We start from the raw sequence: 123163 nt of genomic DNA, 5'->3' as shown, positions 1-123163 counted from the left end.
GGAATTTCCAGAGTTGGTCAATTTACCAGGCCAATGGCATCACCGATGATCTGAAAGGCAGGAAAAGAGAACTGTTGCTTCTCATGTGGTTTTATAAGAAGCAACCAAACTTTTCCCTTAGTGTTCCCAGCAGGCCCACTTCCTCACACATTAGGAGGATCATGGATGACGACGGAGGCTCACATAAATGACGTTTCACCCTTTGTGACATGGGCCTGCCTCCTCTGATGCACAAAGGGAAAGAGAGATTTAAAATCATCTTTCTCTTTTAAGAGAAAGAAATGGCCCATGAGGTAAGGAGGATGATTTTACAGTATGGAAATACAGTGTCTGATACTATTCGATTGTATTTTTTGTAGCTGCCTCATGAAGGATGATAGGTATTTAAATAACAGTGTTATTTCAGGGATTTTTTTTTTTTAGCACTGAGACTTAAGTACCAGCCATAAGCCACTTCCTTCCACCCCAAAAGCAAATAAGCAGGAGGATTGTTTTTTTTTTTTTTTATTTTAGAATATATGCTGGCTCTTAATTTTATGAGGAAAACTATATTTTTCAAGGAATTTTTTTAAAGGACACGTAATGAGGAATTATTCACTTTTAAAAATTCTAAAGTCTATTACACATCTATTTCATTAAGCACTTTTTTGCATTGACTTATTATTTGTTATGCGTGTGTGCTCAGTTGCTCAGTCATGTCTGACTCCTTGTGACCCCAGGGACTCTAGCCCACCAGGCTCCTCTGTCCATGGAATTTTCCAAGAGAGTACTGGAGTGGGTTGCCATTTCCTACTGTAGGGGATCTTCTTGAGGAGGATTCAGAGATCGAACACCCATCTCTTGCATCTCCTGCATTGGCAGGCAGATTCTTTACCACTGTGCCACCTGGAAAGTCCTATTATTTGCTATATGAGTCCAGAATTAGCTCCCTGGACATTTGAGGTTTAGATTAATACAGAGAGTTTCAAGTTGTTTGTCAAGAATAACCCAAACTCATTCCTTTAAACAAAATGGATACTTCACACACACACACACACACACACACATGAAAGTGTTCATAGCAATATTAGTCATTATAACACAAAACTGGAAACAATTTTAATATCCATCAGTTAGCGAATGGAAAAGCAAAATGCACTGTATCTATGCAATGGAAAACTATTTAGCAATAAAAAAAAGAACAAGTGAAAAACATCTAAAAGAATTTGTGATACATGTTGCAAAATGGATGACCTTCAAAAATATCCTAAGGGAAATAAGTGAACGTTGCTCAGTTGTGTCCAACTCTTTGTGACCCCATGGACTATACAGAATTCTCCAGGACAGGATACTGGAGTGGATAGCCTTTCCCTTCTCCAGAGGATCTTCCTGACCCAGGAATTGAACCAGCGTCTGCTGCATTGCAGGAGGATTCTTTACGAACTGAGCTATTATCAGGGAAATAAGTCAAACACAAAAGACTACTTGTCATAGGATTGCATGTACATGAACCATCTATAAAAGGCAAATTTACAGACTGAAAGCAAGTAGGTGGGTCTCTAGAGCTTGGAATGGAGTAAAAACTACCTATAAACAGGAAACCTTTGGGGGTGATAGAAATGTTCTAAAACTGGGTTGTGGTGGTATTTGCACATATTTATAAAATTACTAGAAATTTTCCAGTTGAATATGACATAAACTGTGGATGTGCCGTATAGATAGCCTTTATTATGCTCAGCTCTGTTCCTTCTAGGTCCATCATAAATCAGTGTTGAATCTTGTCAAGAGCTTTTCATGCAGTTCTTTAAATAACCATGTAAGTTTTATCCCTCAGTTTTTAACATGGTGTATCGCGTTGATTGATCTGTAGATGTTGAAACATCCTTGCATCCCTGCGATAAATCCCACATCATGATGTATGACCTTTTAAAGTATTGTTGTATTTGGTGTGTTAATATTTTGTGGAGGATTTTTACTTGTATGCTCATCACAGAAATTGGACTATAATTTTGTTTGTGTGTGTGTGTGTTTTGTGTGTATCGTATCTGGTTTTTCTCTCAGGGTAGAGTTGGGTCATATAATGAGTTGGAAGCATTCCTTCCTCTTCAATGTTTTGGAATACTTTGAGAAGAATAGGTATTAAATCATTGAATGTTTGGTAGAATTCACCTATGTAGCCATCTGATCTTAGATATTTGTTTTCTGACAGGTTTTTAATTACTCTTTCAATTTCTATCCTAGTAGTTGATCTATCAGATTTTCTGTTTCTCCGTGATTCAATCTTGGAATGCCGTATGAGTCTAGGAATTTTTTTTTTTTTTTGAGATTGTCCAATTTGTTGGCCTACAGTGTTAATAGTATTCTATGATAATCCTTTGTATTTCTGTGGTATCTGATGTTATTTCTCCTCCTTCATTTTGGATTTTATTTATAAAATCCTTTCCTCTTTTTTCTTAGTCTAGCTAAAGATTTGTCAATTACAAAAAGATTTGTCAATTTTAATTTATCTTTTCAGTGAACCAGATCTCAGTTTAATTAATCCTTTCTATTGCCTTTTTAGTCTCTATTTCATTTATTTCCACTCAGGTCTTTAGTATTTGCTTCCTACTGTCTCTGGGATTCATTTATTCTTTTTTCTAGTCCCTTTAAAAAAAATTAAATAAAAGAATATATTTGACTGCACAGGGTCTTAGTTGTGGCATGTGGGATCTAGCTTCATGACCGAGAACTGAACCTTGGCCTCCTGCATTGGGAGCACAGAGTCTTAGCCACTGGACCACCAGGGAAGTCCTTTTTCTAGTTCCTTTAAGTGTAATGTTAGATTGTTTAGTTGAGATTTTCTTGTTTCTTGAGTTAGGCCTGTATTATTATAAGTGTCCCTCAGTATTTCTTTAACTGCATCCAAAGATTTTGGTATTTCATTTTAAAATTTTCATTTATTTTTAGGTACTTTAAAATTTCTTCTTTGATTTCTCCATTGACCTTTAGCATGCTGTTCAGTCTCTGCATATTGATGACTTCTCTAGATTTCTTCTTGTAATTGATTTTTATTTTCATACCATTGTTAAGTCACTTCAGTCATGTCCGACTCTGTGCCCCACTATGGACTGTATAGCTCTCCAGGCTCCTCTGTCCATGGGATTCTCCAGGCAAGAGCACTGGAGTGGGTTGCCATGCTTTCCTCCAGCAAATCTTCCTGACCAGGGAGAGAAGCAGTGTCTCTTACCTCTTCTGAATTGGCAGGTGGGTTCTTTACCACTAGTGTCACCTGGAAAGCCCCATATTTGCTATAATTTGAATCTTCTTAAATTTGTTGAGACTTTTTTTGGTCTCAACATATGGTCTATTCTTGAAAATTTTGCCATGTGCACTTGAGAAGAATGTGTATTCTACTGCATTTAGATGGAATGTCTTTCAGTTCAGTTCAGTTCAGTTGCTCAGTCGTGTCCAACTCTTTGTGACCCCATGAATTGCAGCACGCCAGGCCTCCCTGTCCATCACCAACTCCCGGACTTCACTCAGACTCACGTCCATCGAGTCGGTGATGCCATGCAGCCATTTCATCCTCCGTCGTCCCCTTCTCCTCCTGCCCCCAATCCCTCCCAGCATCAGAGTCTTTTCCAATGAGTCAACTCTGCATGAGGTGGCCAAAGTACTGGAGTTTCAGCTTTAGCATCATTCCTTCCAAAGAAATCCCAGGGCTGATCTCCTTCAGAATGGAATGTCTTTACATCTAGCCTAATATTTCATTTAAAGCCACTGCTTCTTTGTTGACTTTTGGTCTAGATGATCTATCCATTGATATAAGTGGGGTGTTAAAGACCCCTACCATTATTGTATTGCTGTCAATCCCTTCCTTTAGATATGTTAATATTTCGTTTGTGCATTTCGGTACTTCTGTGTTATTGTGTGGCCTTCCCTGGTGGCTCAGTGGTAAAGAATCCAGTTGCCAATGCAGAAGACATGGGTTCAGTCCCTGGGTCGGGAAGATTCCCTGGAGAAGGAAATGGAGCCAACTTCAGTACTCTTGCCTGGGAAAGCCCGTGGACAGAGGAGCCTGGTGGGCTACAAACCATGGGGTCACAAAAGAGTCAGACGTGACTTAGTGACCAACAGCAACAATGCTAGGTGCCTATGTGTCATTAACTGTTGTGTCTTCCTAGTGAGCTGTTCCCCTTACCATTCTGAAACGTCCATCTCTGTCTCTTGCCATCTTTCTGACTTGAAGTCTATTTTATCTGAGATGAATAAGGCTACACCTCTGTCTTCTGGCTGACATTGAGCATCACCTTCCGTCCCTGAACTTTGAGCCCACGTTTGTCTTCAGAGCTGAGGTGCATCTCCTAGAGGATCTTGTACCCATCATTGGGTCTTGTTTGTTACTCCATCCAACCATCATGTGTGTTTGGCGAATTCCTATCATTGGCATTTAGTGCGATTATCAATAAATGGAAAATGGCAACCCACTCCAGTATCCTTGCCTGGAGAATCCCTCGGACAGAGGAGCCTGGTGGGCACCAGTCCGTGGGGCCGCACAGCCAGACACGACTGGACGGCTGAACCACAGCACCAGCGTTCTCTCTTTTCTGGCTGCACCATGCTTCCTTTTCCTTGCGCTTCTGCCATGTTAGCTTGTTGGTTTTGCATAACACTTTTCTCAGTTTCCTCTTTTTTGTTTCATATCTCTGCCCTACACTTACATCATATGGTTACCATGAGGTTTATATAAAATGTCTTACAGATAAAAGAGTCCTTTTTCTGCTGACATCATCGTGTCTCCATTTGTCCATACAGGTTCCATCCTCCTCATCCTCTCTTGTGTTTCTGTTATCTCAAAATGCCCCTTTCCATGTTGTGAACTTGTTACCAAATTGAGGCAGTGACAGCTATTTTTACTGCTCTTTTTCTCCTTTTCCCCTTCATACTATAACTGTTTAAAAATCTGCTGTGATAAAGAGTTGCAGTTGTCTGATTCTGTCTGTCAATATATCACTTCCTTAAGGTTTTGTGTACTTTTGCTTTTTTGTCTCAGGTAGAAGGGCACTTTTAACATTTCTTATAAGGATTATGTTGATGGCCCCCTTCAGCTTTTGTTTGTCTGGGAAGGCCTTTATTTCTCCTTACTCAGATGATAATGTTGCTGGTTAGACTATTCTTGACTGACAGTTTTTACCTTTCAGAATTTTGTCATTTCACCTTTCTGTGGAGTATCTGCTGAGAAATCTGCTGAGAGTCTAATGAGGGTTCCTTTGGAGAAGGAAATGGCAACCCACTCCAGTAATCTTGCCTGGAGAATCCCATGGAGGGAGGAGCCTGGTAGGCTACACTCCATGGGGTCGCAAAGAGTCGGACACGACCGAGCGACTTCACTTTCACTTTGGCATATACCATCCTTTTTCCTTGGCCTCCTTTAAAATTCTCTTTGTCATTAATGTTTGGGAGTCTTAATATAATGTGTCTTGGAGAGGTGATTTTGCATTGAAATAATTAGGTGTGTTCTTAGCTTGTGGACCTGCGTATCCAGTTCCTTTCCTTAGGAATTTCTCAGCTACTATTTCTTTGAGCAAACTCTTTACTTTCTTCTCCCTCTTTTCTTTTTCTGTGATACCCATTATCCTAATTTTCCCTTTGCAAAAGAGTCAGATAGTTCTTATAGAATTTCCTTATTTGTTTTTAGATCTTGATTCTCTTTCCTCTTCTACTTGTATCATTTCTAGATTTCTCTCTTTAAACTCACTAACTCTCTCTTCCATGTGCTCCACTCTACTTCCAATGCTTCTAATGCATTCTTCACCTAATTTATTGATTTCTTCAGCTCTAGAATTTCGGTTTATCTCTTTTTTTAGAGTTTCTGCCTCTTTTGTAAATATTCCTTCTGCTCATTACTTTTATTCCTGAGCTCGCTGAACTGCCTTTCTGGGTTTTCTTGTAGCTTGCTAGTTTGAATTCTCTTATCAGATCGTAATAGTCCATGACTTTAAGTTTGGTTCCTGAAGAACTGTCATTTTCTCTTTGTGATACCATGTAACAGTGGTGCTTCATGGTGGTTGATGGGTTGTTCCTTTACTGGTACATCTGAAGTAACACCTTTCTTCCTTAGGTAAAACTTCGAAAAAATTTAAAACCTTAATTCTAATGATTCTCCTTTTAGAAATTAGAGTTCTTCCTATGTATTCCAGTAGGTGGCGCTATATCGCAGCTGTTTGGTTTCTTTTACCTGCCCTACCTCCAGCTGCATCTGAGATTTGGCAATTTCACTGCCTCTTTCAGAAGTGTTGGCCATCTGTACCTCCTGGGTCACTGGTGCCTCGCTGCCGCCAGTGTCGCTAGCAATGTCACCTGGGCACTTCTGACTGGAGCGTGGGGATCTCCTGAGTCACAGGACCTGTTGCTATGGAGAGGGGAGGAAGAGGGTGGGGGATGGAAGGCCAGAGTCAGGGCTTTTCCGCTCTAAAAGCTGAGGGAGAAGCAGTCCTGTTCAACTTCTGCTGTGTAAAGCTAAAGTGTTAGTTTCTCGGTTTTGTCTGACTCTATGCAACCTCATGGATTATTATATGACTACATCAAAGGATATATAACTGATAGTTTTTTCATAGGATTCTATTTACTAATTAGCAATGTATTCTTGTATATTTTCTTGATATAAAGCAAGAGAAGGTGAATAATAAAAGGACGTGTTCCCAATAAAATAAGAAAAATCCTAATGGGAGCCAGGAATAAGTAATTGAACACATTTTTGTTTTTTGTTTTTATATAAAACATTAACAGGCCTCCCTGATGGCTCAGATGGTAAAGCGTCTGCCTGCAATGCAGGAGACATGGGTTTGATCCCTGGGTCAGGAAGATGCCCTGGAGAAGGGAATGGCTACCCACTCCAGTAATCTTTCCTGGGGAATTCCATAAACAGAGGAGCCTGATGGGCTATAGTCCATGTGGTGGGACCATAAGGTAGGACATGGTTGAGTGACTAACATGGTGTTTCTATTCTCTATTAATTCTTCTAAAGCAAAAGTGCACCAACAGCTGACTTTGACTTTTCTTGATCTTTCAGCCTCTTGCAAACTTTGATCAGGACAGTTGGCCTTAGCATATTCTTAGATTAAATGCTACAAATATACCTTCAAGATCCTCCATTCCACACAGATCACCTACACTAAACCTCGTTTTCTATGAATATTTTGGGGGTGCCACTAAACTTGGACGGTATCAGGAGACAAACCTGGGAATTTTTTCACTCGAGTTAAGTTACTGACTAAATTTCCATTTCCTTTAGTTTATGAAAGACATTGCTTCCTGTCAGGAAGTATAGATTATACTCTAATCAGCGGCTGTAATTCTGTCACATCACCAGTTACCAGGGGATGGTGTTTCTTAAAGCGTCCACAGAATCATAGCATTTTTCAGTATTGAGAAAGGTACCTTCATGTCAATTGTAATTTCCCCAAATCTACAACAAGTGTAAAAAGGATCAGATTAAAGTTCTCCTAAATTGCAATCATCTGCTCTCTAGCACTTCAGCTCCTAAACACACTCACACGTACTTTTGGCGAAATGTCTATATCTTCAAGCAAGAGAGATGAATGCTTTTTAGGCTCAAACATGGAGCACACTGGCTCTCAATACAGGCCCAGATAAAATGTGTCAGATACAACCAGATCAAACATTTAAAACACTAAATTAAGAACAATCTTTTAAAAAAGATATGTATTTATTGAGCTGCCCTGGGTCTTAGTTGTGACATGCAGGATCTTTGATCTTTGCTGTGAGTTCTTTCATTTGTAGTGTGGGAACACTCAGTTGCAGCACATATGATCTAGTTCCCTGGCCAGGGATCAAACCTGGGCCCCTTGTATTGGGAGCGTGGAGTCTTAGCCACTGGACCACAGGGGAAGTCCCCCACTTTTTTATTGGAGTATAATTGCTTTACAATGTTTTGTTAGTTTCTGCTGTACAATGAAGTGAATCAGCTATATCTATACATATATCCCCTCTCTCATGGCCCACCCTCCCACCACCATGCCCCCATCCCATCCATCTAGGTCATCGCAGAGGACTGATGATGTCTGTTCTTTACATCCGCATCTCTATTCCTGCCCTGCCGACACCAAAACAGGGCAGGTTGAGAAAAGTCTAAGTGTCAGAGAAGGACATCCATACTGAATTTATGATCAGCAACTGATGATGTCATAGATCACTGATGCTGATTAGGTCCAACACTGAGATCACCCAATCCAGGAACAAAGAAATGAGTTTCTTGATTGGTGTTACTTGGTGGGGGGAGGGTTCTTGTCCTCACTGAATGATACTCACATGCTCTCCTCACCCTTTCCTTTCCTGTTCTCCAACATGGTATGTCTGTATTTCTCCAGAGGCTCCTGGATGGCCACTCTGTTGGTGATGATGGGGCTGAGCCCTCTCTTGGCTTGGGCCAGGGAGACCCAGTGTAAGTGCACACCTTGGGTGGTGAGCTATTGTAGTGTGGGAGAAGAAAGAGTACCTTAGTCTCTATGTCCAGACCATGTCCCTTAGAGATTGTGACTCCAACCTACAACAGACAGTTCCTGAATACTTGCCCTCTCTAGGACAGTGACATACACAGCCGCCATATCTATATTCTGTTTCTTCTCAACTCCCTTCCAGTGAAGGAGTCTTGCATCTCCAGCCTTGCATCCCATCCCTTCAGGTATTTGAGAAAATTTAGAAACTATAGTGTTAAAATAATTTTTCATTCAGTTGTTCTCTTTATTATATGAATTGTGCAAGAAAAAGGGGAAGTTTCCCTGAAGATTTTATGGCAAATCTGAAGAATTAGGGAGTATTGTGCTGTGCTTAGTTGCTCAGTCGTGTCTGACTCTTTGTGACCCCATGGACTGTAGCCCAGCAGGCTCCTCCATCCATCGGGATCCTCCAGGCAAGAATACTGGAGTGGGTTACTGTGCCCTCCTCCAGGGGATCTTCCCAACCCAGGCATTGAACCTAGGTCTCCCACATTTCAAATGTATTATTTACCATCTGAGCCACCAGGAAGCCCAAGAATACTGGAGTGGGTAGCCTATCCCTTCTTCAGGGCATTTTCCTGATCCAGGAATCAAACCACGGTCTCCTGTATTGCAGGCAGATTTCTTTATCAGCTGAGCTACCAGGGAGACTTGTTCTAAAAGATCATGTTATGTCCTCAACAGGATCTGTGATGATGCCATCTCTCCCAGTGGGAGAATGTATCAAGGGACCTCCCCCATTATCCTCTTTCTTTTCCCCCCAAACCCAAATGTTTATAAAAATTTGAATCCTTGTATTAGATGTTCTTTGACAGAGTTAATTTTCTCTTTATTTATCTTGGGTAAAGTACCTGGAGCTGAAGCAGGGTTTCTTAGTACTTGGAATGACCACATAGATAAGGAGTATCTATGGGATGTCTTAAAGAACTGAAGGCATCTTCTGAAAACCCAACACAGGTTAGTAACCATCATGAATCTATTTTGAGCCTTTCTATGCTATCAGTTTCTCCTTCAACTCCTCTTTCTCTGACCTGAGCATACAAGTATCCAATAATTCAATGAGTATAGAATAAATTATGTGAAATTCTGATTGTGTAGGTCATAGATAGTCAAATATCAGCCATTTCACATGGCAAGCCATGTGCCCTGAACAGGGTACAGAGAGTGCGATGGTTGTTTCTATACCATTTGGCTGAAAGCCAATAGGCAAGTTGCAGGAACTCATTAGCCTCTTGGAGTCTCAGGCCCACATTTTGTAAGATTGGACGTCATGTCCTCTGTTTCCCTTAATCAGTTATGTTTGCTTATATCAACTTTTAACTCCTTCCTATTCTTTTCCCAACCATGCCATCACCAGATTTGAAAATCCCCAAAGCTGGCACAGACCCTCAGCCATAATAGATTCATTGAACTACTTAAAACATAGTGAACTCTCCCTCTTTCTAAGACCATTTCCTCCCTGTGAATGTTTATTCCAACTAGTAGGTGGAAAAAGAAGAAATTCGTCTGAATTTCTCGCAGGGAGTAGAAGGGATGTAATGTGCCATTAGAATAAGAGAATGCTGGCCCTGAGCCTTTTCCTGCTTTCCAGGGTTCTCGCAAAGATCACTTCCTATAATCCTGGGTTTACTCATTTTGACCAAAAATATTTTTCTAAGCAGCTGCTCTATTCTGGACTCTGTTCTTGGCTCAGACAGTTCTATTTGAATAAGATATGAAAATCCTCTATCATCAATAGAACTTATCTAATGACAGGAGAGAAAGACAATAATCGAGTAAGTATTCAACAGAAAGCGAATATAAGAACATTTCAGTGAGCAATGGGGCTCTGACAAACAAAATCTGTGCTATGGGACAGAGAAAATGGGATTCGTCCAAATTTAGTTCAGGTGTCTAGGGCGCTCTGTCTGATAAAGAGACATTCTGTTGAGATGTGAATGAGAAGAAGCCAGTCACGTGAAGCAGCTAAGGGAGAAGTGGGAACATGAGAAAGGCCAAATGTGGGAAGATGCTTGTTGTGTTTAAGGGACAGAAAGAAAGTTAGAGTGGCTGAAGCAGAGCAAGCAGGTTGAGGGGTGAAATAAGTTGAGGTCAGAGAGGAAGTCAAATGATGATGAGGATATTATTCACTTCAGGAAGTTAAAAAATAAGAATATCTTCTGAGCCTGCATTCTTAAGGGTTATAAAATTAAAATGTCAGTATATTTATTGAATATTTACTTGATCTGCACTAGGAAGAGTCACTGTTTATTAATAACTTCACACTTAACAATATCCTATGTGGAACATACTATTGTTAAATCCATTAAGCTTCTGGACATTTTAACTTAGGTTAAAAACCCAAGTGGACGAACTCGTGTTCCAAATTACACTTCCTAATTCTATAGCTTGGGCTTCTCGACTCAATGGACATGAGTTTGAATAAACTCCGGGAGTTGGTGATGGACAGGGAGGCCTGGCGTGCTGTGGTTCATGGAGCTGCAAAGAGTTGGACACGACTGAGCAACTGAACTGAACTGAACTATGATTAGTAAATAGTGGCTTAATTAAGTCTGAATTACTGATAAAATTTCTGAGGTTCACATGTACTAGTGTGTGAGGAGTATGCAAGGAATGCTAGTTCCAATATATACAATCATTTTGCATTTATTTGAAAAATTCCATCAGGGTTCACACTATGTGCAGACTGTCCTGGGTTTGTGTTGAAGAATACAGGAAAGCATTCAATATGCTCCTTCTGAGATTTTATTAGTAAGATGGGCTAGGGTTGACAAATAAAATATAGGATGCCCAGTTAAATCTGAATTCCAGCTAAATAATGATAGTTTATCTGAATTACAAATTTCACTGGACATTCTGTATTTTTATTTGCTAGCTCTGCAACCTTAAGTTGGACACCTGAACTGGACTAACAGTGCTACAGTGAACAGCAACTTCACCCATTAAAAAGAGAACCTAACTTTCTTTTCTGTAAAGAAGGTACTTAGGGAATTTCTGCATGGTAAAATGTACCTGTTCTGATCCAATGTGTCCTTTTCTCTGCCATTGTTTCTAAGTGAGGGTCTTTTAAAAAAATTATTTATTTTAATTGGAGGCTAATTACTTTACAATATTGTATTGGTTTTGCCATACATCAACAAGAATCTGCCACGGGTGTACATGTGTTCCCCATCCTGAACGCCCCTCCTACCTCCCTCCCCGTACCATCCCTCTGGGTCATCCCAGTGCACCAGCCCCAAGCATCCTGTATCCTGCATTGAACCTGGACTGCCAATTCGTTTCATATACCATATTATACATGTTTCAATGTCATTCTCCCAAATCATCCCACCTTCTCCCTCTCCCACAGAGTCCAAAAGACTGTTCTATACACCTGTAAGTGAGGGTCTTAAAATCTGAGGACTTGACTTTTTTTTTTTTTTTTGTAAACTGTCTAAATGAGACTGTCATCTTATTCTTAGTTTCCCACTTTCTGAGAGGACTTGACTACAAAGAGTTCTACGTCTGTCCAAGACTGGCAATCTGATGCACTTGCATTATTGGGAGCAGGAGACCAAATTAGAAAATGAATTAGTTGGAACACTGAACAGGAATAAAATGCCTGTGGCTATAATAATTTGCCACTATGGATAAGTAGTGGACAGTGGTAGAGAAATTAAGAGAGAATATGATGTGAAGGATAAATTATATGACTTGGTAATTGGTTGGCAAGGCAAAGAAATTGGTAAACCTTTGTTCTTAACAAATTTATTTTGTGGAAAAAATAGTTTTCCAGCAGGATAGGACTCTTAAAAAATAGAAATTTCACATAGGGTCAAGATTTTCAACAGATAAAATATTGTCAGATTTTTAAATGTAATTCTCTGCTGAACCATAATCAATGGTGGCTTTTTTTTTTTTTTGACCACAGATTTTTTTTTTCTGGTGGGTTCATTTACACCAGTTGTGGTCAGAAGCCTCTCCTCCCTCCCTTTCCCCACCCGTTTCCCTCCCCTTCCTACCAGAACCACTGGCAATACCTGGGTCCATTTTTGGCTGTCATACTAGAGGTTTATTCTAACATCTAGTTGGTAGAGCCAGGGATGACGGTAGACATCCTACAATGTGCAGAACAGCCCTCACCCCCACAGTCACAGATAATTATCTGGTCCAAATGTCAGTAGTGTAGAGACTGAAAACACACTTTACTTATGCTGTGCTGCTTCTAAAAATTCTAGACTCATACTCATCTTTTAATACAGTTATTTATGGTTTGGTTTGGTTTCATTGCCCAAACAAAACAAAACAAGACAGTTGCATAAATTCACCACCTTCTTGTTGAATCCACTCAATGAGCTCAAGTTCAAGATCTTCATTTTCATCTCTTGCCTTATGCAATGTTTTTCAAAATTTCATGAGTCTTTGATCATCACAATTTCTTAACTTTCATCAACTTGACTTTACAAGTCACAAATAGTGGTGACTGCCACAAATGTTTTTCAGGAAAATGCCTCAAACTTCTGCAGTAATTCTACTTTTCATTCCTTTGATGCTATCAGAGGGCTTCATTTAGTTATTGCACTTTTAGCAAGAGTTGTTTAACTCTTCCTGACATTTTCACAATTCAGTTAAAGACAAAACATAAAATATGTGTATGTATTTATACATATATGTATATTTAACAAATGTGTATTAAAACTACAGAAGCACATGTAACCTCTAAGAGCTCTGAGACATATTTGACTTCTCTCAGGTGGTGCAAGTGGTAAAGAACCCACCTACCAATGCAGGAGACACAAGGGACGAAGGTTCCATCCCTGAGGTGGGAATATCCCCCGGAGGAGGGCATGGCAACCCACTCCAGTATTCTTGCCTGGAGAATCCCATGGACAGAGGAGCCTGGTGGGTTATGGTCCATAGGGTCACAAAGAATTGGACACGACTGAAGTGACATAGTATGCACCCCAGCAAGTCAGATTTGCTAAACAAGCTCTGGCACAAAGTACTTTTGTTTTGTTGTTTTAAGAAAAATATGGTTTTCTCGATTTGGAAATGCAGAAAAGGTAGAAGTGCATTGGGATCATGGTTTTAATCTCCTTGAAACTCTTCAAAAGTTTCCCATTACATTTAGCATAAATTCAAATTTCTAATATCACCTACAATCTTTTAAGCACTTGGTTCCTATGATTTTTCCAGTGAAATCTTTTAGTCTCCACCCTCAATCTCTGTGCTTCAGTGAACTGCTTTTATTTTTATTTTTCTGGTTTCATAGAGAAGTACATCTCTTTTAAGCTTTAATGCTACACATGGTATTACCTTTACCTAAAATATGCCTCCCTTTGCCCTCAGACATACACACACCTCCTCTTCCTCTAGCTCATATCAACATAACCTTTTAGCTCACATCTTAAATGTCATTCTTCAGGAACTTCTGACACTCTAATGTGATTATTCTTTGTTTTAGAACTCCGCACTGTTCTTCTGACATTTCTGACTCCTGTGTAAAATTAATCCTCTTGTGGTTGGGTTTTGTTCATCACTTTCATTAAATTTTATCATCTTAGAAGGTAGGAGCTTCCTTGGTTGCTCAGGGGTAAAGAATTGCCTGCCAATCTTTCTGAGACGTCTTTTAGGTCTAACTTTCTTCCTTTTTAGGTTTTCCTAGGATGTATTATTTTTACATGGTTGAAATGATTTTGAAATCACCTTTCCAAATTATATATTTTTTTACTTATGGCAGAAAGTGAAGAAGTAAGGAGCCTCTTGATAAAAATGAAAGAGGAGAGTGAAAAATTTGGCTTAAAACTCAACATTCAGAAAACTAAGATCATGGCATCCAGTCCCATCACTTCATGGCGAACAGTTGGGGAAACAATGGAAACAGTGAGAGACGTTATTTTTGGGGAGCTCCAAAATCACTGCAGATGGTGACTGCAGCCATGAAATTAAAAGATGCTTGCTCCTTGGAAGAAAAGCCCTGACCATCCTAGACAGCATATTAAAAATCAGAGACATTACTTTGCAGAAAAAGGGCTGTCTAGTCAAAGCTATGGTTTTTCCAGTAGTCATGTATGGATGTGAGAGTTGGACTGTGAAAAAAACTGAGCACCAAAAAATTGATGTTTTTGAACTGTGGTGTTGGAGAAGACTCTTGAGCATACCTTGGACTTCAAGGAGATCCAACCAGTCCATCTTAAAGGAAATCAGTCCTGAATATTCATTGGAAGAACTGATGCTGAAGCTGAAACTCCAATCCTTTGGCCACCTGATGTGAAGAGCTGACTCATTTGAAAAGACCCTGATGTTGGGAAAGATTGGGGGCAGGAGGATAAGGGAACAACAGAGAATGAGATGGCTGGACGGCATCACTAACTCGATGGACATGAGTTTGAGCAAGCTCTGGGAGTGCTTCCCTGGTGGCTCAGAGGATAAAGCATCTGTCTGCAATGCAGGAGACCTGGGTATCCCTGGGTCGGGAAGATCCCTTGGAGGAGGAAATGGCAACCCACTCCAGTATTCTTGCCTGGGGAATCCCATGGACAGAGGAGCCTGGCGGGCTACAGTCCACGGGGTTGCAAAGAGTCGGACACGACTGAGCGACTTCACTTTCTTCTTTTCTTGGGGAAGCCTGGCGTGCTGCGGCCCATGGAGTCACAAAGAGTCAGACACGACTGAGTGACTGAACTGACTGACTTAACATACTGATGTTACTATTTTTATAATGCCAGTTGTATTTAAGTAGTTTAATGTTACTTCTTTTTATAGTGGGAACATTTAACCTCACATTTCCCTTTGTTAGATCTTTTTCAGTATTGCCAAATAGTTGACATTTTATATCATTTTGTTTTTATTTTATATGTCTTTAATTTCTAAGGTTCCTGAACATTTTCATATATTTATTGGCAAACATCTATTACAACTTTAAGAATTATTTAAAGTTTATTATCTCTTAGATCTTTGTGTTTTTCTCGGTGGTTTTATGGATTCTCTATGCATTATAATAAACACTTTGCTGGTATTCAGTTCAGTATTTTATCTTGTTTGTAGTTTATATTTTGATTCTGTTTGTTATTTTCCATGTTAGAAATTTAAACATTTATATTTAATAAAATACTGCAAAATTGTTAATGAAAATTTGCTGTCAGCCTTAAGTTTGCCATTTTGTGTTATTATAAAAACGCTTTTCCAACAGTTTTCACCTTTAAAAAAAAATAATTGTATTTACTGTGGCTGGTGGTGTGGGGATCATCTTGGGCACTAAGAGCGCATATTAATGAATCTCAGACTCTACCCTGAGCTCAAACGTCAGCTTAAAAAAAGAGAGACTGTTATAAAATGATCACTTCAGTAAAAAGACTGCTTATTTTGCAAAGGGGGCCTCATTGGTAGCTGATACAGCAAAGAATGTGCCTGCAATGTGGGGGACCCAGGTTCAAACTCTAGGTTGGGAAGTTCCCCTGGAGAAGGGAATGGCTACCCTCTCCAGTATTCTTGTCTGGAGAATTCCACGGACAGAGCTGCTGTCCAGTGGGTAGCAAAGTTGGACACAACTGAGTGACTAACACTTTCACTTTCACTTCATTTTGCAAAGGAGAGAAATTGATCAACTGAGTGTAATTGCACGTGTTCTTTTTTAAAAAATAAATGACTATTTGCTCCTTTCCTTCTCCTTTAGAGCTCAGGCTTTTCTTGGGACTCAACTCCTAAAGCTTCAGAATTACCTTTGTCTATTCCTGTTTCCCAGAGTTAGATCACTTTCTCGGGTGTTCTAAGGTATGAGCGTAGCATTCTCAGGAATTTTTTTCTCCATCTCCCCATCTACCTCAAGCTGTTCCCCAATTATCCACACTGCTTTGAATCACGTTTTCTTGTTTGGGAACACATGTACACCTGTGGTGGATTCATGTCAATCTATGCCAAAACCAATACAGAATTGTAAAGTAAAAATTAAAAATAAATAAATAAATTAAAAAAATAAATTAAAAAAAAAATATCTAAAGGATTTTGAAAACGAAGTTCCAGCCATTGTTTTAGGTGTATTAATCCTCACACAACCCTAATACACATATTAGTATTATTATCCCATTTATAGTTGGGCAAAGCAGTGCAAGTATTTGAACTCAGGCACTCTGGCTCCAGAAATCATGCATTAAGTAATATGTTATTGTCAAATGAAATATTTCCTGCCATATGAGTGAGCAAGAAATGTCACAGCTATCTGCAATTCCGCCCCTTCAAATGTGAATTTCTGAGCCACGCTAACAAGCAGTGCCACTCTCTACACAAGGAACTTAAGGATGTCACAGTCACCAGTGCTTTCAGCCGTCTAGTGTGAGTGGGAAGGCTCAAAGGGAATTTAAGAAACAAAACTATCTCTGTAAATATGCAGGATGCTGGCCCCAGATAGCGCAGATGCATATGAAAGGAATGACTTCAATAATCCAAGATTCTTGCATCTTCCCATACATAGAAGAACACTAAATTTTTGATGTTTAGACTGCCTGTCCTCTTCATTGCAAAGTTGTATATAGCCTGACTCCCTCTCCCACCACCTTGGAACAGTTTTCTCAGGGCCACTGAGATTCTGTCTCCCAGGCTCAGATACCTTAACATTCCCACCAAATAAAATAGCTCTCTACTTACAGGTTATGACTAATTTTTTAGTCAACCCTAAATACCTTGCAAAGATTGGTAAACACATCAGTTCAATAATGAATAATTCTTTTGGGCTATGAGAAAACAAAACAAAATTAATTTCCTCCACACCTCTGAAATCTAACAGTCCCGTGTTGTAAGAATTGAAGTCTAGGCTCATGGTTCTAATTCCTGTTGGGTCACATGGCCAGTTTTCAGAGAGGTCTGCCAAGACTGGAGCGTGGGACTAGAGACTGGGGGCAAAAAGGCAGCCAGGGAGATTTACTCTGCCTTCCTCACTGATTCCCTCTGCCTTTTCTTTCCTAGGGGCACCAACAGTGACTGTGTATCCTGCAAAGACCCAGCCCCTGCAGCACCATGACCTCCTGGTCTGCTCTGTGGATGGTTTCTATCTGGGCCATGCTGAAGTCAGGTGGTTCTGGAAAGGCCAGGAAGAGGAGGCTGGGGTGATCTCCACAGGCCTGATCCAGAATGGAGACTGGACCTTCCAGACCATGGTGATGCTTGAGACAGTTCCTCAGAGTGGAGAGGTCTACACCTCCCAAGTGGAGCACCCCAGCCAGACGAGCCCTATCACAGTGGAATGGAGTGAGAAGCTTACTGATCTCGGAAGTTCCTCACCCACCATGGAGGGGGCTTGCTTACCCCTGAGGGTCAGGTGTCTCCTCTCCCTACACCATGTGTTCATTTGCTCATGTTCTCCTGTCCTTCAGCTGAGGTTACTGGGGGAGCTCTGTGATATCCTGTGGTAGAAATCCTCTAATAGTTTATCCTGCGATAGTTTCTCCAAATACCTATACCCCAGGGGAGGCAATTCTGCCTGACAAGGAGAAAAGAGGTGTCCCCAATCTGAAGCTCCATGAAATCTCAAGTCATGGTCACTGCATGGCCCTGGGCACCTGTCCCTGCCTTAGATTGGGCTTGTACTTCTGATACTGTTGCCCTGAGTTCATTGTTGTTTGAAGAGCGCATCCTCTCTAAGGTAGGCACTTTTCCTGACTTGAGAGGAGTCTAGCCTTACTCTGTCATCTGAGAGAAGATACTTAACTTCATTCAATCCCTGACTTCTCATCCATCATGGCATTGAAGTCATATGACCTTATGTCAGGGCTGTGCTATTGAAGTGAGTCAGTACCTGAACCTTGTAGCTACTCAGTGTGATTTTTACATTCTTTCTCTAGCAGCAGTCAGTTATTTTAGTTCTTCCAGCTTGCTCCCTCATTCCTGAAACTCTCAGTCTCAGAGTCTCAACTAGCGAAGTTGGATTTCAGATAAAAATCACTAAAACTATCTTCTTTTCTCAGGGACATAGTCTTCTCTGCTCAGAGTAAGATGATGAGTGGAACAGGGGGCTTTGTTCTGGGTTTGCTCTTTCTTGTGGTGGGGCTGTTCACCCACTTCAGGAATCAGAAAGGTAAGGAGTCTGTTTGCAGCTGAGATCCCACCCACAGGCTTTTTTTTGAAAAGAAGAAAGATGGCTTTGCTCAGTTCTCTGTCTCAATGACACTGTATAAAGCCTTTATTTCCTCTATTGATTTCTGGATTTCCTGGAAATCCTGGAAATCCAGAAATCAATAGTCCTTGATTACTTATAGTTGAAACATAAGAGGTTATGACCTGTAGAGATAAGGGAAAGGTTAACATGTTTGGTGATTCGGGGTGGAGATCCTGGGACAAATGCAGGAAGAGACCCAGGGTGATGAAATTATACTGGATTTGTGTGGCAGAAGCTTCATGGGTCACAAGTTCTCAGGGTTGCTCTCCTTTCTGCCCTGGCACCATGTGGTGTGGGTTGCAGTGTCGAGAAATTTCAGATGGGGCTCTGGGTCTGAGGACATTGAATCTGGTAACAGAATTGCCTCCATATCTTGTAAATATGTATATCTTCCCTTCTGTTTCCCAGGACACTCTGGACTTCAGCCAACAGGTAATGCCCTTTAATCCTCTTTTAGAGATAGATTTGGTCTCTGGCTCAGTGGTAAAGAATCTACCTGCCAATGCAGGAGACACAGGAGACACGGGTTTCATCCCTGAGTCGGGAATATCCCTTGGAATAGGAAATAGCAATGTTATGCCCAGAGTCCAAGTCCCCAAAACTGAGAGAATAAGACGTCCACAGCAATGTAAAAGCATAAAGGGGTTTATTACTAGCTCGAGCCAGGGCCCTGGCTGCATCCGACACAGTGGGATAAAGCCAGAGCTCTGAGCTCTGAATCACATATACTTTTATACAGACGGTTCTTTGTTTCTGTTAACAGCATAGCTGATTGGTTAAACCATACCGCGCGGGGGACTTTTAAACCTCGCATCCCTATCTGGATTGGCTCGGGTCTGGCGCGGGCCGGGGTCTATGGGGATTTTTCTGATTGGTCTAGCTACACTGCCTGCAGGCCTGTCCCTTAGAGCCCGTCCTGGCTTCAGTTTGGTCCTAACAGCAACACACTCCAGTATTCTTGCCTGGAAAATTTCATGGACAGAGGAGCCTGGGGACTACAGTCCCTAGGGTTGGAAAGAGTCAGACACGACTGAGTGAGTGCATAGGCACAAGCACACCCATGTACACACACACACACACACACACACACACAGACACACACACAGACACACACGGTCTCCTAGAATTGATCGTAGAGATGACAAGACAGGAGACAGACATAATGAGAAAGGTTTTGAATTCTAAACTTCTTCTTGACACTTAGTAAAAGGCCAGCTCTCTCAAGTAGATTTAGCTTAGGGATTTTTAGGAATTTTTTCTCACTTCTTACAGTACTGCTTTAACATGAGACCCTTTGGAAGAGGGGAAAAGAAGCTGCTTGCAGAATTAGTAAAACAATGCTCTCCTTTGTCTTCTGCAGGACTCCTAAACTGAAGTGAATACAATGACACTCATAAGAAGAAAAACCATCTGTTTCAGCTGTTCTCCAGCATGGAAACGTTACCTGCACTTTTAATCCACAAAGAGATTCTGTAGGTTTGCTCCTGCAGAAAATAGCCTTTCTTGATAGCTTCCTCAGCCCCTGACCCTTGGCCTGGAAATCCCCAGTACTGAAGGCAGTCAGTCCCGGGTGTTAATTGGAAGGACTGATGCTAAAGCTGAAACTCCAATACTTTGGCCACCTCATGCGAAGAGTTGATTCGTTGGAAAAGACCCTGATGCTGGGAGGGATTGGGGGCAGGAGGAGAAGGGAACGACAGAGGATGAGATGGGGGGATGGCATCACCAATAATGGACATGAGTTTGAGTAAACTCCGGGAGTTGGTGATGGACAGGGAGGCCTGGTGTGCTGCGATTCATGGGGTGGCAAAGAGTCAGACAGGACTGAGCAACTGAACTGAACTGAACTGGAGGCAGTACTTTATCTTCATTCTTTCCTGGTCCCTTTTGTATTCAACCCTAAGAGCTTCCCTTGCATCTGAATACCTTTTACTGACATTTCTTTACAAAGCTTTTCTCAAATAAACATGGAATGAGAAGCATCTGCTTTCAAGGAAAAAAAAAGTAGAAAAAAATGGGGGTGGGAATTTCCCTCTCTATCTGTCTTTAGCTCTTTTTGGCAGAGCTAATAATAAAATTGACCCAAGACAGATTAACAGAAGAAAAAGAAACTAATTTTAACTCATGTGCATGGAAGTCTCATAGAAACAGAATCTAAGAAGTGGCCAGAGCAGGTGGCTTTTATGCTTTTTAGACAAAGAAACACATTTGTGAGTAATTGATAGGACCAAGAAAATTCGGTTTAGAGCACTGCAATAGTGAAGAATCTGAACAGAGTTTGGGCTTGAGGTAGTAAATTACAGAAGCAACAAAATTTGTTTACACAGACTTCTTGGTTGAATTCCTGTCTCTGGTGCTGAGTGTGTCTTACTTGCAGAAGCAGGGTGTCCATTTAAATCAATTGTTGTCATTTCAGAGGGCTCCAAAGAGCTCTGGTACCATAGTCCTTGATGCCTCTGCAGAGAAGAATTCAGTGAGAGAGCGAAGCGGTAGATAAGAAGTGATTTACTAGAATAGGACACCTTTGAGGTTTACAGGCGGGCGAGCCAGACATGCCCAGACAGACCCAAGAACTTCCTGAGCTACAATTTCATAATCAAAGGAAAAGGGGAGGGGGAGAAGACCTTCTTTGTCTTTCTTGAGTAGACATGTTGTTTTCATCATTAGCTCCTCCTCCAGGTTAGGCGAAGGAGTTTTCTTGTCCCTAAGTAGTCAAGCTGGTTAACAATTGAATGTTTTATATGTGTGCAGAAAGCATGTCCTAGGGATCATTAACTTCCTGAGCTCACTGGGCAGGATGTGGGTCTTATGACGCCACTGTTTTATTGTTTGGGGGCATGTCTTAGGCTACTGCTGCATGGTTTTGCTGCTAAGCAAGCCTGCTTGGTTTTGTGGTTAAGTGAACCTGCTTTCTCAAGTCATCATTAACTAACAGGGGTCTCTCATAGTTTTTACTTACAACCCCCTACTGGGATTAACTATTTAATCATCTATTTTGTCCCCATCACATCTTTTGCATGAGAGATTATTTCCTGCTTTTAGGGAGACAGAAAGGAGGGTCAGAATGTCTCTTGTGTTAGCCACTTCATAAGTAACATTAATTCAAAATAATCAACATACCATTGTGCCATATTTGGGGACAGACTTCCCTGAGCCCCAACAAGAGAATTTCATCAAGATTCAATCACAGTTTTAATTTTTAATGCTGAATTTCAGTCATGTGTGGGTCCGGTAGATTTCTTTACTTCATTTCTTTGTTTTAGCTGGAGTTTTTTGTATTCTGTAATTAGGAATATTTAATTGAGATAATAGCCAAGTTTTTGGAAGTAAAGTAATAAACTTCTAAATAATCCATAGCTTATCAAAGAATAAATTCAATGAGAAATTAGAAAACTAATGGAATGTTAAAATAGACTTTCAAAATTTATGATATACAACCAAAGCAATCTCCAGAGGAAAATCTCCAGAGGGAAATTTATAGATTTAAAATATAAATGTATATTTATATTTATATGAAAATAAAAACACATAAAATTCAGAGATCTAAGCTTTTAACTGAAGAATCTAGGAAAAGTAAATTTAACCGAGAAAATAGAAGAAATGAAATAATAAAGAGAAAATTAATGCAATTGAAACTAAATGCATGATAAACAGAACTAGGTCTCCTTTCTTTCTTTCATTTTTTAAATAAATCACCTATAAGGTGGCTAAAAATAGGGAAAAAATCTAAATTACAAATTATTAATATCCAGAATGCAAAAATATTCCTAAAGAGCCTTCAGACATTAAAAAAATACTCAGTTCAGTTCAGTTCAGTTGCTCAGTTGTGTCCGACTCTGTGCAACCCCAGGAACCGCAGCACGCCAGGCTTCCCTGTCCATCATCAACTCCTGGAGCCCACCCAAACCCATGTCCATTGAGTTGGTGATGCCATCCAACCATCTCATCCTCTGTCGTCCCCTTCTCCTGCCCTCAATCTTTCCCAGCAACAGGGTCTTTTCAAATGAGTCAGGTTTTCGCATCAGGTGGCCAAAGGATTGGAGTTTCAGCTTCAACATCAGTCCTACCAATGAACACCCAGGACTGACCTCTTTTAGGATGGACTGGTTGGATCTCCTTGCAGTCCAAGGGACTCTCAACAGTCTTCTCCAACACCACACTTCAAAAGCATCAATTCTTCAGCACTCAGCTTTCTTTATAGTCCAACTCTCACATCCATATGTGTCCACTGGAAAAACCATAGCCTTGACTAGACGAACCTTTGTTGCAAAGTAATATCTCTGCTTTTTAATATGCTGTCTAGGTTGGTCATAACTTTCCTTCCAAGGAGTAAGTGTCTTTTAATTTCATGGCTGCAATCACCATCTGCAGTAATTTTGGAGCCCAAATAAATAAATAAATAAATAAAGTCAGCCACTGTTTCCACTGTTTCCCCATCTATTTGCCATGAAGTGATGGGACCAGATGCCATGATCTTCGTTTTCTGAATGTTGAGCTTTAAGCCAACTCTTCCACTCTCTTTCACTTTTATCAAGAAGCTCTTTAGTTCTTCTTCACTTTCTGCCATAAGGGTGGTATCATCTGCATATCTGAGGTTATTGATAGTTCTCCAAGCAATCTTGATTCCAGTTTGTGCTTCATCCAGCCCAGCGTTTCTCAAGATGTACTCTGCATATAAATTAAATAAGCATGGTGACAATATATAGCCTTGACGTACTCCTTTTCCTATTTGGAACTAGTCTGTTGTTCCATGTATGGGACAATATAAAGAACTTTGTGCCAGTGAATTTGATATTTTAGGTGAAATTCACTGAAAAACATTACATTTTATGATCTATTTCTGTGTAACAAATCATCCCAAACTTAGTGACTTAAAACTACAGCTGTTTGAGGATTGTTCTCTGTTCAGGGAGCCGACTGGGCTTAGTGTGTGGTTTTCACGGAAGGTCTCTGGCGTGGCTACAATCAGACAGTGACTGGGGCTGGGGTCCTCTGGAGGCTCCTCTGGGTCACTGGACACACTGTCCCTCTGCATGAAGTCGCATGCGGCCCCATCAGCAATGAAGACAAACGTCTTGCCTGATGGCTCAGGACTCCCAAGAGAGGGAAGTCAAACTTAGCCTCAAAATGTGTGTGAAGTCATTTCCATAACATTCTAATGATCTAAGGGAGTAGAGGTCAGTCCAGATTTATGGGAAAGGGATATATAATCTATGTCTTCATGAGACAAATGCCAAAGAATTTGTAGTCTTCTTTAATCTACCACATGAAAGTGTGTTAGTCACTTAGTTGTGTCCGACTCTTTGTGACCCCATGGACTATAACCTACCAGGCTCCTTGGTTCATGGGATTCTCCAGGCAAGAACAGTAGAGTGGGTTGCCATTTCCTTCTGCAGGGAATCTTCCCAATCCTGGAATCAAACCCAGGTCTCCCACATTGCAGGCAGATTCTTTATCTTCTGAGCCACCAGGAAAGCCCATATGATTTACCTTATATGATTTACCAAAACTGACTCAAAATAGACAATCTGTGTAGCCGTACATCTGATAAAGAAATTTAGATTATCCAGCAATTAAAATCCAATGCCTGGTTTGCTTAAATGTTAAATTTTACTAAATTTGTTCAATCCATCTGAAATTGTTTTTTATTGACATTTGAGTATGTGTCATAGTAACTTTTCTTAAATATTCAAATGACCTAGTGGCATTGATTGAAAAGACACTCTTTCCTCCATTGCTCTGCAGTCTCACTATAGACCAGAGCATTGTGTTTGTGAGTGGCTCTGTTTCTAGAATTTCTTTTTTGTTCTGTTGTGCAGTTTGTCTATACTTGAGCCAATACCACCCTAGATTAATATATAACAACATTAACTCATATAGCTTTCATTATCTTGTATTTATTTCTTCCAGCTTTTTTCCTAATTTTTCAAAATTTTATTGGCTAATCTAAGACTATAGTATTTACATGTGAACTTTTAATATCAGGTTGGCAGTCCTCCCATACCATCACTACAACCACCAAAACCCCAAAACACTGAAGAAATAAAACTAGCAAGGAATCAAGCAAGCAAAATCCCTTCCCATGATGTTAATGAGATTTTTCATTTCAGTTCAGTCGCTCAGTCATATCCGACTCTTTGTGACCCCATGGACTGCAGCACACTAGGCTTCCCTGTCCATCACCAACTCCCAGAGCTTGCCCAAACCCATGTCCATCAAGTTGGTGATGCCATCCAACCATCTCATCCTCTGTCATCCCCTTTTCCTCCTGTCTTCAATCTTTCCCAGCATCAGGGTCTTTTCAAATGAGTCCGTTCTTCGCATCAGGTGACCAAAGGATTAGAGCTTCAGTTTTAGCATCAGTCCTTCCAATGAATATTCAGGACTGATTTCTTTTAGGATGGGCTGGTTGGATCTCCTTGCAGTCCAAGGGATTCTCAAGAGTCTTCTACAATACCACAGTTCAATAGCATCAATTCTTCAGCACTCAGTTTTCTTTATAGTCCAACTCTCACATCCATACATGACTACTGGAAAAACCATAGCTTTGACTAGACAGACCTTTGTTGGCAAAGTACTGTCTCTGCTTTTTAATATGCTGTCTAGGTTGGTCATAGCTTTTCTTCCAAGGAGCAAGCATCTTGTAATTTCATGGTTGCAATCACCATCTGCAGTGATTTTTGAGCCCCCCAAAACAAAGTTTCTCACTGTTCCCATTGTTTCCCCATCTTTTTTTTTTTTTACTGAATATAGATTTACCAACAATTGATATCTTTCAAATATTTACTCCTACTGTCTCCAAACTTTATATTCTAATCATTTATGTAGATCCATTAATTTCTCCTAATGATTTGTAGTTTTAACTATAGAAATCTTACTCATTTTTATCATATTATTCCTTGCTAATTGTCATCTTCTGGATGCTATCATGAATGGTATCATTTTCTTGATTCCAAGGTACGCTCCCCACCCCCCAAAAAACCCTGCTACAAATAACAAGAAAGTTCATCAAGGCTGAAGAATTAAAAACCAACCAAAAAAATCTACTTGGCAATGAAGCCATTAAACAAAAATTAAATATACAACATCATTTATAATCAGATGAGCTGGGGCCCACCAAAATGTTTTCAAGAGTTTGTTTGAGGGACCATGAACTCAAATCCAGCAGTGCCAAATTAAAAGTGGTTAGGAGCACTCGACAAACACAGGTTGGGGAAAAGACTTTTATAGGACTGAGGCAGAAGGAAAGAAAAAATTATTTGACTAGCTATAACTTAAGTGGCTGCCTGAGTTGAAAAAGTGTTAAGTGGGTGTTTGTGATTGGTTGTTCTTAAATTCTTTTTCTGGGATATGAGTGCGTTAACAGGTATTAGAACTGACTTGGGTTTAGGCTTGCTTATGTCGGTTACCAAGGCATTTGCGCCACCTCAGTCTAATGGCCTCCTTGTGTAATCACTTTAACAGTTTCCCCCCTTTGGGGCCTCCTCTCACGTTTCGATATTTGTTCCTAGCGCACTCTCAGTCATCACTAGGGTAACTCATTTCACTGTGAAATTGAGAGGTTACAAAATCAGGTTTGAAGAAGTTTTTTCTGCTGCTCATCCTATTGTTCATGCTCCTGTTTCTAAAGGCACGATGAGATCATCCGATGTAATACCGCATTGGAGTTCCCGTGAATACCTGTAAGACCCTTGAGAGAACACAGCTCATCAGCGGGACAACTGATAACTATCAGAAGGAAAATACCCAGAGACTGAAATTTGGTACCAAATAAAATACTTCATGGGAAGAGGGATTAATCTCTTTTAGCCAAGTGGCTTAATTTTTCGTATCTGAGTTTCTACTAAACCAGAAGTATTTACTATAGTAGACTCCTGTGGGCAACAAATAATTTAAGTTCTATTATTTAAAATCACCTATTGGCTCAAAATAATCTTTATGCCAAAGAGGCATATTTTGTGGTGGCATATTCTGCTATCCTTTCGAGGTCATGCTGCCTTGCTTTGGCTTGCTTTTGTTTTGCTTCTCTTAAAACTTTGAAGAAAATAGTGGAATTTATAATATATGGAATATTACTATCACTAAGCATGATATCTAAATTTGCTTGCATTTTTATTTATTTATTTTCATAATAATTCAATGTGATGCAAATTAGCTTCAGTCTATGTTAAGAAAAGATAAAGTTTATATAAAAATAAGGTTAAGAGTCTGCCTGCAATGCAGGAGACCTGGGTTTGATCCCTGGTTTGGGAAGATCCCCTGGTGAAGGAAATGGCAACCCACTCCAGTAATGTTGCCTGGAGAATCCCATGGACACAGGAGCCTGGCAGGCTCCTGTGTCCATGGGGTTGCAAGAGTTGGACACAACTTAGCAACAAAACCACCACCACCATGTGTTAAGAAAAGGGCTTCCCAGGTGGTGCTTGTGATAAAGAATCCACCTGCCAATGCAGGAGACATACAAGACAAAAGACGTAGGTTTGATTCCTGGGTCAGTAAGATCTTCTGAAGGAGGGCATGGCAACCCACTTCAGTGTTCTTGCCTGGAGAATCCCCATGGACAGAAGAACCTGGGGGGTGACAGTCCACAGAGTTGCACAGAGTTGGACATGATTGAAGCGACTTAGCACACACACATGCATGTTGAGAAAATAGACAATGCCAACCCTCAGTGTCCAATCTTACCCTTCCTTAAGCCTAAAATGCATGGTGCTGCTGTGCCAACCCTCTTACGTATATGCATGTGCTTCTGTCGTGCCCACCACTCCACCACCATCTGTTCCCCACCATCTGTGTCCTCCACTATCAGAATCTGCCTTAAGGTTTGAGATTCACTCTATTCATGATCCAAATATCTCATTGATTCAGAGGCATAAGAATCCAAACCAGACTATGGACTTTTTGTTAAGTCATCTCTCAACAAATAAACCTTACTCTAGTGTTTTCCAGATGAGGACCAGACCACGACAACTGGATTGCTGGCAGATCCTCCAAATGAGATTAGAGCTCTAATGAACTAGGATATTTCTGATTAACGATAAAGCCTATAGATACATTCACCATTTAGACATTTCAGGATGAAAGGATGACCTATATTTCCCAGCCTCCATGAAGAACTGACTCACACACCAAAAACTTCAACCTGAGACCCACTTGAAGTTTACTGTATTCAGAAAAATTACAATCACATTTAGAAGAAACTCCAAGTAATAAGTATACAGGAGATGCCCCCATAGAACTTCCCAAAGGTTCCATAGCAGGGAAAGAAAAGGATCCTATGGGGTCTATTCCAAAGGCATTACATGGTGATAATAAGAAGACAGTGGAGAATGGAGGGAAAACCAATACAAGAAGGAGCAGTAGATAGGGAATAACTAGACATTAGAACCTGGAGATTGTGGAAGGCATCTTACTCTTAGCGTAAGTAAAGGACTGGGAAGTGCTGAAGCATGGTTGTCTTCAGTGAGGTGAACAGTTGGAGAATTGCTGAGTTTGTAAAGCTATTAAGGCAGAAATATCTTCATTGATCTTCTCTCTAACAAAGTCCGTTACCTGTAGCAGAACACACATAGTTACTATAGAGTTTAAGATGAATATTTTGAGCTCTTATCTTCAGATTCTTTACTCTACTCCTTAACCCCTGACTTTGGAAAAGTCTCTTAATATTTGTATGACCTCTCATAAATGCAACCTTTCCAACATGAACTGCTATTTCCTACCTTCCCTGAAAGAATGAAGGAGCAGGCCATGTTTCACTTTCTCTTAGATCTTCTGACACCCCCCCTTTTTTTTTCTCAGAATGGAGGGGCAAAAGCAGACATGGGTCTCCAAGAGATTTCCACTTCATACAGTTACCCTAAACCCCCAAAAAGTGATGTTCTGGAAATGCTTCAAAGCTGATGTCTTATCTCAGGAAATATAAAGCCAGGAAGTGTTGTAATTTTGAGGTTGGCTTTCCCAGATCATTGGACTCACTACTTTAATGTGAAACAACTATTTTGGGTACTGGAGATAGTTTCCAAGACTGAAGGCATGATCTCTGGTGACACGTATGGAATAGGGTGTAGGAATGCAGGGCTTTGGAATATCAGATGATGACAATGTCTGATTCTGTCCAGTGTGATAAATCAGGAGCCATGACTTCTGGGATGGTTTTCCTTTAAAGGCATCACATGTCCTTCTCCTCACTCTTTTCCTCTGCTTGAATCATTCCAGAGATGTCATCCTCTGACCACAGCAGACTCACCTGCAGGTGCCTCACAGAGGCCCTCGGCCTTCAACAGTGTTGGCTTTGCGCACGCCCTTGATGATGAAGATGGTCCCTGCAATGATGCCCACCAGAGCCACAATCAGGCCCAGGGCACACACCGCATTCTCTGTCGTCTCTGGGAGGGGGGCTGGAGCTTCATATTCTGGGGAAAAATAAGTCAGAGTACATAAGAAATGCATGTGGTAGGGAGCAGCACTTAGCACAAAATATATGATACTTAATCAAAAGAATATTTTTTTTTTTCATCAATTAAATGAGAGGAAGACAGGACGATGTCAGGGAATTACAGACGAGAAGAGGGGAAAGCAGAGCAATGGGAGAAGACCAGAAACCAGAACTGGAGCAGTTGTGAAGCAGATCCTCGGGGTCCCTAAGGGCCAGACACATGCGTCACAGGGGGAGCAATGAAGTAAAGGAGACTGAAGGGCGGTTCTCACCCCAGTGCTTGAGAAGAGGCTCATTCAGACCCCAGTGCTCCACCTTGCAGTCATAGACATCCTCTGTTGTGGGCAGGAAGGGGAGGTAGTGGAACTTGCGGAAAAGGTGGTCATCCCTGGGCAGGAAGACCGTCTGTGACACTCCATCAGTGACAGGTCTGCCATTTCGCAGCCATGTGACACTGATCACGGGTGGGGAGAACTTGTCAATGAAGCAGATGAGTGTGTTGGGCTCTCCCAGTTCCACAGGCTTGTTTGGGAGCAGAGTCACTTCTGGAGGAACTGGGAGACAAGCGACAGAAATTAGCCTTCCCTGCTTAGCCCTGCCCCTCTTCCTCCCACCGAGGCTGACATAGCAGCTGAAACTGTCTTGGGAATCTATGCCATGGTCTCAGATACCCAGCTCTTATTCCCTCCCCCATGAAAAGGGAACCAGTACTGGGCATAACGTATTCAAGGACCTCATTCCTGGCTCCCCCAGCATGGACTCAGGGCAAAGGCTTTATGAGAGACTGTGGTTGCCACGTCAAGAAAGGAGAAAACTCGTTCTTGCTCCGGTGGCATAAGAATGTGGGGTTTGCATACGACAAGAAAAGGCCCTGAGGGGAACGTCTCAGTAACAAAAAAACAAAGAGCTCAAGCATCTGTTTAAAGCTACAATTCCCAAGTCTAGGAGGACTGGAGCAGAGGTACCATTGGTGTTTGGGGTGTTGTTGGAGCGCTTTGTCATGACGTCCAGGTTGGCTTTCATCACAGCCATATTGGCCAGGGCACCCTGAGCCTCAAAGCTGGCAAAATGTCCAAATTCTGGAAGCCGCCACACCGTCTCCTTCTTCTGCATATCCACGTGGAAAATCTCATCACCATCAAAGTCAAACATAAACTCGGCTGATTGCTCAGGGTTCAGATAGAACTCAGCCTGGATGATCACATGGTCCTCTGAAAAGACAAGAAAGGGGGTCAGGGTGGGAACCAGGAGAGGAAGATGGAGAAGAACCCAGGATGTGAGATGCACATATGTGGGCAGGGGTGGTAGAAAGAGAGGGGCACGTGGGAAGGAGGAGTGATGGAGAGGAGGGATGAGTTGAAGGACAAGGCCTGCGGGGAGGACATTCATGTTGAGCAGAGCTAGGGGTGGAGAAGCAAAGGGACAGTGTGTGGGCTGAAGAAAATGAGGGCTGAAAACCCGGAGTTCCATGGAGCTTTTGTTTGATTCCATGTTACTGACTGAGAAATGATTCCCTCTTTAGAAATCCAGTAGCAGCTCTTACAAGACAAATGTTCCCTCACACTCTTGACCTAGAAATTAAATCTCCTTAAGCCAGAATCCCAGGGCATGTCTCAGAGCACTGCAGCTCTAAGAAGAGAGAAACACTGTTTAAAAAGTTGTGTATGAACTTGAAATCAAATTAAATCTCAAACTCTCATTCAGCTACCTAGTGATCTTGAGTAGATCACTTTATCTACTTGTATGTAGGTTTTTCATTAGATTGTACTGTGGTTTTGTTTCTATGCTGCGTTTGTTTTTAAGATGAAATGAGACTAGCTTTAAGCAATTTCTTAGTATATCATCAGGACCACAGCAAGTACTTTAGCATCAGAAATAGCTTTGTATTTAAGGGCCAGAGCCATGAAATGTATGAATGGAGATGATGGTACCCAAATAATTAAGTGTGAGACCTTGTAGCATTGTAGAGCACTGACTTTCCTGTATCCATACCCACATCCTGCATCCCTCTGAGGGGATGATTATATTTGGATTGACCTCATCACCATTCCATTATATCTTAAAGATCTTTAAATTAGACTGTCATTAAGGGACACATTCTATTATGGTTGACAGGGAGAATAATCTGTACTAAAGGAATAATTGATTTCAAATAACAAAGCTACAATTGAATAGTATGTTGCCTTTGTGGTGTATGCAAATGAGAGGTGGGTTTTAAACTCCAACTGTACATTGATAGGTAGGGATTTATTTCGCATTTGCAGCTATAAACACACACACACACACACACACACACACACACACACACACACACACACTAACTTCCTCTTTTCACTCCAGGGAACTTATCCTTTATGGAAGGCATCCCCATATATGGCTCTTTCTGGGCAATAGAAACCTACAGCTGTCATCGTGAGTCTTTACTTATTTCCAGTCTATCTACCACCTTGTCACCCTCTTTGGGGGTCACTCCAGGTGAGGAATATTTTTTCATAATAAACCCACACAATATTTGCTCTGAAGATGGGAGAGAATAACATCAGACTCTTCATTTCTTTCTCATTTTTCCACTCTCTGGAAATATTATTAAGCCATAGTGACCAAAAGGCCCTGTAAGTTCCATTCTAATTGGGGCTGTTACTGTCCCAAGAGGCTGTCCATTAAATGCGACTCATATCAGCATACTTGCCCTTCTCCCTCCCTTGGGTAGATGGTTGCTTTTTGATGGCTTTCCTTTCGAATAGTCTTCAATATAATGTCTGTGCTCCAAATAGGCTGCTGGGATTCATAGGCCAAAAAATAGCTACCAAGGTAAAAATAGCTTAGAACAGGTGCCAAGAAATTCTGATATTGTTTTTCTGATTTAATCCTCACAAAATTACTAGAGGTTTTAACTTTTACTAATTTTCCAGGAATGAAAAATGAAAGTACAGAAAGTTAACTTGTTAATGCCTGTCAGAAAATATCTCCCTGCAAGTTTGGTTTATATCAAAGTCAATAGCATGAATCAGAACACAGTTCAATTTTGCTCCTCTAGTTTTAGTTATATTTCTTGGTTTTACTTACTTCAATTCATGGTGAGGAGAGAACTCTTCCAATTACAAATTATTATAATTCTAGAGTTAGACCCACATAACACCTGTCACATTTCTCTTTCATTATAAAGACTGTCTTGCAAACGTCCACAGTTCGTTTCTCCAAAGCTCTCAGAACTTATTTATTCCTAGTTTTGAACTCTCTCAGCACTTACCTTTAATAGCCCACGATTCCTGTAGGCTGATCAGGGTAGTGATGAAAAGTCCTAATATTGGGACCCTGGTTATGGCCATTTTCTTCTTTGGTGTCTCGATGAGGGTCAGTGTCTCGATGAGAGCTCAAGGTGGATTAGAACAGACAGGAATATGAGAAAAGAGAATGTAGGGTGTCATAGAGTCTGACTGATTAAAAATTTAAAATCAGTTGAGCTGCAGCCAATCAGAAAAATCTTTTGAGATGACACTGCTGTTGCTAAGGGAAAGACTCTTGCAAAGGGTCCAGGAAAGGAGAAGCTTTGTGCATCAGATGAAAAGAAACTTCTTAATTAACCAAACAAACTCACAACCAAACAAAAAGAATGAAAAACTGAGATTTTAAGAATAGTGGGCAATCATCCACAGACTCTTCCAACTCAAGCCAAGTTCTAGAAAGGGATTTACCTGAAGCACATTAGTGAGAATAGAATCAATGGGAATATCCTAAGGTAAGAGTTAATGGCCAATCATGGTTCTGTGCTGTGACAGCTGGGGAATTTATTTAAGGGACAACAGGTCATATAAAGACAAGGTACAGTGTCAGGCTATGAGGAATGCCTGAATCTTGGCAGTGCTGAATGACAGAGCTTCACTTAAGATGCCACTTTTTGGATTCTCCTCAAGTGTCTTAAACTCCAAGGTGGCCAATTCTGTCCAAGAGCTTGAGATCCCTGGCTCTTTAGTATATAGAGAACCCTGGAGGAGAAACTGAGCTCCAACACACCCAAAGCTGGAGAGAGATGGAAAGCTGTACCTTGGAACATAGGTTGTGGTTACTGGAGACAGTAGATTGGAAAGAGAGAGCCTACTCCTAATTCTTATTACTCACATATCACTCAAGATTGGAGAAGACTGTTGGGCACACACTTATTTTTGAAGACTCAGATAGATGAATATCTATATATATATACAGGGCAGAGCTTATTTTAACTGGAAGATTAAAGATAATAACCTGCAGGAATGCTTTACCATTCTTTCCTCGTGATGAAAGTTCTGATTCAAAGAATTTATTTTGATGCTCACCATTGAGAATACAGAAAGTTATGTCATGTTGATGGACCTTCATGTTTTTGAAAATATAGCAAAGTAGAAAAATTGTTAAACCACCCAGAAAAATTGTTAAACCACCCAGAAAAGTAGCTGGGATCCAGATACTTCCAAGGAGGAGAGATCTGGCAGTGCCACAGCTCATGAGATGGTGAGTTCACCGCTTAAGATCTCAATATATACTTAGGGTGGATAGTTCACACTCTTTTCTACACTGCTGAGGCCTTACCCTGCCCTACAACTCTCCTCACAATTCATGAGTCAACACTCTATACATGGTTGATTGTAACTAAGAATTTTGAACATCCTCTGATAGGGACTTCTATATCCCTGGGAGGATGCACGAACAGTTCTGCCTTAACATTGTTGAGGACTGTGCTTTCTGAAGATAGTGGAATGAGCCAGATGAGAGTTCTACAGAGTAAGTCGCTGCTTATCATGTGGTCTTATACTGCAGACTCTATCCCAACCTCCTGTCATGACACTTAACCAAGAATGACCTTTCCATGCCTGCCCTTTGCTGGCTGCCATAATGGCTTGTTCTTACAAGACGCTCAATAAATGCATAGCAAACTCAGAGACTACACATCTTTGCATTTTTCATCTTATAATAGCACCTTCAACCCAAGTGTTGCCCAGCAACGTATGATGTCATTCAGTCCTAAAGCACTGATTGGTTCTCTTCCTGAGATTACTAAATTGGGGAGTCTTTAGAACAGACTTTCAGTTCCCTTTCTATGTGATGAGAAAGAAGTTTCTATTTGGACATTAATCACGGTTCCCTGTTTTTTCCTGACCTCTAACTTCCTGTGCGTTTGAGGGAATTTCTGAGGGTACCTGAATGAGGTCGTCTCTGACATTAAAATGTGAGGAGCTTCTGTACTAGTAGGAACTCATTCAGGAAATAGAAACCCCTGAGGACACCCTACATAGAGTTATTTATTGCAATTCTACTCTATTAAGGGAATTATATCTTCAAACTGTTAGGAAGCCTGGGGGTGCACAGGTCAGTGCAGACCCATAACTCTGAGAGGGAGGGACCTGTAGGGGCCACTGCTGACATCACGGCTCCTCTAGAACCCAACAGGAAGGAACGTCTTGGGAACCCAAGGATGCTGCCAAGATTTTCGTCTGTGAAACCTTGTGTCCACTTCCTGAAAAACTCTCAGCCTGTCTGTGCTTCCCGAATCTCACGATACTAAGTTTCACTGGCAGAATGTAGGCCACATTCAGAAGCCGGGGGCCAGGGAGATCCTGGGAGGTGCAATATTCTTAATTTTATTCCTTACCATATAGACAAGGGGCTTCCCAGGTGGCTCAATGGGAAAAGAATCCAATGCAAGAGATGCTAGTTCAGTCCCTGGGTTGGGAAGATCCCCTAGAAAAGGAAACGGCAACCCACTCTAGTATTCTTGCCAGGATAATTCCATGGGCAGAGGAGCCTGGTGGACTCCATCCATCGGGTCAAAAAGAGGCGGACACGACTGAAGTGCTGAGCCATATGCCCTGTGCCACCCTGGGAAGATGAGAGTCTGAGAATTTGATCTATTTTCTCTTTACCCCATTTGACATCTGATGTTTCAAAGACGTAAGCTTGTACAGGCTCTCAGGGGTTCGAAGTCACTTTTCTTTGTGTAGTTTTTGTAAGTAAGAAGTTACACACACACACACACACTCATGTCAGGGGAGGAGTTGGAAACTTCAAATCCACCTCTCAGAATATTTCCACAGGCTCCACTGCTATGACTTGAGCATCGAGGGTCAGTTTGTTCTTCTCAATTTCTTTGTCTGTTCTAACAGATGCGGACTGAACTTGGTAATTGAAAGACTGTGAAGAAAAGATTAGTTTGGAAAAAACCCCAGTGAAGCCTGAGAGCTGCTGCCTTCAACAGCTGCCTCCTTGTGCCCAATCAATGACTGATTCACCCCTTTGGCACCGCTTCCTGTTCCCTCCATATTTTGGCAAATTATTTTCAGCACCATTTCTAATTCCATATGTTGTATTTGCCAATCTTTGGCAAAGTGAAGTGTGAGGAATGACTACTTAGGCCTGCTGACTGACTGGCTTAGAATGAGGAAGGTGGTAAAGAAAATGATTAAAAAAAAGTATTTTATAGTTAGTTTTCAAGTCTGAATGTTATGATAAATAAAAGACATTTTCCAAAAAAATGGAGGTCATGACAAGGAGGTGGCTCTTCTTTGCATTAACATAGCATGGGTAAAGCACAGAGTGAAAGGGAGAGGTTTGTTAGGTGATCACAGTAGAACCAGGGAGACCATGAGTGGGTGAATGACATCTAAGACACAGGTCATTTCAAGACTTAGATAGGATGATACATGAGAAATGGCCAGTGCTGGAAAATGTTTTATAATGTCAACACCAATGTTTTTATCAGACCGCAAGAGTCTTTTCTGGTGCACTCTTTCTCCCTTACCAATCAAAATACTTTAATTTTAATGGTGATGGTGGTGTAGTCTCTAAGACTTCTCTGACTCTCGTGACCCTATGGACTGTAGCCCACCAGGATCCTCTGTCCGTGGGATTCTCCAGGCAAAAATACTGGAGTGGGTTGCCAGTTCCTTTCCCAGGGGATCTTCCCAAGCCAGGGATAGAACCCGGGTCTTCTGCATTGCAGGTGGAGCCTTACTACTGAGCCACTAGGGAAGCCCAATAAGATAATTAATATCATATTAAATATTACCATTGTATTTTCCACCATTATATTTCCAGTTTATTCTGAGGAAACTGAGATTTACAGAAGTCTGGTCTTTCGGTCCATGTTCTCAGTTAGAAAGTGGGAAGGTAGTTTTGTAAATCACGTCTCTAACTCTGTAGCTGGTAAGACGTGGAGTCAAAGAGCAAGTCCATTCGAAACACCAAAAGCACGCCAACCACAAATGCAAGCCTCAGGTGGGGATGACAGTTGCTTTGTCTCATACATTGTGTTTACTGGTAAATATTTTAAAGGTTCTCAGGAAGCATCGCTTTCCTTCCCCCCTGCCCCCCTCAAATCATAGTAAAAATGGGCCTAGGCTTCCCTCTTGTGGTCAATAGTATTTAATTCTTCACATCAGTTTTTTTTTGACATTGAGCATTCAGAAGGTTTGTGAATGATCCAAAATTTTTAAAATCAGGGTGTTTTAACTAATTTTTTCCCTCATGTACATACTCAGAAATTCCAGGTGTGTTTGATCTAATTAGGTTGCTTAAATGATCTGCAATTTAAAAACCTTAAAAGTCTTTCTATACTTAGCATCACAATGCATTTTTTGGATAACAAAACACAGAATGTGCTTCTTTTAAATAATTTGAAAAAGAAAGTGATACTTAGTATAGTAAAGGAAGAAAGAACGGTAAATCATTTTCATTCTTGTGGGTAAAAGTTTAATAACCTTTCTACTTCTCCAGGACAAGTTTAATCTTAGGCTAATTTCCCAGCTCTTTTCCAGAAACCAAAGAAAGGAAGAATGTCAGCTACATTTCTAGACAAAATTGACTATGGTAAAAATGACCTCTGCTTGATAAGTTGTATCTTGGCTAGGAGGGATTTCTGATGAACTATAACAATGTGGAAACCCGTAGCATGGGCATCTCTGAATGCAATGATCCTTGTAATTGGCCATGCGCTTACCAGGGGTCTGGAAGCTAGGCTCATTAACTTTATACAAGAGGCACTGATTCCAAATGGAAGAAGACTCTAGGGGAGATGCCACTTTCATGGGTGTAAATTCATCTCACACTTAAGCTGCCCCCTGCAGGGGGCAGGTGGGCAGAGACTAGGGCCTGGTCTGCATCATGGGTTGTTCCAAGAACTTCTCCCATTGAACAGAATTATCAGATGCTGCCCCCTTGAAATGCTTTGATCCTGTTACCCTTCTGAGTGACTCTGAGAGCTAAATGAGCCTGCATATTTGATCAAAGCTAAGAAGATCCCCTGGTCCCTCATTTTATTCATTTTTTACACATATATGCATATATGAGACATCATCAGTGTTATTAGAGATCTAATAAGTGTCTGCTGCTACATTTACACAGATAAAGGAGTTAATAATGTCCCATCTGGCTTTGATCACTCTCCCCCACTTTTATATAGTAAGACCACAGCCCTAAAGAGTCTCCTTATCAACACCACTCTGGGATTTATCAAAGTGGCAGAAAGTTTGGGGCAGATAGCGCCCCTACATGTTCATGGGTAAGTCTAATAACCAGTGGGCTTAACTTTCATGTGACATTTAATATTTGTATTTCTTTGTGATTTCTCTCAACCTACATCACATGATAACACTATGAAATTAAAAAAAAAACATTTTGGAATCACTATTTGAATATCCTTAAGATGCTATTTCTATTCTTTAGACATATATATCTTTTCTTTTTTGGCATAAAGTCACTCTTGCTGTCTATCAATACTGCTTTTGAAGTCAAGAAATTCTACCACTTCTCTTTGTGAATTGCTTTTCTCCTACCTAATGGATGCCTTAAGTTTTTAACATATTGCATCCAACACATTTCTATCTACTCAGAAAACACTCACAGCAGAGGAAAGCACCTCTTCTTCTGGAGGTACCCTGTCTGGCATTGTCCTGATGCTCAGTGTCCGGGAAATGTAACATCACCACAGCCTCCCCCCCTAGTACAGAGCTGAGACTTTCCTTAGCTCACTTTCTAGAACCCCCATAGGAAGGATAGGCAAAGGGCCCTCCATCCCTCACATGGATTGATGCTCACCGGGACTCTGCAGCTATCCCTGGGATTCTGGGAAAAGTGTTGGGGAATACAGTGAACTGGAAGTCTCCTATGAAAAAGTGAGATAAGAGTCAGCATCATCAAAGCTTTAGGTGTGTAAAGTCCATGATCTGGAAAACCGAGTCTTGGGTAGGAGCTTTGATCACCCTTGGGGTGGGTCCCCACAGTGACCCTGCATGACCGGTGGAAGCATGTTCCCTCCATATCTACTTGCACTGGGCCACGCATGGTCACGCACCGGTGCACTCACTCCGCATCATTAAACCACCGGGCACTGGATGACGTTGTCCCCACGCATCCCCTCATCAGGCTGGTTTCAGTGGCACTCTCGCTGCACCTGGGTAGAACTTCCGTCGAGCTTCTGTGAAACTGATGTCACATGTGGGGAAATAACAGAGCATATTCAGCTGCAGCGTGGGCTGTTTAGCCCTGGGGGAAGCAGCAACGGAACTGCTGACAATGGTCAGCAGCCAGAGGCCCACGCCTGCGTATGCTTAGCCTCGTAGGCTTGTCTGGAGGCCAAGAGGAAAAGCCAAGAGCGATGATCAGACCCTTAATCACACTGCACAAGGAACCAGAGCTTCTGCTTTATACTGGTTCCCACTCAGAGAAGCTGGAAGGATACCATTTCAAGCAGGAAAGGCCGTGCAGTGCTGGGCAGGGAGATAAGGGTGGAGGGGAGATGTATGGCTGCCAATGACCCCCATACCCACTCAGCCTGTACAGACCCCATATGTGAAATCACAAGAATGGTCTCACCAGAGGTCCAGTACACAGCACCAAAGATCCTGGAGAAAAGGTGGGGGCCCTAGAGATACGCTTTTCTTTCTTTCTTTTATGAAAGGTCTGTTTTGTGAAACATACATCGTTGTGGGTTGCTCTGAGAGAGAGGCCTGGTTCTTTGGATCGTATTCAAGCTCTGGAGGCATCTCTCACCCTTAATAATCTGCCTATGTGCTCAGCAGGCCTCAAGGTGATGGCTTTGGAAAATTGGAGCAAGTTTGGTGCAGAAGTCAGGGTCCATAAACCTATAAAACTTGTCTCTCAGATTGGCTCTGATGCGCTAAGGTACAGGCCAGGGCTTTGGTACTTTCCTGACAACATTTTTTTTTTTTGCCATTCTTCTCTATTTAGATTGATTGCTCCTCCGTCCTACTAGTTTTACTCTTCCCTAGGGAAAACTGCCCAAGGGACACGTGAGTCTATTTATTTCAAATTACATGCAATAGGAAAGACACAGTCCAGGAAACAATCCAGGTGTCCATTACAAGTGACAGGTGGAAAAAATAAAGTACAGCCACACCACGCAGTGCAGTGAAGCTGCTGAAAGTAATCATGAGGCGGCTGGGGGTGGGGAGGGTTGGCAGGGGGACAAGCAAAGAGGCGCTAGAATAAGGGACTTTTGGCCTGGGATTTGCAGGCACCAGTAACTGGAGCAAGAGAAGCTACAGCTGAAAGGCAGAAGCTGAAATTAGTTCCCAGAAGAAATAATGTCACTGGACCCTGGAGCCAAACACACAGCTTTCCATGGAGAGCTGCCTAATTGCACCAACCATTCCTGGATTTCCACTCCCTCTTCTCCTCTGCTGAGGTAGCTGTTTCTTCATGATAAAAGGATCAGAATGGTTTCTCACACTTTATTTATCTGGGAAAAAAAAATCTAGCCATCTTAGCAGCTGTAGACAGTGTTCTCCCCACATGGACATGATCCTCCTTGGTGATGTTTCCTGCTTTTATATCTTCTGACTATGTCAGCTACACACCAGTCATCATGGACCAGAAATTAATTTCAAGCTGATTTTATTTAGGCAAGAAATGAGGATTGTGGGACCGCTGAGCTCCTCCGAGAGCTGGTCACCTCCATCAGGGGATTATGGTTATCGTGCTGCTCACAGGGCCTGGTCAGCGCAGAACACTGTCAGAAAGTGACTGGTTACAACACGAGAGTGACTGTAACGTCCTACACGGCAGCCAGCAAGAGAAAGACAGCGCTGAATACGCCTCACTCTGAAAATCTAGGTGAGGGCCAAAAAAGTCATGTATGTTTGTGAATTTAGCTATAATTTATATGAAGATATATAAAGGTATTTATCCATTCAATGGTTAGCAAATGTTTTGCTCTTATGAATAATGTTGGTATGAACTTGCAGCAGTTTCTTTAGGTGTGTATTTAAGAGTAGAATGCAGAGTTGTAACGCATGTACATATTTTCAATGTTACTATGTAATTTTGACTCTGAAATGACTGTATCAACTTATACTCCTATCAACTGTATATTGGCAGAAACGTTGTTCCACACCCTTGCTTATGACTGCTATGTTTTGACATTTTTATTATCTTTTCAGGGTGTTTTGTTTGCATTCCTCTGATTAGTACTGAGGAGGTTGAATGACTTCTCATATTTACATATAATTTAGATGTGTCTGTAGAATGTTTCTTCTTACCTTTGCCACTTTGGTTTTCTTGCACATTATAAATTTTACAGTTGTCTATTTCTGCAAAGCAAACCTGCTGGGAACATTGATGAGGATTGTATTGAAGAGAACTGGAGTTTCAACCACACCCCATTTATCCAAAATCAAGCATTTTCTGCCTCTCCATGTATTTGAGATTTCACTAGTCTCTGGCATCAGATGGGCTCCAAAATCACTGCAGATGGTGACTGCAGCCACGAAATTAAAAGACGCTTACTCCTTGGAAGGAAAGTTATGACCAACCTAGACAGCATATTGAAAAGCAGAGACATTACTTTGTCAACAAAGGTCTGTCTAGTCAAGGCTATGGTTTCTCCAGTGGTTGTATATGGAGGTGAGAGTTGGACTATAAAGAAAGCTGAGTGCCGAAGAATTGATGCTTTTCAACTGTGATATTGGAGAAGACTCTTGAGAGTCCCTTGGACTGCAAGGAGATCCAATCAGTCCATCATAAAGGAGATCAGTCCTGGGTGTTCATTGGAAGAACTGATGTTGAAGCTGAAACTCCAATCCTTTGGCCACCTGATGCGAAGAGCTGACTCATTGGAAAAGACCCTGATGCTGGGAAAGACTGAGGGCAAGAGGAGAAGGGGACGACAGAGGATGAGATGGTTGGATGACATCACCGACTCAATGGACATGGGTTCAGGTGGACTCTGGGAGTTGGTGATGGACAGGGAGGCCTGGTGTGCTGCGGTTCTTGGGATCGCAAAGAGTCAGACATGACTGAGCGACTGAACTGAACTGAACTGGTATCAGAACTTTGTAGTGTTCCCTGTTGAGACATCATATATATTTTGGTTAAACTCATAACTATTTTAGGCTTTTATTGCTATCGGAAATGGCACCCCACTCCAGTACTCTTGCCTGGAAAATCCCATGGACGGAGGAGCCTGGTAGGCTGCAGACCATGGGGTCGCTAAGAGTCGGACACGACTGAGCGACTTCACTTTGACTTTTCACTTTCATGCATTGGAGAAGGAAATGGCAACCCACTCCAGTGTTCTTGCCTAGAGAATCCCAGGGATGGGGGAGCTCAGTGGGCTGCCGTCTATGGGGTCGCACAGAGTCGGACACGACTAAAGCGACTTAGCAGCAGCAGCAGCAGCATGCAGTGTTCATCTGCTAACATAGCAGATCACAATTGTTTTTTCTTTTTATATTGCCATCATTAAACTCACACATTCTAGACATTTTAATAACTTTCTTAGGGTTTTCTATGAAGGTGTATAAAATGCTTCCCAGGTTGCAATGTTCATTATTTGTCAAAAAGTATCTGAAATGAGGACTTCTCTAGTGGTCCAGTGGTTAAGACTCTGCACTTATACTTCAGGATCAAACCAGGTTTGATCCCTGGTTGGGGAACTAAGATCTTGCATGCCATGTGGCATGGCCAAAAATAAATAAAAATAAAAATTGATGCAAAAAAATCCATGCTGAACATAAAATCAAAATAAAAAAGTCTGAAATGATGTGAAATCTGCTTGGCTCATATTAATTTGTAAAGTAATATTATTTTAAAAAATAAAGCCTGATTGATTTTTAAAATTGAAGAATATTTGAAAGATAGCTTTGCATACCCAACTTTATGTTAAATTACAGTCAGATATAGTCAATTAAATATCTTGGACATGATCATGGAACTAGTCACCAATTGTGTCCCTTTTCCAGTTTAAATCATTTTCATGGCCTTCAGGGTGTAGGTTTCCTTCTCTGCCAATATTTAGAATACTCTGTTCTCACATGTGTCCACAAGTAGATATTTCCCTGGTATTGAAAGCTCCATGTGCCTATTAGATGCTCCGCCTCCACCCACTCCAGCACTGATGGCTCACAGCACTCAGTGAAGTATGAATCATTCCATCAGTTTTATTTCATGAAGCATTTTCTCCATAAAGATTTTCCTAATTCCCCCATACACTGGACTATCATAATTTAGTGCCTATGTTCTCTTCTTTTAAAGCTGCGAATAGCCTTGAGAACTGGGTTTATAATTTTTTCAGCGTTGCTTCCTCAATAGTTCAGTTCAGTTGCTCAGTCGTGTCCGACTCTTTGCGACCCCATGGACTGCAGCATGCCAGACCTCCCTGTCCATCACCAACTCCTGGAATTTACCCAAACTCATGTCCATTGCTTTAACAGTGCTTGGTAATGAAACATGGTAAAAATGAATGTGAGAAAGGAAGCAGCCTCTCTCTCAAGGAACCCTTCCTTTTTTCTTTCCCTTCTCCTTCAGTCTCTCGCTCCTCTTCCGTTCCCATCCCACCCACGCCTCCCGGGTGGTCCAGTTAAGAAATTCTAGAGCCCCAGAAGACTGGAGCAGGTTCAGCAGCCGCAATTTTCCTGGCTCTGCTCCCATTTCGTACAATTTATGAAAGGAAGAGATTGGAAGTTAAGATCTGGGACATTTTAGGACCAGCTCTTGGCCTTTCCCACCTCACTCCGAAGGCTTCACGCATGCTCAGTCCTTTCAGTCCTGTCCGACTCTTTGTGACGCTATGGACTGGAGCCCACCAGGCTCCTGGGTCCATGGTATTCTTCAGGCAAAAATACTGGAGTAGGTTGCCATTCCTGCCCCCCACAGGCTCTTCCCGACCCAGGGATGCAACCCACGTTTGTCACCGTCTCCTGCATTGCAGGCGATTTTTACCTACTGAGCCACCTGGGAAAGCCCCTGAAAACACGGTGCATGTTCTTAGACAAACATGCCATCTACTGGTCATTTGCGGAACTGCAGTAGCCTGGGTGAAGGCTAGGAGAACCCAGTGTTTCGAGGACTGATGCTCAAGATAAAGCTCCAATACTTTGGCCACTTGATGCGTAGATTCGACTCATCGGGAAAAACCCTGATGCTGCGAAAGACTGAAGGCAAAAGGAGAAGGCGGTGGCAGAGGATGAGATGGTTAGGTAGCATCATCGACTCAGTGGATACGAATTTCGGCAAACTCCGGGAGATAGTGGACAGGGGAAACTTGGTGTGCTGCAGTCCATGGGGGTCACAGAAAGTCGGCCACAACTTAATGACTGAACAACAGCAACATGTGAAAGAAAGAAGTGTGGCAGGGTACAAGGGTGCAGAGGCAGGAAGCTCGCTCGGTTAGTGTGCTTTTCTTTAACCTCCCCCCCCCACCGCCCTGTCCCCCCCCCCCCCCCCCCCCGGAAAACATTCAGAAGATTCTCCTATTTTCAGTTTGAGGTGCCTGGCTACCTCTGTGAGCGCATTCTCTAGGATCCTGGGAAGAGTCTACAAGTATTAACATGCATCCTGTGGTCCTTTTAATTCCTGGACTGCGTCATCCACGCTAGTTTGCTAGTCAGTGTGTATAAGCTTTACTAACTCTTCCCATGAGTTTTATCACTACAAGCTAAAACCTGCAGCAGAATCAACTGCATATGACTTTATCACTTTTGAAAAACCACGGATGGCAATTTGTGATTGGTTTTACACTTCTGTGACTTTTTCACAGAAGTAAATTTTGAAGTAAAAATTTAAATATAAAGGTACATTTTAAAATGTAAACCCTTCAGAGGAGTTGGTTTGTCAGACACTCTTTGGATTCTAAGACAGGGATGGCCCTAACAACACAAGAAGCTCTTCAGCTTGGACTGTGGGACCCTCAGAGCTAGGATTTATCTCAGCTCCTGTTCCTAAATGCTTGGGTATTTTAAGCACCGTGATGCAGAAGTTCCACTGCTTTTTAATTTTTTTACTGACTTCTGGAGGAAAATCTGTAAGAAGGGGAGATTTTTTGTTAAGAAAGCTGAGTAGTAACGAGAGTCTTTGGGATCAGTTGCAGTGTTACAGTTACTCTATTTTTTGTGGCATGGACTTTGGAAATCACCATATTCTTCCTCCCCTTTAAATGATTCCTCTGTAGGATCTCACTTTGTCACTGATTCTTTTTCTTCCCAGGTTTTGGCCATGTGGTAAAGCTATGCTTCCCTTTGATTTGAAGGAGCACAGTCATGGTCCTGAGCCCTGGAGGTCTTGGGAAAGGAAGTCCAATGCCATGTCCATTGTGCCTCCTGCTGAGGCCAAGGTGACATGGATTGGGTGGAGTGGGGGGAGGATTCGTACACACCAAGGAGCTTTTAGAGCTGTTTCCCAAGCATTTATAACCACATCACCTCCATCTCTATGGACCTGAGATATCACAGAGGGACCTCCAATACAGTCACAGATACAGAATAACTTACCTCTGTCCCCTCAGGATTTGAACTAATCTTCAGACTATTCTTCATAACTAAAAGTTATGACCAACCTAGATAGTATATTCAAAAGCAGAGACATTACTTTGCCGACTAATGTCCATCTAGTCAAGGCTATGGTTTTTCCAGTGGTCATGTATGGATGTGAGAGTTGGACTGTGAAGAAGGCTGAGCGCCGAAGAACTGATGCTTTTGAACTGTGGTGTTGGAGAAGACTCTTGAGAGTCCCTTGGACTGCAAGGAGATCCAACCAGTCCATTCTGAAGGAGATCAGCCTTGGGAATTCTTTGGAAGGAAAGATGCTAAAGCTGAAACTCCAGTACTTTGGCCACCTCATGCGAAGAGTTGACTCATTGGAAACGACTCTGATGCTGGGAGGGATTGGGGACAGGAGGAGAAGGGGACGACAGAGGATGAGATGGCTGGATGGCATCACGGACTTGATGAATATGAGTGTGAGTGAACTCTGGGAGATGGTGATGGACAGGGAGGCCTGGTGTGCTGCGATTCATGGGGTCTCAAAGAGTCGGACACGAATGAGCGACTGAACTGAACTGAACTGAACTCAGACTATTTATCCCTGGGAACACAACACCCTTTTTTGGGGGCACAACCTTCCCAGAGGTTAGGGTTGCTGACTTGCTTCTGTTTGGTCAGCCTCTTCCTGCACACAAAGCCCCCTAGTGGGTTCACTTCCACTCCCTACTGTCCCTGTAACAGGCAGATTGAACCCCTTATTTTAGGCTCAAATATTACCTTAAAGGGAAGGAATCATTCCCCTCTCTGAAATCTAATGATCTTTTAAATTGTGTCAAAAAAAGGGGCACATTTGCAAGTGGAATAAATCCAAGAAATACTATTTTAAACAATATTTCAGAGCTTCAGGTTTCTTCCAAATAGCAGTGAGAGTCAGACATTCTTGTCTGCAGTTTGTTCCAGAGCATCAAGGCTGATGGAGGTAGAAGGAATAGAAGGACTAACTTAGTCTTCTCTAGGTGCCGTCTGCAACGTGGTCATACTTATGAAGAAAAGTCATCATCCAGCTCTGAGAGTCACCCGCCCACCCCATGCTTTGGGGAACATTAGACCCATGACTCAGCGTTTGGTGGGCATCTCAGAACTGTCAGTGCTTTAAGTCAGAAAACAAGCCAAGCAGACAGTAGAATGACAGACGGACAGCTTGGCCACCAAGATATGAGAGTTGACTTTTTTTTCCCTTTTTCTGGAGAGAACTCTACATTTTAAGACCCATTGCTAAGGGACTCCATGAAATAATTATTATCTTTCTGGCGAGTTCACCTGACAACTCGTGAAATAGATTTCTTACCAGGTCCCCCAAATAGAAACTGACAGTGATCACCCGAATTTCTCTGAATTCATAGCAAGACACCTGATGTCCTCTCACAATAATCCTTTTCCTTTTTCTCTGATTTTCATATATCTCCTTTATTGCTTTAGTCTCCCTTCTTTCCAAGACTCCATACTCCCAATAATGAAGCCTAAGACCTAAATAGGAATTTTGTTTCACAGTTATATTCTCATCCTATCCTTTTAGGATTATTTTAATGTGAGTAGTGCATATCTAAAGAAGCTTGCCCTAATTTATAGCAAGCCTAGAATTTAAATCTTAGGCATCCTAAGCTCAGGGTTCCTTTTGTCATCTACTAGCTGAGAGAGTCATGAACGTGTATCATACAGGACAGCAGGATCTTGGGGAGAAAGGGTCTGGAGGGATAGATTTTGAACATAAGCCCTTGGGGGCAGACAGTTAACAGGTTTCTGCTGCCCTCTCGTGGCCATATGGATGAATTACACCCATTCCTTCTATTCCTGCCTTCTCTGAATCCTCACTTTTCCTGCTTTGCTCAGTGTTACAAGCGGTTTGTCTTGTTTTCAAGCCCTTCTCTTTCAAATACCAGCATGTCCCTACACAGAATGAACAACCATAATACACAGCATAATGGACGACACAGTTCTTATTTCAAAACTGGTGTCCCCTTGAGAAAGCATACGTAAGGGCTTTTTGTGAAGAGATGCATACAATTCTAAGCAGAGCTTTTTTTAAGTGGTCAGTGGGTACTAATGCGTCTGATCACTAACACAATGCAAAGACAAGTCCTAAAGTCGTGGGAAAATCCCAGCACTTTACATACCATCAAGATGATACAGAATGTGTGTAACAAATGGCTTTTGATACCACAAAATTGAGTATGGAAAAATAAAGTTATGTTTTCCTATTACTGATCTGAATTTTTATGTCAAGCCTATCTTGTCTTAGAGCAAAGAGGTCAATCTAGTAATTTCCAGAATACTCCAATTTCTTGACCATTAATAATTTAAAAGCAGCCCTCCGCCCAGGCTTATTTCTAAGTCCCCAGGCAGGAGGTGGTGCAGGACTGCTGGAGAAGGCAGTCCTCATATTTACATGTTGACTCCCGCTGTATGTCACGGTCACACTGCCCCTGTTGTCCCTGTCCTTCCCGTATGCGCGATGATGCCTGTTATATCCATGCCATCACTCTTGCTGTTTCATCCATGCCAGCATTTGAGGCAGTAATCTTCCATTCTAAGAGTAGAATCTTTAGGGCCCACCTCTTCTTGCTTTGAGTAGCTTTCCCTTTGCTGCTGCTCTTTGGGGCTGTTGTTGGAGAGACACGCCTGTGGCATCACTACCATTCTGGGAACCAGAGGAGAAGTGGGGCAGTGTCCCCTCCACCCTCATTGAGAGAGAGAAATGGGGTAAAGGAGTTTTCACCAAGGTTTAATTACTTTTTTTCTCCTCTTCAAACTCCTCATTCTCACCATGAGAAAGGTCTTTATCTGGACTAAAGATTGCAGGGAAAAAATTCTTCATTAAGAATAGGAATCTCAAGTTGAGTAGCCCAAATATGGGCAGGCCTTATCCGGGGAGAGGAAGAAACTTCAGGAAAAAAAAATTCGCTTAAATGCTTTCACATAGTAATGTTGCATATGCTTACATTTTATATTGAAATGAATATTTACAGTTGAATTGTCTTGGAGAACTTTTTAATTCTTGAGAAGCCGTACCTCGGAGATACTGTGGGTGTGATTCCAGACCACCACGATAAAGCGAAAATGGCAATAAAGTGAGTCACACAAAGCTTTTGTCTCCCCAGGACTTATAAAAGTTAACATTTATATTCTGCTGTAGTGTATTGAGTGTGCAGTAGCATTATGTCTAAAAAGCTATGTATCTTAATTAAAAATACTTTATTACTAAAAGATGCTAACTATCACCTGTGCCTTCTGTGAGTGGCAGGAGTAACATCAAGGCTCACTGACCACAGATCACCACCCAAACATAATAATAATGAAAAAGAAATACTGGAAGAATTGCCAAGCTGCGACATGGAGACATGAAGCGGGCAAACCTGTTGGGAAAATGGCGCCAATAGACTTGCCTGGCTTACGCTTGCCACGAACCTTCAATTTGTTTAAAAAATGCAATGCCTGGGAAGCATGATTAAAGGAAGTATGCTTGTATCTGCAGATCCCAGTGACACTTGCCCTCTGATTCAAGGAGTGGACTTAAGGGGAACTTAAAGGAAAATCTAAGTTAAACCAATGCGTGTGCACGCACACACACACACACACACACACACACACAATGTATGTGCCTATAACTTCCCTCATTATAATTTTTGTGCCTAAACATAGTATTGAAAAGCTTTTTAAATTTCTTTGGTTCAATGTCTGTAATAATTAAGCTCTTTATTACCCATCAAAGGGAGATAAAGAACCAAGGTTAAAAGAGCAATAAACTAGCATGGAGAGACCTTGGCCTGGCACTTTGTTCCTGGAGAAAGTAGCTCCTGTCTCTGGGCCTCGGGCTTCTCATCATTAGAAGAGGGGAAGGATACTTGATACTCAGTCTTGCGCCCAACTTTAAGCCCCATGGAGGCCTGACACTATGCGGGGGTCCTTGACGTGTGGGGAGGTAGAGGGGCTGTCCAGACAGGCAGCCAGGCTGAGGTGCTGTGAGGATCTGCCAGGGCTGCCCAGGCCGGATGTGAGGTGGGGCCTGGCTTTCTGGGAAGGGGTGAGAGTGTAAACGTTACAGTTTGGTCTGCAGGTCTGAAGAGCTTATAACTAAACCCAGTCAAAGTTCACTTGCCACCCGCGTTTCCCTTTTCAAAGGATTACAGCCAGGAGGTGAAGATGTGATTCTGACTGGAGTTTCATCTTCAGAGGATTTGGCTTTTCCTTCAGTTTGGGGGAGGCGGCTTAACACCTCCTTCACCCACAGCCCAGGGGACCAGGGGTGCCCCCCTTTGACTGTGCCTCCATTCTTGCTCCAGGCAGCAAGCACTTCAGGCTCTGACCTGTCGGTGGAACCTGCTCTGTGGATGAAGGGCGCGCCTGGGACCAGGTGAGGAGAAACCCCAGCAGCCCCCTGCCTTCACCCCGAAGGAAAGAGGGAGACATGAGCAGACTGGAGAACCCTGGCGGGGAGGACGAGGATGGGGAGCTGACTAAGACGAGGAAGCGGGGCACAGAGACGCCTGGCAGGGGCGCTCTGCCGCTTGCTGTACACCCCCTACTGGTATTTCGTACTCACCCCACCTTATGTTTTTCAAAGTGCTGCCATAGCGTGTTTGAGCCTCACAATATTGCAGTGAAGCAGGCTGGGTGAAGAAGGGGCTCTAGATTAAGCCTCAGAAAACCAGGATCATGTTCCTCGTTTGTCTTGTCTGAAGCTGTGCTTGTGCCCCTGAGCCTTGCTTCCTTGTCTGTCACGTGGTGATGATACAGCTGGAAAAATCTTAGGAATGATTGTCTCCTTCAGAGAGCAGAGAAAGGAGAGGTTCAAGAAATAAAGTGAGATTCTCAAGGTCATGGAGGTAAACACAAAGTCACCTTGTTTCCAAGAAATCTCATGTTTACTTTACTTTATAAAAATGCCACTGTATTTAAGTTTGTGTAGATAAATAGGCTTCAGACTTCATGAACTGATTTAATTCATTATTACCAGTTGATTACTATGGTTACATGGCATTTTGAGAATTTAACTTTTGAGGCTTTTTACTGAAAAAAGAAAATCTTGTAACAACCCCTACTGTGTGGAAATTTGTAATTTTGTTTGGCATGGATTTGAACAGTGCATACATAGACCTTGAAATTTGGAGTTGCTATTTACCCATCGCCTAAGTACAAACTACCACTTATCATCTCATCTTAATAGCTGCACTTTATCCAGAAAATGAAATGAAATACGGAATTTTAAGAACTGGATGAAACACATGCATACCCGATCATATCACTTGACAATATCCAAGTTTACCACATTTAATATCAATGTAGTTTCAGAAGAGTCTTGGCTTACATTCAAATGGTAATACAGAGATGTCAAAAGCTTACGATTAAAATGCTTTGATTTAAAGCTTAAGTCCAGTTATTCATTTACAAAAAAACAAACAAAAAAATGTGTCAAAGATTTTCGGCACGCTGACAGCAGATGGTCTGTGGCAGCTCTTTTCCTTGCCACTAGGCTTCCCTGGTAGCTCAGCTGATAGAGAATCCCCCTGCAATGCAGGAGACCCCGGTTGGATTCCTGGGTCGGGAAGACCCCCTGGAGAAGGGACAGGCTGCCCACTCCAGTATCCTTAGGCTTCCCTGGTGGCTCAGCTGGTAAAGAATCTGCCTGCAATGTGGAGACCTTGGCTTGATCTCTGGGTTGGGAAGATCCCCTGGAGAAGACAAAGGCCCCCACTCCAGTATTCTTGCCAGGAGAATCCCATGGACTGTAAAGACTCGGACACGACTGACCAGCTTTCACTTTCACTTTTTTTTTGGTTGACATTTGGGGCTGGGTGATTCTTTGCTGTAGGGGTTTTCCTGTGCATTATAGGATGTTTAGCAGCAATGGTGGCTGGTACTCATTATATGTCCCCTCCCCTTAGGCGTGACAACCAAAAATATCTGCAGACATTGTCAAATGCCTTCCAAGGGCAAACTCTCCTCCCGCCCCACCGACAACCCTCGTTTAAGGCATTTTATTCTCCCTGTTTATACTCTCTCACCAATCTCTTTCTGAGCCTCATTGAAGGTTAACATGCATTTTCACAGCTTTCTTCAAAAGCTTCCCTGGTTTGGACAGCTTTTTTCCTAGAGTACTTTTGTCAGTTTTCTCTCTGCTTTCCATAAAGAGTCTAAAGGAGCATAAACTTACAAACTGGTTTGTAGCAAGTGTGGGGCCTTCTTAGTCTGCCGCAGTGAGTGATGGTATTCTGGCATGGACTTTGCACGTTTTCTTAGCTTTTACTTGCTGGAACAACATGTTTCTTCCTTTTCCAGGAGGAGTTAAGAAGTCAAGATGGTAATTTCCTTCCATCTGAGGGGACGTGACTAATCCTTTTCAAGGGGCAAACTACTACTGTTCCATGCTGTCTTCTAACCCTCAGCCTCATTTTCCAAAAATATTTGACCACTCTTTCAGGTATTGTGGTTTTGTGGCTGGGCTTGTATCACATTTCCTAGAGATATTTTAGATGAAAGGGGATTCCCTGGTGATTCAGGGATAAAGAATCCACCTGCAGTGGAGGAGACGCAGATGACACAGGTTCCAATCCCTGGGTTGGGGAGATCCCCTGGAGAGGGAAATGGCAACCCCCTCCAGGATTCTTGCCTGGAAAGTCCCACGGACAGAGGAGCCCGGCAGGCTACAGTCCAAGGGGGTCACAAAAGAGCTGGACACAACTTAGCGACTAAACAACAACAAGCAACAACAGTGTGTCACTTTAGAAAGTAAACAGTCATAATACAGAAAACACAATCTCCTGGACCATTGGGTTCATCGTCTCCATTTCAGATGAGTGTTTATTTTTCCTCCTCCTCTATAAAATCGTATTGGTGTTAGAGTTTTTTGCGGGGGAGAGAAGCAGTAACTTATTGCCCTTGTGCAACTTCTTATATTTGGTGTGAAGTTTTTCTTTCCATAAGATTCTTAACACAGCTGATAGACTAAAATCTTAGATACCTTTCACCCTGAGTGTTTCATTTTCCAAAACTAAATTTAACATTTTAATCTTGGTAGTTTTAAAATATTTTAACTGTGTGGAAATATTTTTATGGTGTTGGTTACAATGGGCATGTTGAGTTTGCCCATCTCTACCAATTAGGCTTTTTCTTTTATTCATTTCTATGTATCTTCAAGATGATACAGAAAAATGATACTGAAATGTTATTCAAGGTCATTTCCTTGGTCATCTTCTTCTGTATCACCGTTCCCACTATTATTTTCTTTACTTTCCAAGGCATCTCCTTGCCCCTTTGTTCTCCTGGTGATGGATTCCTGGTTATGATGCTTTCTTGCTCTTTCCTTTACATCCAGGAGACTGTAGAGATGAAAGACTTTGCAGGACAGACTGAAAAGGGAAGGGTGAGAAAAAGTAATTGAATGCTCTCTAATTCTGCATGCTCAGAATAGATGGACCTAAGGAGACTTTTTGTAATCAAAGCATCATTGTCCCTTTAGCCCCAAAGATCTTTTCATTTCAATCAGAAATCTACCTTCAGTGCCCCAAATAGCATAAAGTATAACAGTATAAATAAGAGGTTGGAAATGGTGGATAAAAGCAGAGAAAGGGAGCCAAGCCCATTTTATCACTTGATTGTGGGAGATGTTGATGTTGCTCTCTGTTACATCTCCATAACCACTGGAAACCACAGAAGTGCTTGTGTATTACAGCCACGTTTAGGTACAGTTGTATTTTCTCTTGTGTTTACCCCAGGGAGGATGGTGGAGCTTCCTGGATACAGCCTGTCTGGTGTGTTTGCCTCCTTCTTCTTTATACTTCTCAGCATGAAGCAATCAGGTAGGATGCTCTTCTTCCCTTTGCCATATATTCCAGTGTCTCAGAGCTCCAGTCTGGGTGCCAACTTCCAAATTCAAAAGAGCTAATATAATATTAAGAGTGGGGATCCAGGGGTCAAAGCCCTTGTGTTCCACAAAGACCTCCTTCTCCTCCAGCTGTGTTATGTTTGGAAAGTTACTTGAATACCTTCTGCCTTAGTTTTCATGAGAAAACTTAAGATAAGAATAACAACCTAACTGTATCTCATAGGCTCACATGGGCTTTAAGATTAAATGAGGCTGTACATGAAAAACACTTGAATCAGCACCTGGAACACAGTAAGTCATTCATCCTGCTTCTATTCAGGATAGCTCTTTCAGGGCAAGAAAGGGGGCTGCTTCTTACCATAAATTAAACAGTGTAAAAATACATGGAAATAAACTCGAAGGAGACTTTCAAGAAATGGGCTTGGAAATCTCAGTAGCTGAATTTTCTTGGTTGAAATATTTTAACTTGAAAACAGATTGTGAAAATTCAAAGTCAGTGGGTAACATCAGAACCCCCAGTAAAATGCAGGATGACAAGGTGGGAAAAAAGCATGGCACAGGACATCGGAAATCACAGGGTCCAGACAGAGGCTGCCAGGAGCTATATGGTGTGGTGAGGCTGCCCTCCTCTCTACTGATGCACTTTCCTAAGCTGGAAAATTCACCCAGACGGCACAACTTCAGTTCTAGTGTTATGTTTAGATTTCATCAACACAGAATACCAGCAGATATCCACCTATGTTCCATAGTGAGCACCATTGACTTGATGCTGAACAACAACTCAACAGGATGAAGTTCCTTCTTAGGAGTTTTGGATCTGCACAGAGAAAGTGCAACTGGCCCTGGAATATTTTAGGATGATAAAAAAACATAATATACATGACATGAAATTAGGAAGCATAGGAACACACAGAATTATGAAACATCTCTTCAGTTTGTAGATAACAAAGAAGTCAAACATGACTTAAAATTTTATCAAAAGGCTTGAACTCTTTATACTAATCACTGCCTTTAATCTGCCAAAAATATCCTTGCAAAAGCTGCATTTTACATAGCCCTAGTAATTGGAATCTTGCCTGTTTCAGAGAAAAACAAAACAAAACAAATCCAGGTAATTACTTAGGACAAGACAAGAACAATTCTGAAAAGCTGAAAAGTCTATTGAATAAATCTATTACCTAAAATTTAGGAAAAGTGATTACAATGTCAGCCACTAAAGTGAAATTGTTATTGTTCAGTTGCTAAGTTGTGTCTGACTCTTTTCATCCTCCTGACTGCAACATGCCAGGCTTCCCTGTCCTCCACTATCTCCCTGAGTTTGCTCAAACTCATGTCCATTGAGTCAGTGATACCATCCAACTGTCTCATCCTCTGTGAAATTACTAACTATAAAATAAATCACTGTAAAATATAAAATAAGCCACTAACTAATAAAGTTTTCAATTAGAAAATCAGTTTACACTTTAACTTATTTGAGAATAAGAGCAGTGTAGAGATGGTAGTTGTTAATCTTAAAGATGAAGAAATTGAGATTGCAAATCAATTTCTCGAGAATAATGGGTTTCTCTCTAAATCACACAGCTGGTAAGTGGTAGATTCAGCACTCATACTCAGGTTTTTGAACTACATGCTGTTTTCAGTACACAAGATCTCTGTAACCACCAAACATACCATAATGGCTGGATTTCTTTAAAACATTGCAAATAAACCTTCCCGCCTCCAGGTGCCTCCATTTTGATAGAGTAGACGTCCCAAAGCAATCGTGTTGCTCCTCCAGGTGGCATCCCCCGATTCCTCTGTGTCACTCTTTTGTAGATGACTTTAGAGTGGGTTCTGCCCATTCTATCCTGGCCATGGTTGGGGGAGATGCCCTCCTCACCTGTCAGCTCCTTCCCAAGAGGACCGCAAAGCACATGGAGGTGAGGTGGTACCGCTCAGAGCCCAGCACTCCTGTGTTTTTGTATCGGGATGGAGATGAGGTAACGGAAACACAGATGGAGGAGTACAGAGGCCGGGTAGAGTGGATAGAAGACGGCATCACTGAGGGAAGCGTGGCTCTGAAGATTCACAGCCTCCGGCCATCCGATCACGGGCAGTACTGGTGCCGTGTCAAAGACGACAACAACCTTGCAGAAACCAGCCTGCTACTCCAAGTAGCCAGTGAGTATCTGGGAAAGGACAGAGCTTCTCAGAAGGGGAAGTATATTAACTTGCATTAAGCTCATTTCCAGTTGAACAATTCTCTTTTAATCATGGAGGCAATTGCTGATGTCCAGTCTTCTGATTCATTTGGAGGCAAGTGGTTCTGTAGGCTTTGAAGTGAGCTCACTTATAAACAATTTCCCTGAGTTTAACTGACACAGTTTTGGCTGTTCTTGAGGATTATTTAAAATTGATGACATGTAGTCATTAGCAATTTTGCTGAGGCAAGAATTCATGCCATATGGGTTAGTGTGCAAAGGCAAGTCAGCTGCTGTGTGAGCGAGTCTAGTTGACAAGCCCCGCATCTCTGTTCTCTGCTGCTGCTGCTGCTGCTGCTAAGTCGCTTCAGTCGTGTCCGACTCTGTGCTCAGCCTCAAATACACAATCACTGAGATGTGAACTCACTGTTTGAGTAACGCTGCCTTCAGTTAAAAAGCTAATGATGAGACTGCAGAGGTTAAGAACATTGTGCTTTTATGGAGATTATGGATACTAGTGTTCAGTGAAATTGGGGCTCACAGACAATTTGGGGACATACCCATTGTGAGTGGCAAGGACCTACACGATGCTTTTGCGTTAGCAAAGCAGGAGGGGGTTGGAAGAAATAAATCGCACTGAAGAAAGGATTGCTCTGTGGAAAAACAAATATCTGAAAGTAATCAATCATATGGTTCCCTGGCAGGAGTAACTACTGCATGTGCTAAAGAGAAAATTGCTGTTGTTATTTAGTCACTAAGTTGTGTGTGACTCTTTTGTGACCTTGTGGACTGTAGCTTTCCAGGTTCCTCTGTCCATGGGATTTCCCAGACAAGAATACTGGAGTGGGTTGCCATTTCCTTCTCCAGGGGATCTTTCCAGCCTAGGGATTGAACCTGGGTCTCCTGCATTGGCAGGCAGATTTACCTTTACCACTGAGCCGCCAGGGAAGCCCAGAAGAAAAAATTAGGCACATCCGTTTACCTTATCAGGGAAATTGTTCTAAGGAGAATTTAACCTCTCTAGCTGATGCTGCTCTCTTCTTTGCTCCCCTGCGAGGTTGATCTCCAACACCTTCTTTTTCTCAACACCTAAGTGTGATTATTACTGTTATTAAGTTCAAGTTGACTCAAGATGGATGAAAAGAATCCACAAACTTCTGAAGTATGGAGTGGGGAGGGCCCGTACTAAGGCACTTCACTTTCAGGGGCATCTGAAAAGAAACCATGCATTTTCTAAGGCTCTGGGTGAAGAAAATCGGTCTCTGTTCTCAACAAGTGGTAGAGACAAAATTGTCATCTATGAAAAATAGAATCCCCTTTGTTTGGGTTTGAGAGTTGTGTTGAATAGAGAAAAAACTTCACGATTATATAAAACTCAGGTTCTCAAAAACATTTCCCATGGAATGGAATACTTAGATACAGAAAGTCCTCATGAGACTTCCCATTTTGTATACCCCAGGTTATCTGTTTTCTCTCCCAGGTCACAACGACCAACAAAAGGAATGGGAAAAATATTCTTTCTGGAGAAGAGATCTCACTTTACAGTAAATGTTCTATTTAAATTGGAGTCAAGATGTCGTCCAACATGTCCAAGTGCCTGACACAATAATATTAAGATGAAAAAGGCAAAGTCTGTTGCACAAGGGAGTTCATGAGTAAATTGTAACAAATCTTAGTTTGCAGTGCTAGAGACAGAAGCAAAATGTCATTATGTAACTCTTATTTTCCTGTCTGAGTCTGAATGAAAATACTGCTCATATGCTAAAATTTAGCACCCCACTCCAGTACTCTTGCCTGGAAAATCCCATGGATGGAGGAGCCTGGTAGGCTGCAGTCCATGGGGTCACTAAGAGTTGGACACGACTGAGCGACTTCACTTTCACTTTTCACTTTCATGCATTGGAGGAGAAATGGCAACCCACTCCAGTGTTCTTGCCTGGAGAATCCCAGGGATGGGGGAGCCTGGTGGGCTGCCGTCTTTGAGGTCGCACAGAGTTGGACACGACTGAAGCAACTTAGCAGCAGCAGCAGCAGCAGCAGCAAAGATCCAGACTAAGGTATAAAGTGTATGTGAGTTCCAGTTTGAATGGGAGGAGGACTTTGGGTCATCTTTTGCTCCCCAGAGCCTTGAACTCCTGCTCTCTCCCTATAAGCAAGGTCACTGGACTCCCTGCTCTGTGATTTGTACCTCCATGGGCTCCAGAACTCAGGGCTCTGTCTTTCTACTGCAGGTCTGGGGTCTGACCCTTACATCCACATGGACGGATGTGTGGAAAGTGGACTCCAGCTTATGTGCACCGCAAAGGGCTGGTTCCCGGAACCGCAGGTTTCCTGGAAAGACATCAAGGGAGAAAATTTGCTGACTTTCTCTAATTATAACTTCCAAGATGAAGATGGCTTGTTTTATGTAGAAAGCACTCTTGTGGTCAGGGATGCCTCTACAGAGGCTGTGTCCTGCTTCATCCACAACCCCTCACTCGCCGAGGAGAAGGGCTCAGACGTCTCCATCCCAGGTCAGTGCTCCACCTCTAGGATCACGATGCTCCCATTAGTAGGAAAGGTTGAAGGGACTGTTCTGTAGCAACTAATATTTTTTAATCAAGAAGAATATCTAATATTTAGTAATACGCATTGTGTGTGTGTGTGTTAGTTGCTCAGTCATGTCTGAATCTTTGCAACCCCATGGACTGTAGCCTGCCAAGCTCCTCTGTCCATGGAATTCTCCAGATAAGAATACTGGAGTTGGTTGCCATTTTCTGTCTCCAGGAGATATTCCTGACCCCAAGTCTCCTGCATTGCAGGTAGTTTCTTTACCATCTGAGCCACCAGGGAAGCACCAATATGCATTAAAAACTATAAAACATTTATGGCTGGAGATATACACACTATATATATATACACCATATATAGTGTATATATATGTATATACTATATATATATAGTTTAAGTTATTTAAAGCCAATAATCTTGAAATGATTGGAAATGTCTATTTATAGATAGATATAATCTTTATCATTTAAATGGTTCATTAATTTCAACCATTAAAATTATTCTCATTCTTTTTCCAGAAAAACTCCAGACAGAGCTGGGTAAGCAGAGATGGTTGGTGTGCATGAGTGTACACGAGCCTCTGCCCTCCTTCCACCCCCGAGGAAGGCGATGCTCCCTGGACAAAACACACACAGCGAAAGCGACACCTCGTGACCCAGATGAGAAACTGGGGCATGATCTTCCCAGGTCCCACCTTAGTACAGGAGGGACCAGCAAAGTGCAGTCTCACGCAGGCACCTTTACACTGCATAACCCGCCAATTTCCATGTCCGTGAGGACCCCCGTGAGCCCCAGACAGATGCCTAAAATGGGTGCAGACGGAAGCTATGCCCCACTGGGCGGGAGGAGAGGGAGTGTGCAGGGGACTGCACGGGACAGCTGGTGTGAGTTTCTGGCGTGAGTAAGCAGTACTGTCGTGATAACTGGAGGTCCTCCCCCACCCACGCCTGCACCCTCTCTCCCTGCTGTGGTTTCTGCACCTGCTCTTCACCCCAATGGGCCTGACCTCATCACTGTTGGGAGGAAGCTGTGACTTTCCTAGGTGCAGCCTGGGACCCTGTGCTCCAGGTGGTCATTTTCCTCTTTTTCTTTACTTACTAGTCGGACTGCAGGTATTGTTTTATGGTACCTAAGATAAGTGGTTTAAACGATAACCAACGGATTTTTAAGCCTCTTTCAGTTTCTCCTTTGATGCCTTGTATTTTGCCCCCTTTCCTCCTTTCTGTGACCTCTTCTCTGAGCCCATAAAGACATCTGCTACCTACCTGCTACCTACCATTTTCTTCTTCCATTGATACCCTGCTCTCTTTTAAGTCACCTGCTGCAAGAATATGTGTGAATGTGTGTGTGAGTGCCTGTGTGCATGTTAGGTTAGTTTAAGCACACTTTTCAGCCCATACAGGAGTTTTCAAGGAAAATTAAGGTGGAGAGCACACCCCAGTCTCTGCCAGAGCTAGTGTGATACTTTGGACACCTTTGGGCCATAAAGATAAAGAGAAGGGCCTTGGGACAGTCAAAGGTAACTCTGTAGACTGAGGAGATAAGATAACTCTGTAGACTGTGCCCTGATAAGCCTTACCTTCCAACTCAAATCCCTTCCCTCCTGGGGTGGACAGAAAGCTTGACTGGCAGAGCTTGTCAGTTACAGCTCAGAAAACCGAGCCAGTGTTGGGCAGGCTGACCCACATCTCTGTCCCTTTGGAAGATCCTCTCATTTCTCTGAGTTATTTGAATCAAAATGACATGCTCCTTGGAGACCCAGCACACAAAGTACAGTCTGATGTCCTATTGTTTCTAAGTGGTACATGCCTTCTGGGACCAAAGGTAAATAAGATGAAAAGACCAGAACTTCCCTTGGCTCTGCCCTCAGGAGCCTTGAGGATGAGCTGGAAATAGAGAGGAGATCATGGAGTTTAAAGCTGCCACTGTGTTGTTAGAGCTTGTGACTTAGAGCTCAGAGGCTGCTGGCAAACCAAGATTTCTATAAGAAGTCCTGAAACTGAAATCCTAGTTCCTACTCTGGCAAATGTTATTGGTTATAAAAATAATAACTAATTTTTTGAAATAATTATCACATGCCCAGCATGATGCTAAATGATTTTTGGGAATTATTTTTCTTTTCTTCCAATAATTTAAAAGGTAGATAGATTTATCATCATTTTACAGTTGGGAAATAATCTCTTAATTATCAATCTCTGGTAGGGCAATCTAGTTTGAGACTTGATATGTACCACAGCTCATGGATTGGAGAAAAAAAAAAACCCTCATATAGATAACAGAGATGAGGAAATAGTCCACTTTATTACTACTCTAAGACACATGGATGGAGAAATAGCAGCAAACTAGCTCTTTTTTCCCCTGACTTCTACTTTTGTGTTTAACAGGTACATGTAAAGTAGAAATAATATGTTTTAGGTAAAATTGCAAAGCAAAGCAAACAACATGCTGGAACTAACTGAGAGACAAATTTTATCAAGAATAGAACAGAATAATCTGAAAATTAGAATTATGTTTCTAGAGAAGTACTTAGAAGATTATCTATGAAATACATAATGAGGACATTTTGCCTTTGATCACTGATTCCTCACCCAAACAAGCAACACATTTATGCCTGGATTTCTATTATAAATTATCATTTTGTTGTTTAGTTGCTAAGTAGTGTCCAACTCTTTGCAGCCCCATGGACTGTGGCCCACCAGGCTCCTCTGTCCATGGGATTTTCCAGGCAAGAATACTGGGCAAGATTCTAGGCAAAAATAACATTATAAGATCATTATAACATTTTTCAAGATCACCCGAGAACACTGACTAGTGTGTGTTTAGAGCCTCACATATGTGGGACCTTGGGGCACTGAAATATGATGACTGGATCTGATTTTAAGGTATTATATAACAAGCTAGGGGGATTTCTTCATATCTCATTACTAAAAAGCCACCTCGTTTTCATTTCATTGCCATTATCAAGGTCTATAATGGGATTGGCTCCAATAACCTCAGATCTTGAATCTCTTTCCCCACTCACACTGCATTGCTATCATTGTAATCCTTTTTATATGGAATTTTTTTTTTGAAAGTGAAAGTTGCTCAGTCACGCCGACTCTTTGTAACCTCATGAACTATACAGTCCATGGAATTCTCTAGGCCAGAATACTGGAGTGGGTAGCCATTCCCTTTTCCAGCAGATCTTCCCAACCCAGGGATCAAACCCAGGTCTCACAAATTGCAGGTGAATTCTTTACCAGCTGAGCCACACAGGATGTCCAAGAATACTGGAGTGGGTAGCCTATTCCTTCTCCAGGGGGTCTTCCTAACCCAGGAATTGAACTGGGGACTCTGGCACTGCAGGAGGATTCTTTACCAACCGAGCTATCAGGGAAGGTTTAACTCCAGGCAAACCTTTTTATTTTGATAGTGACATATATGTCTTATAGCATAAGAAACTGAGATATACACAGATTAAGAAGTAGTTTAAGGTCATGCAAATTTGAAATGATAAAATGTTAATTTGACTTTAATTGCAAAATTATTTTCTTATGGGTCTATAAACTGAATGAGATTATAGGAAAGGGCTGCAGGTATGGGTTTAATTAGTGATAATCTTCAGATGGAACCATGGGATGGGCAATCTCTATCCTGATTCCACCAAATCTCCACCTCTGTAAAGGATAACTTTGAACCTTAGGCACCCCCTGGGACGCCCCGGGTCCTAAACACTACTTGAGATGTTCTTGCAGATGACACTGTTTGCTCCAGTTTGAATCTTCCATTGTGTTTTGTCTGCTGTATTTAACAGCTTCCTTAAAAGTGATTGGACCTTCCCAGCGCATCCTTGTTAGAGCGGGAGAAGACATACAGTTAACCTGCTCCCTGGCCCCAAGGACTGACGCACGGAGCATGGAGGTGCGGTGGGTCCGATCCCACCGTCATCCTGCTGTTTACGTCTATACGGATGGGGCCCATGTGCCTGGAGAGCAGATGGCAGAGTATCGGGGGAGGACTGCGCTGCTGAGTGATGCTATTAGTGAGGGGAGGCTGACCCTGCAGATAAATGATGCCAGGACTTCAGATGATGGGAAGTACCGGTGCCTTTTTGAAAAAGATGGGGTCTACCAGGAGGCCGATTTGGATCTGACGATCATAGGTAAGGACTCTAGACAGATGTTCTGAATTCAGTGTCTGTTCCTACTGCTTTTAACTTGCTGGGTCCTGGGAAATTTCTCTGGCACCTGAAATTTTCTTAATGTCCATTCACTCATCAAATGTACAGTAAATTCTCCCATGTGCCGGAGCTATCATAGATACATAATGTCCACAAACTCAAATGGACCAGACCTAATTCTTTGTGTGTAGAATTTGTATCCTTCCCAGGATCTCCATAAAGTGGCCATACCTCTAGCGAAATGTGAGATTCTTACTCCATAATGACACAGGACTCATTATTTCAGTGTGTTACTAAAATATTGGGAAAGATGTAGTTATTAGGAAATATGGTAATTTGAAGGTTAAACTGTTGGGTTGGCCAAAAGTTCACTCAAGTTTTTCCATCATGTCTTCACAGAAAAACAGAAAAAATAAACTTTTTGGCCAACTCAACAGATCCACCATATAAGAAAAAATAAAAATAAAAATGTTGACAGTATTGGCAGGCATGGAGGAGGGACAAGATCACTTCCTGCATCATTATTTCCCTTTGTCTATGTTTGTGGGTGAAAACTGATTTTTCTAAGGTTGGCAACTGCCATTGAGGACATCTCCTGACTCACAGATAATCTGTTTCTCCCACGGGTGGTGTATCCAAATTAATAAATGTGTTTAGAAAACATCCATGGGAGCACAAGTTAACAAGTTTAATGAACTTCATCATTTTCTGCCATTGGAAACATGTATTTATAAGATTTTGTTCTTTGAGAATATTCTCTTATTCATTTTTCTGGCCATGTTGATTCATGACCTTATCAGAGTTAATTTTTGGGGTATAGAAGAATAACAATTGGATTTGAAATTTATTGCATCCTTTAATCTGTCCTAGAATGATTTTAGGAATACAAGACATAAAAATATGCAAACAAAAGGAAACAAAGGCTCCAGCTAGTCTCATTCCTAAGTGGCGTGTAAACTTCGCTTACCCCTGTAAGCTTCGCTTTCTGCTCCAAGCCTCTGAACCCCTCTGTCCCCTCGCAGTGAAATCACTATGTAACTACTTGCAGAGGCTCTCAGTTGCCTTCCTTGATCTTTATTCCCAGGTATGGGTTCTTCCCCTCAGATCTCCATGGAGGGACAGAAGGATGGAGAAGTAAAGCTAAAGTGCACTTCAGAAGGCTGGTTCCCACAGCCCCACGTGCAATGGAGGGACATGGAAGGAAACACAATACCATCATTTTCCCAGGACCTGACTCAAGGCAGCCAGGGGCTATTCCAAGTGGAGGCATTTCTACTGGTCACAAACAGCTCTGTTGTGAATGTGACCTGCTCCATCAGCATCCCCCTTCTCGGCGAGGAGAAAAAGACAACTTTTTCTACTTCAGGTTAGTGATTCCATGTGCTCCTCTCAGCTTTGTGACTTAAATATGAAGACCAACCCAGACTTACTTATTTTACTGCCTTTCTATTTTTTTTTTCTTTTCTGATGAAGTCTATTGCTATCTCTTGCAAAGCTGGTCTTCAAGACATCTATAGATTCTACTTTTTTGAGCTTCTTTCTGAAATCCCCCTCTAAAGCCGTAAGGTTATATGGTTATATCATCAGCTACTAAATTCCAAGAATTGACTCTATCATCACTGTATCTACAATCTCTTTTTCAATGCAAAAACATTGACATCCCTTCCCCCTGCCCCTCATGACAGGTTTTCTTCCAGATTAGAAATTAATTTTCCATAGCACCATTTTCATGGCTGCAGATTTGGTAAATTTATCTTTTGGCCACTCTTGTTGTTCCGGTGACTGTGGTGATGATAGAGTTGGAAAAGAGAAGGGGGAGAAGTGTGTGTGTTTCTGAGAGGAGCTAATAGGAAAGCTAGCATGAACCTCTAGTCTCTCCTCGGCTTCTGCAGAGCAGGAAGCAACAGACCAACTTTCTTCTGGACAGGACCAATTCTCATCCTCCTCTGCAGCCTAGGAGCCACTCAGATGAGAAGAACAATCCTGAAATTCTCCCAGTTTCAGGATTTAATGTGATTCTGGGGCTTCCATTTCAGAGTCCAGGATGATTTATTCATGGAACATACTGCTGATTTGGGGATTGCTGCTTCTTCTTGGAGTTGTAGGCTTGATCTGGAGGAAAAGCTGCAGAAAAGGTGAGTTAGGAGAACAGAAACAGTGTGGAACAGGCTTTGCGGTGGGAACCTTTTCAGCAGACACTGAAGCACAAAGGCATCCAGTGGATATTCAGTAATTAATGAAACATGACAGTCCACGGCTTACATGCGTGTAATTGAGGATCAGTGTTGAATGAGATCAATTTACAGTAATAATAGAAGCAAAAAGAATAGAAGATAATAATTTAATCTCCCAGTGCACATTCCTAGGTGATATAGGGGAGGCAGAGGAAGAAAAAAAAAAAATGGCATAGACATCCTTGCTCTGAAGCTGAGACTTAACTGGATTCTGTCAGCATGAATTGATTTCACTGAGATCATTAAAATACGATGATTTACTTATCGGTTTTCCTTGCTCTGAAGGAAGGGCTTCTCATATACTGGTGATTTTGTGAGCCCCAGAAAGTTCTTCCACTTTAAATTTCTTAAGTCATCGTACCTTTTTCCCCTGTTTAGATGTTAATATCATGAAATTAATATTTTAAAATATTCCTATGTTGGTTATTATCAGAATGGATTTTCTTTCTCTGCAGTGAATGAGACATTGGATTCAAAAACAGCTCACCCAGAACGAATCCTTTCTGAGGGAAACAAGCTTGTGGCCTATAGACAGTCACGCAGCCAGATGTCCCGCAACAATTTGACGGCCTCCTACGAAAGCTGGGATGGGAGGGGCTCGTCTCAGGAGCGTGGTACTGAGAGGCGGAGGTTAGGGATAGGACAGGATAGGCCTTGAGTGTTGCCAAGGACAGCATCTCTGTATTATCTGAGAATGAGCTGGGGTGATGGGTTGCTATGGGTATGAGTACTGGGCCATTTCCTCTCCTCTAGGCCTCCACTGACTGAAGATTTCTCTAGGGCAAGTTAGAATCTCCCTTGACTACACCTCTGGAGGCCTCTCCTTTTATAACTTGAACAAGTGCCCTATTTATGGTGCTTTAGTGCTCAGCTGTAAATTTTAGCACTGTGCCACTTGGGAAGCCTTATCTATACTTCCCCCCAGTTTTCTTATCTGAAATTCTGCACCCCCTTCTTTCTTTGATCTCCGAGTGTAGGTTCTTCTGAATGTTTCCTGCACCCAAGGATTCTCAGCCACACCTCCAAGGAGAACAATTACCATGCATTCTGGAAACCAGCGTTATATTCTAAGTCTAGTTCTTTTCTCTTTTCACCGACTACTAGAAGGGGACTGATACACTCACTCACTTACCTAATCAAGAGGAGTTAGCCTTACTCTGGTGTCATATCTGACCTGGAGACTTATCCTTTCTGTGAGCTGTCATATCCCAAGCTTTCTAATATCCTGCCTGCTGATCACAATCTGATATCTGATAACAAAAGACCTTTAGAAAATCCAATGGAAAATGCAACTTAGCCTAGAGGAGGAAGTGCAGGGAACAATCAAGTATTTGATTTGTGTCTCTAGAGGGTAACAATTATCCCAATGGGACTGAGAAAACAAAAAATACAGTTAAGGAAGAGAAAATACAGCTAAATATAAGGAATAAAATCTGATCACTAAGATATAATCTTGAAAATCCCATAAAGTATGTAATTTCTGCATCAAACATTTTCAGAAAGTTAATTGAGAGTGTGGAGTGAGGAAATTTTTCAGAAATACTAGTCCAAGAGGAAAATGTGTTATGTGTCATGTATATGAAAATGTCAATTTTAGTTTTAGAGTGCAAAAGCACACAATTTAAAATTAATACTTATAAAGTAAACAGAAGCAATATGTACAACACAAGTAATAAAATGCAATGGAAATAAAAAAATATTTTAAATCACAGTGAATTAAAACAGAGAAGCCATGCATAGGAGAAGAAGGAATGTGAAAAAATAAAGATTTGGGAAAAGTCTTAAAATCTTCTGAAGTGAGACTGAGGGACACCTGCAAATGACAGCCTGCACTTTCTAAGAAGGTGCACATCACGGCTTTCACTGTCCTTTGGAGATTATTCATCTGTGACATTCTGGAATGTTCTCTTTTGGATCATGGGGTTTTTTTTCTATATTTAAACTCAAATTTATATTTGAAGTTATGAACTGTAATATTGTACTATGTAATGTTATTCTTTCACAAGTATATTCACACTTATTTTATTTAGCTTAAAAATTTTTCCAATTGTGGTAAAATACACAGAAAATTCATCATTTTAGTCATTTTAGAGTGTCTAATTCTTGTTGTTGTTTTAACTAAAAGGGAACCAAAAACCATAAGCAGTTTTCAGGGCTTTATTCAGACTCTGATTTTACAGTTTCTTAAAGAGAGAAATCTCAATGGCAGAATGCAAAACGGGAAAGATGCTATCACTAAGATGAGAAAGTTATGTAATTGCTGAAATGATGCCTCAAATCTGAATTCAATTAAAATTAGGAAGGAATGTAATCAAAGTGTATTTAATTTTCCTATCCATTAAAGTTTTGTTTAAGGAAAAGAATAAAGTGTCTAAGACATCGGTATTTTTTCCATTCACAATATGTGCAACCGTCATTAGTATTCAGTTCCGGAATATTTTGATCCAAAAGGAAACTTCATCACCATTAAGCCGCCACACCCATTTGCCCCTCCCTCCAGCCTCTAGTCCACCTTGTTTCTATAAACTTGCCTGTACTGGGTATTTCATATAATCGGAATCATAAAACACTGTGCATAGACTTTTGGTGTGTCTGTATTTTTTTTTTTTTTACTCAGTATGATGTTTTCAAAGTTCATCCGTGTTGTCAAATATTCCAGTACTTCATTCTCCCTTTTTTTCATTAAAAGATTTTATTTTTTAAGAGTTCTTTTTTCCAGGTTTATAGCAAAACTGAGTGGAAAATCCAGAGTATTCCCATATCCCTCCCCTCTCACCCTTTAGTTTCCTCTATTATCAACAGTTTGCATTGGTATGGTGCATATGTTACAACGTATGAACTGAAATTGATACAATACTTTCAACTAAAGTCTAGGGTTTGCTTATGTGTCATACACACACACACACACGCACACACACACTCACACACACACACATAGGCTTTCCCAGTAGCTCAGAGGTAAAAGAATCTGCCTACAATGTAGGAGCCACAGAGGATGAGGGTTCAGCCCCTGGGTGGGGAAGATCCCCTGGAGGAGGGCATGGCAACCTACTCCAGTATTCTTGCCTGGAGAATCCCATGGACACAGGAGCCTGGTGGGCTACTGTCCACGGGGTCTCAGAGTCAGACACAACTGAAGTGTCTTAGCGCACAGACACACACACACACACACACGTGAAATATCCCAAACTGAACCATTGTCCTTCCTGCTCCATGCCACTCTTTCAATATCATTGTACTCACTCTGTTGCTACCCCCACATATCTTCATCCAGCACATCCATTTGATTATGCCTATTAATATATTCCTCACCTTTCCTTGTCCTCTGTCTTGCTTGTTATTCAAGCCCTTCTTTTTTTGTAAGTGAAGTTAATATTCTGGGCTCTGGATTTATTCTTCTTAGACTCAAATACTGACTGCCACTTAGTGGCTGTGTGTTAGGGAAATTTTGCTATGGAGGTGTATCTTCCAAGAGAGACTGGTAAAGGGACTTGCACTTAAAGATCTGCTGTAAGGGCAGAAAAATTTAAGGGGTCTAAGTTGATCTCTTCTACTGTCAGAAAGAGAAGGTTCATTTGATAGGAGAAGCTCTTATTTTATATTCTTAAAGAAGTAGACTTTGAAATAAGTAGCAGGAAAAGGCTTAGGTTCATTAAAGGCAAAGGGAAAACCCTCAAAAGTAGGAAGAACTGTGTCAGAAAGAAACAAAAAAGCCAGTATTAACAATAACTTTTTCTTCATGAAGGCTGAGGTTGTTTCTTCATTCCTTTGACAATTTTTTTTTGTCTGAAATATAAATTGCAACATTCATTTCTTTTTTATTCACATACAATTCTGAACTTGCTGATCAGTAAGAACTTGTTTAAAAGAGGGGAGAGGGGCTCTTCCTTCCCAGAAGGCTTGGTCTCCTGTTGAAATTGTTCTACAGCTATTTATCAGTCTTCTCCACACCTTGGCAAAATCCAACTTTAGGAGCTGATGGACACTAAAGCCTGAAGAAAGGACAAGCTGAGCCAATACCTATAAAAGACTTGAGATTTCTGTGTGTATCTCCAACAGCAATATTCAGCTGGTACCCTCCCCTTGAAACATCACTCCCAACTCCGTGGCTTCCCAGGCGGCTCAGTGGTCAAGAATCTGCCTGCCAGAGCAGAAGATGCAGGAGATGGCAGTTTGACCCCTGGGTCATAAAGATCCCCTAGAGAAGGGAACGGCAACCCACTCCTGTATTCTTGCCTGGGAAATCCCACGGCAAAGGAGTCTGGTGGCTGCAGTCCCTGTGGCCACAAAAGAGCTGGACACGACTTAACAGCTAAAGAGCAACAACAACCCTCCTCCATATTTGATAACAAAAATAGTGACAACAGAGATTTTCACTTTAAATGTAGCTTTAAACATCTTTACTTCAAAACACAGTAAGTACTAGAACTTAAGAAAGGCCCGTATGTTTACTTGGAGTTTCCTTGTGACAAATCATCGTTGCCCACATCAAGTACTTCCCCAAAGATAACACTAGAGGAAATTCCCCCAGACATTTTAGCTGTCCAGTTCTCTTTCTCCCTCTATCGCTCTTGGAAAGGGGTGGGGGAGAATTTATACCTAATGAGAACGACCTACTGTTCAAGAAGGACAGCTCTCTTGAACAACATACCTGTAAGAAGCCTGAGCAGAGGCAGCGGAGGTGCTGACATTCACTTCTTATAACAGAGAGTTAGCTTCTTGGGGGACACTTGTATCACAACTACTTAAATGAGTTAGTGAGGTCTTTGGAGAAGAATCAGGACAATTCTCAGGGTGATCTGAGGTTGAGCAGATGGTCAAAGATGCGCCAGTACCCCGAAGGCTAAAATAAGGAAAAAGGGTCCCACAGAAGGTGATGCCAGTAAAAGAATAGATGTGGGACCCGTCGGCCATGTTATAAAAGGACAGGTTCCCAGCTTCCCAGTCCAGGAAGACTCCTATCCTGTGGGGCTGCTGCCTAAGTGATGGAGAGTTTTTCTGGGAGATGGGAAATATGACTTTTCCTTCCTCGTGTACCAAAACCCAAATATTCTTCTCTGGACTTTCTACAAACCAGCCCTCTCTCTTCACTGTCTCTGAGCAAATGCCCAGAGCACATCGAGTTGTAGATCCAGCTTCTGTCTTCGTATTTACTTCTACCTCCCAGTATTGTCTCTCCATGTCCCTCTGGGTGAAGGACTTCTCACCCAGAACACTGAAGATGGCTTCAGAAACCCCTTGCTCTTTGTGTGTTGAAGCATCACCATTCTGGGAAACATTATTTTTTAAAGAAATGTGTTGCTTGTTCTCAGATAAGACGAGGTTGGGGTGAGCTGTTTTCGGATCCAGAGTGAAAGCCGCTGCAGGTATGGAGAGGAAAATAAAGATCATTCCACAGTGGAGACTGGTTGGCTTTAGGAAAGATGCAAATTACGGGAAAAGGAGGATGGATAAAAACAAGAAAAATGGAAAATTAGGTAAAACAACATATGTTCTACCCTATGTTCATTCACAGGAGACATGTGATGTGTGATCATAGAAGGCCAGGAATGAATAGGACCTTGGGTAACCATGTGTTCCAGATAGGCTGAGAACACTTAATCAAGAAGTCTGTCTCATCTGAAAATCCCCAGGGTCGTGTATTTCAAGTTGGGGCTTCTCTAACCTCCTGCTAATGCCAGTTGCTTTACTGCTTGCTCTTAATAATTAAGACATGTCTCATTTCCAATCACGATGTACTCACTTTCACTTAAGTTTCCTTGGGGTCATTTTTCTGTGAGATTAGGTAATAACCAAGCCATCTATAGTACTTATCTTACACTCTTATTATACTTTTAATGGTTGAAATCTCAGGCTCTGTAGTCAGAAAGATCTGAATTTGATAATCACTCTGCTTTTAGTATTGGTTATCTTGAAGTTACTTTGCTTCTCTCAGCACCACTTTAATCTCATGAAGGTGTACATAATTATGATGCCTCAGCACAGAGTTACTGTGAGAAGACAATGAGACAATATGCAGAGAACTTAGTACTATATTTTGTCCATGATGAACACTTGGTAAGTTTTAGCTTCTGATGATTATAGTAACACTATAGTAATAGTAGCAATAGTGTAATACTAGTAGTAATGAATCTGCTTCTGGTCAAATCAAACATCTTCAATAATTAAAATTTTTTTCATAAGAATGTGTATGGGAATGATTAGAATATATTTTAATTTTTGCAGGATTAAATTAACTAGGCAATGTTTGTGGCTACAGGGGTATTCAGAGTGAATAGCAAGCAGTAGAAATAGAGAGTTGTGATTTTGTGAAGATTCTAAGATGGTCAGGGCCCATTTTCCACTTGCACTGAGATGCAACAAGCCTTTCTCTGTCTCAGACGGAGTATTCAGCAGGCTTCCTTCTGATTGAACTGCTCTCTTTGACATGAAGAGATCAAGAGCAGCACTTAAGTTTCAGAATAAATATAAATTCCTCAAGGGAATTCCTTGAATCCACCATTTTTTCTTCATGGCAATCTCTTATTCCTCATAATGCATCACAGTTTGTACATGCACTTTCCATAAAGTCAGAGACCAAATCCACTTTAGTTACTAGGCACTAAATAAATAGTTGTATAATTTAATGCTGAATGAGTGAATGATGTCAGAATGGTAAGAACTCTAGTAACATTTCTGCGTTAGATTGAGGTGAAAGCCATGAAATGAATAACCAGTTAAGTATTGTTGGGAGTTTATACAAATAGTTTCTCAACTGTATAGAAGAGATTAAGTGAGACAAATGATAGTAAATAACTCACCTGCTTTGAATTGTTCCTTCCTCCAGTCTAAAAAGGGAAAAAAAAAAAATCAGATGGAAGAATATGCCAAATGCATGTCCTCTGAACTAGTGAGAAGCTTCTCCCTTTATCCCCTTGTGTTTTTTTGGACTCCTAGATTCAAAGTAAAATCTCCGGAGGATAGCTTCTATCTGAAAAATGCTCTGAAAATGCCTCACGAAATCCCAAAGTACCTGAAGCCCCAAAACAATATCAGTTACTCACCAGCATATAATTCAGCTTTTCTCCAGTCTGAAATAAAACAAAGGCATTAGATTCTCCCATTTACAGGAACGTCACTTCAGGAAGTGAAAATCTGAGGGTTTACCATAGTACAGTATATTTGTGTTTATGATCTCAATGACAATTCTGATGTACCTATCTTCTTTTATATCTCCAGTTTTATTTCTCACATTTTTCACATTCTACATCTATGATAAAATATGCAAGTTCTTTTTTTTTTTTTTTTTTTGGTTGGGGAGAAAGAAAAGGTAGGCTTACGTTTTGAGAATATATTGGAAAGCCTAAAATTTTGTGTGCTGCCTTGATACCCTTGAGCTTCACAGGGTTCCAAATGCCTAACAGTTCTCCTGCTCCAGCTCAGATGGTAAAGAATCTGCCTATAGTGCAGGAGACCCAGGTTCGATCCCTGGATCAGAAAGATCCTCTGGAGAAGGAAATGGCAACCAACTCCAGCATTCTTGCCTGGGAAATCCCGTGGACAGAGGAGCCTGGCCGGCTACAGTCCATGGGATCACAAAGAGTCAGACACAACTTAGTGACTAAACAACAAAGGACAACCTGCTCTCACTACATAGGTCCTCTGCTGCTGCTGCTAAGTCGCTTCACTCGTGTCCGACTCTGTGCGACCCCAGAGATGGCAGCCCACCAGGCTCCCCCGTCCTTGGAATTCTCCAGGCAAGAACACTGGAGTGGGTTGCCATTTCCTTCTCCAGTGCATGAAAGTGAAAAGTGAAAGTGAAGTCACTCAGTTGTGCCCGACTTCTCGACCCCATGGACTGAAGCCCACCAGGCTCCTCCATCCATGGGATTTTCCAGGCAAGAGTACTAGAGTGGGTTGCCACTGCCTTCTCCAGATAGGTCCTCTAGCCATCAGGAAAGTCTCCCCTCTCAGCTAATTTCTCTGTTGGTCAAAACAGCTGAACCTCACCTGATTTTCAATCTAATAAATTTCACCTCCCTGTCAGTCTGCACAATTAATTAAACAAGCCAATTACATACTTCCACAGAAACAGGGTCACCTCATCCTCTTGTTACTACAAAACCTGCCTCCCACAGACCTTGTTCTATTCGTTCTGCTCTCAACTGCGACCTCCATGTGCTCTGGTATGGCACACGGTGTCTTTCTCTCCCAGGATGCGAATATGTATGTGAGGATATATGTGTTTAAAAAACTGCTGTTATTTGTCTAGTGTTGGATATCATGTGGTTGACCATTTTATACTGTTTAGGGTAGCAGGTCCCTCTCTCACTAACAAGGTAAATAGAAGGCAACCAGAAGAAAAGGGCCGATGAGAGGGTTTCCCCAACTATAACAACAGTATAACTCACCTAGCTGATATAATTCTTTCCTTCTGGCTGAAAAGGAATAATAGTCTGTGAGATGCTAGACATACAGCATACAGTAAGGACTCTAATCTCCTACTTTAGAGCAATGAGGATGGAAAACTTACCAAGCTCTCTCTCAAATAATTCTAAAAAGGAAAAAAAAAAATGGGTTTAACAGAAAATATTTTTTAGACTATGTTACTAAGCCCAGATTCTAAATGCTACTTCTATGTATCCAGAACAACAACAAAAAAATCCTTCGAAAATTATCATTATGACTATTTAAAAAAATATAAGCTCTATCTATGCCTATACCAGTGATCTTTCCCTGTCCAATGGACTCAATTATAATATTTTTTTTCCTCAGGAAGTTCTTGAGCTCCATGTTTTGCTGGAGGTCTTGGGGCTCTGACTCATTCTTACACATATCTCTGCATTCCCCAAAGATGCCATCCGCATGCAGAGCCATGTTAACAAATCTATAAAGTCACACATCCCCGCCAAGTCTGATGCCCAGTTTTACCTTTAGATTTACTTTCTTTCTCCTTTTCTTCTTTGACTTTTGATAGTTTCTTCTTTCCCCGTCGTTCTTTCCAGGCCAAATACACAATAGCACCAGCTGAAATCCCAAGTATCACCAAAGTCACAGCAAATGCTGCCTTCCAAGGAGAGGGCCTAGGGAAGAAGGATTCTGACACAGGATCCCCAAAACCTGGTTAAAAACATACACCAAGCAAGCCTATCCCATCCCATGTGCTAACTGTCACTTCCTTGTATGTGTGAGTGTGTTTAGACACTCAGTCATGTCTGACTGTTTGCAACCCTATGGTCTGGAGCCCCGAGGCTCCTCTGTCCATGGGATTTCTCAGGCAAGAATACTAGAGTGGGTTGCCATTTCCTCCCTCTAGGGAATCTTCCCGATCCAGAGATCAAACACACATCTCCTGTGTCTCCGATTTGCAGGTGATTTTTTACCCACTGAACCATCAGGGAAGCCCATATCCCTTCCCTACTCCTCTCCTTTCTCCCAAATGAGCAGCACGGACCTGGGATAAAAATGGTTTCCACTTGCTCTTGTCCAAAGAAGGGGTTCTTCATGGAACAGGACACTTGTGTCTTTGAGCTGTCTCTCACAATGAGGGATGCCTCAATCTGAAACAAGCCATCATCGTCTTGTGTCTCGTCCTCAGAGACAGATGGGATCTTCTCTCCCTTCACATCTTCCCATTGCACTTCAGGCTGGGGAAACCATCCCTTGCCTGTGCACTTCAACCTTATTCCTCCATCTTCTGGACCCACCAAGAAAACACGAGGACCAGAACCTAGACCTGGAGAGGAAAGTCATTCATCTGAGACTTGGAGAGTTTTGTCCAGATGTCCCTCACATTTCATAGCTACGCCAGTGGAAAAAGATGGACAAAGCACCATAGTTCTCAGTGGATGGAAGGGGGTTCTTTACTTTTCCCATGAGATCAATGGTTGTCTGAAGTTCAAAAGGTAAAAGAGCATTGAAGCTGATTCTGGGACTTATACCAATGTCTGTCCTATCTCCTCTACACAAGCATATCTGCAATTGGCCAAAGAAGGATAATAGGGAGGGAGCAGAGTAAAATCTGTTGATGTTAAATTCTTTCAGGAAAAAAAAAAAAATCACTGTATCTATATCATATGTCTATTTCATCTGCTGCTTAAATTGAGGCTTCTCATAGTCACTTCCTTAAATAATTTCCTTTTCCAAATTTTCTTTCTTCCTCTGAGTAAAGCTTACCTAAAAGATGAAGGTAACAAGGTAAAGTGAGTCCATGAAAGAGTCAAGATGTTTGAACTTTCCGGCTCTCACTCCTTTCTTTCCCTCCACTCCTCCTCCTCTTCTTCAGTTCTGCATGGGCTGGGTCTACTAGCAGATTCACATAACCAACACCCATGTTAAAATACAACACTACCAGAATACTAGATGAGTCCACCATGTCTTTGAGAATGATGACTGTTCTAAGACTATGTATTATTTGTCTTTATAAAACTTCATATCATAAAATATGGCTCCACCATGTCTGGCTCAGTCCTATTCAACAAACTGCTTCTAAAAGATTGGACTTGTCTTCATACCCAGAAGTCAATAAACTAACAGGAAAGGTACTGAAAAATGCTGTCGTTTGCATGAGGTTATTTCCGTAACTATGGAAGCTTTGGCCTCTTACTGGGAGGATATTAAAATGAGGTCACAGTAACACGACTCAGGAGAGTTTGTCACTCTTTCCTTCAAGACCGATGGATTAGACTTTTCCACTAAAGTTATACACAAAGAAGAGGAGAAAATGAGTGTATATATAGTTTGACAAGTAGTATTAAATGAGAGTATTAATTTAAGGTAAATCTAACATATTCAAAGAATGAGGAAAACTTTATAACTAGAAAAACAATACGTTTGTCTTGGCAGAGAGTATATAAAGCTTTAGAAATGGAAATACCAAAGAAATAGACAGATAAATCATTATAACCAGATAGAAAATTTAGACTTATGCTAGTTACCCATAAGAAGTTTATGGGAAGCAATGTACTGTACATCTGGTGGAGATTTCCTACACTGTTCACTATTGGTATGGAGATAAGTGAATAGATACATTACAAAAAAGTATTTTGAACTTATCATGAAATTTTATACCAAAAATATGTTTATATAGACGTGAAATCTAAATGTAAAAAGCAAAACAAACAAAAAAGAGATAGAAATGAACTACTACAACTACATTCAATGAACTCCATAGGAAGATCTCAAACATAATGGTGAACAAAAAACAAAAAAACCACAATAAAGCGGACATGAAAGAGTCCATGCATATGAAATTAAAAAACAAGCACAACGAAGCAGCAACTCAATCTACTCTGTCAAACCCTCATTTCCTCCAAACAGAGCATTCGGGACTGGACCACTAACACTTTCAGTTAAGCCTCTGTCCATCACAGTAGCCAACTGGGATTCTCATCAATGGGAGGAATGGTACATTTTGTTAATCACGGTGCTTTACCTCAAAATATGTGAGGAGAGACATAGAGGGAGATAAATGATCTATTTTTATGATAGATATTTATGGAAATCATTTGTTTTTTAAAGTACATCACAATAAATGCATAAATAGATTAAGAGGATTTGAGGTTAAATTCAGTGCCTAAGATGCTGACACCTCCAAGGATACCTACTTGTTGCCTCTTGTTCACCATGCTCCTCCCCTAATCACATAGAGAACACTTACAGTGATCTGTATTTTCTGATAATTACTCACCTATCACCTTTAGCTCCAAAACGGCTTCTTCGAAATCAGTTCCTTTTTTAAAAAAGCACTTGTACATTCCATTGTCTGAGACCCGGAGGCTGTGGATTCTCACAGCTACTCTTCCCTCAGTGATGTAGTCTTTCACCAACTCGGCTCTCCCTTTGAAATCGACGAGTTGTTCTCCCACCTGCTCCATTCCATTCTGATACACAAACACAGCCTCTGAGAACTGGTTGCGAAACCACCGGATCTCCATATTCTCCACGTTCATGGCTGGGTGCACACGGCAGGGCAGCACCGTGTCTGCACCCAGCATGGCCACGATAGGTTCCGAGGGGCCAATCACCAAAAAAGAATCTGTGGAATGGAGTCACAAGTGAGAAGAATATTGCAATACCCTGTCTGTGCCTTTTAGAGCACAGCATCATCACAGGTCCCAAAGACCCATGGGCGTTCTCCCTCTCATTAACACAGCAATAATTTGTCACACATATTCAGGCTGAAGATGGCAGTGAACAAGACAAGGAAGATTTCCACCCTTGTGGAGCTCAGTCAACAGAGTGATTGTGTATTAAACAGATGATTTTTAACTTGCAATGGTAGTAAATTCAATGAAGGAAGATGGAGTGCAGGAAAATCATGAAGCTAGAGTTTTGGCAGATTTTGGGCATCAGAAATGCATTCCTCCAGAAATTGAGATACAAATGAATTAGAAGGCAACAGAAAAGAAATTCTACCTGGTCCTCACCTCTAAAATAATAGTGATTTATCTGCCCTTGTGTATGGGCAAATGCATTATTGTATCAAAGTAAAAGATCTGGAATTAACCTAGGTCTATAGGAGATACAGCAGAGTGGTTTAATGATGCTACTCAGAGGGTAAGAGAATCCAGGTATATAAAATATAAAATATTCTCACCTGAGCCCCTCATGGACATCTGGAAAAGCAGGATCAGAAAGAGGTCTCTAAGTAGAGAGAAGTCCGGGGAACACGCCATCTTTTCCAGAGTAGAGAACAGTATGACATTGAGGGGGTCCTGAAAATAGCTGGAGTAAAGATAAAAATGGGACCCACAAGGTAAAAAAGATTACAGCTAAGTGGTTCACAGGACTTCTAAGAAATGGCCTCCTGAAACCCTAGAGTCTCTCTCAGGGACCGTCAGGAAAGCCTTTGATGTTCACAAAAGAGGGCCTTTTATTTCCCCTTTTCCCAGAAAACAGTGTTTATTTCAGCCGCCATGCTCTGATGTGATAAATCTGACCACAGTCTCTCTAAACCCCTCTGAAGAAGAACACTTTATCCAAGGGACGGAAAGACAGAGAAAAGGAAGTGAGCAGCCACTGAGAGAGATGGCTTGAGCATAAACATTGCTCTGGCCTCGACAGATTTTCTCACCATACATTCCTATATGATGAAAGATACAACTTGGCTTGTCTTCTGTCTACCCCCAGGGTCTTTGACCAGATTCTCTCACTTCCCTCCCTCTCGCCCATCACCAAGAAAATGTACTACTCACACAGACTTTTCACATCTTCTAAGTTCTTCTTAGGGGGATGAAGGCATCCTGGAAGTTCTCACTGATGCTGCCACAGGCATCCGGAATACATGCTCTTTGTCGTTCCTCCAGGTTCCCCTCTGTGGGCTGCCTGCCGGTGTCTCCAGTGATGCTTGCTCCAAGATGCCAAGGGAAGACCAGACGTTAGAAACCTTGGGGTCCTGAAGGAAGCCTTAGGGTTTTTTTTTTTTTAAGGGTTTCAGAAATCTAGAAGAAAGATGGCCCCTGCTCGGGAAACTCTCAGCAGTGCAATTCTCCTCTATCTTGCCAACATATTCAAAACTGAAAGCCAAATAAGATAAGAAGAGAGAACTTTGACCTGGCATGAATAATAAATCAATCTAATAATTACACACTTCCAAGGAAAGGGTCAAAACCCAGAGATTTCTTTTTCTCTGAGAGTGTATTTATCCAGGTTAATAAAACATAAATATTACAACTTGACTGGCTGAGTTAAAATCTTGGTAAGGTCACTTACAAGCTCATGGTTTTGATCAAGTTATGTAAGCTCTCTGTGTGCCTCAGTTTTCTCATCTGAAAATGGGTTTATCATGAGGATTACATGAATTAATATACGTAAACCACTTAGAAGAGAGTCAGTAACTTTTATGTTCTGCTGTGTGGCTACATAATTGATTTGTGTTTTGAAGATCCTTCAAATCCTACAAGTTCTAGAATAATTGCCTTTCTTGCCTAGAATGACAGACATTCTGAGTTAGAGTCTGAAAAAATTTTAAAAACTCTAAATTACATTTTTGATATTCTGGATCTAAGATTGAACATCTCTTTACGGATTGTAAGAGACATAGTGACAAGAAATAAACAAATATAAACCGGACATGGGGCTTCCCTGATAGCTCAGCTGGTAAAGAATCTGCCTGCAATGCAGGGGACCTGGGTTCGACCCCTGGGTTGGGAAGATCCCCTGGAGAAGGGAAAGACTACTCACTCCAGTATTCTGGTCTGAAGAATTCCGTAGACTCTATAGTCCTCAGGTTCGCAAAAAGTCAGACACAACTGAGCAAATTTCACTTTCCCTTTCACAAACCAGACATAATCTAACAAAGTTTTAAATATGGTAATATTAATTTTAAAATAAAAATAAAGTTCAGAGAGAAATCATTTGAAGAAATGAGATGACCCCTTCAAATAGTGACATTCATCATGAGCACATAACTTCCAAGGACTGCATGGTGCTAACAGCCTACAGCAGAATTAAAAAATGCAAAGTTGGTTTGGAACTTAAAATAGTTTATAACCATAATTAATCAGAAATGAACAGAACCATTTCAGAACATATAAATGAAGTTGCTGCTAAGTCGCTTCAGTCGTGTCCGACTCTGTGCGACCCCATAGACGGTGGCCCACCGGGCTCCACCGTCCCTGGGATTCTCCAGGCAAGAACACTGGAGTGGGTTGCCATTTCCTTCTCCAATAAATGAAGTTAGAGAGGTTTTAAATAATATAACAACTATGCCACATCAAATCTTTTACTTTTTGACTTGGTGAGATTTAACAATTTCTTTCAGTTTTTAATTAATAGAAATCCACTTCAGACAATATGGATTAGTAGAACGACCCAGTATGACACCTAACTCCTTCCTCCACTGTGCTTAGAATGCCAAGCCTCCCCCAGATCTGCCTATAAAATTAATAGCAAAATACCTGCTTCTTCCAAGTATTCTCTTTGAAACTTGCTTAAGTATCTAATCTCACTAGAGATTTGGATTTGCATTTCGTAAATAGGCAGGGGTCTGACATGAGTATAAATAATGCTATCATACATTTGGAATACGATTAAAATTTATGAAGTCACCTCTGCAGGAAAACCATGCAGTCACCATGGAGGCAAATACTCTACTGGAAGAAGGTATCAGAAAAAGGAGATTAAGTCAGCCTATGATTCCTCCATTTCTAGGTGACTAATGCCAGGACAGGTATGCGTGCTCAGTCTTGAAGTCGTGTCCAACTTTTGTGACCTCATGGACTGTAGACCCCAGGCTTTTCTGTCCATGAGATTTTCCAGGTGAGAATATTGGAGTGGGTTGCCATTCCTCCTCCAGGGGACTTCCCCCACCCAGGGATCAAATGCAAGTCTCCTGAGTCTCCTGCATCGGCAGGAGGATACTTTACCACTGAGCCCCCTAGTCAGCCCATACCGCCAGAACACATCTGCCAAATCTCCTATTTTTCACTTTACTCCAAGTCAGATAATAAAGAGTGGGAGTAAATAACTATGAGATGTAGCCCAGAAGTATTTGTACCTTTTCCCTGCTCCAAGCCCTTGTGTTCAACCTGCAACCTTCACTTTTCATATAAGAGAAGTTTTACGAGGAAAAAAAAAACAAAACAACTTCTGATTACTTGCTTGTCCAGAATTTTCTTTTACACTTAATGCTAGTTTTGTTGCTTAGAAAATTCTAGTTTCTACTCAAGAAAGTGATGAAACACAATTTATATTTTAAAGTAGGACAGGGAAATTTAAGCACAAAATTCTGTCTGTCTATTTGGGTCTCTTTCCTCCCCCTGTAATATGTAATATGCTTCTGCATTGTACATTAACAAGACCTCCTCAAAGGTAAGAATGCTGGATTAACTACAAAGAGTTTTTTTGTTTTTTGTTTTCCTTGTTCTAATACTAGCAATGTAACTTCCTAAAAGAACAGCATTCTTTCCTGACTCTGTAAGGAATCATGGAGACTTGCTACTTGCTTTGCACATGCTTACCTGGACTATCTCTGGTGAACTCTCATGTAAGATGTCAGTATGTCATTTTGACGACAATCTTTTGTCTTAAAAATATGTACGGTTGTACCTTCAACTTCTAACATGTGGGAGAGTTCTCAGAGCTTCTGAATCTGTCTCCTGAATTATAATCTTCAGTTGACTTGAATGAAATTCTCCCTTTGTTTTCTTCACTTGATTGTTAATTGAATTTCTGTTGACAAAATATGAAGACTCTATTTAACTGTTTTCTAGCAATTAATATTGAATGACATGTATGATGGAATCTGATTTTTTTTTTAAATTTGGTACATAACAAATTTTTCTGGACCCTGGAAGCTTTGAGGTTTTGTGTTTGTTTAGCTGTTTATTTGTAACTCTAAAACGTTATAAGAATTCATGTATAAATGACTCTTCTTCTGCAGTAGTCAGCTTTTTGTGAAGTACCCTTCCTTTTGATTCTTGCCCCTTATCTTTTCATCTTGGGAAACATTCTAGGTGAATGTTGAATTATATTTCCTAATTTTTAAATCTTTTTGATTTAAAGTACCACATAATAACTTCCTTTTTCTAACCCAATATTTTGATCTTCAGCAGTGTCTACCCTGAGAGCTGACACCTCCATTTGTTTTCTATTTTAAGACAATTATTCATTCCCAAGAATGCTGATTGTTTCTCTAATCCTTCATCTCCTGTGAATGAATCCTTCCTAATATGCTTCATATTTGCATTAAAAATTTTTATATACACATATTATTCTTTAGCTTTTTAAGTTAGAGAAACCTGAAAATTAGAAAAAAACTAAAATTATAGACAGAAACACCTGTATTTGCCCCACTCAGAAATACATATCCTATTATTATTTTGCTGTGGTTTTTCTATTTTTTGCAAACAAGCAAGATCATACTGTTTGCACAGTTTTAAAAACTGCTCTTTAAAATTAATAATGCCTTGTAGCTCTTTCCCTCTTACTCCCTTTTCACCTTTCTCTCTTAAACACACAAATGCTGGTATGTATTCAATGTAATTCCCTCTAAATATTCTTCACAGATTAATTGGCTCAAACAATTCTCTATTATTGGGAAAAATGCCTAAGTACGTATGTGAATTTTTAAAATTTATTTTTTTCTAACTGTTGGAAACATATATTAGTCTAGCTACATTTTGAGATAGAATATGTACACAAAGATGTATCATACATTTCAAAGTAAAAAAAGAGGCAAATAATATTTTCAGATAGTTCTTTTTCTCCTTCAGTTTTCCCTTCCTGTTCTCTAGTGTTTCAGACCTAAACCATAAGGTAGGTGTCAGAGCCCAAATAAGACAGGATAGTTTTATGGAGGAGCGCTGCCTAGAGTGGTGTGAAAGAATTTGAGTGGAAGGAGATGGGCCTGTATGAGGAAGGGAGACAGCCCCGAAGAAAATCGCAGAATATATGGTCCTATATTCAAACAGTGTAATATTATGTGGCAAGAAAAAATTTAAATGCACTGATACACACAATGCGGTTGAACCTCAAAAAAACATTTTGTTTAGCCAAAAAACCAAGCACAAAAGGGTGTATACTGTATGACTCCGTTTTTGGTGAAGTTTCTAAGAGTAGGCAAGATTAAGCTATCATGATTTATATCAGAATACTGTTTTTTCCCCCTCTTTGGAAAGGACTGATGGATAGTGGACATGAGGAGAATTTCAAGAGACAAAAATGTTCCATTGTTCAATGAGGTGGCAGTTACATAAGTGTAATCATTTGTGAAACCTCATTGAAATGCATGTTCTAAAGCCATGCATTCCGTTGTATGCATATTATATCTCAGTACATTTGATTTCTTAAAAAAGGCAAATGTACCTCACTATTAGAGGAACCAGAGATCAAATTGCCAACATCCACTGGATCATGGAAAAAGCAAGAGAGTTCCAGAAAAACATTTATTTCTGCTTTATTGACTATGACAAAGCCTTTGACTGTGTGGATCACAATAAACTATGGAAAATTCTGAAAGAGATGGGAATACCAGACCACCTGACCTGCCTCTTGAGAAACCTATATGCAGGTCAGGAAGCAACAGTTAGAACTGGACATGGAACAACAGGCTGGTTCCAAATAGGAAAAGGAGTACCTCAAGGCTGTGTACTGTTACCCTGTTTATTTAATTTCTATGCAGAGTACATCATGAGAAACACTGGGCTGGATGAAGCACAAGCTGGAATCAAGATTGCCGGGAGAAATATCAATAACTTGAGATATGCAGATGACACCACCCTTATGGCAGAAAGTGAAGAGGAACTAAAATCCTTTTGATGAAAGTGAAAGAGGAGAGTGAAAAAGTTGGCTTAAAGCTCAACATTCAGAAAATGAAGATTATGGCATCTGGCCCTATCACTTCATGGGAAATAGATGGGGAAACAGTGGAAATAGTGTAAGACTTTTATTTCTTTGGGCTCCAAAATCACTGCAGATGGTGATTGCAGCCATGAAATTAAAAGACGCTTACTCCTTGGAAGGAAAGTTATGACCAAACTAGATAGCATATTGAAAAGCAGAGATATTACTTTGCCAACAAAGGTCCGTCTAGTCAAGGCTATGGTTTTTCCAATAGTCGTGCGTAGATGTGAGAGTTGGACTGTGAAGAAAGCTGAGTGCCAAAGAATTGATGCTTTTGGTGCTGGAGAAGACTCTTGACAGTCCCTTGGACTGCAAGGAGATCCAACCAGTCCATTTTAAAGGAGATCAGTCCTGGGTGTTCTTTGGAAGGAATGATGCTAAAGCTGAAACTCCAGTACTTTGGCTACCTCATGAGAAGAGTTGACTCATTGGAAAAGACTCTGATGCTGGGAGGGATTGGGGGCAGGAGGAAAAGGGGATGACAGAGGATGAGATGGATGCATGGCATCACTCACTCAATGGATGTGAGTTTGAGTGAACTCCAGGAGTTGGTGATGGACAGGGATGCCTGGTGTGCTGTGATTCATGGGGTTGCAAAGAGTCGGACACGACTGAGCAACTGAACTGAACTGATATCCAGAGAATATTTATTTGGGATTTTGGTATTCATTTTTTCAGACTTACATATTAATATTTATTCAATTGCCTCTGTTGTCCCTGATTATCTGTAAATCTGTGTGACATGAAAAAAACATGAATGAAGCTTGGAAAGACTGTGAAATGGGAAGAAAACTTTGTGTGAGCATTTTGTATCTGGCATTCTATTACTGTGTTTTTACATCTATTCTGTGTTGGGGAACCCTAAGGTTTTTTGGAAACAGAGCCCTAATATTCTCAGAGCACATGGTCCTCCATTCCTGATGTCTTATTGCCCCCCATGCAGTCCTGCACATGGCTTCCAATGTCAGCTATGGTGTGGTAGGAGGAAGTGTGCTGCTATTGGGTTTATCCTCTGAATCATCTAAATTAGTGAATCAAGCATTTGGATGACCCACTGACTTGGATATTATACAGGAAGATGATTCTTTCTCCCCAGCTAATGCAATTTCTGTTCTTTGCAGGTGGGAGCAGGGAGCCATAACGAACACTTTTGATCAAGGCAACTTTAGTTTCTATCATTCTATGGCTCGGCCCAGTTCAAAGTCCTCTGGGATGAACTATTACTTCCACTTTCAAAGTTAGTAGCAGTGTTGGAGGCAGGCTGAGACTTTCTCTTCAAACCTATTCCAGAAGAGGCATTCAAATACCCATTCTTCTTGGCAGCCTTATTTGTCCTCCTTACTAAGAATATTCTTTTAATCGAGGAATGGGTTAGAAACCTGCCATTTTCATCACCTGCAGCCACACCCTTGGATGCTGACCCTGAGAACAACCAGGTGCAGATTGTGTCTGGAGCCAGATCGTGTAGCTGCACTAAGGAGACCAGGAGCTTGGTCCAGAACTCCCCTTGGCTCAACCTAGATGGTGAGAAAAACGCATGTGAGGATGTGCAGGTGTGTCTGTGGGACATGTGGGTCCTGAAAAAAGAAGGGCTTCAGCTCTGGGCTCATGTGGTGAGAAAACTCCCTTCCCTTTCAGGAATTAAGCTACAAGAGTATTTGTGGTCAAAAATTAATATATGAATGACTGAACGAGTGAATGGAGGGGAGAAAGAGTTTGACTGAGGAAAGTGGATGAATTTTGTGTCTGACTTCATTTCTCAATGTTGAACTCAAGGTTTTCAATTTCAAGAGAGCCCTGGTGAGGTGGTGAATCCATAGATAAGCAAGCAAGCCCACAGGACACGAGAGAACGGTTTACCGTTTCCTACACCTGCTGGGGAAACGGTTTTCAGAAAAACAAAAGAGGGAAGGAGAAAAAAAAAAAAAAACCCATGGGAGTGGTTGGGAGTTGGTGGTGTTTGTCTCAAGGTCTGTAAGGGAAAACAGCCAAAATCCTGTGTATAAAAGTAAATCTTTGCACATGGGATTTTTTTCTTCTTTTTTTTCTGAGAACTTTCACTCGGCTGGCTTCTCACCACCTTCTCAACATCCTCAGAGTGAATGTTTTGTGCTTCCAGCGTGCTCCATGTTCTGCTCTGAAGAAGATGGCAGGTTTTCCTGGCCTCTTTCCTGCTGGTGTTCTCCCTGCTCTGCTCTGGGTGTCCATGTGGGGCTCCCCAGGTCAGTGTTTTCCCTCATACGTTTCATTTGTTGGTTTGTTTTCAGTGGCTCTTCTTATACAGTAGGTCCACCAGTCCCAACTCTGCACCCTTTCAAAGGCAGTTATACCTGGGAAAATTATGGCCCTGACTGCTGCCAACAGAAGGCTTGACAAGTCAGGTGAAGGGTGGGAGCAGTCTCCTTCACATCAACATCCTTTGAGCAGACCTCATAAAAATCACAGCTATAATATTTATCTAAATCTTTACTGAGTATGAGTGATCTTAGTGATGTTTAAATTTGATGTAACTGTTTGTTAAAATATACTTTGTAAAGTTTACACTGCCAAGAAAACCCAAATTTGAAAACAAAGAATTTGGACTCAGGATCCCTGAGCTGGTTATAATCTTAGACAAACCATTTATTCTTTCTGGGACATAAATCCGTCTTTCATAAAGTAAAAGGCACCCCTCAAGTTGAAATTTTCAGACTCCAGGTTTGACGATAACCAGCTATGAGGTCTCAATAATGACATTTTCTGATACTGTCTCTTTAATTAGATATCCAAAAACACAAATAAGAAAAATACATTTGGGTCTCACATTAAGAAATGCAGGTGGGTCTACCATCTCATCTCCCCCGCTACTGCGTCCCCTAATCTGTCTCTGATTTTCATGCAGTGTCCGGGTTTTCTGTGATGGGACCAGCTCAGCCCATCAAGGTCTCACTAGGGACAGATGCCACTCTGCCCTGCCAGTTGTCCCCCGAGCAGAGCGCAGCCCACATGCAGATCCGGTGGTACCGAACCCAGCTCTCCCCAGCGGTGCTCACGTACCAGAATGGGCAGGAACAAGACGGGGAGCAAATGCTGGAATACCGTGGTAGGACAGAGTTGGTGGAGGACTCCATCGGCAGAGGGGCCGTGGCCCTGCTGATCCAGCACGTCCGTGCCTCTGACGATGGCCAGTATTGGTGTCATTTTAATGATGGTCACATCTCCCGGGAGGCTGTTGTGGAGCTGCACGTGATAGGTATGTTAACTTAGCATACCTATGTTGAGAACGTCTGGATCCCTAGACTGGTGTTTCTTAGGATCTTCCATATGTTGCCTTGCAGAATGTCAGCCTCCTAAACTGTACAATAAGGACAAAACTACATGCTTGGCTTTTAAACAGCAAAGGAGGCAATCTTTCTGTAGATATTTTGGTATCCAAAAAGATCTCAAAAGTTTATTAATTTGTATTAATTCAGATAGATACTGGTACCTGCAAATACTTTTTTACCCAGTCAGAAGAGAAAGAAAACTTGTGGAATTAAACTCATTTTTTCTTTGATTGTCCCTGTGCTTTTTTCTTCTTGGAATGACCCAGAAGCTCTCTCAGTCCTAGTACAGTGCAAAAGCATTAAGTTGATTTCAGAATCAACTTAATATTGATTTCAGAATCAGAGGTAAGCCTAATGCTGACTGTGAGCAGTTTTGAACTCTGAGCTTCAGTTTACTTATCAGCCTAGTGATGGGAAATTAGACCTTTAGCCTCAGGGACTCCTGAGCCCCAAGGGACCACAGGCCTCAGGGACATGTCTTTTTTCCTCAGGCTTGGGCTCTGCCCCTCACGTTCGCATGATGGGGCCTGAGGATCATGGGATCCAAGTTCTGTGCTCCTCCGGTGGCTGGTTCCCCAAACCCAGGGTGCAGTGGAGAGACACAGCGGGAGAGAAGCTACTCCCCCTCTCTGAATCTCAGACTCAAGATGGAGATGGGCTCTTCCATGTGGAGGCATCTCTTGTGGTCACAGACAGCTCTCTGGGCAATGTGACCTGCTCCATCCAGAACCCCGTCTCTGGCCAGGAGAAAGCGTCAGCCATCTTCCTTCCAGGTCAGTCAGGCACAAACCCCGAGGCAGAGCTGGGTGTCTTCCAGGCAGGGAGGAGTAAAGGAGGGCTGAAGGGAGCCTTGGAGAGAGGGCGGGGCTTCCTCCAGGTCGGTCTCTCACTGTGTCTCCACATGCCTGTCAGAGCCCTTCTTCCCCAGAATGTCTCCATGGAAAACAGCCCTGGCTGGGACCCTCCCTGTGCTGGTGCTTCTCCTCATCGGGATCAGCTACATTGGCTGGAGAGAACATAGAGCCAAAACCAGAGAAGCAGAGAAAAAGAAGGAAGCATCTCATGAAAGAGACAAGGTGGCGAAAGAAAAGGAAGAGGCACATTCAATCAAAAGTAAATCGAGCAGCAAGTCAAATCAGAGGCTCCTGGAAAAGTTGCAGATGCTGTGTGTGCAGGGTAGATGGGGAAATAAAAAATTGCTGAAGAATCCTCAGGAAAACACAGGGTGCCAAGAATTCCACAGAACTGGGAGTCCTATGCAAAGGAGAAAACCACCTGAGAAAACCACTGTGGGCAGTGGTCATAAGCCTCCAATCCACACCATGCCCTTTCAAGCCTCTGTACCCCAACCTATTTCTCTTTGCAGAAATGCCTTCCTTTATCTTCTCTTCCTTTTTTATCCTTCAAAAATAAGCTCCAGAAACACCTAAGAAATCAAACTCCCAGGAAGCATGGACTTCCCTTCCTGTGTGACCCCAGGATTCTTCCCACATAACTTTTCTTAGAGCTTGCCCTTTTACATTTGACAAAGATATTCATTAATCTTTCTCACCTGCTTAACTATGGGATCCTTAAGAGAAGGTCAAATTGAGTTCGTATAGCTACTCACTGGGCTCAGGAGCAACTAAAACTCAATTTGATGGATTTTCTATCTCTTTCTCTTTCAGGGAAGCTTGAGCAAGATCTCGGTGAGTCTTACTTCTTCTCATGCCCTGTGTAGAATTTGTACCCCTTTTCACACCTGTTCTGGGTCTCTCACTGAATGTTGTTTCTTTCAGAACAACGAAAGGCATTATACAACAAAGGTAAGCAACTCAGTCATGTCAACTGATGTCCTGATGTCCAACAAGTTCTCAGTTCCCTATTCTCAGAGAAAAGACTAAAGGATTCATGATGATTAGTGGAAGAGAAATTATGGAAAGGAAGACAAATTTGAGGTTGCAGATCAATGTCTCATCTTGTCTTTCCTGTATTTGTTCTGTTTTAGACTGGAAGAAGGCCCTGATATATCCTGGTATGTAAACCTCTGGCCCTTGTCTTGCCAAATGCCTCTGGTATTCTGAGCATAATAAGCAGAGTCATAAATATAAATACATGTACACACACTTGAAAGTTGTGAAATTTTTATTTGGTATCACTCTGTAGTATTTTGTATTTGGAGACTCAAATAACCAATTGTCTTCCAGAGCTGATAATGAAGGAGAAATAACTGCTGACTAGTCAATTCCACTACATAACTGGGGTAGGATACAACATGAATGTGAATTGTTAGCTCTTCCCCTATGGAGAAGAGAATGATGGAACTCAGGGTGACTTTGAGGAGATTTGGGAAGAATAAAGAACATATTATGTCAGCATTTTTGCTCTGCAAAAAAGTTTAAAATATCAGAAAATATATTTTATATTCAGAAAAGTATATTAACTATGATTTTACTTATTTTACCTATTTGAAATAAAGAAAGTAAAATTCAATATAGAGGGAGAAGGTTTATGTATGAAAAAGTTGAAAAACAGTTTTTCAAAATATTTTAATATCTTCTGCATAAATATGTTTATCTGGAGGTAGGGGGAATTGGCTATTTTTATACCTTCTGAAATCTGTGTCTATGTATTCTGTAGGTTTATAACTCATTTGTTTCTGTTTGTGTGTATGTGGAATATGGTGTTGGATCTCAAAAACACTCTAGGGCATTCCTTAAATATATATCTATGCAATTTTTATATGCCAGGTATGCTAGATGTTGGTGGCACAAGTTATTATCTCTGACCTTGTGGAACTTAAAGTCCACTGGAGGAAGGAAATTAGGAACCAGGCAACTACACACAGCCTGATGAGTGCTCTGATAAGAGAAGGTCAGAGGAACTCCTCCCAAGGATTAAAGCTGATTAAGCAGTTTTGTTAAGAGTTTTCCTTTATGAGATACTGAAAAATGTTCCTGTGTTTCTAAAGGAGTGAACAAAGTACTAAGGACAATTTTGACACTTTTACTTCCAAACCTGTCAGTTACAACTGGGAAGTTGGGCTGTTTTATATTTCTTGACCTCAGTGTCTTTATCTCTTTAGATAAAGAGACTGGAATACATGATCTCTGATGTCCTCCTTGACTCATATATTTATAGATTCCATGCATCCGAGTGCTACACTTCTGACAGGAGGCCAGTTTAGTGAGAGACCACAGAGCTGCTCCAGCCAAGAATTATGGATGGGTCCTTATCTGCCTATTGTCTCAAGACTCAATGAGAAGACCCAATCTTCAAATAAAATCATAAGAGAAGTGGCCACAGGCAGAAGCAGATGCAATTTTTTTTCCCACTAGGAATCTGTCTCTGGAGAAAAATATAAGCTATCTGATTACAATCTGGGTCAAAGTAATAAGGGCTCATTTAAATGCTTTGGTCATAGACTTAAACTCTAAGGAGATCATAGGCCAGAAAAACTGTAAATAGATAGAGGGGTTTAGAGGAGGAATAGAATAGAATTAAATTAAAAATACATTTTATAGCTCTCATCATCAATGAGGAGGCCCACAGAGGTCTGGAGAGCACAGTAGAGGGGCATGTAGAGTGTCAGACCCTACTTCTGGGGTCTCCAAACCTGGCTTAGGTTGGAGAACAGCCCCAGCTTCAGGCTGAATTATGTGATAGCTTCTAATCTGAGAGCACAGAATGCATACTACTTGTCCTGTAGTTTTTGGACACTACCAGAGTTTGAGGAGTTTAGAGGAGGAAGGGAAAGTCACCATGAGAAGGTGATGAGTCAGGAAAGTCATCTTATCTCCTTTTCATCCCCTGGGTATACTTTCGTCTAGTTTCAATTCATGTTGCTCTTTTTCAGACTGGAGGAAGGAACAGTTTGAACGTGGTAAGTGGTTCTTTATTTATCTTTTTGACCCCCTTCTAACCTGCCCTCTGAGATCTCCTCTGAGACCCTGCTTATGCTTCCTAACATCCTTTCCTAGTTGAAAAGACAGGCACTACTGTTCTGGTAAAGGGAAGGAGGACGTGAAAAGCATTCAGTGTAAGCCTGAACTGACAACTGTTGCTAGGATTAGCTACTCTGGTCGTGCTTCCCCTTTCAAATACTGACAAAGCTTCCCTGTCTGTGGGGTCCACTTGGTTCTGAAACAGAAATTAACATAGCCCCTCAGCTGAGGAGACCCCACACTAAGTAAAAAGGGCTCAAAATAACAATTCAGCTGTTCTTTGTAGAGAGGTCAGCTTACATGGAGCCTGTGACTAACTGAGGAAAATAAGACTAATTTGCAAAGAACATGGCAGAAACATCGTTCTTCAGTAAACATTTCAAGATCCATGCACACACTGGCGCTCTGTCGAAACACTGACCATGGCAAAGATAAGACAAGTAGCATAGAATGGGTAGCAAGAACAAGTACCAAGAGAACACATCAAACCCCCTCCCACCCAGCTCCACCTCCCCCAACGCACACACCTTCAGAGGAGAGGTGTTCTTTTCACCACTCCTTACACATTCTCTCTGTTTTGTTAAAGTTTCCCTTGTACAACAGTTTTCTGAAATATGCAATCTTGGCTTTATCCTTTCCTTTTTATTTCTTCCAGTTCTTGTGATTGAAAATCATGAAAATGGTCATCAGAACAATTCTGACTTCAGAAGGGAACCTCAGGCAATATTATGTAAAAAGCAAGGAGGTGGCAATATTCTCAAACTTGATCAAGGATTCACTAAGGGGAGACATTACTGGGAGGTGGACATTGAGGACACTGATGAATGGACTCTAGGCATTTGTGAGGAGCCCACAGAAAGGAGTGATCTAGAGAAGATGAAATTCAATGTCTTAGAGAAGAGGGGATGTGAATACAGGGCTCTCACTTGTTCTCGCCAAGACATTTTCCAAAAAGAGTCTCTCCCAATTGAAAAGTGTCCACTAAAGATTGTGATTTTCTTGGATTATGAGGATAGTGACATTTCTTTCTATGACATGACTAATGAAACCCACATCTTCTCCTTCACCCATGCCAACTTCTCTGGGTCAGTCTATCCTTACTTCAAACTGAAATCCATGGAGTTCTCCCCATCTGCATGATATTGAGTGACTTAGAATAAGAACCTATAAATTGTGAAGATAGTAGCCCATTTTTTGTAAACCCAAGGATTCCAGTCTTGATGGGTGTCCTCAGGACCACCAATTATGAGGCCTCTTGGTTTAAGTCTCCATGAATCTGCATGACCAAAGTTTCCAGCCACATCAAGCAGTGTTTCTCAAACAATTTGCAGAGAAGAATCTTTTCCCCATCTTATGGTTGTTGTAAATGTTTTTTTGCATTATATATTATATATCACAGGCATACTTTTCTGAATAAACTAGAAATGATCAAGTGAATGCAAAGACATATGAGTGGTAATTTTATTATTAAATATCATATACCTAATATTTTCTATCAATTCACTCTAAATGTTGTAATACTTTATTTCTCTATTTGTTTCATGAAGAATTAGTAAGAAACAGTTTACAAATATGCACTGATCTATGGATCACACTTTTGGGGCTTCCCAGTTGGCACTAATGGTAAAGAACCTGTAATGCAGGAGACTCAGGAGATGTGGATTTGACCCCTAAGTCAGGAAGATCCCTGGAGGAGGGCATGGCAACCCTCTCCAGTATTCTTACCCGGAGAATCCCATGGACAGAGGAGTCTGGCAGGCTACCATCCATGGGGTCCAAAAGAGCTGGACATGACTGAAGTGACTTAGCATACATGCCCACATGGATCAGACTTTAGTAGCACTGATCAAACAAAAATTAGATGCACAACAGCACTGAACAAAAATGACTGAAGAGTTTTATTTTCAAATGTTGAAGGAGAAAAGTTAAACTATAATTTGATGAGCAACTAAACTATATCTTAAATGCAAGGATAATTTGATAAAGAAAAAATAAATATCAATCACAATCCAGTTCTAACAAATGTGATGATGTCAAGATGACGGAGGTCTGGGGAAACCAGAGTCAAATGAGAGCACATCGAGGTATAAATAGTGAAGGGAAAGTAAACATCTACAGGCAAAAGAATGAAGCTGTCCTCTATCTCACATCGTATGTGGAACATTAACTCAAAATGGATTAAAGATCTAATTGTAAGCGTAGGTGTAAATCTTGGTTTAGGTACTTGGTTTAGATTTCTTAGTTATGACACCCAAAGTGCAACCAAACAAAGAAAAACATAAATTTGACTTTGTTAAAAGTTTTGTGCACCAAAAGACACGATCAAAAAAGTGAAGAGGCAACTCATAGAAGGAGAGAAAATATTTACAAATTATTCATCAGAGTTTACTATGAAGACTATATAATTTACAATACTAAATAATAAAAAGAAAAGCAATTCAAGTTTTTAAATGAACAAATGATTTGAACAGATATTTCTCTGAAGAAGATGTGCAAATGGTCAATAAACACCTGGAAAAGTGTGCAACACAATTAGTTATTTGGGAAACGTAAACCGCAACGTGGGCTTCTCTGGTGGCTCAGCCAGTAAAGAATTTGCCTGCAATGCAGGAGACCTGGGCTGGATCCCTGGGTTGGGAAGGTCCCCTGGAGAAGGAAGAACTACCCACTCCAGCATTCTGGCCTGGAGAACTGCATGGACTGTAGAATCCATGGGGTTGCAAAGAGTCAGACACATCATCTCCTCTAAGACAGATGTTCTATGTCCTCCCTACATTCCCCCCTCACCAAGTGGAAAATAACAAGTGTTGGAAAGAATGTGGAGAAATGTAAAATAATACAGTCACTGTGGAAAATAGTTTAGAAGTTTCTCAATAAGTTAATGTAGAATTACCATTGTTGTTGTTCAGTCGCCCGGTGTTTTTTGGACTCTTTGCCACTCCATGGACTACAGCACACCAGCCCTCCCTATCCTTCACTGTCTCCTGGATTTTGCCCAAGTTCATGTTCATTGCATCAGTGATGCTCTCCAGCCATCTCATCCTCTGATGCCCTCTTCTCCTTCTGCCCTTGATTTTTCCTACCACCAGGGACTTTTCCAGTGAGTCATCTTTTCCCATCAGATGACCAAAATACTAGCGCTTCAGCTTTAGCATCAGTCCTTCCAGTGAATATTCAGGGTTGATCTCCCTTAAGATGGACTGATTTGATCTCCTTGCTGTCCAAGGGACTTTCAGGAGTCTTCTCCAGCACCACAGTTCAAAGACATCAGTTCTTTGGCATTCTGCCTTCTTTACGGCCCAGCTCTCATAATCGTACATGACCACTGGGAAGACCGTAGCCTTGACCATACACACCTTGGTCAGCAGAGTAGTGTCTCTGCTTTTCAATACATTGTCTAGGTTCATCATCGCTTTCCTGCCAAGAAGCAATTGTCTTCTGATTTCATGACTGCAGTTGCCATTCACAGTGATTTTGGAGCCCAAGAAGAGGAAATCTGTTACCACTTCTGCTTTTCCCCCTACCTTTTGCCATGCAGTAATGGGGCTAGATGCCATGATCTTAGTTTTTTTTTTTAATATTTAATTCTTAAGCCAGCTCTTTCACTCTCCTTCTTCACCCTCATCAAGAGGCTCTTTAGTTCCTCTTCACTTTCTGCCATTAGAGTGATATCATCTGCATATCTGAGGTTGTTGATGTTTCTCACATCTATCTTGATTCCAGCTTGTAACTCATCCAACCTAGCATTTCTCCTGATGTCCTCAGCATATTGGTTTAACAAGCAAGGTAACAGCTGAAGGCCCTGTTGTACTCCTTTCTCGATCTTGAACCAATCAGTTGTTCCATACAGGGTTCTAACTATTGCTTCTTGACCTGCATACAGGTTTCTCAAGAGACAAGTAAGATGGTCTAGTATTCCTATCTCTTTAAGAGCTTTCCACAGTTTGTAATGATCCACGCAGTTAAAGGTTTAGCATAGCTGATGAAACAGAGATAGATGTTTTTCTGAAATTCCCTTTCTTTCTCTGGAATACAGTGAATGTTGGCAATTTGATCTGTAGTTCCTCTTCCATTTCTGAACCCACCTTGGACATCTGGAAGTTCTTGGTTCCCATAATGCTAAAGCCTAGCATGCAAGATTTTAAGCATGACCTTACTAGTATGGGAGATGAGTGCAATTGTCCGGTGGTTAGCACATTCTTTGATACTACCCTTCTTGGGAATTGGGATAAGGATTGATCTTTTCCAGTCCCATGACCACTCCTGATCTTCCAGATTTGCTGATGTAATGAATGCAAAACCTTGATGGCATCCTCCTTTAGGGATGTGAATAGTTCCGCTGGACTTTCATCGCATCGACTAGCTTTATTAGCAGCAGTGCTGCTTAAAACCTACTGGACTTCACACTTTAGAACGTCTGGCTCTGGTTGACTAACTACATCATCATAGTAATCCAGTTCATTAAGATCTTTTTTTATACAGTTCTTCCTTGTAATCTTTCCATCTCTTCTTGATCTCTTCAGCATCTAGTAGGACTTTACCATTTTTGTCCTTTATTGTGCCCTTCTTTGGGCAGAATGCTCCCTTGATGTTTCCAATTTTCATGAAGAGATCTCCAGTCTTTCCCTTTTTGTTGTTTTCTTCTTATTAAGGACTGTTCATTGAAGAAGGACTCATTATCTCTCCTAGCTATTCTCTGAAACTCTACGTTTAATTGGATGTACCTTTCCCTCTCTCCTTTGCTTTTCACTTCTTTTCATTCTTCTGCTTTTTGTAAAGCTTCCTCAGATAATCACTTTGGCTTCTTGCTTTTCTTTTCTTGGGAGGATGATTTTGTTCACTGCCTCCTGTACAGTGTGACCTACCTCTGGCCATAGTTCTGGCACACTGTTAACTAGATCTAGTTCCCTGAATCTGTTCATTACCTCTACTGCAAATTCAAATGGGAGTTAAGTCATACCTGGCTGGCCTAGTGTTTTTCCCAGTTTTCTTTAGTTTAACCCTGAATTTTGCTATGAGAAGCTGATGATCTGAGCCACAGTCAGCTCCCGGTCTTGTTTTTGCTGACTGTATACAACTTTTCCATTCTTTGGCTACAAAGAATGTAATCAATTTGATTTTGGTATTGACCATTTCACGCAAAGATGGGCTTGATAAAGGACAGAAATGGTATGGACCTAACAGAAGCAGAAGATATTAAGAAGACGTGGCAAGAATACACAGAAGAACTGTACAAAAAAGATCTTCATGAGCCAGATAATCATGATGGTGTGGTCACTCACCTAGAGCCAGACATCCTGGAATGTGAAGTCAAGTGGGCCTTAGAAAGCATCACTATGAACAAGGCTAGTGGAGGTGATGGAATTCCAGTTGAGCTATTTCAAATCCTGAAAGATGATGCTGTGAAAGTGCTGCACTCAATATGCCAGCAAATTTGGAAAACTCAGCAGTGGCCACAGGACTGGAAAAGGTCAGTTTTCATTCCAATCTCAAGGAAAGACAATGCCAAAGAATGCTCAAACTACCACACAATTGCACTCATCTCACATGCTAGTTTTTTTTTTTTTTTGGAGAGGGAAATGGCAACCCATTCCAGTGTTCTTGCCTGGAGAATCCCAGGGACAGGGGAGCCTGGTGGGCTGCCATCTATGGGGTCACACAGAGTCAGACACCACTGAATTGACTTAACTGTAGCAGCACATGCTAGTAAAGGAATGCTCAAAATTCTCCAAGCCAAGGTTCAGCAATACATGAACTGTGAACTTCCAGAGGTTCAAGCTGGTTTTAGAAAAGGCAGAGGAACCAGAAATCAAATTGCCAACATCTTCCAGATCATTGAAAAAGCAAGGGAGTTCCAGAAAAACATCTATTTCTGCTTTATTGACTACACTGAAGCCTTTGACTGTGTGGATCACAATAAACTGGGGAAAATTCTTCAAGAGACAGGAATACCAGACCACCTGACCTGCCTCTTGAGAAACCTGTATGCAGGTCAGGAAGCAACAGTTAGAACTGGACATGGAACAACAGACTGGTTCCAAATAGGAAAAGGAATACATCAAGGCTGCATATTGTCACCCTGCTTATTTAACTTACATGCAGAGTACATCATGAGCAATGCTGGGCTGGAAGAAGCACATGCTGGAATCAAGATTGCCAGGAGAAATATCAATAAACTAAGATATGCAGATGACACCACCCTTATGGCAAAAAGTGAAGAGGAACTAAAAAGCCTCTTGATGAAAGTGAAAGAGGAGAGTGAAAAAGTTGGCTTAAAGCTCAATATGCCAAGAAAACGAAGATCATGGCATCTGGTCCCATCACTTCATGGGAAATAGATGGGGAAACAGTGGAAACAGTGTCAGACTTTATTTTTTGGGGGGCTCCCAAATCAGTGCAGATGGTGATTGCAGCCATGAAATTAAAAGACGCTTACTCCTTGGAAGAAAAGTTATGACCAAACTACACAGCATGTTAAAAAGTAGAGACATAACTTTGCCAACAAAGGTCCTTCTAGTCAAGGCTATGGTTTTTCCAGCAGTCATGTATGGATGTGAGAGTTGGACTGTGAGGACAGTTGAGTGCCGAAGAATTGATGCTTTTGAACTGTGGTGTTGGAGAAGACTCTTGAGAGTCCCTTGGACTGCAAGGAGATCTAACCAGTCCATCGTAAAGGAGATCAGTCCTGGGTGTTCATTGGAAGGCCTGATGCTGAAGCTGAAACTCCAATACTTTGACTACCTCATGCGAAGAGTTGACTCATTGGAAAAGACCCTGATGCTGGGAGGGATTGGGGGCAGGAGGAGAAGGGGACTACAGAGGATGAGATGGCTGGATGGCATCACCGACTTGATGGACGTGAGTTTGAGTGAACTCCAGGAGTTGATGATGGACAGGGAGGCCTGGCGTGCTGCAATTCATGGGGTCACAAAGAGCTGGACACGACTGAGCGACTGAACTGACTGACTGATTGACCATTTGGTAATGTCCATGAGTAAAGTTGTCTCTTGTGTTGTTGAAAAGGGTATTTGCTATGACTAGTGCATTCTCTTGGCAGAATTCAATTAGTCTTTGCCTTGCTTCATTTTGTTCTCCAACACCAAATTTGTCTGTTACTCTTAGCATATCTGACTTCCTACTTTTGCATTCTAATCCCTGATGATGAATAGAATATCTTTTCTAGGTGTTAGTTCGAGGAGGTCTTCTAGGTCTTCACGGAACTGATTAGCTTCTTTGGTATCAGTGGTAGGGGCATAGACTTGGATGACTGTGATGTTGAATTGCTTGCCTTGGAAACAAACCGAGATCATTCTGTTGTTTTTGAGGTTGCACCCAAGTACTGCATTTTGGACTCTTTTGTTGATTATGAGGGCTACTCCATTTCTTCTATGGGATTCTTGCCACAGTAGTAGATATAATGGTCATCTGAATTAAATTTACCCGTTCTCATCCATTTTACTTTGCTGATTCCTAGGATGTTGATGTTTATTCTTACTATCGCCTACTTGAACATGTCTAATTTTTTTTTTGATTCATGGACCTAACATTCCAGGTCCTTATGACTATATAATTCCACCCCAAGAGAAATTCAAGTATATATTCACACACACACACAAATATGTACATAAGTGTTTGCAGCAGCATTTTTCATAATGGCCAAAAAAGTGAACCCAACCCAAATGTCTATCAATGGATGAATGGATAAACAAAATGTGGTACAGCCACACAATGGCACATTTTTTCACCATAAAAGGAATATGGACCCATGTAAGGATTAGAAAGATATAAAGAAGACTCCATAGCAGACTCTAGGTTTATACTAGTAGGCAGAGTTCAGAAGTTCACTGAATTTGAGAAGAATAAAGGCTAATAATAAATTTGGACTGCAGAAGGGAAAATGGACAGTGACATGGAATCATTGCCCTCTCTGTAACAACCCTGGCTTAAGTTTAATTGGTTTTCATAAAGTGTTAAGTGAACATAAAATATCTTCCTTTTCTAGCACTAGGCAGTCTCACTGGGCTTTATCTGCACAAAGGAAATAAAAAAGCCACTTAATAATTGAACTTTGTGTATATATGAGATCATTTGTGTGTGCATTCAAGTGAGGAAATGGACACCTGCAACTAGAATATTGCTTTATCATCCTACAAAGACAAAAGTCCAGAGTCTCCTTCCCTGCTTCTGAGACAACTCCATTCTCTACCCAGTTACAGCACTTGGGAGCAAAAGACCTGGTTCACATGACTGAAGCACTCCATCCCAAGGATAAGCCCTGTGTAGTACAGTCCCTTTCTTCTGTACTGTTACAGGGATAACAGAGACATTTCAAGCTCTGGCAATCCAGATCAGAAGAAAGCTGGGAAATTACTGTGGACCAACAGATGTGAATCAAACTCCCTTCTGAGTTGGTGACTCAGACAATGAGTTGGTTTGTAAAACTCTTTATGAGTGGAGAAGGTTAGTTTGATTTTTGTCCCTGTTATTGTTGGTATTTATATGTGCTTGTGTTCATGAATTTAAATGCCTAGTGTCTCTATAAAAGTATTTGAGGCACAAAGACAGAGTAGAACACAGGGTACAAGTCCTGGGGGTTGGAGCTGTTACTCTTAGGTCTGGATAAACTGTTTTCTCATTCCCTAATTAGCCATCTCTAAGTAGTTCTTACCTCACTCATCTATCTCATTATATATTGATTATTCTTCTACCTCACTTCTTTCAACACACTTTAATTTGTGGATACTATCACTCTTCCCATATTTCTCTTCATCATATCTGTGATGCTTCTGGTAATATGCTTCCCGAATATTCTGAAACTTCTCTTACAATTCAAACTCCTTGAGTAATTTTACTTTAATCTATCCATCATGGCATCTGGTCCCATCACTTCATGGGAAATAGATGAGGAAACAGTGGAAACAGTGTCAGACTTTATTTTGGGGGGCTCCAAAATCACTGCAGATGGTGACTGCAGCCATGAAATTAAAAGACACTCCTTGGAAGAAAAGTTATGACCAACCTAGATAGTATATTCAAAAGCAGAGACATTACTTTGCCAACTAAGGTCCATCTAGTCAAGGCTATCGTATTTCCTGTGGTCATGTATGGATGTGAGAGTTGGACTGTGAAGAAGGCAGAGCGTCGAAGAAATGATGCTTTTGAACTGTGGTGTTGGAGAAGGCTCTTGAGAGTCCCTTGGACTGCAAGGAGATCTAACCAGTCCATTCTAAAGGAGATCAGTCCTGGGTGTTCTTTGGAAGGAATGATGCTAAAGCTGAAACTCCAGTAGTTTGGCCACCTCATGCGAAGAGTTGACTCATTGGAAAAGACTTTGATGCTGGGAGGGATTGGGGGCAGGAGGAGAAGGGGACGACCGAGGATGAGATGGCTGGATGGCATCACTGACTCGATGGACGTGAGTCTGAGTGAACTCCGGGAGATGGTGACGGACAGGGAGGCCTGGCATGCTGCGATTCAGGGGGTCGCAAAGAGTCGGACACGACTAAGCGACTGAACTGAACTGACTGAAAGTAGTGAAAAATCACCTTGCAAAATTGAAAACCAGAACTCTCATGCTGAGCACATTGCATAATAATGAAATCACACCTTTAATATAATATATTGATGTGGAATTGTAAGTGAGTATTAATATGCATGATCAAAACATTTTAATGTGCACTATTTGGAGGTTTTAAGAGTGGAGCAGAAATCCAATCTCTAGTGATTATGGCTCTAATTCCTATTAAGTAGTGAAAAAGTGTACCAAATGGTGAACCTTTTCTGTCTTGAAAGATAAACAGTGATTTGACCAAGCTTACAGATCATCAGTGTCTATTCATGCACAATTGGTGAATAAGAAAAAGTTTGCCCCTAAAAGAAAAATTGTGTCATGTCATTAGTAGGGACCCTAAAACATAATAGATTTATATACTTTTTCCATCTCCAGAGATATAATTATCACTGTGAACTGTTTAAAGCTTCCTCTGAGAGTAACCACATTGTCCTCACTTACTCTGGTCCTTGATAGCACATGTAGCATCCACCAAGGAAAGAAGATCCATCATAGCCACACAAAGTCCTACATCAATTTACCCAAGCTCTCCCCAGTATCAATTCAGTGTCTCCTTTCTGGAGAGAGATAGAGATTACCTGAACTCTGGAGGAGGCTCAAGCTCGGCATGTATGTAGAGTGTCCTTAAATGGAAGCAGCATGGTTTGATCAGTGAGTACACCATAAACATATCTGTAGTTGGATTTTTCAGATTTCCATCTTGGAATAATTTACCCAATATTAGTCTGGCCATTTTTATTTCAATCCTGATAGCTGTGACATCTTATAATTTCATGTGTAAGAAGCCACATGAAAATGGTAAGTCAGAGTCATCTTGTGATCTAAAGCAAACACCTTCCTCTTCTTAAAATAATTTACCTTTGAGTTGAGAACAGAGATGAGTATACTCTGAGCTTCTCAATGCAGACGTAATCTCCAAGCAAGAGATGTCAATGTACTTTTATATGGTTACATTTTAGCTACAGTTCTTTGCTTAGTGCTGGGAAATTGAATTTGAAAAAAATTAAATAAAAAGGAATATGGTAAAGGTGTAATATACAGAATTGTGAAGACTCTGAACATTTTGAATAACATGAAAATTTAAAGGGACCAATGACATTTAGCTTTGAACGAAGAAAATTTTGGAGAAGGTAAAAACTATTTTCAAATATTGAACATTCTAATATTCAGCAAGTCAGAATAAGTATTGAAAATATTAAATGGTCATCTTAGATCAAATGGTGAATAACTTCTTAAAAAACCAATTTTTTGTTTCATTGTTTTTCACTATTGTTTTGCTGAAATTTTGTTTATCTTCACTCTAATCTTTATTATTTTTTTTCTTCTGCTAGCTTTGGGTTTAATCTTTTTTTTTTTTTAGCACCTTATGTGACTGAGCACACACAGAGCTATAAATTTCCCTGCTTTCACTGTATCTAGGTCTCAAGATATTTGCAAAAAAAATGTTGTATTTCTTCTTTGACCCATTGGTATTTAAGAGTGTGTTGCTTAATTTCCACATAATAGTGATTTTCCTAGTCATTTTTATTATTGATTTCCACCTTCATTCCATTGTAATCAGCAAAGATACTTTGTATTAACTTCATTATCTTAAAATTCATTAAGGCTTTTTTTGTGTGTGTGTGTAGCTCAGCACATGGTCCATCTAGAGAATATGATGTGTTCATTAGAAAAAAATGCATATTATGCTGTTTTTCAGTAGAATTTAATGTATACATCTGTTAAATCGGATTGGTTTTATGCTGTTCAACCTTCTGTTTCTTCATCAATCTTCTACTTAGTTATTCTATCCATTATTGAAAATGGAGTACTGAAGTCTCCAGTTAATACTGCAAATTCCTCCAATTCTGTCAGTTTGCTTCATATATTCTAGGCATCTGCTATTCGGTGCACACATGCTTATATTTGTTGTATCTTCTTGGTGATTTACACTTTTATCAATATATAATGTCCTTCTTTGACTATTTTGACAAGTTTTGCTTTAAAAAGTCTGTTCTCACTGATAGTAGTTTAATTCTGTCTTGGTTAGTATTTGAATGGAACATTTTCTTCCATCATTTCAATTTCAACCTGTGTGTATTTGTATCTAAAATTAGTCGCTTTTAGACAGCATGTGACTGTATATTTTTTAAGTCTATGCATCCAATCTATGTCCTTTGATTGAGTTTAGTCTATTTACATTTGAAATAATTAGTGATTGAGAAAGACTTTTACCTTCTTGCTCCTTGATTTCTGTTTTTAGGATTTTTGTCTTTCATCACTATTTTTTTCTTAGTTGTCCTTTTATTGTGACATATTGAAATTACTTAATCACTTCCTTTTGGGTATATTCCATGGATGTTTTATTTGTGCAGAGCATGGAGTAGCATCTAATATCCAAAAGTTTGAACAACGTATTTTGAGTTGACAGCAACTTAACTTCAATTGCGTCAAAAGTACTCTACTTATATGCAGCTTTATCTCCTCTCTCTTGTGATTGATGTCAAAAATGATATCTTTCTATATTGTGTACTCATTGACACGGATTTATAATTATTTTGAACATTTACCTTGTGTAACTATTATAATCTTGTGTAACTATTATAAAGTGGAGTTATAAACAAAAATTACAAATAATACTAGATGGTATATTTTCCCTTATGCTAATTTTTACTGAATATATATATATATATATTCATATGGCTATGAAATACTTCTAGCATCTTTTCATTGTTAAATATATTAATAATTTTCGCTACCTTAGATAAAATAACCAATCATAACACTTATAATTTATTCTTTTGTATTTTATTGACACAGTTATCAAATTGGCAAATTTTAACCCTTTTAAATATTTGTAGATGGACTAAGTCTTAATGGAAGTTCAAGTATAACATAGCTCTAGATTTCTTGAAAATTTTATATGATGAACACATGTAACTATTGTCCTGAGATATTTCCAAAAGGAAACCAAATATCATCATAAATTTAAACATTCTGTTTTTCTGAAGACATTTTAAAATTATATTGTTTTCATAGAGAATATAAATTAATAATACATTTTTGCAATGTACATTAGAGGTTTTCCATAACTGCTGCTACATGTGCAGTGTTAGACAGATGGGTACCTTTACTGTGCATCTCCTTATCACTTTTTGTGTCTTACGTGTGTCGTGTGTGTGTGCATTTTAGTCTGAAAAACTCAATGAAAGATGAACGATGGACATCGTTTAATTCAGTGGAAGTCCTATCATTCCTTTTCTTATTTTTCGTTGCCTATCTTAACTCTTCTTGCGCCAACCAACATGCGGGGTAATGCAAAAAACAAACAAAACATAAAACACTTTGAGGTGTTGAAATGTCCTTTAGAACTTTAATGAGCCAATTCTCACAAATATGAGTCAATATTTTGTTGTTCTTTAGTCAATAAGTTGTGTTTGGCTCTTTTGGGACCCTGTGGACTGTAGACCAACAGACTTCTCTGTCCTTGAGATTTCCCAGGCAAGAACTGGAGTTGGTTGCCATTTTCTTTTCCAGGGAATCGTCCCCACCCAGAGATCAAACCTGGATCTCCTGCTTGGCAGGCAGATTCTTTCTCTTCCTCACGAGGGAAGCCCTAAGTCAATATACATCGAGTAAATTATAAAAGGGCTTTGAATTTTGTCCTTCTCTGTTCCTGACAAAATGCATTCATTTGGAATGAACTATTTCGTCCTTCCTTCTACTTTTTAGAGAAGAGTGAATACGAAAAAGATAAGTACCAAAAATGTATTCCACTGGGGACCTTGTCATTATTTCATCTGTTTCTTATACCCTTGCCTCAACAAGCAAGGATCATCTTACTCAACTCACATAAACACATGTTTTTATCTGATGTTTGTCTTGTTAGCTTATCTTTCCAAATGAGTTTACTCATTTCATTGGCCATTTAGTTTTCCTAATCATTACTTCTTTGATTGGTCTTCTTGTTGCAATCAAGAGAACAGGTAGTTGTTTTCATAAATTTTATCAAGATGTCTTTGAAATGTCAACAAATTCAAGGTTTATAACATGTAAGATTACTCCAAGAAAAATTTTGTTCATTTGATTTAAATATCCTTTACCATCACTTAGTGCTTTCCTTCCCTTTGCCCCACATGATGTAGTGAAAATCAGCTTTTTTCAGGCTGGGTAAAAATAGAAACTCAAATTCAATAAGATTCCATAGTAACTAGTGGACAAAATTTTTCAGCATAGACACACCCATAAACCTCATTCTATACTAGGCATTTATACAGCAGTGATTCTGTTTTTCTCTAATACAATGTTTGAGATGACTTTACACAATGTAGCTATGACAATATGGGAAATGACTGTGTTTAACAGCAGCCTAGGACCAAATAAAAGAAAACAAACCAAATAATAAGTGAGTTCTGCTTCCCTGTGTGCTTCTTTGTGTGTGTGAATGTGAGTAGTTTTCTGCATCCTAATATTGTAAATTTTAAAGACAAATATTTCATTAAGTTTGAATTTCATATCTTGAGCTTATCTTATGAAATTGACATTGATCTTTGCATTTATATTTTTCAGAAGATCTTCAGAAAAAAGTTGGTAGGTTCTCTGATATCCTTTACTCCTAAAGCCCTTTAATACAACTGGCTTCTGTATGTCTCTATGATTCCCTGTCTTTTAAAATATCTATAAGCCATTTATTGGCCCCCTCTGCCCCTGGATATCTGTTTTTCACATCAAAAATTCTGATGTTGTACTTCTCCATATTTAAGTTCTGCTCATTTCTGTCTCCCTACCTTCTATATATTCCCATTCTTCTATTTTCATTTTATGTCATTTGTTCTATGTAGACATTGGCTCCTTCTATCTTGTGGTGGCACTATTCTGGTAAAACAAGCCTCTGCATTTGTTTGTTTTAAAAAATAGTTTATACCTCCTTAATTTTGAAGGATATATCACTTACTTTAGAATTCTAGTTTTTTTTTCTTTTTCCTTTTTAGACTTTCAGGTTGTGATTTGATAGTCTTCTGGTTTGCATATTTAATGACAAAGAACTATAAGAAATTCATTCTTATTTATTTTATGGTAAAATGTCTTTTTCTCAGACTGTTTTCCAGATTTTAAAAAATGTACTTTGGTGAGGAGCTCTTTTTGTTTACCCAGCTTGGGGCCAGCTGTGACTTTCTAGTTTTATAAAATTTGGGGACATTTAGACAATTATTTCTTCTTCACTCTCCCTGCTCATTACAATGCTTCTAGGATCTAAAACACATGTATGTCAATTCAGTTGATGCCATTTACCTCTGTGCTTTAGTTTGGTTATAGTTTATTTCTGTCTTAATTTTTAGTTATTTACTTCTGTAGTGTCTAATATATGCAGTATTGAGTAAAGTTTCTAACATTGTATTTTTTATTCTAAAGTATTCTATTTGTTTCCTTTTAGTATTTTTTGCTTTCTCTCATAATGTTTCATGTTTTTTGAATTAGTTAACATATTAATAATTCAGACAAAAATATGGCATTAAACCATTATTTAATTCCCTCATCTGTTATTCCAGGTCTTTTTCTTTTGTGTTCTTCTCTCCTAATTATGGATTGTATTTTTCTCCTCCATCTAGCTAGTAACTTTCTGTAGGATGTTGGACATTTAAACTTAATTCATTGACTTCTGGAGCCTGTGTTTTGTTTTGTGAGTACTAAATTTCTCTGGCACAGAGTTAAGTTACTCAAGAATTGGCTTGAATCTTTAAAGGTTTGTTTTCAGTTCATTTCAGTTGGTCACTCATGTCTGACTCTTTGCAACCCCATGGACTGTAGCCCTCCAGGCTCCTCTGTCCATGGAATTATCCCCGCATGATATTGGAGTGGGCATGTCCTTCTCCAGGGTATCTTCCCAACCCAGTGATCGAACCAACGTCTCCTGCATTGGCAGGCAGATTCTTCACTACTGAGCTGCCTGGAAAGCTGATCTGTCCCCAACATGTGTATATATCTGAATTTCACTGTAAAAAAGGGTGGCCCAACCAAAGTAAAATGATTAATATTGTGCATCCCCAAAGAATTCCTGCCCTATCTTCTCTTAGGGTTTTATTTCCCAATTGGGCTTCCCTGGTGGCTCAGCTGGCAAAGAATCTGCCCACAATGCAGGAGACCTGGGTTGCATGACTGGGTTGCAAAGATCCCCTGAAAAAAATGAATGGCTACCCACTCCAGTATTCTGGCCTGGAGAATTCCATGGACCATTCCATGGGGTCACAAAGAGTCGGATGCAACTGAGAGACTTTCACTTTCTTTCATTTTTAGTTCCTTTAGCAGAAAGGGGCGGAGGGATGTAAGACAACCCAGCCTTTGATTAGTGAGATGTCCTTTGGAAATTTATGGCTCCAGTTTTCACAAATGTACATCAAGTTGCACCACGCAGTACCCTATGAAAGGAGTCCCAATTTTGATTCTCCTTCTTTTTTAACATTAGGCTTTTATATGGAATCAATTGCTTATTTCTTCCTTTTACTTCTCAGAGGAAGGTAACCAAGAAAAAGACAAGTACCAATAACGTATTCCACTGTGTACATTGTCATTCTCTCATCTATTTCTTATGCTCTTGCCTTCAACTCTTAAAGATCATCTCTCTTAGATGCAAACAGAGACATACTTTTACATGATTTTATATAGTACCTTATTCTTCCAACTCAAGTTACCCATCTTCATCTGCTATTAAATTTACAGCATTATTACCTCTCTTGTATTTCTAGTCATTGCCATCAAGGAGAGAAGGGCTTTCCACTAACAGAATTTCATCACTAAGGTACATGCCAAGTTTGGATATTCTAAGCTTCTGACTTACCAGTTTTCTCCAAGATAGGCTCATTTGATGTAGATTCCTTTTCACTGACATGTAACATCATCCTTTGTTGCTGTTTAATTGCTAAGTGGTGTTATACTCTTTGCAACCATTTGGACTTTAGCCCACCACATTTTTCTGTACATGGGATTTCCCAGGCACGAATATTGCAATGGGTTGCCATTTCATTCTCCAGAGCATCTTTCCAACCCAGGGATTAAACCTGGATCTCCTGCAGTATGGGCTTCCCTGGTGGCTCAGCTGGTAAAGAATTTGCCTGCAATGCAGGAGACCTGGATTCAATCCCTGGGCGGGGAAGAACCCTGGAGAAGGGAAAGGCTACCAGTCCATGGGGTCACAAAGAGTAGGACACAACTAAGCAACTTTCACTCACTCATTCCTATGGTATAGCAGGTGAATACTTTACCAATGAGCTACCAGGGAAGCCCCAACTCACTATGTATGAATCAGAAAATAAATTATAAAAGGGTTTTCCATTTTGTCTTTCTCTCTTCCTGATAAAATGCATTCATTTGGAATGGATTGTTTCTTCCCTCATTCTTTTTAGAGAAGAGTAAACAAGGCAAAGGCGATTACCAATAATGTACTCCCCTGGGGACCTTGCCATTATTTCTTCCGTTTCCTGTACCTATACCTTCAGCAAGCAAGGATCATCTTCTTGAACTAACACAAAAACACATTTTTATTTGATTTTTGTCTTGTTAGCTTATCTTTCCAAATGAACTTAGCCACTTCATTTGCCATTCAGGTTTCTCAACCATTACTTCTTTGATTGGTCTTCTTGTTGCAATCAAGAGAGTGGGTAGTTTTCTTTTCTCATAAATTCTGTCAAGATGTCTTTGAAAGTTAAGCATATTTAAGGTTTATGACATGTCAGATTTCTCCAAGAAAAGTTGAGGTCATTGTATTTAAACCTCCTTTACAGCCATTTAGTACTTTCCCTCCTTTTTCTCCATGTGATGTAGTGAAGATCAGCTTTATTCAGGCTGTGTTAAAACAGAAACTCAAATTCAATAAAATTCCATAGTAACTGGTGGACAAAATCTTTGAGCATAGAAGCACCCAGAAACCTAACTCTATATTAGACATCTATAGAGCAGTGATTCTATTTTCTCTAATACGGTGTTTGAGGTGACTTTACACAATGTAGGTACCACATTATGAGAAATGACTGTATATTTATCAGCAGTCAAAGAAAAAATAAAACAAACCAAATAATAAGTGAGTTCTGATTCCCTGTGTGTTTCTCTGTGTGGGTGAATGTGAGTATTCTGCATCCTGACAGCATAAATTTTAAATATAAATATTTCAGCAAGTTTGAATTTCATATCCTGTGTCTATCTCATGAAATTGATATTGGTCTTTGCATTTATGCTTTTTAGAGGCTCTTCAGAAAAGTTCTCAGCTATCCTTTACTTCTGAAGCCCTTTAATACAACTGGTTTCTGAATGTCTTTATGATTCCCTTCCTTTCAAAAAATCTATAAGCCAGTTATTAGCCCCCTCTGCTCCTGGATATCTGTTTTTCACATCAAATATTTTGATGTTGGACTTCTCCCTATTTAAGTTCCGTTCATTTCTGTCTCCCTACCTTTCATACATTCCTATTTTTCTATTTTCATTTTACATCATTTGTTGTTTATAAACACTGGCTTCCTCTGTCTTGTATTGGTACTATTCTAGTGACATAAGCCTCTACATTTGTTTGTTTTAAAAAATGATTTATAACTCCTTAATTTTGAAGGATATATCACTAGCTTTAAGTTCTAGTTTTTCTTTTTTTCCTTTTATTCTTTTCAGACTTTCAAGTTGTGATTTGATAGTCTCCTGGTTTGTATACTTAATGACAAAGAACTGTAAGAAATTCATTCTTATATATTTTTGTTTTGCTAAAGGTCTTTTTCTCTTACTGTTTTCAGATTTTAAAAAATGTGCCTTAGTGGGGAATGCTTTTTATTCACTCAACTTGGGGCCAGCTGTGACCGTCTAGTTTTATAAAATTGGAAGAAATTTAGATAATTATTTCTTCTTCACTCCTCCTGCTCTTTACAATGCTTCTAGGATCTAAAACACATGTGTGTAAATTCAGTTGATGCTATTTTTCCTTTTTCCTCTGCACTTTAGTTTGGCTATAATTATTGTCTCAATTTTTGGTATTTTCTCTTCTGCAGCATCTAATATATAGCAATATTAAGTAAATTAAAGTTTCAAATACTGTATTTTTTATTCTTAAGAATTCTACTTGTCTCCTTTTTGTACTTTGTATTCTTTTTCTCATAATCTTTTATGTTTTTTAAATTAATGAATATATTTGTAATACAAAAATACAATTTTTAATCCATGTCTTAATTTCCTGATCTCTGCCATTCTAGGTCTTTTTCTTTTGAATATTTCTCTCCTAGTTATGTATTGTATTTTCTCCTCCATCTACCTAGTAGTTTTCTGTCAGATGTGGATATTTTAAACATTAGTTCATTGACTTCTGGAGCCTGTATTTTGTTTTATTGAGTATTGAATTTGTCTAGCACAGAGTTAGGTTACTCAAGAACTGGCTTGATTCTTTTAAGATTATTTTTACACTTGTCAAAGCAAGATTAGAATAGCCCTTAATAAATGTTCTATTTTGTCTTACCACTAGATTTGCCCATATTTGGTGTTTTCTCAGTGCACATATATTCACACACATATTCAATGAAAACTCTTCACTCCAGCTCTTCTAAACTTGAATGCCTCCAGGCCTATAGAAGTCCTATAAATATTATAGATCCTTTGCCACTATTTGCCTCACTTCTTTAGTTTCATGCATACACACATTGCTTAACCTCAGCAATAGAGTCAAGGAAGAAATCTAAGCATATTTGGAATTATTTGGAATTTCTAGGATATTTGGAATTATTTCTTTAAAAAGCTTCCTTCTCACAATATTCAGTCATACAAATTCCAGCTAGAATTTGTACAATTGAATTCCAGACCAACTCATACTTTACTCACAGAAATTTATCTTATTGACTTCACCTGAGGAATACCACAAGATTTTCTTTATCTCACTCCTTTTTAAATGAAGTCCAAATAGTCCCTCAAGGCAGAATACCAGGATCATCATCAGTTCACTCCAGTTCAGTCACTCAGTCGTGTCCGACTCTTTGCAACCCCATGAATCACAGCACGCCAGGCCTCCTTGTCCATCACCAACTACCGGAGTTCACTCAAACTCATGACATCGAGTCGGTGATGCCATCCAGCTATCTCATCCTCTTTTGTCCCCTTCTCCTCCTGTCCCCAATCCCTCCCAGCATCAGGGTCTTCCCCAATGAGTCAACTCTTCGCATGAGGTGGCCAAAGTATTGGAGTTTCAGCTTCAGCATCAGTCCTTCCAACGAACACCCAAGACTGGTCTCCTTTAGGATGGACTGGTTGGATCTCCTTGCAGTCCAAGGGACTCTCAAGAGTCTTCTTCAACACCACAGTTCAAAAGCATCAATTCTTCAGTGCTCAGCCTTCTTCACAGTCCAACTCTCACATCCATACATGACCACTGGAAAAACCATAGCCTTGACTAGACAGACCTTTGTTGGCAAAGTAATGTCTCTGCTTTTGAATATGTAATCTAGGTTGGCCATAACTTTCCTTCCAAGGAGTAAGAGTCTTTTAATTTCATGGCTGCAATCACCATCTGCAGTGATTTTGGAGCCCCCCAAAATAAAGTCTGACACTGTTTCCACTGTTTCCCCATCTATTTCCCATGAAGTGATGGGACCAGATGCCATGATCTTAGTCTTCTGAATGTTGAGCTTTAAGCCAACTTTTCCACTCTCCACTTTCACTTTCATCAAGAGGCTTTTTAGTTCCTCTTCACTTTTTGCCATAAGGGTGGTATCACCTGCATATCTGAGGTTGTTGATATTTCTCCCAGCAATCTTGATTCCAGCTTGTGCTTCTTCCAGCCCAGCGTTTCTCATGATGTACTCTGCATATAAGTTAATAAACAGGGTGACAATATACAGCCTTGACGTACTCCTATTTGGAACCAGTCTGTTGTTCCATGTCCAGTTCTAACTGTTGCTTCCTGACCTGCATATAAGTTTCTCAAGAGGCAGGTCAAGTGGTCTGGTATTGCCATCTCTTTCAGAATTTTCCATAGTTTATTGTGATCCACCGAGTCAAAGGCTTTGGCATAGTCAATAAAGCAGAAGTAGATTTTTTCTGGAACTCTCTTGCTTTTTCCATGATCCAGCGGATGTTGGCAATTTGATCTCTGGTTCCTCTGACTTTTCTAAAACCAGCTTGAACATCTGATGGATCATCATAGGATTCAACTTATTTGTCTGCCTTTGCTTAGGAATCACAAGATTTCTTACACAATGTTTGAAAATAAAAAGTTTCCATTTCTTTAAATAATTTGAAAATTATTTCTGAAGAGAGTCACAGAGAGCTTACTATAAATATTCAATTTGTTTTTCTTCTAAAGCAATATTATAGTTAGGGATGCATCATAACTTTTAAGTGATTGTACAAAGATAAAAAGAAATGATTGACATGGTCTTTGAAAAAAATGTTATATATCAAACTGACTATCTCTTTTTTTTTGAGAAACTCTAATAAAGCCACATTACAGTCTGTGAAAGAAAAGTAGCACATAAATTCAGAGAAAAAAGAGAGATGAGAAAGGCAGAGAAAATAAGAAAGAAGAAAAAGAAAACATAGAAGTCTGTTAGGTAATGGTGGTCTCCACAGAGCAAGATGAACAACCAAGAGAGAAGGAGGACAAGAAAGGAATAATAATGAGAAGACGAGGAAGAGGAGGAAGAGAGGAAAAGTGAAAGAGGAAGAAGAATCAGAGAAAAAAACAATGCTATTCTATCTCTAAGACTGAGACTAAGATTTCAAAAACTCTTACTTGTGTTGAAATTCACGTTACCAGAAAAAGGGAAAGTAAGAACTGCAGAAATGCCATGCCTATGAGCTCAGTCGCTCAGTGGTATTTGACTCTTTTGGACTTATGGAGTGTAGCCCACCAGGCTCCTTTGTCCATGGGATTACACCTGTGAGAATACTGAGTGGGTTGCCATTTTATTTTCAAGGAGATCTTCCCAACCCTGGGATTGAATCCCTGTTTCCTACAGATCTTGCATTACAAGAAAATTCTTTTTTAAAAAATTAACATATATTTTAATTGGAGGCTAATTACTTTATAATATTGTATTGGTTTTGCCATACATTGACATGAATCAGTCATGGGTGCACATGTGTCTCCCATCCTGAACCCCCCCTCCCACATCCCTCCCTATCCCATCCTTCAGGGTCATCCAGTGCACCAGCCCTGAGCACCCTGTCTCATGCATTGAACCTGGACTGGCAACCTATTTCACATATGATAATATACATGTTTCAATGCTATTCTATCAAATCATCCCACCCTCACCTTCTCCCACAGAGTCCAAAAGTCTGTTCTTTACATCTGTGTCTCTTGCTGTCTTGCATACAGGGTCATTGTTACCATCTTTCTAAACTTCATATATATGCATTAATATACTGTATTGGTGTTTTTCTCTCTGACTTACTTCACTCTGTATAACAGCCTCCAGTTTCATCCACCTCATTTGAGCTGCTTCAAATGCTTTCTTTTTAACAGCTGAGCTAAAGCTGAAACTCCAGTACTTTGCATGGCCACCTATGTGAAGAGTTGACTCATTGGAAAAGACTCTGATGCTGGGAGGGATTGGGGGCAGGAAGAGAAGGGGACGACAGAGGATGAGATAGCTGGATGGCATCACCGACTCAATGGATGTGAGTCTGAGTGAACTCTGGGAGTTGGTAATGGACAGGGAGGCCTGGTGTGCTGCAATTCATGGGGTCACAAAGAGTCAGACACGACTGAGTGACTGAACTGAACTGAACTGAATATTCCACTGTGTATATGTACCACAGCTTCCTTATCCATTCATCTGCCGATGGACATCTAGGTTGCTTCAATGTCCTGGCTATTGTAAACAGTGCTGTGATGAACACTGGGGTACATGTGTCTCTTTCAATTCTGGTTTCCTTGGTGTGTTTGCCCGGCAGTGGGATTGCTGGGTCATCTTGAGAAAGAAGAGTGGAACTGAAGGAATCAACATGCCTGACTTCAGACTATATTATAAAGCTACAGTCATCAAGATAGTATGGTACTGGCACAAAGACAGAAATATAGATCAATGGAACAAATAGAAAGCCCAGAGATAAATCCATGTGCCTATGGACACCTTATCTTTGACAAAGGAGGCAAGAATATACAATGGAGAAAAGACAATCTCTTTAGCAAGTGGGGCTGGGAAAACTGGTCAACCATCTATAAAAGGATGAACCTAGAACACTTTCTAACACTACACACAAAAATAAACTCAAAATGGATTAAAGATCTAAATGTAAGACCAGAAGCTATAAAACTTCTAGAGGAAAACATAGGCAAAACACTCTCTGACATAAATCCCAGCAGATCCTCTATGACCCACCTCCCAGAGTAATGGAAATAAAAGCAAAAATAAACAAATGGGACCTAATTAAACTTAAAAGCTTTTGCACAAAGAAGGAAAATATAAGCAAAGTGAAAACACAGCCTTCAGAATGGGAGAAAGTAATAGCAGATGAAGCAACTGACAAAGAGTTAATCTCAAAAATGTACATGCAGCTTCTGCAGCTCAATTCCAGAAAAATAAATGACCCAATCAAAAAATGGGCCAAAGACCTAAACTAAACAGACATTTCTCCAAAGAGGACATACAGTTGGCTAACAAGCACATGAAAAGATGCTCAACACCACTCATTATCAGAGAAATTCAAATCAAATGCACAATGAGGTACCATCTCCCACCAGTCAGAATGGCTGCTATCAAAGTCTACAAATGATGAATGCTGGAGAGAGTGCAGGGAAAGGGGAATGCTCTTACACTGTCAGTGGGAATGCAAACTAGTATATCCACTATGGAGAACAGTGTGGAGATTCCTTAAAAAACTGGAAATAGAACTGCAATATGACCCAGCAATCCCACTGCTGGGCATATACTCAAGGAAAGAGCCACATGTACCCCAATGTTCATCACAGCACTGTTCACAATAGCTAGGACATGGAAGCAACCTAGATGTCCATTGGCAGAAGAATGGGTAAGAAAGCACACAATGGAATATTATTCAGCTATCAAAAAGAACACACTTGAACCAGTTTTAATGAGGTGGATGAAACTGGAGCCTATTATACAGAGTGGAGTAAGTCAGAAATAGAAGCACCAATACAGTATATTAACACATATAATGGAATTCAGAAAGATGGTAATGATGACCCTATATGTGAGACAGCAAAAGAGACACAGATATAAAGAACAGACTTTTGGACCCTGTGGGACAAGGTGAGGATGGGATGATTTGAGAGAACAGCATTGAAACATGTATATTACCATATGTGAAATAGATCACCAGTCCAAGTTCGATGCATGAAACAGGGTACTCAAAGCCAGTGCACTGGGACAACCCTGAGGGATGAGATGGGAAGGGAGGTGGGAAGGGAGGTTCAGAATGGGGAACACATGTACACCCATGGCTGTTTCATGTCAATGTATGGCAAAAAACAACACAATATTGTAAAGTAATTAGCCCCCAATTAAAATAAATAAATTAATTTAAAAAACATATATCTCAACTTTTACATTGCAAATAAACTTTTTAGTTAACAGGGCTTTGAGGTCCAAACTGCAAGTTTTACCAATAGATTCAGAATATAACTTGTCCTGTGTGGGCTTAGGGCAAAGTACTAAGCCCTACCTTTACTCAAAGATTAATTATACCCTCATGATTTTTAGTGACATACAACACATTTTTGAGTGAGGTACTGGTGTCTTTATACCCATGAAGACAGTGATAAGATTCAGGAAAACTCAATTGTGATTGAAACTCTTGAGAAGAACACAGTTCAAAATATTTCTTTTGATAAGAAGTGGCTGGTTTGATAAGAGGATCCTTGAACAATACACTCCCTTCCACCTCACTTGGATTTGAGGGTTTAACAGGAGCTGACAAATAAGGGGTAGGAGGCATGGAGAAGTCAGCCAGCCTAAGACTGAATTTCTTAATTCTGGGTTGTACAGTATAATGAGTTTCCCTGATGGTTCAGAGGTAAAGAATCTGCCTACAATGCTAGAGATAAGGATTTAATCCCTGGGTTGGAAAGATCCCCAGAGGAGGAAATGGTCACCCACTCCAGTATTCTTGTCTGGAAAATCCCAAGGCCAGAGGAGCCTGGCGGGCTGCAGTCCATGGGGGCATACAAGAGTGGGGCACAACTGAGATGGGAGCACTGGGCACAGTATAATCACTTGAGAATATATTTTAAATTACTGATTCGTAGTTCTACCTTCTCTTCCTTCCTTCCACCCCTAAGAAATTTCTATTTGATTAGTCTGAGATAGGACCTGGGCAGGATTGTTAAGCAGTCACAACTCTGGCTTAGTTTAATTGGTCTGTAATTGGTCTACAAATGATTAAGTGAACATAAAAGTTCTTCCTGTTTCAGCACTAGACACTCTATGGTTGACTTGCATGAAGAGAAAAATTAAAAAAAAAATCTAATCTGAGATGTATCAGTTGAGTTTCTGTGTATATGCAGTTATTTGTGGATATATTCAAATAATAACTGCTTCTGAAGTATCGTTTTATGACCATTCAAGGTTCAGAGTACAGGGTCTCCTTTCCTGCTTCTGATTAATTCCATTTGCACCTGCAGCACTTAAGAACCAGAAACCTGATTCATATGATTCTCTGACCCAGGGATATTGCCTTGGGTCATATAATCTCTTCGCCCTCTGTGTTTGTAGAGGGGACACAAAGATATTCCAAAATCCTGCCAACACAACTCATGACCAAGCTGAGACTTTCTCTGGGCCACAAGTGACTGACGTGAAACAACTTCCTTCTTAAGATGGTGACTTATCCAATAGATCACTATAGAAAATCACCTATGATGAATGGAAGTCATAAAGGTGAGTTTTACTTTTTGATACTGCTGATATTGTTTGTGCTTTTGTGTGTGCACGTGTTAGAGAGAGAGAGAGAGCGAGCCTGTAGGTCTAGCTAGTGCTTCTAACAAAAGCATTTGAGTCACAAAGATAGAGCAGACCTCAGGGTACAAGGTATGAGACTTGGATTTTCACTCCCTCAAGTCTGGTCAATCTGATTTCCATACATTCTTTTCTGTATGTCATTAGAACATCACTTATTTCAAAAATATAATCAGCAATTAGCAATTAATGTGTGATATTTGCATTCTAAAGTCATAAAAAATTACCTTATAGAACTGAAAACCAATACTCTCATACTGGCTTCCCTGGCGTTTCAGACAGTAAGGAATCTGCTTGCAGTGCAGGAGATCTGGGTTCAAACCCTGGGTCAGGAAGCTACTCTAAGGGAATGGCTGCCCACTGCAGTATTCTTTCCTGGAGAATTCTACGGACGGAGGAGCCTGGCAGGCAGGCCACAGTTCATGGGGTTGCAAAGAATTGGACGTGACTGAGCAACTAACACATTTTACTGTCAAAACTGGCCACTCTGTGTAACGATGAAATAAAGCCTTCTTTTAAGGAACACATTGCTATGGAATTCCAATATATTATTTTAATATTTTTATATTCATGAATTTTAATATCCATGGTGAATTTGTTTTAATGTGCAGTAATTAGAAATATTTAGGAGTGGAGTAGAGATCCATCTTGTGGTGGCTAATATTCTGATATATAGTAAGTCCTGAAAAAATTGATGTATAATGCCACTGTAGGTGAATAAGCAACCATCTCTGTTTGGAAAAATAAGCAAGGACAACTCATGAACAGATAGAGATTGGAAAAAGTTTTTATGGCCATCAGTGGGGTATTATTCAAATTATTGTAACAAAAGATTTATATAATGCTCTAAAACTGTTTTATGCAAGAATATGGCATTGGACTACTTTGATGTTAACTTTAAACACTGAACTGCTTTGCAATATGTAGTGAAGACCTTTTTGTTGCTGCTATTTTTTCATTAGAATGGTTAATATGTACAGGTAAGTTTCTCCAGTGTTTCCTTATGTAGAAGACCATATTATCACATGCACATTTTTGCTATTATTGATGAATCTGTTTAGAGTCTAAAATATGCATATATAACAGGAAAGATAATGTAGTTTGTTACATTGACTTCCTCAATGATGATTATATGTCATTTTTGAAATTGAACACAATTTTTCTCATTGCCTTACTTATTATGGTTTTATGCATTATTTCATATACATAATAATTTGCTTGCTTTCAAAGCAATACTCAGTAGTGGAAAAATATGAGGACAAAGAAGTGACACAGAATGAGAGTCCTATGGATAGGAATGGATGTAGGAAATGTTTTAGAAAGACACATCAATTTATATTAAAAAATGAATGGAATGGTAGATTCCATGCTGTAGAAAACTGAAGAACACTGGTTGAAAAATAAAAATCTGATTTAGCAATGTTATTGCTGTTGACCCTTACCTGTGAATTTGCAGTATAATGCTAGGAGAAGAAGTATAATTATACATGATAGATAAGACAATGGCAGGTGATCTGGTCACTTTTTGAGGAAGAAGATAGGATGAAGGAGCTAAAATACCACTAGATGGAATGACCATTTACCTAGAAGGAGAGCTGGACCAAACTTTCTGCTCACATGGTACCAATAGTAATTAAGTAGATAAAATCAGTTCTCTCAGGCATTTCTCAGGCATTTGGCTGAGAAAATAGGTAGGGAATTGGTGGATCTTTAGCAAGAAGAAGAATACTAATATGAGAACACTTTACATTTCTTTTTGTGTAAAATATATCATTGCTGCTGCTGCCACTGCTAAGTCGCTTCAGTCATGTCCGACTCTGCAACCCCTTAGACGGCAGCCCACAAGGCTTCTCTGTCCCTGGGGTTCTCCAGGCAAGAACTCTGGAGTGGCTTGCCATGTCCTTCTCCAATGCATGAAAGTGAAGAGTGAAAGTGAAGTCGCTCGGTCGTGTCCAGCTCTTAGAGACCCTATTACATATAATGAAACTGTAAAATGACATTTCATTAAGTAAAGATGGCCACATCTCATACTTAAATTTTTAGAATTCTTGAAATTTATATCAATTACTTAGATATTCATTTAAAAAACAGCAATAATCTGAATGACATATATGACTATATTATTAACTTCAAATGCATTTTCTGAAAAAATTTAAACATAGAATTTACATTTAAATGAATGAGTTTTTCACATAACTTTTAAAGGTTATGCTCCATTTATAGTAATTACAAAACATTGACTGTGTTCCCTGTGTTGTACAGTGCATCCTTGTAGCCTATCTTACACTCAATAGTTTGTAGCTCGCGTACCCATACCACTCTTATGTTGCCCCTCCCTCCTTTAAAACTGTATGTAAAAAGAGAATCAATGTTTTTTCATGTAGGCTTCCAAAGTAAAGATCAGATTCAAAGATGAAAAAGGATTTTCCCCGTTTATTGCTCATTTCTCAGATTCTTGCTTTTTGTCATAAAATTTGATTCTCTTAGATGTGATTCTGTCTTACATAGTGACTTGCCTCACCAAATAAAATTTCAGATTTTATCTTTTATATATTGTTGTAAAGTACTGTTATGTACTCAAATTTAAGTTTCTAGGAAATCAATTGGAGAAGATTTTACTATTTATACAAAATTCTGTTGGACTCTTAGCCAAATTTATATCTGTCAGTAAATTATCTGCTAGCCTGTGTTAGTTTGCAGTTAGACATTTTAAATGTTTAAGTAAAGCACTCATAACTGGAATATTTAAGTGTATCATTTTTGCTTTTTCTTTCTTATTGAGGTATAGTTGATTTATAGTTTCATGTATGCAACATATTGATGTTTTTGTGTATTGACACTCCATTTAAATTATTACATAATGTTGCTACATACTCTGTGCTGGACATTACATTCTAGTATATTATTTATTTATATCTAGCAGTTTATACCTCTTAATCCTCCTCCCCTATCTGCCCTCTTCCCCCAACTTTCTTTCTCCTTGTAACCACTAGCTATCTCTGTATCTGTGTCAGTTTCTCTTTTGTTGTATTGGTATATTTGTTTTGTTTTTCAGATTCCACATATAATAGAAAATATACAGTATTTTTATTTCTGTCTGCCTTATTTCATCGAGCATAATACCATCCAGGTCCATCTGTTTTGTTGTAAAAGGCAGAATTTCATTTTTTGGGGTTGAGTAATATTCCATACACATATATTACACACACACACACACACACACATAAAAGAATGACATTTTTCAAAATAAATGAATACGTAGAAAATAGGATTTCTTACACAACTACCTAGAAAACACAATAGCATTTTATTTTGCTCTTGTGAGTGATACAGTGCCTAATGTACACATTTATTTGCTTAATTTCAAAAGGGGAGGAGAATAATTGCTTGTTGTTTTTTAATGTAATCACACTTCTTTCTTGCAGCACCAAAACTATGATCCTCTGTACCACATTAGAAGCTTAGGACTCCTGGGTGTGTCTGAGGCTACATACAAAGCAGGAAACAAGGCCTAAAAGATGACCAGTTCCCCCTGAGCTGGAATGTGACATGGGGTCTTAAGTGGGACGGTAGCTTCATGATAGCATGGATGGTTAAGAGTCAAAGCAAGATCGAAAAGTAAAAAAGGAAAAAAGAGAAATGGTTGTGAAAAAGAAGGTCCAGATGGGTCACCAGATTCTGAAAAAAATATTAGGAGGCTGAGTGTGTAGCTCACATCACAATGAAAGCAAAAATTAAGGGTTCTGAATAGACAAATGGGAGAATAGTCTGATAGGATGCTGTATGAATACTTTATCACAGACTACTGGTGCTGATACTTCAATACTTTGAATACATGTTTGAAACTTTGTTGCAGTTGTTGTTTAGCTGCTCACTTTTTGCCACCCGGTGGACTGCAGAACACCACGCCTCCCTGTCCTTCACTATCTCCTGGAATTTCCTCAAACTCGTATCCATTGATTCAGTGATGCCATCCAACCATCTCATCCTCTGTCGTCCCCTTCTCCTGCCTTCAATCTTTCCCAGCATCAGGGTCTTTTCTAATGAGTTGGCTCTTGGCATCAGGTGGCCAAAGTATTGGCGCTTCAGCTTCAGTATAAGTCCTTTCAATGAATATTCAGGGTTTGATCTTCTTGCAGTCCAAGGGACTCTCAAGAGTCTTCTCCAACATCACAGTTCAAAAGCATCAATTCTTCAGTACTCAACTTCCTTTATGGTCCAACTCTCACATCCATACATGACTACTGGAAAAACTATAGCTTTGACTATGTGGACCTTTGTCAGCAAAGTGATGTCTCTGCTTTTTAATACGCTTTTGAAAATTTATCTCCCTTAAATTCATTTACTGTCCCCCTTTATAATTATATTAACTATAACCTCTATGCACATTGAGAAACATATCACATAATGTTACAACTTTTGCTTCAACCATCAAATATATTTTAGAAAATTCAAAAGAAAAGAAAAATCTATCATATTTGTCCATGTTTGTACTCCTTCCCTTGTTCTGTCTTCCTTACTGACGTTCCAAGACTTCTTATTTTATCATCCCCTTTCAATTTCAAGATCTTTTTAGCCATTCTTTTAGGACAGGTCTGTTGGCAAGAAATTATCTTAGCATACCTTAATCTGAAAATGTCTTTATTTCCCTTTCTCTCCTAAAGGATGTTTTCACTGAGTATAGAATTGAGTTATTTTCTTTCAGCACATTAAAAATATTCTAACCCTTCTTCAGACTTCTCTGGTTTCTGATGAAAAATCTACTATTAATACAATAAAATCTGTTTTTCTCATAAAAGTAAAGAATCATTCTCCTACTTTTAAGATGTTTTTTCTCTTTACTTTTCAGAAGTTGGATTATGATGTATCTTGGCATGGATTTGTTTAGTTTTATCTTATTTGTGATTTGCTCAGCTTATTGAATATATATGTTAATGTCTTTTGTCAAATTTGGGACATTTTTAGTCATTATTTCTTCAAATACTTTTTCAGCTTCCCAGTCTTTCTACTCTCCTGGGACCCCAATGACATGTACATTAGATCTTTTGTTATAGCACCACAGGACTCTGAGATTTTATTGGTTTATTTCAGTCTATTTCCTTTTCATTGTTCAGTTTGGATAATTAGCATAGTATGATCTTCGAGTTCACTGACTAATTCTTCTATCATCTCCATTCTCTGCTAAGCTTATTCAGTGATTATTTTTATTTTGAATATTGTATTTTCTATTTCATAAATTTCTCTTTTATCCTTTATATCTTCTTATTTATTTACTAAGACTATATTTTTTCATTTGTTAAAAGTGAGTTTGTAATTGCTTATTTTTATGATTACCACATAAAATCCTTGACAAATATCTTTGTCATTTTGATGCTGGTATGTATTGCCTTTTTTTCATTTATGATGATATTTTCTTGGTTCTCCCAGGTATGAAATGTGATTTTCTATTGTATCCTGGACATCTTGGATCTTATGTTATATCATCTATTGTATCAAGCCTCAAATGGCACCACATGTATGGTAAAACATACGTATCATCTCATTTTGCTCAGTGATGGTGGAAGTAGAGGTTTCCCACTTAGCTTTATTTAACATTGTCGAAGGAGAGAGGCACTTTGTTACTGCTGGATGGGGTTGAAACTCAGGTTCCTCTTTGGTCCTCTGTTGACAGTACCTCACCTGGTAGAGTGAGGGCCACCTCTTTACTATTTTCTGTGTATCTGCACCGACTCTGTGGCAGGGCAGGGGCACTGACCTCACTGCTGCTGAGTGGGAATGAAAGTTCCAGCTCTCCACATTGCCCTCACTGACACCAACCAGGACAGGATGGGGCACATTGTTAACTGAGTGAAGGTGAACCACTAGGCTGCTCAGTCTTTGCTGAAGAGCAGGAGTGGGATTATAGTTTTCTCTGTGGTGTTTGGCTGGAGTCAGGATGTTACCGCTTAAACGTTTTCATCTCATTAGGTTATCCATTCCTGGTCCTGTGTCCAAGAAAAGAGCAGGCTTTTCTTGAGGGTTACTTTGTCTTGAGAGTCCCTTGAACTGCAAGGAGATCCAACCAGTCCATTCTAAAGGAGATCAGCCCTGGGTGTTCTTTGGAAGGAATGATGATAAAGCTGAAACTCCAGTACTTTGGCCACCTCATGAGAAGAGTTGACTCATTGGAAAAGACTCTGATGCTGGAAGGGATTGGGGCAGGAGGAAAAGGGGACGACAGAGGATGAGATGGCTGGATGGCATCACCAACTGGATGGACGTGAATTTGAGTGAACTCTAGGAGTTGGTGATGGACAGTGAGGCCTGGCATGCTGTGATTCATGGATTCGCAAAGAGTCGGACATGACTGAGCGACTGAACTGAACTGAACTTTGTCTTAGCATGAATGTGTGTACTCAGTCATGTCCAACTCTTTGCCACCCTATGGACTGTAGCCCACAATTGTCAGGAGCCGCCTTAGGCATTACTGACAAAATGGAGGCATGGCCCCAATTCCCTCTCTTTGTCCCACAGGAACGGACCCTGGATGAAGGAGTTAGGCCTTGTGATTCTGACTTGTTTTTTTCTCTCCTTGGCTAAGTTGACCGAAAAGAATATTAAGGTGCTTATTGTTCTTGAGAAGAGTATGAGAGGGCACAAAGCCTCCTGCAGCTGTGCTCAGAGAATAATTCATAAAATTAATCATTGACATTCGTTCAAGGACCTTTACAAAAAAAGTGTTACAGGATGAGCATGTAGGCCGCAGCTTGAGGCCATGGGAGGGACTGCTATCTGAAACCTATTTGTGAGGGAAATGTTTATGGCAAAGGAGTTTGCTGAATTTAGGTCTTAAGAATAATTAAAATAGTTAGAAGCTAAAGATTTAAGGAATGTTGTAATGTTAGCATATTTTACTATAGCTTATAGAGATTAGGAATTTTGGAGATATTAGTGGTTAGAAGCCTTTTTAGAGAAAGTGAGCTCAGGATACTAGGGGTAAACAGGATTTAGAAAGATAAGAAATAAACTGAGGAATGTGGTGTGCAGCCCAGACATTAGCATGAGTTACAATGTATTCACAAGGACACATGAGAAGAAGTAGGTAAGAGAATCGCTGAGGCAGGAACTCCTTTTGAGGGGCAACAATGATTTATGGAGACAACAAATCTGGATCAGGGGGAACTGAAAATGTCAAACCTCTGACCTAATGCTTTTGTAAAAATATAAAAGAGAATCTTAAGCTTGAAATAAATATGCAGTCCAAGAAAAATGAGAGGCTGCATCATTTCTTGCCGACACCACCCATCCCTTCAGTCTGATTCCCTGGCTACTGGAGCTGGACTTTGGCAGTCCATGGGATTTTCTAGGCCAGAATACTGGAGTGGGCTTCATTTCCTCCTCCAGGGGATCTTCCTGACCCAGGAATCCAACTCATGTTTCCTGTGTCTCCTGCTTTGGTGGCAGATTCTTTACCAAGCAGTCATTTGGGCTTCCCTGATGGTTCAGCTGGTAAAGAATTCACCTGGAATGTGGGAGACCTGGGTTCAATCCCTAGGTTGGGAAGATCCCATGAAGAAGGGAAAGGCTACTCACTCCAGTATTCTGGCCTGGAGAATTCTGTAGACTGTGTAGTTCTTGGGGTCGCAAAGAGTCAGACCTGACTGAATGACTTTCACCAGCACCACCAGCATTTGGGAAGCTTTGTCTTTACCCATTGGCATTTTTGGATTTTTGGTTTCTCCAGCACCTACTCAGGGAGACATTAGGAGAAGAAAAAAAAAAAAAGAAAGAAAGAAAGAGAGAGCTCACTATATGTCATTGCTGACATCTTTTAGAGTCTTTTTGTATTTGTTATATATATGTACTGCTTGGGGCTTCAGTTATTAGAGGCATAGGGAAAAGTGTCTATTCCATTATTTCCCAGAACTAGATAATCCTCTGGTTTCTTAATTGACTGATGACATTTTTCTAATATCTTCAACTACTTGAACAAATGTGCTCACCAAAGCATTAATAAATTTGAGTTTATTTTCTCAGTCTGGACACATTTCTTTAGCTTCTTCAATCAAACAAAACTAATCTCACTTACCATTGGTTAATGGCATCTCTTACTTGGCTAAGTTGGTGCAGCCTTATTTTCCTTTTATATTTTCATGAAGAAATCTTTTCTAAAATGAGATATTTAATTTTTAATTTTATGATTTTTCTTACGGTTGCTTTACCAGAATTTGAAAATATTGTAATGAGTGCTAGTCTGGCAATGCCAATGCATATTGCTATCTTTTAACAAAGTTACAGTATTGTTGCATAATAAATACATGTAATTCAATAATAAGACAATGTATACCCTAA

At 40.5% G+C, this 123163-nt stretch overlaps 5 protein-coding genes across 7 annotated transcripts; 3 read left to right on the top strand and 2 right to left on the bottom strand.

Annotated features, from left to right (window-relative positions):
• The first annotated feature begins 12579 nt into the window (after window positions 1–12579).
• On the top strand, window positions 12580–19052 carry LOC120869766 (DLA class II histocompatibility antigen, DR-1 beta chain-like). The gene is made up of 4 exons (XM_040249042.1): window positions 12580–12638; window positions 17419–17699; window positions 18424–18525; window positions 19015–19052. Exons 1-4 carry the CDS (start codon window positions 12580–12582, stop codon window positions 19050–19052), a joined length of 480 nt encoding a protein of 159 aa, XP_040104976.1.
• Window positions 19053–27742: 8690 nt separating this feature from the next.
• On the bottom strand, window positions 27743–32492 carry LOC120870613 (mamu class II histocompatibility antigen, DR alpha chain). Its single transcript, XM_040250389.1, has 5 exons — window positions 32292–32492; window positions 30007–30252; window positions 29314–29595; window positions 28853–29018; window positions 27743–28158 (listed from the first exon to the last, which is right to left on the bottom strand). The coding sequence occupies exons 1-4, from the start codon at window positions 32368–32370 to the stop codon at window positions 28864–28866; spliced, it is 762 nt and encodes a 253-aa protein (XP_040106323.1). The 5' UTR covers window positions 32371–32492; the 3' UTR covers window positions 27743–28158; window positions 28853–28863.
• Window positions 32493–52564: 20072 nt separating this feature from the next.
• On the top strand, window positions 52565–66177 carry BTNL2 (butyrophilin like 2). 2 transcript variants are annotated; one of them, XM_040250387.1, is made up of 9 exons: window positions 52565–52643; window positions 54485–54829; window positions 57081–57362; window positions 57918–57938; window positions 61193–61540; window positions 62643–62924; window positions 63595–63693; window positions 64770–64825; window positions 65554–66177. In XM_040250387.1, the coding sequence occupies exons 1-9, from the start codon at window positions 52565–52567 to the stop codon at window positions 65575–65577; spliced, it is 1536 nt and encodes a 511-aa protein (XP_040106321.1). In that variant the 3' UTR covers window positions 65578–66177. The 2 variants fall into 2 exon arrangements, with proteins under 2 accessions (XP_040106321.1, XP_040106320.1); XM_040250386.1 differs by lacking the exons at window positions 64770–64825; window positions 65554–66177 and having other exon boundaries at window positions 63595–64031.
• Window positions 66178–68162: 1985 nt separating this feature from the next.
• Window positions 68163–76448, bottom strand: LOC120869765 (butyrophilin subfamily 1 member A1-like). Its single transcript, XM_040249041.1, has 9 exons — window positions 76370–76448; window positions 75461–75808; window positions 73226–73507; window positions 72703–72870; window positions 72305–72325; window positions 72183–72209; window positions 70836–70862; window positions 70593–70619; window positions 68163–69152 (listed from the first exon to the last, which is right to left on the bottom strand). The coding sequence occupies exons 1-9, from the start codon at window positions 76446–76448 to the stop codon at window positions 68491–68493; spliced, it is 1641 nt and encodes a 546-aa protein (XP_040104975.1). The 3' UTR covers window positions 68163–68490.
• A 6947-nt stretch (window positions 76449–83395) lies between these two features.
• On the top strand, window positions 83396–90787 carry LOC120870610 (butyrophilin-like protein 1). Of its 2 annotated transcripts, none has more exons than XM_040250385.1 (9): window positions 83396–84338; window positions 84998–85348; window positions 85913–86194; window positions 86334–86534; window positions 87089–87109; window positions 87200–87226; window positions 87409–87435; window positions 89257–89283; window positions 90000–90787. In XM_040250385.1, the coding sequence occupies exons 1-9, from the start codon at window positions 84263–84265 to the stop codon at window positions 90482–90484; spliced, it is 1497 nt and encodes a 498-aa protein (XP_040106319.1). In that variant the 5' UTR covers window positions 83396–84262; the 3' UTR covers window positions 90485–90787. The 2 variants fall into 2 exon arrangements, with proteins under 2 accessions (XP_040106319.1, XP_040106318.1); XM_040250384.1 differs by having other exon boundaries at window positions 83397–84338; window positions 86334–86597.
• The last annotated feature ends 32376 nt before the right edge of the window (window positions 90788–123163 follow it).

The sequence above is a fragment of the Oryx dammah genome, unplaced genomic scaffold (assembly GCF_014754425.2).
Source record: "Oryx dammah isolate SB20612 unplaced genomic scaffold, SCBI_Odam_1.1 HiC_scaffold_11, whole genome shotgun sequence".
Taxonomy (NCBI): domain Eukaryota; kingdom Metazoa; phylum Chordata; class Mammalia; order Artiodactyla; family Bovidae; genus Oryx; species Oryx dammah.
Note: the sequence above shows the minus strand (reverse complement) of the source record. Positions and strands in the feature narration are given on the sequence as shown.

Coding starts and splice junctions, on each gene's coding strand:
- LOC120870613 (XM_040250389.1), bottom strand. CDS start 32,370: ATGGCCATAACCAGGGTCCCAATATTAGGACTTTTCATCACTACCCTG. Junction 29,596..30,006: donor CAACACCCCAAACACCAATG/GTACCTCTGCTC, acceptor CTTGTCTCCCAG/TTCCTCCAGAAGTGACTCTG. Junction 29,019..29,313: donor GCCTCTTCTCAAGCACTGGG/GTGAGAACCGCC, acceptor ATTTTTCCCCAG/AATATGAAGCTCCAGCCCCC.
- LOC120869766 (XM_040249042.1), top strand. CDS start 12,580: ATGTGCAGAACAGCCCTCACCCCCACAGTCACAGATAATTATCTGGTC. Junction 12,639..17,418: donor TATCTGGTCCAAATGTCAGT/AGTGTAGAGACT, acceptor TTCTTTCCTAGG/GGCACCAACAGTGACTGTGT. Junction 18,526..19,014: donor CCACTTCAGGAATCAGAAAG/GTAAGGAGTCTG, acceptor TCTGTTTCCCAG/GACACTCTGGACTTCAGCCA.
- LOC120869765 (XM_040249041.1), bottom strand. CDS start 76,448: ATGGCGTGTTCCCCGGACTTCTCTCTACTTAGAGACCTCTTTCTGATC. Junction 73,508..75,460: donor TTTGGAGCTAAAGGTGATAG/GTGAGTAATTAT, acceptor TTTCCTCTCCAG/GTCTAGGTTCTGGTCCTCGT. Junction 72,210..72,304: donor ATTATTTGAGAGAGAGCTTG/GTAAGTTTTCCA, acceptor ATTCCTTTTCAG/CCAGAAGGAAAGAATTATAT.
- BTNL2 (XM_040250386.1), top strand. CDS start 52,565: ATGGTGGAGCTTCCTGGATACAGCCTGTCTGGTGTGTTTGCCTCCTTC. Junction 54,830..57,080: donor CCTGCTACTCCAAGTAGCCA/GTGAGTATCTGG, acceptor TTTCTACTGCAG/GTCTGGGGTCTGACCCTTAC. Junction 62,925..63,594: donor GACAACTTTTTCTACTTCAG/GTTAGTGATTCC, acceptor CTTCCATTTCAG/AGTCCAGGATGATTTATTCA.
- LOC120870610 (XM_040250384.1), top strand. CDS start 84,263: ATGGCAGGTTTTCCTGGCCTCTTTCCTGCTGGTGTTCTCCCTGCTCTG. Junction 85,349..85,912: donor TGTGGAGCTGCACGTGATAG/GTATGTTAACTT, acceptor TTTTTTCCTCAG/GCTTGGGCTCTGCCCCTCAC. Junction 87,110..87,199: donor GAAGCTTGAGCAAGATCTCG/GTGAGTCTTACT, acceptor TGTTTCTTTCAG/AACAACGAAAGGCATTATAC.